This window comes from Schistocerca cancellata, chromosome 5 (assembly GCF_023864275.1).
Source record: "Schistocerca cancellata isolate TAMUIC-IGC-003103 chromosome 5, iqSchCanc2.1, whole genome shotgun sequence".
NCBI classification, from domain to species: Eukaryota; Metazoa; Arthropoda; class Insecta; order Orthoptera; family Acrididae; genus Schistocerca; species Schistocerca cancellata.
In genome coordinates, this window is record NC_064630.1 from 487693512 (window position 1) to 487837690 (window position 144179).

The 144179-nt window shown below is 42.8% G+C and overlaps 1 protein-coding gene across 1 annotated transcript; it reads right to left on the reverse strand.

Annotated features, from left to right (window-relative positions):
- Nucleotides 1–6052: 6052 nt before the first annotated feature.
- On the reverse strand, nt 6053–82283 carry LOC126188617 (nucleosome assembly protein 1-like 4). The gene is made up of 4 exons (XM_049930218.1): nt 81692–82283; nt 50765–51128; nt 21009–21158; nt 6053–6077 (listed from the first exon to the last, which is right to left on the reverse strand). Exons 1-4 carry the CDS (start codon nt 82281–82283, stop codon nt 6053–6055), a joined length of 1131 nt encoding a protein of 376 aa, XP_049786175.1.
- Between the last annotated feature and the right edge of the window lie 61896 nt (nt 82284–144179).

A 144179-nucleotide genomic window follows, 5' to 3' on the forward strand; every position in this document is an offset into this window, starting at 1 on the left:
GTATAAACCATTTCTAACAAGTGACATTCTACACAGAATGCGTTCACATATCTCTGAATCTGCACAAAAACATTAATTAATTTTATTTATTGAATGAACATGTGTAATAACATTTTGAAGTGAAAGAGAACAATGGACTATATACCCAACAATTTTTTACAAAGTGACTAAGTACAAGTGAATAGGAACTGTGAAATGAATGTAACAGTCCATGTATACGTATTATCGAAAAACAAATCTGAGCAAGCAGTAATAGCTTTGTGCTAACGCACTGGATTCTGATACCACAGTTCGTGGGTTCAATTCCGCTTAGATTAGAATATTTCTATTTTCACATTCATTTAACTTGTCTGTAAATCTTATTTATGTATTTGTATAGATGTATGATATTTTATGTATGTTGAATCTGTGACATGACAAATAAAGAAAATACGTCAACAAATTGCTCAGCTGCAGGTGGTACACCTTTGCCTTCGCAATTTGGGGGGCAGTTTAAGGAACCATTTGCACTCGATCACAGAAAATATTTAATTTAGTTAACTTAGGTTATATGTATCGATTTTTTAAGACAAGAGGAAGCAAAATAAAGGGATTAACACCGCTCTCTTGTCACAGCCAGTAGTCATCAGCACACTCTTATGTCATTCGTTGTCCTAGAAGGACATAATATTTTGTCTGGCTCCACAGTTAGCCATATCGATATTTATTTGCAAAAAAGAGGCGCAGAATTAATAAGTCGCTCTCATTTGTGACTTATCTGCAATTATTTAGATAGAATTTTACGTAAGTGTCATTTATATCATAATGTATATGCTAAAATGAATATATGTTTTATTTAATCGTATGCTTTTCTTTGTTTTAGTAGTTTTAGTCACTCTATTTTCATGATTGAAGCTGAGGTCAGATATCAGACTTTGTCTACAAAAAATATATAACGAGCCCTGGCTACGTTCCGTACATCTTCGGACGTGCGAAGCTCGATAAATTCACGGCGTAAATTTTAATCTCTCAATTACTCATACAAACGTAGCAACAATTATTATTATTATTATTATTATATTATTATTATTTTATTTTTATTTGTTAAAATGTGTAAACATTTATCAATCTTAAAAGAATAAGATACGAACTGTAATAATATAATAAATACTTTAAAACAGGGTAATCGATTATTAAATGATGAATTGCATTCAAGGATCGTATTTCACCGAGCGAATATCAATAAAGGAAGCTGAAAAGTGCGTATTTGTATGGCATACACATTGCTCCTGGGGACGTTTTAGTGCTACTTAGTGTAACGATAAAATCAGACAATATTGTTTGCTTTTCCCAATATAAAACGGAAAACAAAAACATTCTTAAGGTATGCACTCTATGTGAAAAGGTAAAAGCTATTAATTATTGCACAAAGTTGGTACTATACCCAATACTTCAATCAGAGTTGTATCAGAGTATTATCTTCTGATGTGATCGGATCACTTCCGACTGCAACAGATATACTTAAATAAGAAATTGTCTTTGATGACTTGTTTTCAAAATGCGTTAAAATGACCCAATAAGGTCTACTAATGTTCAGTTTCTGTTGAACCACCTAATTAAAGACTACATACCTAAGGTTGGTAAGCCGAACACTATTCTGTCAGATAACGCATCAAATTATATCAGCAAGGCTTGGAAGGAGTATATGTTAAAATTAGACATAAAGCGTAGCTTGATATCACGATATCGTACGGAAGCGTTGCCTGTTGTACGTATATTTTGAGACCTTAGCAGAATTATTCGCACTTATGCTGCTGCGCAACAATATAAGTGGATGGAGTACATGTCGGTTTTTGATGAGATTCACAGTAACATGCTACACTGATCCACCAAACATACTCCAGCGGAAATAATTGTACAACACACCTGAATCTAATGGGTGGATTAAACCTTTACCGACATTGGCCGAGCTAAACAAAGATATGGAGTCGTAGTTGGATGACGTGTGTGAATCAAGCGGCGCGACTGAGGAAGGCCAAAATCCCATAGTCAACCGGGTAGAACTGTGACATATGCCATGGGTGATAACGTCCTTTTAAGGGAACACCTACGTCATCAGCTATTAAGAGGTTAAACAAAAAATGGCAACATGTTTACGCCGGACCTTACGAGATTATTAGAATTACGCGTGAGGGAAGCTAGTTGTTAGTTAACAAACGTAAAGGGGGCCAACCCAAGGGTTTGTTTCCTCACAAAAGGTTGAAGACATTTTATGGATGAAACATTTAGCGACAGTTAATGGAACACTGAAAGAGAAGCTTTAGCGGAGTAGTTCTTAAAATTTAAGAAACTGAGTTGGAGTAGAATTACAGTTTATTGTTTTAATAATGTCTCCATTATAGTGGATATAAATTATTTCTTATTTAATAGTATAGCAATTAATGACGATGCAGTTTGTTAATACTTCGTTCTGTAATGTTTTGCAGTTTGTTAATACTTCGTTCTGTAATGTTTTGAGTGCCTCGCAAAACTGTTAGTGAACAGAGCCCTTAGGTTAAGAACGAAGACAATGAGTTACCGAATTTATGTTCATATTATATTGTCGCAGTGCTGGCTGTCCAGTGAAATGTCAATTAGTTCAATAGAGTTGTGCCCGGAACAGAATAGAACAGAATCTCGGCATAAGCAGCGGATATGAAAGTGATTTGAGCATTAAGAGTAATCGTGAAACAACGAAATATCGCATGTGGAAACAGTGAAAAAATGAAGTATTAGAAAGGCTAGAAGACTTCATACATTAGTGAACAAGAACGTTGATTGCTGAGGAAGAAATCTACTGAGTGATATTAACAGATATTATGCTTGCATATTATATCATGTCTATGTTTGTACTTTATGTTCGATATTCGTCATTCTGGAGAATGTGTGAAGACAGCACTGAGGCCGCGACCCAAACAACCTGAGTGATTGCTGCTGCTATCTTATGGGGCGAGTCATCTCTTGGCTGCCCGACTCCAGAAACGGTAACTACGAGCTACGAGGCGGTCCATGACGTAGGCAGAGGGCTTCAATGTCGGGAGTTCACTCGCCTTGCAACCTAGAAGCGGAACGAGAACTAACAAACAAGACATATTCACCTGCAGTTCATCACTGGAAGACTTTGTGTAAGAAGCGAGCTGTCCGTTGATGTTAACCTGAAATTCGATCGTCAGTCAAGTGAGGAACATCACGGATGTCTACAAGCATCATCGTTATAAATCAGATGAAGAATCTGAAGGAAAAGAAGACCCTACCGAAGAAGATCGGCAGCTGTAGGCAATCCGAAGAACGCATCACGAGGCTTAGCAATAGAGGTAAAGAATCGGCGAATGGATATGGAAGAGAAAGAAAAATCTAAAATCACACGTCGTATGGCGTAATCATACAAGACTCTTATGCGATGTGAGGGCAAGAAGATCCACTGTTACGATGGGCATGTTCCAGACCAAATGATGAAAACGTTGTGCTGCTTAGCCATTAAGGAGGCGCCAAAACATGTACAACCATGCTGCAAGCTACAAAAATAGGCAACATCAGTCAAATAATGAAAACTCCGTGCTGCTAGCCATTGAAAAGGAGGCACAACAAAAAATGGTTCAAATAGCTCCGAGCACTATGGGACTTAACATCTGTGGTCATCAGTCCCCTAGAACTTAGAACTAATTAAACCTAACTAACCTAAGGACATCACACACATCCCGAGGCAGGATCCGAACCTGCGACCGTAGCACTCGCGCGTATCCGGACTGAGCGCCTAGAACCGAGCACAACATATGTAATCATGTTGCAAGCTACAAGAAGAGACAACATATGTCAGACAATGAAGAAGTCTGTTGCTTAGCCATTGAAGAGGCGGAACAACAGCAGATGACATCGGTACCAATATTCCCTATGTCCCACTCTTGCAACATTTCAGATGGCCTGCAGAACCCAAATAACCATTTTGTGCACCAAGATAAACAGAAATCGCAGACTTTGCCGGCTAACAACAGAAAAGACAGCAATCAAGTCCCAATATTTTAATGAAATATTTAAGACCATACATAGTTTGGAATGTGCAATTAGTATAAACTTCCTATTTAGTAAAAGACATAGAGTGAATATTTAAGTTGTGTCCAGTAACTAAAATGAAATTTATAGCTAACCTTAAGCTGACTTATTCTGAACAGATATTAAATAAAGGAAATATCTAAGTTTTAAATAATACTACGAAATACTTAAGTTAGCCCACAATGAAGAATGAAATATATAAGGAACATGTAAAAAAATATATTGTACGATTTTAGTAATCATGTTACATCATATATTCGTATGTATATGTAACATATTCTCGCTCGATCGTAAAATGGAAAGAAGAAGAAAGAAATGGAGAAAAAAAAGTAAGGTCCCAAGCAAAGATCCAAAACCCTGGTCCATGAAACAGAAACTACAAATGCCCAATCCTGAGTCAAAGTGAGATATAGTTAACGAAGGACCCACAATCTCTAAGAGAAAATTTGAATAGGCGTAATGTTAGCATATCTCGCGGTTACCCGAAACGATGACGACTTGACAGAAATAAAGTAGTCATCGTTGGGGCACTGTATAAGCCCTACTTCATCTCCCGTATTTTCTGAAATTGAAATTTATTCGAACTGGACACGAATAATTCCCGAATTTCATATAAAATCATGAATTTCCGTTTTAAAGTAGAAAAAATTAAATACAAGAATAATAGGAGCCAATGGAATAGAGTATTACACGCAAAGTAACAAAGGATTTATTCAAAGAGCTTTTACGAACGTCCCTTTTGTTCCACAACTTATATATATGAAACCAATGAACGTATTCTTAACGTCCTTAGCATCTGGAAATCTTTAGAGTCTTTAACATATGGGAGTCTTTGTGTTCGAGATTTTAGTGTCGGAGATTTTAGAATATGGGTCCTGAGTATTCGCGTCTCTTAAGTTAATGTGCCGCTGCGTGTAAAAGTAAACTTCATTGGAAGCCAGGCTACAGAAAAGTAAACCTGTGTTAGTTTAACTGACTGTCAAATGTTCGAAAGCTGACAGAACTGGGACAACGCTAGCACCCAGCGAACATCTCAATCGATAAAAGATCGGTATCATTAATTCCAATTTAAGAACTTGGGTTGTTAGAGAACCTACTATTCAAACATCGCGTCGGAAGTTGACATTCGATTATAGACCTGTTTGGACATTTATTATCGAGCTAAGGTGCGACCATTCACAGTAGTTAATCATATAAAAGAAACTGTGTTAATGAAAACAGAGTTAAGAATAAACGATAATGTCCTACGATTTCGAAGAGAGTATCAGAAGAAGTGAACCGTGTATCGGATTATCTCTGGACAACAACAACAACAATAGTAATAATAGGAATAATAATAGTTGAAAAGTGAATAATTTTCAAGGGACAAAGTGTCTTGCTGTGTTAAATGAACCCCGTGTCTTCTGAGGAATTAAATCGGTGTATATGTGCTTTGCTAATCAAAGATATCAATTAATTTTGAAACGCGAATCGGCCGCCTAGTACCTCTTAATGAGTATCTTTGGTGGCAACCGCTAAGCAATGCGGCTAGCCGATAGTAATAATCTAAAGCTAAACTTATTAACGGAAGAGACTTTTAAAAATTTGCATAAACTCGGATATAGACTCAAATTACAGCAAAGTGTGGTCATTATCAACATTTACTGAGTGCAATAACAGATACTGTTGTGTCACCTCACTTTAACTTTTCTCAACGAGCTGAAGAATACCGGATGGGCATGGAGAAAGGTCATTACACTTTCGCTGATCGTGGAAGTGCCAGTAGGCAGCAATAGGAGACGTCACAGTATTCTTTTGCGAAACATACTGTGACAATTCGTTAACACGGTAATGGCTGTCCGATTTGCCTCAAGGACTACATTCCGATTCATGAAATATACTAAACGCATCCTGTGTCAGGAAATCAGCGAACGCTTGACAGAGGAACAATTTGTACTTGGATAACATTCCCGTACCTATTTTAGAGTACCGTATGCAATATACTTCACATTCTCTTTCCAGTAGGCTTTCTGCAAAAAACAAACATTTATGTTATAAATCGCAGAATTTTAGATCCGACAAGAAGGATTTCTTAATCCACATTCCTTTTATCAGGAGGTTTTAATAGTAATTTAGAGACTTTCTGTGTAACGGGAAATTCATTTGTATGCTCTCGATAATTTTCCATTTAAAGTTTACTTTAAACACGTCGTTAGATTTTTTTTTTTTAATTTCTTGTTGGCATGAACGAGAATTATTTGGATTACATACTCCCATAGGAACTGAGATGAATATTAGGTAAACACCTTACCGCTATATCACTGCCATAGGCATTCATTCCCAAAATTTGTGTCTTGCTTACGCCACCGTGAAAAAATTCGTTTGGTGACTGAGCTGATTATTAATGGGTGTACTTGTGATTGCGGGTTCTGGTATATTTAATAACTGCGTATGATGTTCTTTCTGTATGCTTCGATGTTCAGACGATTAAATTCTGTGTCTGCTACCATCTGAATAGCGAAATTAATTCTATAGTGGACCGTACTGATGTCACTGACCACCTCAAATAGCTAGGCACCTGTTACATCTAGTAAACTAATGTGAAATCTACATAGCTCCACAAGAATATAAATTTGTACTGTTTGATTTATACTGTCATTAAATATTCTGTTTGCCATTTCTTTAAGAAATATTTTGGTAAGTAGGCCACTGATGAGTGTGCTCGTTGCTAGCACTTCTTTTTGTAAATAAAACTGTTTGTCAAACATGAAGTCATTCTTTTCTCCCATTAGTTTTAGAGTGGCTATAAGTTCTTCTGTGTGCGCAGCTGTGGTCTTCCCTTGTTTCTACATCTGATCATCAATAATGTTATCTAAAACTTCCTGGCAGATAAAAACTGTGTAGCGGACCGAGACTCGAACTCGGGAATACCGGGTTCGAGTCTCGGTCCGGCACAACGTTTTAATCTCACTCTGGAATAATGTTATCTGTTTCTCCAGCTGACACATTTGTGTAGATAGATGTGTGTTAGGTTTGATGGCTCAAATGGCTCTGAGCACTATGCGACTTAACTTCTGAGGTCATCAGTCACCTAGAACTTAGAACTAATTAAACCTAACTAACCTAAGGACATCACACACATCCATGCCTGAGGCAGGATTCGAACCTCTGACTGTAGCGGTCGCTCGGTTCCAGACTGTAGCGCCTAGAACCGCACGGCCACTCCGGCCGGCTTTGGTTTGATGTTGACGGTGTATTTGCATTTACTTTTTTGCCTGCGTCTATTAGTGTTTTGCTGGTTCTTATTGTTTGTAAGAGAGTAACACTTATGTAGCATCGAATGGTTGGTATTTGAGTTTTTAGTTGCAGGGCATTTCTGTGCAGTTTTTAAGGCATCTACAGTAGTAACTGAAGAGCTGTATTTGTTGATCTTTGATTGGCAATGAAGGTTGTGTGCGTTGGAGTTATATGTGTGATATATTTAGCTTGAACTTTCGTCATGATGATTTTGATAGTTTTTAGGTGTTTCTGTGGTCCTTCTACACCTCGTGGTGTTACACACTTCTCATCTAACTAATCTTGGTATCGATGGTGTATTCCGTATCACTCACACGTGTTAGTGTGTTTCTTTTACCTATTTTGGTGTCGTCTATAGGGAACGAGAGACGTTTAAAACACTTAGGGTACAGTGGGGCTATTCCGCTCATTTCAGCTGTAAGAACTGTATAATATCACATAAACATTCCCAAAAAAGTATCTATCAGTGTGATACAGTTATGGTATTGTCATTGTGAATACATCCCAGAGCATAAATGGTCGAAATTCCTTTACAGGAACAAAGTATTAAACAAACATGTGAAGAAATTAGAAATCACATTGTATAACAGTGGTGGGGATGCTCCACCCGGTCAAGAGGTTATTCCGCCCAGTGTATTTCAGTGTCAATATCACAAGCGTTTACTACAAGTAAACATATTTCGTCCTTTTGCACTCACAAACTGCGTGAAAACACGTAGCTCATTGCTGGCACTTTTTCCAGAGGAGCAGCCCTATAACACTCGTTATTGCTTGTTTGATATCTTCCTCGAACCATGAATCACTCGGATTTTTCCTTTTGTATGTAAGTACCATCTTAAAAGTAACCAAGGAAATAAGTTCTCTAGAATTTCGCAGTAAAACACCAGTTAGAATAATAACTTGACTGAGCAGAAATATCCCCAGGTGCAGACATTTCGAAAGACGTGGCAAATCAGACCTTTGTGGAAAAAGTCAGCAGTATTTGTTGACACACACACTGCATAAGCTTTGTTTTTTATAAAAGTTACAATAAAAGTTTAAAATTTCACTTCATTGTGCATGATATACCTAAGTTTTTAACGTTATATTAAAAAAGCCATCACAATTCTCTTAGTACCTCTAGAGTTTGTTCTTGTGTTCTGTCAATAAAATAAGGGAAAACACCCGTAATACATCCACACGCTGCGACAAAAGGGTACTGGCTCACAATGAAGGCAAAACGACCTTGACTCAGTGACGAACTAGAGCACAATAGCAAAATGTCTTAGTTTAGGCGGATCAGTCCTGTGAGCGGAATAGCCCCGCTGTTCCCTAAGAGTATTTTCTGAGAGTATAAGACAGTAGTTCTCAGATTTTTTGAGCTTCGGGCGCATTTAAAAGGTCGCAAATAATTGTGGGCTCATTACATACACATTTCTGAGGAATATGTTTTACAAAATATCAAATAAGTTACTGTGTTGGCCTCACCGAACTTTACCATGGATAAAGTGTTGCTTTTATAAATACAGTTACATTCATTATTAAATGAATTTATCACTCTCACCACTGCATATTGTTATGATTGTAGCAATGTGACAATTATCTGATCATTCTGTTTCTCCAGACAGCAGCATTCTGCCATCCCACAAAGTATTTTTCTCTCCTCACTGCGAATTACACTTTCCCTAGAAGATAAACTTCTCGGTGGTGTAAGGCTTTATCATCACTCATTATTTTGAAATACCTTTGCCTAGTTTCCAAACATCCGCTACTGTTAGACAGCTAAGATTAGCAGCAATGTAAGAGGGAAGACAGTTGGCATGAAACTTTCCGAATACTGTCGACACTATTAGGAGAAAAAGCCACCTTATTTTCTTATCCAATCTGCACTATTAGACAAGAGTTAAGGACTCATTCCGTATTATCTGACGTGAAATAGACAAAAATGGGTAGCTATATATTCTTTTTTATTTGGCCATGTGTTTTGCTAAAATATTACAGGGTCCACCCGTAAAAGTTCTTGGGCCCACCAGTGCACCCTGGCTCCCACTTTCAGGTCTAAGCCAAGTAGTCTAACTGTAGCTTATTACAGACTCTCGTGGCGCCGACAGGAAAGGCGGCTCTAGAGACAGCAGATGCATAGTAGAAACTAGTTTTTTAGTGTAGTTGCCTGTGTAGGAATAAAATAATGACTTCATTAATGCTAAAACTAATCACGTATACACATCCTGTAAACTGAGTCGTTCAATATCATTTCGATAAAAGAATCGTTCAAATGATCTACAGTACATATAAATTACTACCTACACCACTAGCCATTAAAATTGCTACACAACGAAAATGACGTGCTACAGACGCGAAATTTAACCGACAGGAAGACGATCCTGTGATATGCAAATGATTAGCTTTTCAGAGCATTCACACAAGGTGGGCGCCGGTGGCGACACCTACAACGTGTTGACATGAGGAAAGTTTCCAAACGATTTCTCATACACAAACAGCAGTTGACCTGCGTTGCATGGTGAAACGTTGTTGTGATGCCTCGTGTAAGGAGGAGAAATGCGTGCCATCACGTTTCCGACTTTGATAAAGGTCGGATTGTAGCCTATCGCGATTGCAGTTTATCGTATCGCGACATTTCTGCTCGCGTTGGTCAAGATCCAATGACTGTTAGCAGAATATGGAATCGGTGGGTTCAGGAGGGTAATACGGAACGCCGTGCTGGATCGCAACGGCTTCGTATCACTAGCAGTCGAGAAGACAGGCATCTTAGACGCATGGCTCTAACGGATCGTGCAGCCACGTCTCGATCCCTGAGTCAACAGATGGGGACGTTTGCAAGACAACAACCATCTGCATGAACAGTTCGACAGCGTTTGCAGCAGCATGGACTATCAGCTCGGAGACCATGGCTACGATTACCCTTGACGCTGCATCACAGACAGGAGCGCCTGCGATGGTGTGCTCAACGACGAACCTGGGTGCATGAATGGCAGAACGTCATTTTTTCGGATGAATCCAGGTTCTGTGTACAGCATCATGATGGTCGCCCCGTGTTTGGCGACATCGCGGTGAACGCACATTGGAAGCGTGTATTAGTCATCGCCATACTGGCTTATGACCCGGCGTGGTGGTATGGGGTGCCACTGGTTACATGTCTAGGTCACCTCTTGTTCGCAATGACGGCACTTCGAACAATGGACGTTACATTTCAGATGTGTTACGACCCGTGGCTCTACCCTTTATTCGATCCCTGCGAAACCCTACATTGCAGCAGGTTAATGCACGACCGCATGTTGTAGGTCCTGTACGGGCCGTTCTGGATACAGAAAATGTTCGACTGCTGCCCTGGCCAGCACATTCTCCAGATCTCTCCCCAACTGAAAACGTCTGGTCAATGGTGGCCGAGCAACTGGCTCATCACAATGCGCCAGTCGCTACTCTTGATGAACTGTGGTATCGTGTTGAAGCTGCATGGGCATCTGTACCTGTACATGAGATCCAAGCTCTATACGACTCAATGCCTAGGCGTATCAAGACCGTTATTAAGGCCAGAGGTGGTTGTTCTGGGTACTGATTTCTCAGGATCTATGCAACCCAAATTGCGTGAAAATGTAATCACGTGTCAGTTGTAGTATAATATATTTGTCCAATGAATACCCGTTCATCATCTGCATTTCTTCTTGGTGTAGCAATTTTAATGGCCAGTAGTGTAAATGGCAAATAATAGTCTGAACGCCAGCAACCGCCAAGTAAGTAGACACAATACACGATAAATAGCAGAAAGCACGAGATCCTATTACAACTTGCAGTCACTTGTACAATTTACACGTGGTCAGAAAGTGCTGTGGAACATTCTCGGGGAGCCACAAGTATGTGGAGTTTGGAATGTGATACAGGAAACGCACTTGACTAGAGTGTACGAATACTGGGCGTTGCAACGACCCAGACAACCTTAGAGTCCAGTCTTCAGTAACTGAAAGTATTAGGAAACCGTCTCCGTGTCACTTTGTTGGATGGTGTAGGAATAGGTGATAGGACACAGTTCGTAGCGTGCCTGTTAACACTCCACCTTCTCCACGCACTTTACCTCCATCCCGTGCATGTAAACTGCCGAGTTCTTCAACTTACAAAACCTATCAGTAATTGCTTGCTGTCTTAGTCGTTCAGTGTTTTAGCAGGCTGTGACGGAAACAGGACTTCTCCTCACAAATCCGCAGTTGAAGGCGACTGTACAGTTTTCAGATCTCTCTACAGGACGCGATATCGGTGTTCATTACCCTACTCTCTTTTGGGTTCTTATTTATTTTTACAACATTTTTCACTTATCTCAGGGAGTACGACAGTTAAAATCCCCATCTGGACTTTCAGATTTACTACTTCTGTGATTTCCATAAATTGATGAAGGAAAATTCCCGGAATGCTCCATTGGAATAGTTCATCCAACTGCCTTGCTCACGTTCTTCAGTTCGAACTTGTGCCCCATCTTCAGACTTCGTCATCGTCGAGAAACTGAATACAAATCTTTCTTTACTTTTATTGTGCTGTACTTGTTTGGAAATTGATGTGCCTCGTGTTTTCTAAGGTTACGATTTTACCTCTTTTAACGCCAGGTCCGTTGTTAAGTTGGTATTGTAGATTTTCGAAGACTTTCTGTTGTTTTATTACGTCTTCTCTTTCTGTGAAGGAGTTCTCTATTTTCTTATGTGACAATGTTGTCTTCATGATTGTTGTAGATCCCTATCAAGCAACAGACTGTTTTACTAACTAAAAGTGAATTGAATCGACAGGGTTGTCAGGAAAACTAAGCTTGGTCCCCAATGCCGACTACTTTGATCACTAGTATAGTTACTTCAAGATGGTAAAACAGTTAATTTTTTTCCTTTTCATTGCCGTTACTGTGTATGATGGAGTTTCCTGTGATATATGACACAAACAGACTATCATTTTTTATTTGAACTGATAATTAAATGTTTGTTTTATGTAACTGGACATGGAGCAACTGTATTTCACCGTGTACAGTGTGAATTTCTGCTTCAGCCAATGAATTTCTGAGCTTCGTTTTACTCTGTGGCTAAAAAAAGGAACATTATGAACATTATATTCAGCAGGAGGCGGAGTTCCTAAAATCTAAATACTTACATTTTTTTATTTTATTAAGTCTTTTATACATCTACGTGCACATCTACATACGTGCTCAGCAAGCCATCATACGATGCGTGGCGAGGGTATCCTATACCACTAATACTTATTTCCTTTTCTGTTCCACTCGCAGATATTGGGAGGAAAAAACAACTAGCTATATGCCTTCGTAAAAGCCCTAATCTCTGTGATCTTACCTTCATTGTCCTTATGCGAAATGTACGTTACCGGCAGTTGAATCGTTCTGCAGCCAGCCTCAAGTACCGGCTCTCTATGTTTTCTCAATACTGCTCCTCAAAAAGATTGTCACATTCCCTCCAACGGTTCCCGACGGAGTTTCAGAAGCACCTCAGTAATAACTGCATGTTGTTCTAAGGCACTAGTAACAAATCTAGCGGGTCGCCTCTGAATTGCTTCAACGTCTCCCTTTAATCCAACCTGGCGCAGATCCCAAACATTCGAACAATACCCAACAACGGGTCACACTAGTGTTCTATACGCGGTCCCATTTACACACGAGCCACAATTTTATAAAATTCTCCCAATAAACCAAAGTTGACAATTCGCCTTCTCTACAACAATCCTTACATACTCATTCAATTTCATATTGTTTTGCGACGTTAGGCCTAGATATTTAATAGACGTGGCTGCCAAACATCACATCAATAAAGTCTTATTCGAATATTATGGATTTGTTTCTCCTATTCACCTGCATTCTCTACAATTAGGGCTAACTGCTAATTATCACACCAACTAGATTTTTTTTTCTAAGACCTCTTGTGTCCTCCTACACTCACTCAACTTCGACACATTCCCGTACGCCACAGAGTCATCAGCAAGGCCTGCCATTCTGTTCAACTGATTTTCCAAGCAATTTTCAGTTTCTGAAAGTATTAAGCGAAGTAACAAAACCCTAAGAATTTAAGTTCTCCCTGATATTTAATTCTCATTTCTCCTTGATTTATATTATTGCTTGCTCAGTGTACAGTATGAAAAACATGGTGAATAATCCATAACCTCGTTTCTTTCCATTGTCAGTTACTAGCTCCCATTCATAGCCTTCAATGTGCCATGTCCACGGCTTTCACTGTGATCCTGACAACCTCCATCACTGCCGTGGTCGACTAGTTGCCTGCATACCCGCTCCACTGGGGCACTTACTCTTGTAGACCTCACAACAACAGTACTGCAAGCCCGGCGCATCAACCATAACAAGCTATAGGGTGTGGCAAATAAAAGTCGTCCGGTGAAGAGAATTCCAGGGTGCAAAGAAACAGCAGAGGACAGGAAATACAGTGATAACCTGACTATAGCTGATGTTGAAAGTCATCACCATTCATCTCTTGGCAGTTCTGGGCTGAAATCAGCAAGTTACTGAAGGCGTATCAAAGCTGGACTGCTGGAAGTGCTGCAGTTTCATCCGAAATGTTCTGCTGCAGTTCTCGAAGACCATGAGGGTTGTTGAAATATACATTAGACTTCAGAGCTCCCCACAGAGAGTAATCGCACCCTGACAGATCGGATGACCTGGGTGGCCAGCTACTGCCACGAGCTGACTGACCTCTGCTAACAAACCTGTCAATCGTGAAGATTGAGTAAATGTGCCCCAAGGTTCAGCTGGTTGTATTGAGAGTTGCTCCATTCTGTTGGATGGACTGTAGGTCTTTTCTTCGTCCGTTAATCTTGCCACAAATAGTTTCAAAATGTTGGTAATATAACGCGGCAAAGTCAGCGTCTAATGGATAATGATTGGACCAGTAATGCCACGTGCAGACACTGTAAATCAAAGACGAACGTTCTGATCATGCAATGGCGGTCTTCTAAAAGCCTGATGGTATTTCGACTGCGACATACGTCTTACATATCAGGTAATAACTGTAGACTCATGTGCCAAAACATTATGACCACCTGCTTGATAGCTTGTTTGTCCGTCTTTGGAACAAAATACGTCACCGATTCTGCAAATCATGGATCTGACAATTTGTTGGTAGGTCTCTGGAGGTATATGGCATTAGATTTCTACGCACAGGTCATGTAATTCCCCAAAATAACCGGCTGTGGATTTGCATATGCGGTGATGGCGCCCGACAGCAACCGAAATGGATTCCATAGGAAAGCACCCGTGGTCTAGGAGTAGCGTCTTTGGTTAGTAATTCACACGTCCTCGATCCGGTGTTCTAAAACCTTCACCATTTAAATTTTGATTAACAAATAACATTGGTGGTCGAACACTTCCGGCATTAGAAGTCATCCTCATTCCCGACGTCCTTGTCAAAGAGGCCAGAGGAAGGGTCCGAGATTCAGGGCACTCTCTTGTTCCTGTAGTCGGAAACTGCCCTGAAGACGGAAGAATCAGCAACTGTCAACGGCATGAGGATCCAGAAGTATATGTGACCTGTAATTGAAAAAGTGTCGTGATGATCTCTCCATTTACGAAAGATTCCGGAATAGTCCCCCATTGGATCTCCGGGATGCGACTGCCAAAGGGCAGGTGATGATGAGAGGAAAACTGAATGACTGGAAAAAAGGAGAATGTTCTTCAAGTCAGGGCGTGGAATGCCAGAAACTTGAACGTGGTAGGGAAGCTAGAAAATCTTAAAAGGGAAATGCAGAGGTTCAATTTAGATATGGTAGGGGTCAGTGAAGTTAAGGGGAAAGATAACGATTTCTGATCAGATGAGGATAGGGTAACTTCAACAGCAGCAGACAATTGTATGACGGGAATAGGATTCGTTGTGAGTAGGAAGATATGGCAGAGAGTGTGTTACTGTGAACAGTTCAGTGATAGGTTTGTTCTTATCAGAATCGACAACAAATTAACACCGAGAATGATATTTCAGGTACACATGCAGACGTCACAAATTGAAGACGAAGTGATACATTACGTGAGGATATTGAAACGGTAATAAAGTACGTATAGGAAGATGAAAATGTCATAGCCATGGGTGGCTGAAATGCAATTGTAGGGGAAGGAGTAGCAGAAAAGGTTACAGGAGACTAATGGCTTGGGTCAAGGAATGAGAAAGGAGCAAGACTAATTGAGTTCTGTGATAAATTTCATCTAGTAACAGCGAATACTCTGTTCAAGAATCACAAGAGGAGGAGATATACTTGGAAATGGCCGGATACACGGGAATGTTTCAGTTAGATTACGTCATGGTCAGACAGAGATTTCGAAATTAGATACTGGATCGTAAGGCGTACTCAGGAGCATATATACACTCCTGGAAATTGAAATAAGAACACCGTGAATATATTGTCCCAGGAAGGGGAAACTTTATTGACACATTCCTGGGGTCAGATACATCACATGATCACACTGACAGAATCACAGGCACATAGACACAGGCAACAGAGCATGCACAATGTCGGCACTAGTACAGTGTATATCCACCTTTCGCAGCAATGCAGGCTGCTATTCTCCCATGGAGACGATCGTAGAGATGCTGGATGTAGTCCTGTGGAACGGCTTGCCATGCCATTTCCACCTGGCGCCTCAGTTGGACCAGCGTTCGTGCTGGACGTGCAGACCGCTTGAGACGACGCTTCATCCAGTCCCAAACATGCTCAATGGGGGGACAGATCCGGAGATCTTGCTGGCCAGGGTAGTTGACTTACACCTTCTAGAGCATGTTGGGTGGCACGGGATACATGCGGACGTGCATTGTCCTGTTGGAACAGCAAGTTCCCTTGCCGGTCTAAGAATGGTAGAACGATGGGTTCGATGACGGTTTGGATGTACCGTGCACTATTCAGTGTCCCCTCGACGATCACCAGTGGTGTACGGCCAGTGTAGGAGATCGCTCCCCACACCATGATGCCGGGTGTTGGCCCTGTGTGCCTCGGTCGTATGCAGTCCTGATTGTGGCGCTCACCTGCACGGCGCCAAACACGCATACGACCATCATTGGCACCAAGGCAGAAGCGACTCTCATCGCTGAAGACGACACGTCTCCATTCGTCCCTCCATTCACGCCTGTCGCGACACCACTGGAGGCGGGCTGCACGATGTTGGGGCGTGAGCGGAAGACGGCCTAACGGTGTGCGGGACCGTAGCCCAGCTTCATGGAGACGGTTGCGAATGGTCCTCGCCGGTACCCCAGGAGCAACAGTGTCCCTAATTTGCTGGGAAGTGGCGGTGCGGTCCCCTACGGCACTGCGTAGGATCCTACGGTCTTGGCGTGCATCCGTGCGTCTCTGCGGTCCGGTCCCAGGTCGACGGGCACGTGCACCTTCCGCCGACCACTGGCGACAACATCGATGTACTGTGGAGACCTCACGCCCCACGTGTTGAGCAATTCGGCGGTACGTCCACCCGGCCTCCCGCATGCCCACTATACGCCCTCGCTCAAAGTCCGTCAACTGCACATACGGTTCACGTCCACGCTGTCGCGGCATGCTACCAGTGTTAAAGACTGCGATGGAGCTCCGTATGCCACGGCAAACTGGCTGACACTGACGGCGGCGGTGCACAAATGCTGCGCAGCTAGCGCCATTCGACGGCCAACACCACGGTTCCAGGTGTGTCCGCTGTGCCGTGCGTGTGATCATTGCTTGTACAGCCCTCTCGCAGTGTCCGGAGCAAGTATGGTGGGTCTGACACACCGGTGTCAATGTGTTCTTTTTTCCATTTCCAGGAGTGTAGACTCAAACCATAATGAAGTAGTGATGCAGAGTAGGCTGAAGTTTAAGAGATTAGTCAGGAAGAATCGATACACAAAGAAGTGGGATACAGAAGTGCTAAGGAATGGCTATAGATATAGTAATAAGGAATAGCTCAGTAGACAGTACAGTTGAAGAGGATTGGACATCTCTAAAAAGGGCAATTACAGAGGGTGGAAAGGAAAACATAGGTACAAAGAAGGTAACTGGATAACGGAAAAAATACTTCAGTTGATCGATGGAAGAAGGAAGCACTAAAATGTTCAGGGAAATTCAGGAGTATAGAAATACAAGTCGCTGGGGAGCAAAATAGGCAGGAAGTGCAGGGAGCTAAGGCGAAATGGTTGCAAGAAAAATGTGCAGAAATCTAAAAAGAAATGACTGGTGGCAGGACTCACTCAGCATATAGCAAAGTCATAATAATCTTCGGTGAAATTCAAAGCAAGGGTGGTATCATTAACACTGCAACGGGAATTCCACTGTTAAATGCAGTGGAGAGGGCGGATACGTGGAAAGACTGCTTTGGAGGCCTGTATGAGGGGTAAGATTTGTCTGATCTGAAAGAAGAAGAAAAAGGAATTGATTTAGGAGAGATAGGGGATCCAGTATTAGAATCAGAATATAAGAGTCCTTTGGAGGACCTAAGATCAAATAAGGCAGAACGAACAGATATCATTCTACCGGAATTTCTAAAGTCATTGCGGGAAGTGGCAACAAAACGACTATTCACGTTGGTGTGTAGATCGTATGTCTGGCGACGTACCATCTGAGTTTCAGAAAAATATCATCCACACAACTTCTAAGACTGGATTGCAAGAGCTGAAAAGTGCAAGAATTATCGCACAATCTGCTTAGAAGCTAATGCATCTACATTTCTGACAAGAATAATGTACAGAAGAATGGGAGAGAAAATTGTTGCTGTGTTAGTTGACGATCAGTTTAGCTTTAGGATAGGTAAAGGCACCAAAGAGGCAGTTCTGATGTTGCGGCTGATAATGGAAGCAAGACTAAAGAAAAATAAACACGCGTTTATAGGATCTGTCGATGTGGAATAAGCGTTCGAGTATGTACGTACGTAAAATGGTGAAAGATATTCGAAATTCTGAGAAAAGTAGGGTAAGCTATAGGCAGAGATGGCTAATATACAATAAGTACAAGAGCCAAGAGGGAATAATAATAGTCGACAACCAAGAACGAAGTGCTCGGGTTAAAAAGGGTATGAGACAGGGATGCAGCCTTTCGCCCCTACTGTGCAATCTGTACATCGAAGAAGCAATGATGGAAAAAAAAGGAAGGTTCAGAAGTGGAATTAAAATTCAAGGTGAAAGGATATCAATGATACGATTCGCTGATGACATTGCTATTCTGAGTGATAGTGAAGAGGCCGGCCGAACTGGCCGAGCGGTTCTAGGCGCTGAGGTCTGGAACCGCGCGACCGCTACGGTCGCAGGTTGGAATCCTGCGTCGGGCATGAATGTGTGTGATGTCCTCAGGTTAGTTAGGCTCAAGTAGTTCTAAGTTCTAGGGGAATGATGATCTCAGAAGTTAAGTCCCATTGTGCTCAGAGCCATTTGAACCATTTTGATAGTGAAGAAGAATTACATGATCATGGTCTGTTGAATAGAAATGAACAGTCTACTGCGTACAGAATAAGGATTGAGAGTAAATCGAAGAAAGACGAAGGTAATGAGAAGTAGGAGAAATGATAAGAGCGAGGAACTTAACACCAGGGTTGATGGTCACGAAGTACATGACACTAAGGAATTCTGCTACCTAGGCAGCAAAATAACCAATGACGGACGGAGGAAGGAGGACATCAAAAGCAGACTAGTACTGGAAAAAGGGCATTTCCGGCAAAGAGAAATCTAATAATATCAAACATAGGTCTTAATTTGAGCAAGAAATTTTTGTGAATGTGCCTTTGTAGCACAGCCTTATATGATGGTAAACCATGGACTGTGGGGAAACGGAAACAGAAGAGAATCGAAGAATTTGAGAAATGGTGCAACAAACGAATGCTGAAAATTAAGTGGGGTGGTAACGTAAGAAACGAGGTGGTTTTGCTCAGAATGGGAGAGGAAAGGAATATGTGGAAAAAACAGACAAGAAGAAGAGACAGGGTGATAAGACGTATTTTAAGTCATCATGGAATGACTTGCATGGTACCAGAAGGAGCTGCAGACGGCAAAAAGTGTAGAGGAAGGCAGAGATTGGAATACATCCAGCAAATAATTGAGGATGTAGGTTGCAAGAGCTATTCTGAGATGAAGAGGCTGGCACAGGGGAGAGGAATGCCTAGTAGGCCGCATCAAACCAGACATAAGAATGATGACTCATCATCAACGGAAGGTAATCATATTGTTGTTGTGGTCTTCAGTCCAGAGACTGGTGTGATGCAGCTCTCCATGCTACTCTATCCTGTGCAAACTTCTTCATCTCGCAATGCCTACTGCAACCTATATCCTTCTGAATCTGTTTAGAGTATTCATCTCTTGGTCTCCCTCTACGATTTTTATCCTCCACGCTGCTCTCCAATACTAAACTGGTGATCCCTTGATGCCTCAGAATATGCCCTACCAATTCTATTCAATACCTCAAGGTAACCGTAAGCTCCTCGAATCACTGTAGCACGGATCTGGCTCCGAAACACAGACAAGTACAGTTCTGAAAGATTACATCGCCGACGGGGAAGACATTAAGGATAAAGGGATGCAGGTGGCTCGCAGTTCTCAGAGTGTCTTTAGTTACTACCACAGGTCCCACGCAAGCGCAAGAGACTCTCCTCCAAACTTTAATATTGCTCCCAGCAGTACGCGCCCGTGGCGCGCTGCACGTTTCGAGCCACCGTGTACCTTGATGACGGTGTTTTTGGAGACGACCATCGACCTAGTGTAGCAAAAGTGTGATTCATCCGAAGAGCCGACATGTTTACATTGACCTGCTGTCGAATCTCAGTGGTTCCAAGCAATAGCAACTGGCGATGTCGTTGGGTCAACATACCAACCCGTAGCTGGTGGTCTGCTGCGGAGCTCAATATTCAACAGTGTACAATGAACGGTGTGCTCCGAAACACTTTTGCTTGCAGCAGCGTTGTGCTCTTTCGATAGATCAGGTGGTTCAAATGGCTCTGAGCACTATGCGACTTAACATCTGAGGTTATCTGTCCCATAGAACTAGTTAACCTAACTAACCTAGGGACTTCACACACATCCATGCCCGAGGCAGGATTCGAACCTGCGACTGTAGCGGATGCGCGGTTTCAGACTGAAGCGCCTAGAACCACTCGGCCACACCGGCGGGCTGCCACAGATCATCATCTATCGTACTTTACAGGGCAGACAAGCCTCAAAACCCCAAGTTCTGTGGAGAGTCGAGGACGCCCAATCATTTAGCACCTAGTGAAAGTCTCACTGTCTTTTGCCTCTTTCCGTAGATGCTCACGACAGAAGCACGTGAACATTCAGTGCGATTCATCGTTTTCGAGATACACGTTCACAGGTTCAGCGTAATAATAATCTGGTTTTGGTCAAAGTCGCCTATCTCAATGGATTTACACATTTGCGGCCCGTCTGTGTCAGCTCTGCTTACATACTTTTGATAACGCGTCACGTGCCCGCAACTCCACCATGCGGCAACCAACGTCACGGTGGGCAGTGGTCATAATATTTTTGCCTATGATTGTACGGGTCTCTAGTGGAAAGAATGAAACGGTATTGCACATCACCTTATTTAATTTGTCCAGAAATGGGGATTCGGCGAGAACAGTGGTTGTGTGACGGATACACTTGCGATTTATCTAGTGTGGTCGGTGCGAGACGTGCTGCCGCTACTCCCACCGGCGGCTGCGGCTGCTGCTGGAGCTGCTGCTGTAGGACTCGTACTCGGAGTCGCTGTAGTCGGTCTGGGCGGCCTCGCCCGTGTAGAAGAGCACGGCGCGCGGCACCAGGCTGCTCTGCAGGTGCAGCCCCACGTCCACGTCGCGCTCCCACGCGTCCAGCTCGTCGTCGTCGCTGGTGCCGGCAGGCGCGTCTCTGCCACCAGGGCACGGGGCACACCGTGAGCCACATACCTACTCTCATGGTGCTCGGCGCACAGCACGTGCCGAGCTTACCGGGTGATCAAAAAGTCAGTGTAAAGTAGAAAACTGGATAAATCGCGGAATATTGTAGATAGAGAGGTACAAAGTGACGCACATGCTTGTAATGACACGGGGTTTTATTAGAACCAAAAAAAGTACAAAAAAAGTCCGACAGGTGGCGCTTCATCTGATCAGAATAGCAATAATTAGCATAACAAAGTAAGACAAAGCAAAGGTGATGTTCTTTACAGGAAACGCTCAATATGTCCACCATCATTCCTCAACAATAGCTGTAGTCGAGGAATAATGTTGTGAACAGCACTGTAAAGCATGTCCGGAGCTATAGTGAGGCATTGGCGTCGGATGTTGTCTTTTAGCATCCCTAGAGATGTGGGTCGGTCACGATAGACTTGCGACTTCAGGTAACCCCAAAGCCAATAATCGCACGGACTGAGGTCTGGGGAACTGGGAGGTCAAGCATGACGAAAGTGGCGGCTGAGCACACGATCATCACCAAACGACGCGCGCAAGAGATCTTTCACTCGTCTAGCAATTTTTTTTTTGGTTCTAATAAAACCCCATGTCATTCCAAGCATGTGTGTCAATTTTTACCTCTCTATCTACATTATTCCGTGGTTTATTAAGTTTTCAAATTTATACTGACTTTTTGATCACCTGGTACATAACAGGTAGTTACACTTAAAGTGCAGCTACTCACTGAGGTCCAGTGTGGGTTGTAATCATCGTATGTTATCGAAACTTGGTAGAAATTCTATTCCGTTGATGTGGAACTTATTTCCCACGGGAAAAAATTAGTTCCAACTTCGGCCACCAGGTGCAAATATGGCGCTCTCAATGCAAGAAAGACGTATATAAATGTTTCCGTTTGTAATGGAATAGTAACGGGATGTGGGCAGAAATGGTCAAATCAGTGAGAAAGGCATAATGTTGGTTTCGTTATTAACTGTCGATCACAAAATTTTTTTTCACTATCAGCACCGCAGACGTAGACGAGATGCTGTACAGCGCCAGATTTGCACCTCGTGGCCAATATTGGAACTAAAGTTTTTCCAGGTGAATCAGTTCCACATTAACACATTATTATATCTATAACGTTTTTCTGCCATACGATAATTGCAGCTCATGTTGGACCTTCGGGAGCAGCCGCACTTTAATTACAACCACACAATACATACGTACAAAGTGGGTCCCAGTCACGTTAGAAGTGTGGCTATGAAAAATAAAAGTCATGGATTACGTTCAAAAAATCCTTGTATTTGTTGAAAATAGTCTCCTCCTGAATCATAACACATTTGAAATAGTTTTAAAGATGTCTTCACCCAGTCTCCTTAGTCCTTTTTTGGAGTTGTATTTAGTACTGCAGTACAATTTTCTTGCATGTCCTTAACTACGTCATAACCTCATTTTCGGGAACAGCCAAAAGTTGTCTGGTGGCCAAATCCGGCGAATACGGTGTGTGATACAGGACTATGATCCATTTTCAGGGCAAAAACTCGTTCACAGTCTTCGCTTTATGGGCTTGAGTATGGCCGTGGAAGAGCAACCAGCAACTTGGATAGCGGTATTCGGGTCGAATTCCACGAATTATCGTCCATAAACACTGGAGAACTCAAAAATCCTGGTGTTGCCTCACTGCTCCACTGCCAATATCCGACGAATGTCAGACACATAGTGTTACAATTGTGGCTAAGATGCTTGCTACACAGCTGATTTTGAAACTTGAAGGATTTAATACTGCATCTCATCACGAGATAGCATTGCAGTTAGGAATTTCACACAAGAAGTCAAAGCGGAACTAGGACAAATGGTTCAAATGACGCTGAGCACTATGGGACTTAACTTCTGAAGTCATTAGTCCCCTAGAACTTAGAACTACATAAACCTAACTAACCTAAGGACATCACACACATCCATGCCCGCAGCAGGATTCGAACCTGCGACCGCATCCATCGCGCGGTTCCAGACTGTAGGGCCTAGAACCGCTCGGACATCACGGCCGGTGAATTAGGACACACCGTGTACATTGAAAAACGTACTTATACATACATAAATACTCATATAAAAGCACACATGTGTATGCTCATGTACAAACATACGTATGTACATGCGGTTAATAAAAATTTAATATCGGTCTATGACTATGAACAATACAGTCTCACGAATGAAGCAGTAAAAAATTTCTCGGTCTGACCAGTGTTTTCTAGAGGTTTCCCTTGGATGTAAGGCAAATCCCCGAACTGGAAAACTCCTTCTAAATATTTCCGGTTGGGACTCTGATTCACTTCCACCTAGCCTGGTACTTCACTGAAATGTCCCTGACTGTACAATGGGCCATTATTTGAACAGCGTGCTCTGCCTACAGAGTGAAAAAAAATTAACAAAAAACGAATGAAGGTCCTCTCAGGGTCAATTGTATCAGCTTCACTTGGCAGCGGCACACGCACATTACAAGTCATCAAATGGTTCAAATGGCTCTGAGCACTATGGGACTACTTAATCCTAACTAACCTAAGGACATCACAAAACACCAAGTCATCACGAGGCAGAGAAAATCCCTGACCCCGCCGGGAATCGAACCCGGGAACCCGGGCACTACAAGTCATCGACATTACACAAACGTGGTGTACTGCCTCAGCGGAATGGAACTGTTAAATTTTATTTTATACTAGCATAGTCTGCAGGAAGTCTGTTTTGTTTGTTTTTCTTTAACCGAATTTTTGTGTAGTTTACGAACTGCAACACCTAAACTTTTCATGCTGACTAAGACCATAGAAATATGATCTTTTTCCGAATGTACTTCTGACCAAAAAGCGGAACTGGTAGTCGGAGGTTTTTGTTAATTCTACCTTTAGAGTCCTTGTGGTGATATTTCCACGGATCTTTTCGCCACTTAACAATTATTTCTTTATTTCTAACCGAGAAATGAAATGCCAGTTTTGACAGATTAAGCTTCAAAACTGTTTTAATGCGACTAAATATTTTTATCCCCTATTTCACTCATTCAGGGGTAGAATTTGGAAAAACAAAACCATATTTTTTAACTTCCAACCTACCATTCAAATCCAAATATTCCTAGGTGTACCTTTAAAAATGCTTTCATAATAATATCTTCATAAAAAGTTTCATCCTCTTTATGACCTCCTTAAGGGTTGAATTTCCTACAGTTCAAATACCAATAGTCCTTTAATAACAATTTATTTAAAAAATTCACTCATTATTTCACTCCTCTAGGAGTTAACTTTCTAAAAATGTTGACCCAGAGAGCAAATACCAATTATTATAGTTCTAACTTCAAAATGTCCTTAATAGCGACACTTCTCGAAAAGCCTTTGCTCTCGTATTTCACCCCTTAGGGGTAGAATTTCTAAAAATCCCTTCTCAAACGAAGCCTACAGTCTAAGATCAACACCCTATCCAAACACCAAGGTTCAATCCTTAGGTCGGAAACCGTTTTGACTTATTATCGAGTCACCATCAGGTAGTGTGTTTGAAAAGAATTAACGAGATCTACCCAGCTACTTCATCGTGGTATTGTGGAGACAGCACAGTGATCTCATTATTCAAATCGTCTCAGTAACTACGACTATCTCACATTTTTTTCCTCGGTTATCGGTTTCGGACAGTGCAGGTATTCTTTGGATTTATAAATAAATGATAAAAAGTTGAAATTATTTATATGCTACATACATTAAATGTATCGTTCAACAAATTAAATGGAACATAATACAGCTGAACGTATCTGCTTCCCTTTGTTAAAGCAACCATTGGACATCATCAACTTTGTTATTAATGGTACCTGAATGCATAAATGACGATGTTGCAAGGTGTCACTCGCGTCGCTGAAACAGTGAATGCAAAGCTGTGTCTCTACTGAAATGTACTCCTGTACAACAGGTACACAATTGCAATGTGGAAAATTGAGACAAATATTATTTATAGGATCAAAAGTTTATATGTAAATAAAACACACGAAGTTCTTGCATTTCGGAAGGTATGTAGCGTAGACTAAAATCTTAAAATTATGAAAAACAGCCAACACACTTGCCACGTTGGAAATACTGGTTCTCATGCGATCAGCGTAATTAAACAACGTCGTGTGCGGTTAACATTAGGCTGGCTGCCCGCATGTCAACACGTCCGTGCTGCGAGCTCCGGCCTCACGGAAGAGTTTACTTCTACACTCGCCATCGTATGTCGTTGTGGAGGCGACTTCGTTACACTCAGCTTAGGAATTTTACACTATAATGAATTTTCGACAGAAGTTTTGACTCCAATCGGACTTCATTCGTTACGTTTTGTGGTTGCCGAGAGATGATGTACTCAACAAGTAGTTAGACTTATTTCTGTGTTCGTGCTTTCTCAAATCACGATATCTGTGAAAGGCTGACGTCGGAAAGAAAGGGAATCTAAAACTTCAAGCACACTGACAGTAGTACAAGTAAAGCTACTGTGCAACATGCAGGATATGGCATTCGAACTGGGCAGGTTTGAACACACCTTTCGAATATCCCAACTACAAAAAAATAAATGCCTTACGCTCGTACTGATACGTTCTTAGTATACGTTCGTACGGATATGTTCTTAGTGTATCAAATGAAAAATGGTACAGTGCATATTACTATCAAGTAGATAGCGGTGTTCGATCTGTCCGAACTGACTTATACAAGCATATCCCATCGTAAATGTTCATCGGTGAACGTTCGGCGACTATATCATACAGCGGAAAACTGCAGAAACGCGGGATTTGTAAGTCGGTGGACCACTACCGTAATGACCGTCCCAATAAAGGACGGCGCCATTTACATCTACCAAGAAAGAGCTCGAATGTCGACAGAAGCAAGTCATAACCCGTGTTAGGTGAAGTAGTCAAAGGTATTGTTGTACGAACTTCACAACCACCAGATGTTCCGCTAGTGGAAGTAAATGCAGTCGAACAGTCCCAACCTGATACAGCTGGAAACCCCGTGTTCATTCACCGTTCAGGAATCACTGGTGATTTGCTCACCGTCTAAAGTCCTCCCAGAAGATGTTTCGGGTGACATCAAACGAAAATCTCTAAAACCGAAAATGATTTGCCAAAGTAATGCAACTAAGCACATTGAAGGCTGTAGGAATGAGAGCGACCGACAGTCCTCTTGCCCTACACAGTTTACAAAACCAGTGGACCAACAGTTCAGGCGCGAACAAAGGGAACAGAAAATCTTGCAGAAAGCCCCACGCGAGGAAAATCTAAAGCTATAAAGCAGAGACTGAGCGCCGCTCGACGCCAGCGTTCGCGCCGGCACACGCACTGCAAAAGACCACAACAAACCCTGCTGGGGTGCTGCGAGCCCCAAACTACAGTGGCGGGAAAAGAATCTCAGCACCAAAAAGCAATTAATGTACACTAATGAAATTTATTGAATACATAGGTCTAAGTAAGATGTTTAAATGATAAAATTCACAAAATCACAGGTTAATGTAAGCGCGACGTAAGTAATTGCAAATGTGAATGTCTGGTACATTTATAACCGGTGTAACCGTCAGAATGTTGAATGCAAGCATGGAAACCTGCATGTGTTGTCTTGTACAGGTGCCAGATGTCAGTTTGCGGTAGAGATCTCCATGCCTGTTGCACTTGCTAGATCAATTCAGGGACGGTTAAAGCTGTTTGTGGATGACACTGGAGTTGTCGTCCGATGATTTCCCATATGAGTTCTTATGGAGGCAGATCTGGTAATCGAGCAACCCAAACAACATATCGACACTCTGCAGAGTAAGCTGGAGCGATTTGTGGGCGAGCGTTATCGTGTTGGAAAACACTCCTTTCAATGCCGTTCACGAATGGCAGCTCAGCAGGTAGAATCGCTAGATTGAGGTATAAATTAACAGTTAGGGTGTTTGAGAGTATCACGAGGGTGCACCTGCTATCAAATAAAATCACACCCCAGACCGTAACTCCAGGTGTCGGTCCAGTGCGTCCAGCACGAAGACACGTTGGTTGCAGGCCTTCAACCGACCTCCTCCTAAACAGCACACAGGCATCATTGACATCGATGCACAACCAGTTTTCATCATAAAGCAAAACAGACCTGCAAGCAGTCCTCCAATGAACTCTTGCTTGACACCACCGAAGTAGCAAATGGCGCTGCTTTGGGGTCAGTGGAAGATGTCCTTGAAGATGTCCTTGAAGCAACAGATTTGTATCAGTTCTTTGTGTCACTGCGGTGCCAACTGCTGCTCATATTTCTGCCGTAGATGCCGTACGACGTGTCAGAACCATACGCCGAACACAACGGTCTTCCCTTTCGGTAGTGTCACGTGGCCACCCAGAATCCAGTCTTCTTGTGAATGTACATCCTCATGACGATTGCTGCCAGCAATCATGTACTGTGGCTACATTCCTGCCAAGTCCTTATGCAGTATCGCAGAAGAAACGTCCAACGTATCGTAGCCCTGTAACACAATGTCGTTCAAACTCAGTGAGATGCTGATAATGGCGCGTTTGTCTCCTTAAAGGCATTCGTGACTAACAAACTCACCACGTCCATCCCACAGGAAACTAACGCTCAAGATCGTCATAGCGTGAGCTTGAAGCAAACCTGATTTGCATATTCATCGTGGTGCGGAAGCTGAACAGGCTTCATCGTTCCAATGTACATTCCTAGCAAGTTTCGTCTATGTCTACCAACTTGTTCTTGGTGTTGCGATATGGTTCAAATGGTTCTGAGCACTACGGGACTTAACATCTGAGGTCATCAGTCCCCTATACTTAGAACTAGTTAAACCTAACCTAAGAACACCATGCCCGAGGCAGGATTCGAACCTGCGATGGTAGCAGCAGCGCGGTTCCGGACTGAAGCGCCTAGAACCGCTCGGCCACTTGGTGTTGCGTTTTTTCTTTTTTTTTTACGTTAGTAGAAAACCTCACTACCGCAGACTCGGTGGAAGGAGTGGTGAAGTGGGGGTGGGGGGGTTGGTGGTTTAGAGGAGCAGATATTGAATTTGACATATTTCCCATGGTACACCGAATACATTTGTTGTTGAGGCTCTGACCATCAACAAAATTGAATACTCCTTTAAATTAAAATCTCTGAGAGGTCTTTTTATAAAATAGTAAAACAGATGTGCCCCTCCTGCAAGACATCCGCAACAATCAAATCGGGTACGTGCCAGGTTTTCAGATACTTTTAAATGTCGACCCGCTACACAAGTGCAGCATCGCGATTTTTGTCACTCAAACGTTAGTTTTTAAAAATGTCTGAGGATTACCGAATGGAAACGGCTGCCTGTATGATGGAAGACGTTTAATGTTTTGGTGTTTACACTTCGTCAGGAACAACAGAAGTGTGCCTAGTCATTTCCTTACTGCTGCTTTAATTCTGCAACAGACGACGCAGACCAACAGCAGAGATCGTAGCAGGTGCCAAGGACTAAAGACATTAATAGATAACCTCCGTTTAGCTGACACCTGGAGGTAACTCATTTCCAACTATACGGTGTTTACTCATTACTACGCCACAGAGCAGAGTAGAATTGACCGAATCTGCGTGACAAGAAATTGCGCAAGTGATATCGTGAGAATTACGAAGAACTTCTCGCATTCTCCTATTGCTGTGCTTACACGTTCTGGCTAAAACAGCCGCACACAGTGAAAGAGAGGTACACCTAAAGCTGGAGACAAAATATCCAACATGTGCAGGCCGTTGCACTACGATTCTAACTTCACCAGACCTAGAATCAGTCTCTCGATCAACGCATTAGCTTCCCAATCGCCATAGAATGGCGGATTACTAGAGGGAAACCGACTTTGAAATCGGTCCTGAAAACGTACACTGCAGAGATAGCGTTTTCGTTTAAGTCTACCACTGAAATCTTTTTCCAGCGCATTCACAATGCCGTAAAATCCTATCTCAGACGCTCATCCGACGTTTGCGGCATTTCTCGAGACAAAAACGCCTTAAGGTGGAGTATCTCACTGTACAAAATGCTCAAGCGGAAGGCAAGAATGTTAAAGCCAACCAATGCGCAATATTTACTATGTATTATGCTGGAACACAAGCGCCGCCGCAAACGAAGCCTCGAAGGACTAAAAGGGGAAAACAGACATCTTACCACCCACGCGGCGATATCTTCGGAAGCACGTACGTACTTTACAAACTTATTTGAGCAAAAGGAAATAGATAACGTAGTCGTAAACAGTATTGCTCAAGGAATACTAAACATTTTCTTCAGAACGTGTTTGGCACATCTTTAACAAAGTTTCACGGAAGTTCAAGTTCTCGACGCTATATATACAGGGTGCAACGGGTATAAATGCATATATTTTTGTATGTTGTATCTTAATAGCTGTACACATCAGTTTGTTGGTTGGTTTTCCTCTTTGCGAGTAATCTTCCAATAAATATGTCTCAAACTTTGTAAACTGATGCTTTTTGCACAGATGTAACTACATCAGTAAGTGGACTACCCTCTCAGTTTAGACTAAACGTTCTGCATGCACTCGACCTCACAACACCTGAACGCTGCCCAGGGGAAAATAAACATTAATGGCGTGCCCTAGCCTCATGTACTTCGCGGTGTTAACCAACCTCAAAACATAATATTTGTAGGAGATATGATTATTAGTCTGCAAACGACGTAAATACTGCTGACGTTCTCTTGCAAGTCGCTACGGGCTATAAGACACACCTTAATTTTTAAAGACGTTAAAAAATACTATTTTAACCATTTTTATTATTCAATTGCCAACCCAGATTAGAAAAAAATTCTAAGTTTATAAAACCGAACTGACCATTAAAATCTCTGAAAGTAGTCATCCGAACTTTCTTCTTCTTCTTCCCCTTCGTCGTCATCGTATGTAGGATGGTCTTTGCTGCCATTGAGAGTGTTATTTAAGCCACACTTCTTGCAAGATTTAACCACGTCTGCTCTTACTCTAGAATGTCTGCTCTTACTCTAGACCACGACTGTTTTATTCACTGACACACTTGATTACAGGTCTCTTTAAAGCTGTCTTTGGTGTGAATTCACGTTGGGTTTCATCTACCGACCATTTGTTTCATTACTCTCTCATATACACGTTAAATGGTTTATTTATCGAGACATCAAGAAATTGAAATTGTGAAGCAAGTCCTCCTAGAATAAGAGTAAGCTCTGTATTTCCCTGTCTCAATTTCTGTTTCACAGAATGTTTTAAATGACTACTAAATTGATCAAGCACAAGAAGAGAACTTTTCGTCAATAAAGCACCTTTATTTCTCTCCCTCACTTTATTACTACATAATTTCATACCAGCATCGTCTATCCAACCCTTGTCATGTACGTGAACGACACCTGACGGTATTTCAGAAAATTTTGGCATTGTTTTACGCTTAAAAATTGGATTAAGTTTAGTATCCTCAGCACGATATGAAAGGACAGCACTGTAGATCATTTTTTTATGTTCACCTCTTTTCATACTTACAGAGTTAGCACCTTTCATGGCAGCAGTTCTGTTACTACGCACATCAAACGTCACAGGAGGTTCTTCAATATTCGCCATTTGGCATAGTTCCACTGTGGTTTTCTTTCGATGTTGAATAATAAAAAGATGGAAAGATAATATTTCCTCTTCATACCCTTGTGGCATTTTCTAAGATATTTTGATTTGGTTCGCATGCTAAGTCCATGGCGCTTCATAAACCTGTAAACCAACCAACTTAAGCTTTAAAGCTTGTCAAGACACAATGTAGAACCAACAATTTTATCTTTGAACTCTTCCATTTGGTCCGTGTTTGCATAGCAAAACAGTAATATCAGAAATTGAGTCCAACTTGATGCAAAACACTTTGTTATTCGTTTATTTATTTATTCTCCCAAACTAGTTTCGGCGACAAACATAACCATCATCAGTGGTTTTTTTAAATACAAAACATGCAGAAAATACCGTAGCATGGTTATACAAACACAGTAGCACATTATTACATTTTTACTATTCGTGTGTTGAAATATAGTTTTCAATGGATGCTTTCATACTACCTTATTTATTGTACGTTACAGCATGTTTTAAGAATTATAGTCGCTGTTTGCGACATATTTTCTATGCGAAAGTTTTGTTTTTCTTTGTATAGAAGCTGCTGCATACCATCCAACGAACGTGAGGACAGGAATTGCTAAGTAACAGCTAAGTATACACCAAATAACTGGATTCCACAACGCTACTAGAACCCCAAGTATATATTGCTGGCATACGAAGTTCACATTTTAGTATTTTGTTTACTAACATCCGCTCATGCGGTTGCAGATGACATGATGTTCGCTGAGTAAAAAACGGCCACAGAAAAAAGCCCACAGAAACTAAGTTGCAAACAGCGTCAATAATTCTTAAAACATGCTGTAACATACAATAAATACGGTAGTGTGAAAGTATCCAAAGAAAACTATGTTTAAAAAAACGAATAGTAAAAATGTAATAATGTGCTACTGTGTTGTATAACCATGCTATTTTCTACATGTTTTAGATTAAAAAGCCCACTGATGATGGTGATATTTGTCGCCGAAACAAGTTTGCGAGAATACAGAAATAAACGAGTAGCAAGGTGTTTTGCATCAAGGCGGACTCAATTTCTGATATTACTGTTTCCACTGTAGAGCTAGCTAGCGAGCGTGTATTTGAAACATTTTTGTACTAATTCCAATGCAATTTTTTTATGTCCTTAAATCTGTTTTAATACGTCATCCTAGTTTTGGCTATTTTGCATTCACTCCCCTATTTGCACGTTTAGTCTTCCTCAATTTTTTCAGCTCATCTTTACTTGCCCATCAATCGCGAATGTTTTTTTTTGTGTTGGTGGAGGGCCGAAATTAATTTCAGCTGCTCTGTTTTAATGTTCTTCTGCATATTTTATTCCTTTTAAATTACACCTCGCACCATATGAATACCTTTTATTTTTTCTGTTACGAAACTAGCTAATAACAAAAACTATGAGTTGTTACCTATAAAAGAAATCACTTAGTTCAAGGTCGCTGGCACCGTAGACTGCAATGGCGCATCATAGGCTAGACAATATTTCGGATCTGTGATGGCGGGTTGGAAGGGAGACAGTGTTAACAAGCTTGTGAATCCCCGCAACTCATGTGCGTCGCATCGCTGCAGTGATGCTGCCAGTTGAACCCAATGTGGGCAGACAGAGACAGGTTTCCTGCGGCATCTAATATGTGGCCATTTTTAAGATTGGCAGGAATTTTTAATCAAACACTGAACATTTTGATGTTAAGAGTATAAGACGCACCTGAATTTTGGAGGCAATTTTTCTAAGAAAAAAGTGCGTCTTATAGTCCTTAAAATACGGTATATATACATATAACAGCTATAGGAAACACGCCAGGGCATCCGGCCTATCCTCTGAATCAATTCAGCCTTCGATTCTAGGATACACTTCCCGCAATGATAACAGAACTACACATTGAATTAGTTCTAGGCATTTCAATTCCCACAGCCTTCCTAGAAGGTATCGTAATTCTGCTACCGAAAGACACACGGTAGCGGCAGAGAGAAAAATTATGGTCAGTAACTTTATTACAATGCTGCTCGCCTGAAAACAGCCATTTTGAAGGCGGTTAGGGAGAATGAGTGCTGCACAATTTCGGATCGGGCTATCGTAGACATTCTACTAACATACAGAGATGCAAACGCCGAAGCCACAATCAAACGAACACCACAGGCGACCCTTTCGGTGCACTTTGCCAAGGGGTTCGACAGAGTGAATCATAGTTACTTGAAGAAGATTGTGTTACAATTTGGATTTGGCAGCAATTTGTTGTCCAACTCAGATTCAAGAATTTCGATTTCCGGGCGTCTGTAGGACTATATGAAGGTCCAACGTTCAGAAAAGCGGGGATGCGACTTCTGCGACTTTGCTAGATCCTCTGTTGTTAAAACTGAGTTCAGTGTGCCGGGCAGTACTGGTTGACAATGGGTGGGTAGTCCGTCGTGCGTACGCAGATGTAATCCCTATAAGATTCTATACTCAATTTGCGACCGAGTTAGCCTTCTCTTAAGTACAATCTATCGTAGATTCCTCGAACAAAAAAATCCGCACACAGTATCGGAAGAAAGCACAAGTGGCACTTGTCCACAAGAAAGGTAGCAGAAGCGATCCCCAAAACTACCGTCCAGTATCCAGTATCCTTGACGTCAATTTGTTGTAGAATCTTACGACACGTTCTGAGCTCAAACGAAAAGAGGTACTTCGTACAGAATCACCTCGTCCAAGCCAACTCGCTCTTTTCTCACATGACATACTGAAATCTCTGGATCAAGGCAGTCACGTATATGCAGTGTATTTCGACTTACAAAAAGCAATTGACATAGTACCACATGCACATTTGTTATCAAACATGGAGTCATATGGCGTATCAAGCCAAATTTGTGACTGAATTGAGAATTTATTGGTAGGGAGGACACAGCATGTCATCTTGGATGTAGAACTAACTTCGGCTGCGCCTCAGAGAAGTATGTTCATCTTGCTTTAAGTGTTCAGAAATTAATACTGTGCACATAACAAAATGAAAGAAAAGTATCGTCTTATGACTATAATGTCAGTGAGTCACAGCTGGAATCGGTCAATTCATACAAATATTTGGGTGTAACACTTTGTGGGGATATGAAATGGAACGACGCCTTAGACTCAGTAGTCGATAAAAGAGGTGACAGACATCGTTTTGTTGGTAGAATATTAGAGGAAATGCAATAATTCTGCAAAGGAGGTTGTCGTAAGCCCTTTCTGAAACCCATCGCAGATTATTGCTCAAGTATGTGGGAGTCGTACCAAGTAGTACTAACAGGCGGTATTGAACAATGCAGAGAAGGCAGCATGAATGGTTAGAGGTTTGTTTGACCAGAGGAGAGTGTCACGGAGATAATGAAGCAACTGCACTGGCAGACTCATGAAGATAGACGTAAAGTACCCTATTAAAGCCTACCTACGAAATTCCAAGAACCTGCTGTAAATGACATACTGCAACACGCTACGTATCGCTCCCGTAAGGATGCTGACGACAAGATTACATTAATTATAGTATACACAGAGGTATTTAAGCAAGCATTCTTTCCGCGATACATGCGTGATCGAAACGAAAAAAAAGTGCTAGGAAATAGTGCAGTACAGTGCGATGTACCCTCCATGCACCGCACGGTAGTTTATACAGGTGGATAAATATGTAGCTGTAAGTGGCCTCGACTTGCTTCTTAGTAACAGGGAAGATATCGATGAAGGATATTCTATCTCACATTTGTGTAGGCGAGCATCAGAGTCCGACATCAACCAGAGTAACACGTTTGTGATCCCTGCACTAATCACTTCATATCAGATCGAAAGACCGTGGTTTCAAATTAAAGATCAACAGAAAATAAGACATGTCCGTTTCGAAGTAAACTTGGAGACGACGACAATCTATAGTTGCTGTTTGATTATCAACTCCATAACGGTTGTGGCGGAAATGCATTATGACAGGAAACTGGCACTAGCACAAAAAAGTCAACCAATGAACTTCTTCTTATCAAATGCCACTCTTTTAGCGCAAACTTTCAGCGTACCCGTGAAAGCAGGTAGTACTACAGCGCAAGCAGTTAATTGATATTTTGGAGGGGGGAGATCTTTAAAGTGCTCACTGCCACCGGAGAAGGAAGACTTATGACTCATCGACCTGCTGGCCAAACGCGCTACACTCTTGGCGCAGAGAACAATTGCCGTATGAGAAAACCATCCATACAGTGCCACAGCTGCACTGTTCAGGGAGTACTAACCGGCTTTTCAAGTGGCTCCCATAGACCGTTGATAATCCCCTAGCAATTAGTATTCGTATGACAATTCTTCATGTAAAAGAACTGCATCCTACAGGAATACTTAGAGCCAAGAATTAAAACGGCAAAGGAGCTCTACAACGTTATCAGAGGCAGGATTATGAGGAACAAGTACGAAGTCCGGACCCTGCAGCGTCATTGGAAGGCACTGTGGCAGAATATCTGCGCCCGTTACCTCTCACCACATGTGAAGGACTCTTGGTATAAGGTGATGTACAAAACCGTACCAACCAACAAACAGCCTTACACCGTCCAACTTGTGCCATAGCTGTGGCGGGATAGACGCGTTAGAGCGCCACGTCACGTTCAAGTTAACGTGAGATGCTGTCTGCGAAACGTTTGCGGATTCCAAATTCCATTACGATAAATAGTACTGACGCCACCACAGCGGTGATATTGGACATAGCCCCATTTCCTAACAACAAAAGAGTGGCAACCAGTTGGACAGTTGCTAACGTTCCTTACACAATTTTTGATCTGGAAATAACAGATGCAATCCAGCACATGTATAATGTCAACACCGAAGTAGCGAGGAGGTGGTCTTACGGTATGGGGGTGTTGTTCATGGTTAGGGTGTGGCCCCTTACTGCACTTAAGAAAACGCTAAACGCGGAAGCATTAGGAACACATTTTACAGAATGATGTGCCGCGAAGAGTGCTGTAACAGTCCGCTGGCGATGATTTATTGTATCAGTGTTACAGTGCAACTTGTGATAAAACAGCATCTGTGATGCAATTTTATATGGGCCGTAACAGTCTTGAAACGATCTGGTCTGCGCAGAGTCCCAATGTGAACCCAACACAATTCTTTTCGGATGAATAACGTCGACCTCGCTGTAGATGCCAGCGTCCAACACGACTACTTTCCCTGGTTTCGGTTTCTTGAAGAGGAATGGGCTGCTATTCCTGCACAGTCATTCAGACTATAGCAGAGTGGAGACCGCCATGAAGGTGATTGGTGGACACACCGCCCACTAATATGTGTCCAGGTACTTTTGATTGGATAATGTACCTGAAGTCATCAAACTTTGCACATGAGATACGTGGTTCCAATGATGCTACATCAGAGGTGCTCACTTCCAGTTTGCCAAGTTCCACTTTCTATGAGAACAACAGAAGCAAGATTGCGACTGTTTACGTTTACTCCATTACAAACAAAAATAGCTTTCTATTCTGCCAGAGATACTGTATGTCGAGTTTCTGTCGACTACGTAGTTTATGGAAATCGATTTCCGCGCTAAGCCTCTCCTTCCAGGTATCGCCTGTAAACGAGGTTCTGTGGCAACGGGCCTCGACTTCCCCTTCTATTATTTTAAAATAACGGATGGCCTCGTGGCGTGGAGCGTCGCCGTGCATCAAGTGGTGTCTGGAGGGCCTCTCGAGGAAGCGGCTCCCTCATTTCGCTCCTGCCATAAAATTAATCGGGCGGCCAAGGTTTGGGGTTCGGGGTCGGGGAAGGTTAAGATTTTGAAACGCCTGAAAGCCGTTTCCTCCTATGGCACATGCTCGTCGCGGTTTCATAATACTAAGAGTATGCCGCCGTCATGAAATTAGCGTTTTAGTTGAGCTTACAATTTACAAGGGAGGCCTCGACCTCTGTCACACAGGTGGTATGGTTTGGTCACAAGCCTTTCTCGGTATTAGCTGTAAAACTAAAGCAGTTCTATGAATATATATTGTTGTGTTATCTCAAACGGTGCATCGAGTTCTGCTAAGGAGTCATGCCAAAGCATATATCAGTTTCAAAACAAATATCCACTACAGTAGTGTTGCTGTGATATGTAAGTTCATTTCTTATTAGTTCTGATGCCGGATGGGTAGTGACAGGGTACGATACTCAGGCAACAGTGAGGAGTAAGAAATGTCGATAGTTGCGAAGAATGCACGTTCCGTTATGGATCACTTATGAAATGGTTTCAGTGATATTATTTTGTACGATTTTACCTTGCTTGGACAAGAGCGTACCTATTCTTTGATATCTCTTTCTGAAGACTGCAACTCCCCTGTAAAATAGTTGAAATTATTTTCTTGTTTCTCAAAGAGAAGAATCGTACTTCCAAAAATATTCCCAGCTTTGGATGTCCCATGTCAACAACGTAGGCTATTATTTGTGTGGCGGTGAACATGTTTCAGAAGATCCACACATTACAGTGAACAGATCCCAAATGCTGCCTCAGTATCATTGGCATCGTGCACTTAGTTTACGGCATGTATGTTGGCCTCTTGTGAGCCTAGACCCGAATCTAAGAATGAAAGTATTAATCATTCATTCAGTAATATATGTAGTGGCGCACGTAAAGAGCCCAGGCTTTTCAAGTATCATCCAGAAAATAACCCAGAAACTCTGATTCCAGTTGTTTCTGGATTACCTGTTGGAGTAAGCAATGGTATTCCTGGCCTGCGTTTCATCTGTCGTAAGCTCTCCTTAAGAGTTTAGGGAACTGTACATTAGGAAGAAGTGGGTTCACAGAACCATGCATGTACAGCGTAAGAGAATGACGAGCGGGTCGAATAATGTGGCTGTAAGTCACTCCAGCCACAAACAGTTGTGATGAGCAGGGACAAAAGAACGTCAGTATGCAATGCTTCCATTCGTTACAGACATGCGCATCGAAAACTGATAAAGTAATCTAATGATACTCATGTTACTGACTGGTATTAGTGGTTGTCAAATTAATCTTCATAGGCATTTAAAGAATATAAGGAATGCATACGGCAAATATATATATATATATATATATATATATATATATATATATATATATATATATATATTTCAGAGGTCAAGCTAGTCATTTTTGCTGCCCACAACGAAGAAGGCAAGTATAGTCAACTGGTGCCACGTACTTGAAGTTTATAGAACATGCTAGTGTAACGGAAGACAACTGGTGTAATTTTAAGCAGACCCGATCGGTGGCACTGCTGTAAAAAAAAAAAAAAAGCAAAATAGACATTCAGCCAACCGTTTTCTCCCCTGATGTGAAAAATTGCTCCTAAAGGGGGAAGAATATGCTGTGATCGACGGCATGAGTATGCAGAAGGCAATGGAAACCACTGCATTGAGGTAAAACAATATATATAATCAGCAAGTTTGGTCTGAGGATGAAAAAAGTGCATTGATGATTTTTTCATAAGCAAAACATTACGGATTAATTTCCTACTCGAAGCTATGTGTGGGGCTGTTGAACGAGAGGTGGCCATGGTAAGAAGATTGAGAAACCAAAATAATTGTAACATTACACGAGTATGAACGTGGTATATCAGAAGCCTGGTTGCAGTAGGGACGCTAGAAAGTATAGAACTGGACATACAACGTCTCAGGATATATAGGGTGATTCAGAATACTACGCTACGCTACGGTCACGAAACCATAACTTCACACCAAGTGTCGTCTTTATGGATGAGGCTACGTTCTCATTCGAGGGTGCGATGAACTTTCACAACCTGCATACATGGGCAAATGGGAATCCACATGCAACATCTACGCATATTTGACAACGCAAATTCACCCTTAACTTGTGGACTGGCATCGTCGGAGACTGTATAATTGGGCTTTACATTCTGCCGGATCCATTTGATTGTCGCGCGTATCTCGTATTCCTGCAAGAGATTCTGTCGGACATGCTGAAAGATATTCACATGCCTATTTGTCGCAGCATTCGATTTCAGCACGATGGAGCCCTTGCGCATGTCAGCAGACTAGTGAGGGCAAATCCGCAGGCAACCTTTCCGGGCCACTGGATTGGTCGCGGTGTGCTAGTCGCATGGCCGCCCTGGTTACGCGATCTGTCCCCAACAGATTTTTTTCCTGTGAGGGTATCTGAAGGGCCTTGTGTGAGAAACAACTGTTCCATTGCCGAACGACCTAGTGGGCAGGGTTGTTGTGGCAGCAGAATGCAATGCCTTCAAGATTACACCAGGTATCATGGAGAGGGTGCGCCAACAATGCAGCGTGGGTGTCAGGCGCTCCTGTTGCGGACGTCCACTTTTAGTATGTGACTATAAGACAGCAACGCCATTTATTAGCCCCGGATGGTCTTCGTGACTCTCGGTTCCAATGTGATTGCTGATCCTTGTTGTGTGCCCGATGTGCATTGTCAGTTTGTAAACGCTTTTTTGAATCACCCTGAGTAATAAGAGTCGCTTCGGTGAAATATAAGCAAGACGCGTATTTCTGGGCAGGCAAATGTGGGGTAATATCACTAACAGAAGACAATGGTATAATGGTAGTAGAATTCGAAATGAACTGGTACACAGAGTAAAGAATGAATTACTGTGTACAGTCCATATTCATATCAGAATAGGTAAAAAAAAAAGCCAGTGTCAAGGAATATCTTATTTCTAGATGGTGAAGTAATGAATAAGACGATTACGAGATAGCGACAGCACATAAGAGAGCTGAAAAGGTAGCTTAAAAAGTTTAGGGAATAACATAATTAAAAATGATAAAGGATGAGAACGCTATAGTGTGGAAAGGAAGAGAAAAGAGAATGGAGGCCATATAACAGTAATGAGAGAGTTAAGCCTCCTTGTATTCTGCAATACATTTCATATAGTAATATCAAATGCATGATAGAAGAATCAGAAGAGTAGAAGGTAAGCGTGGAAAAGCTCTGAACGCACCAGAAGACACATATTGGACCACATCATGATGAGACAGATTTCGAAATCAGATATAGCGTTGTAAGGTATACCCAACACAACGTAGAGACTAAAAGCACTATTTCGTATCAATGAAGAGGTGGTTGAAATTTGCGGAAGCCGTCAGGGAGAATTATTATGTAAGGAAGTTTCCAATACTGAAGTACTGAGGAATGGTGATGTACGTTTGAAATTATTTGAGCCTGTAGGTGCTGCAGTAATGAATACCACAGTAGTCTATTCGGTATAAGAAAAGTAAACAGCACTAACAAGGGCATCATAGAAGTAGGAAAGACAAATATAGGTGCATGGAATTAACTTAAAAGAAACTTGGGTTATAGAGTAATTACTTCAGTTCATCAACAAAGGAAAGGAATACAAAAACATTCATGTACAGAAGTGAATTAAAAAATGTAAGGCACATAGTAATGAGCTCAAAAGGAAGTACAAGTAAACGAAAGCCAAGTGGTTGCATGGAAAACATGACAGTATCACGATGGAAATGGTCTACAGAAGGAGTTATAAAGAAACAGCGTATTAAGATCTTAAAATGAGAAGGCTTCAGATTAAAAGCGAAAAGGTATTGCCATCGTTAAAGGAAGAGAACGAAAAGGTAGTTGAAAATCAGCAGCCAGTTCAAAATGGTTCAAATGGCTCTGAGCACTATGGGACTTAACATCTATGGTCATCAGTCCCCTAGAACATAGAGCTACCTAAACCTAAATAACCTATGGACAGCACACAACACCCAGTCATCACGAGGCAGAGAAAATCCCTGACCCCGCCAGGAATCGAACCCGGGAACCCGGGCGCGGGAAGCGAGAACGCTACCGCACGACGACGAGCTGCGGACTCAGCAGCCAGTTACACAAAAGAAATTTCTAGTGGCCTTCTTCAGAAGATTAGTAGTTGCGACTACAGTAACACATCTGTTTATTTTGTACTCTCGCTAATAATGCGTTAATTCCATTCTTCTGAAGAAGGCCAATAGATGCCTGAAACCGGTCAAGAAATAAAATTTCTTTTGTGCAAGGGTTGCAGGTTTCTCCAACGATTATTCTTACAGATGCTGAGGATGTATAGAGTACCAAGAATGAACGGGATTAGTCGAAAGATTGCACCGACGATATCAATGAAGGGAGAAATATTCTACTGTCTTGAGAGCAGATGATGTATGTGTCAGTTATGGACGCACAAGATGCAGTGCTTGACTCAGGAGTGTCAGAGCCTTGCGGCCTAATAAGGCTGTAGGCATTGAACGCTCCACCCATATATTTTAAATCTTTAGAGGAACCAAATAGTTACTCACGTTAGTGGCTGGAATCTATGAGAATACCGACATATCATTCTACAGAAAACAAAAAGGCAAATAAAATGAAGAACTATTGCACCATCACCTTGACAAGTAAGGTACTTTCGATGATCAATTTGGATTTAGAAAGATAAATGTAACAAAAGAGACTGTTCTGACTTTGAGCAAGACAATGTAAGAAAGACGTGAGAATAATAGTTAGGATCTGTCGACATACGAAAAGTGTTCGGCAGTGTAAAAGGTTATGAGTTGTTTGAATTTACCACAAAAAGAAGGAATGAGGGTGTTAAAGGAAATATTGAGATCTAGTAGTAATATTCTAGGTGAAACGATATCAGTGATAGGATTCACTGATGATATTGGCTTCAACTGTGAATTTGAGATAGAATAACAAGACCTATTCAATGAAAGGAACAGCATACGGAGTTTATAATAAGGTTTGAGCAAGCCTAGGAAAGACCAAAAGTTTGAGGACTAGCAGAAATGACATTAACTCGAAACTTAACCACAAATTTGTGGTACATGCAGTAGACGAAGAGAAGGAATTCTGATATCTCGGAAGTAAAACAACGCATGACCGGTGGAACAAAGAGAACAGAAAGCTGTCAGACATGGGCCTTTGATTCACGAAGAAATTTCTGAGAAAGCAGTACTATATGGATTTGTTGACTGTGAGGGAACCACAAAACAAGGTAATCGAAGACGTTGAATGTAATATTACAGAACATCTCAAAAGTTAAATGGGCTAATAACTTAAGATATCTGCAAGTTCTCCTCAGAATTGGCGAGGAAATTAATTTGTTGGAAACAGTCAGGAAGAAAGGTCAGGATGAGAAAGTGTATGTTACGATACTAGAGAAATCTTTAGATGGAAAAAATTTGAGGAGACTACACTGACTGGAATGTATCCAAAAAGTAAATTAGGACATTCGTGTAAGTGTTAGTCTTTGGTTAGGTGTCTGACATCAGAAAGCAAATCATGGTGGGCAGTATCAAGCTAGCATAAAGACTGTAGTTCACAGTCACAAATATTATGGATTGTGTCATTATTGTCTTGAGGGGATTAGGGTGAATTTGAAGAGCTGTAGTGCCTTTGACTGAAAAACTAGTGGCAACGTGTAAATTACGTTATCTGAAACGAAAACGCGGCACCGTTACATAAACAACTTGTAGTAAGATTCATGTACTGTTCACTTCTGACTTCAGCGCTGTTTAGTCACTTGTAAATCGAATACTGTTTATAAGCTTAGTAAAATACGGAAAACCATATAACAAAAGTGTCTAGTTTTATGGTTCTGTGGACTAGGAGTTGCGTCTGGATAGTAACCAAAGCGACCTGAGTACCGGGTTGGAACCCAATCAAAGCTTAAGTTTTGAATAAAAATCTTCTGCAATAGAAGCTGAAGACTTCCAGCACAAGGAGTCAGCCCCGGTCTGCCAACGGTCTTCTGAAATAGGGTGGAGGAGCAGACAAGAGGTTCAGGGAGCTCTCTTGTCCTTGGTGTGGGAAACTGCCCCTAAAAGGTGAAAGAGTCAACAATGATGATTGACATAAGAATACAAAAGACAGTGGGAACCACTTCATTAAAGACACATAATTGGTATCCACAAACATGCGCCCTGTAACTGAAAAAATGTCATGAGAATCTCTCAATTTGGCAAATCATGTAGAATTAGTCCCGCATTGGGATCTCCGAGAATGGGCTGCCCACGGGGAGGTGAGAAAAAGACTGAATAAACAATGGAGGGATGAAATCCTACTAGTCGGAGCATGGAATGTCAGAAGTTTCAACGTAGTAGGAAAGCAAGAACATTTGTAAAGGTCAACGCAAAGGCTCAATTTAGATAATGTGGGGATCTGTGAAGCGAAAGGAAAAGAATATAAGAATTTCTGGTAAAAAGAATAAAGGGAAATAACAACAGCGGCAGAAAATAAGATATGGGAGTAGACTTGTTACGGATAGAAACGTGAACAGTTCAGTGATAAGGTTCTCATCAGATTCGACAGCAAACCAACCCCACCAACGACAGCTCTTATATATATGCCGACGTCGCAAACAGAAGATGAAGATATGGAGAAAGTATATGATGGTATTCAAGTGGTAATTCAGTATGTAAAGGGAGATGAAAATAAAATAATCATGGAGGGCTGAAATGCGGTTATGTGCGGAAGAGAAGAAAAAGTCACGGGATAATGTGGGCTTAGCAATAGGAATCAGACAGAGGGAAGACTGAGTACGAAATACATTTCAGATGGTAACAGCGAATTCTATGTTCAGGAATCACAAGAGGAAGAGGAGATACACTTTCGAAAGGCCCGGAAATAGAAAGATTCCGGCTGGACTGCATGAGGATCAGACAGTGATTATCAAGTCAAATATTGAATGTAAGGTATTTCCAGGAAGAGGTATAGACATAGATTTAGAAATGATGAAAGAGTAGACTGGCGTTTGAGAGTATCGTCCTGAAGAATCGACGCGAAATGAAGAGGGATACTGAAATACTGAGGAAAGATGAGACCCATTTGAAGTTTGCTAAGGATATGGATAGTACGATAAGGAAAATCGTCTTACGCGGTTCAGTTGAAGAGACGTTGATACCTCTAAAAAGAGCAATAACATATGTCTGACAGGTAAATATGTGTAGAGGGAAATTAACTACGAAGAAATGCCGCGCGGAGTGGCTGCGCGGTTAGAGGCACCATGTCACCAATTGTGCGGCCCCTCCCACCGGAGGTCCGAATCCTCCCTCGGACATGGGTGTGAGTGATGTCCTTAGTGTTAAGTTAGTTTAAGTAGTGTGTAAGTCTAGAGACCGATGACTTCAGCACTTTGGTCCCTTAGGAATTCACGCACATTTGAACATACGAAGAAATCTTGGGGAACAGTAAAAATACTTCAGCTGATCGACGGAAGAAGGATGTATAGAAATGTAAAAGGAAAGACGGCAATACAAATCACTTAGGAATGAAATAGATAGGAAGTGCAGGATAGCCAAGGCAAACGGCTGCTGGAAAATTGTGAAAATCGGATGTGAAACTATCGTCAGAAGGACTGACTCAATGTGCAGAAAAGACGAAACAAAGTTCAGTGAAAATAAAAGAACAGTTGGTGGAATGGGATTTTCATTGTTGAATGCAGAGGGGAGATCTGATTGATGGAAACAGTACAATGAAGCGGGAGAATGTGTCCGATGACGTGATAGAAGAAGAAAAAGCAGCACTAGATATGGAAGACATAAGGAATCCACTAATAGATTCAGAATTTAAAAGATGTTTTGAAGACTTGAAATCGAATAAGCTAGAAGGGACAGATAACATTTCACTGTAATTTCTAAAAACTCTGGGGGAAGTGGCAACAAACGACTATTCAAGTTGATGTGTATAGTCTATGAGACTGGCGACGTTCCATCAGACTTTTAAAAAAATATCAGCCACACAATATTCTCAAGGTAGCAAGACCAGAGAAGTGCAAGACTATCTCACCATCAGATTAACAGCTCATGCATCAAACTGACTGACAAAAACAATGTACAGAACCAATGCGAAGTAATTTGAGGACCTGTTAGATAACAATTAGTTCGGTTTTAGGAAAGCTAAAGGCGTCAGAGAGGCACTTCGAACTTTGCTCTTGGTAATGGAAGAAGGAATGAAAAAAATTCAAGACACGTTTAAACTATTTGTCAACCTGAAAAAAGCATTCTACATTGTACATGGTTCAAGATATTCGAAATTTCTAGATAAATAGGAGTAATCCGCAGAGAAACGCAGGTGATATGCAATGTGTACAAGAACAGAGTTTGAAACATAAGAATGGAAGACCAAGAATGAAGTTCACGAGGAGGGATCTGGAACGTACGGGGGATACGTCAGCTCTCCACAACGAAACTTCTGCAGCGTGCTCGAAAAGAACCTTGGCATGCGAGTTATAAGATTTTGAAGCCCCGAAGAAAAGAATTCATGGTTGACCATTTGCTTGAGATGAAGAGGTGCACGCCTAGGTACAATCATGTTCCTGTATCCTACCGCAAACATTTTTCCACGGAGGCATTGACCATCTTGTCTCTCAATGGGACAAATGTGTTAACAGCTTTTACTCTCCAGCTGTCTCGTTTTCATTTGACTGCCCCTTAGACATGCAATGAGAGGTTTCATTTATGGGACAAGATCACTGCTTCTTTATTCGTCTTTATTCTGTGAGTGAAAAAACAGTTACCGCTTTAGCCGATCTGTGTATTCAGGTATTTCTAGTAGACAGTCGTTACTGTAACGTAAATTCACTTTAGTGGATGCATCAGAGGGAGACTATGTATAGCTCAAGTAATGAATACTCAGCAAATCACAGAGACACAAATTCAGATACTGGAATGAACAGATAACTGACACATGCTTGAGTTGGCAAGAACATTAGTTACCTACAAAGAGGAGCACATACGTTTCAATGAAGTTCACAATAACAATCGGTAACACTGCCATATGAGGCAAGTTTGATATCTACGTTTTATTTGAAGCTGGTTAGTAAACGTGTAGATAACAGAAAAATATAATGAGGGTATCTTCCATATCAGTATCTTAGACGGTTGTTGTCTGCAAGAATTGTTGAAAAGAGAAACCAAGAAGAAAATGTAAGTGCAATCTATTTGTCAGTGTTGTTCACTGTAGTATATTCTAGTACGTGATGTAATATGTCTTTACGACAGTAACAATGTATTGACTACTCAGTCACATAAGTTTTGATAAGTATGGCCACCCACATTGGAAAGTTTTGAATCGCATAAAATATTGGCGGGTCAAGTAGTTTTTAAGCCTCTAGATTCGCATTCCGGAGGACGGCCGTTCAAATCGTCTGCTAGTCCTGTAATTTAAAATTTTGTGTATTTTTCATAAATAGCTAAAGGTAAATGCTGAGATGGTTCATTTAAACAAGAGATGGCCGATTTCCTTCACCACCATTTTCCCGTCTGAGCCTGGGCTTCATTATTGTCTGTCAATCACTGGACATTAAACCTTATCTTCCTTCCAGAAAACTACTAACATCGAGAGGAAAATACGTGAAATTTCACTATTTTTGAGTTGCTAGGGAACAATAAGATATCCATATCTATCTATAAGACTTAAGAAATAGTGTGTCAACAAGCGGTCAACTCGAATGGTACACGAAGCAATAGCGTAGGAGTACAAGTTAGCACATCCGACGAAATTTGCTGTAGAAAATGTGAAGACCATAGCACAAGAGGACACATGCAGGTAAAAGCTGTCAGAGGCATCATTTTATAATAAACACACATGACGAAATTCACTCAAGTGCAAGACAGAACTCCAGTGCTCTTCGCTAACGTGACTTGGAGACGTTTGTACAAAAAGCAGATTCCTACCTACAACTGATCTAGCACCTGAAGAGGAGACAGGTAAAAAAGGAAAGAGTTCAAAATATTTTGACGTAAATATTGATTAAAAGTTGAAGTGGAAGAGGCAAGTTACTGAGCTGCTCAAACTATTAGGTCAAGCAGCTCTTGCTCTTTCTGTAATAGCTATCCTTCGAAACAAGCGAATCAACGTCCTAACATATTTTGTTTATTTCAACAAAATAATACCCTATGGGATACTTTTCCAGGGTAATGCATCACTTAAAAAGCGGTGGATGCAGCAAAGCAGAGAGTAAGGATAGTCTGCAGGCTCTGCTCTTCGGAGTATTTGGCATTTTAACTGCACCTGCACAATACCAGGTGGTTACAATTAAAGTGCAGCTACTGACAAAGCTCCTGTGTGGGCTACGGAACGTGGTAGGTAAGCTAACGCGTTAACCCGGAACCGATGTACACTGGAAAGCATTAGTTACAATTTTGGCCACCAGTTGCAAATTTGGCGTTCTTACTACAAGGAAGGGATGTGTAAGTGTTTCCATATGCAATGAATTAGCAGCGGGACTTGGGCAGAAAGGTCGAACAAGGTTCAACATGAGCATCGGAGGCGTCAACGAGGAGCTGCGTCCCTAAAACGATGTGATCAACACTAGCTCACAGCTATTCCGGGGAAATCTGAGCAACGTGATTATGTGCACTGGGTTTCAGATCAGGTAGAGACCGTAAACGTTCCTGGTAAACGCGTTCTTTTAGGTATCCATAGAGTCAAAAGTCACATAGATTCAGATAAGGTGACCTTATAGGCCACGCGTATGGAAAACCTCTGGAGATAAAACATTCGTGGAAAGTTTCATGAAGCAGATCTTTCACTGGGCGGGCGATATAAGGTGTTGCTCTAAAGTGTAGAAAACAGTGGTTTCGACACAGTGGCGCTCTTCCAAAGCAGGAGTCGCGTGCTGTGCAACATGCAGACGTCACGGTACACCAGAGAGGCCCTCTGGGTGTATTCTTTTCAAAGAAGAACGAACCGAAAGTACCACAAATTCGACAGTTCTGTGCATTCAGTGCAGTCTGGAGCGTAAACTATGCCTCGTCACTGCGTAGAATATTATCTGGCCACTCTTCATCATCTTCGATCAGTGTCAGAAACGGAAGAACAAATACGCAACGGTGCTGTGGATCATGAGAGTTCAGTTGCTGCACCGTCTAGATCTTGGATGGGTACCAGTGTGAATTAAACCGCAAAATTTTCCGCACTGTTGATCATGAAATGGACAATTCTCGTTACAGTGCACAAGCACTAGTACTACGCGGGGCACGTGCTGCATTGTCAATTACAGCCACGTCAACCTCTTCAACAACTTCACTGTAATTGGACGCCACCCTCTTCCAGGTGGCACACCAAGCCCACAAGCGCCTTCAAATTTCGTTCTCATATTATTTTAATCATTTAATGACATCGGGTCTCACCTCAGACCTTTCAGTCAACCATATTCTCTCAATGCTGCTCTGTGATCACTTCGGTTCACACCAAAAAGTTTCGCTAACAGCGGACCGTCTTTCTTCTCGATAACCATACTCATCACTCACGTTACGGCTAGTCAAACGACAGCGTGGAAGAGATATCGTCATAAAAACACTGTGCAGCGCCAGATTTGCACCTGGTGGCCAAGATAGGAAATAATTTTTTTCAACGTAAATCAGTTCCGCATTAACGCATTACCATATGTATGAAGTTTGGACCTTCACGTTAATTATAACCAGCCAGCATAAAGGATGATTCCATGACGACGTGTAGGGAATATGGGCTCTAAAATGCATACCTCAATAGCTATGAGCACTCATTCATGTTGGACACTGGGAAATACACTTCTTCCACTGAACAACTGCTCATAGCTTTCGCCCATGTTTACTGGACTTTTTTTTCGTACTACCATCTCTGAATGTCGCCTACCCTACAATCCGGTGTATGCATTCCATTATCAGAGGTATCAGAATGATTTTCGCTTATAAGTATCGGCTTCGTCTTTTCCAGACCAGGGTTCCTTATCTCAAACTGATAAATTAACCCTTCTTCATGATCTCTGAAAGTTTTTAACATACTCTCGGAATCCTCCTGGATATAACCGCTGTAGATATTCGTCACAAATATAAATGGAAAGCGCTAACTGTGGATGCTCGACAGCATTGCATACGTTATTCTTGACTTTATGGTGATATAATTTGGCACTATTTTTAGTTGCAAACACCCTTTGTTAAATCATATTCGTTGTGTTGAGTTTGATTATTCTTTTAACATTCAACCGCAAAAAAGAAGAAAAATAAAGAAACCATATAAATGTGGCACAGAACATCAAGTTAACTATCAGTCGCTCCCTGATAGAATAACTTGATAATTATGAATGAAAAAACTTTCCACACAATTCGAGAAGAATAACGAAACCCATATTTACAACACTAGAAGAAAGAATGACCTTTAATACTCAGTTTTTAAGCTGGTAGTGGCTCGGAAAAGGTTCACTTTGCGTCAACGAAAAAAATTTGACCATTTATCCAATATAATAGAACGCCCGACTCATAATAATGCAATCTCAAATCGAACCAAAAATAATTTCATCCAGACAACTCCTTCCATTCCATGGGTGGAGTCTTGCTGGAAAACTGATAGCGTGTAAAGAAAAAAAACTTGGTTTTAAATGTGTGCTTGGCGATAAACCGGGAGGAAGCTGGAAGCCTGGCAGCTGAGCGAGTTCGCTGGTGCAGACGGCAGACACAGGACAACACGAGAGTGACTAAAACGGGGACAGGACAATAAAACAGGCGCACCGTCAATGGATGTCCACAGGGGAACTGCGGGGCGTGGTCACCGGACAAGAGGTAGCGGTGGCTAAATTGGCAATGCCCAATCCGCAACCTGGCCAAATGACCTCCTCTCACCGGGAAGGGCGTGAGGAGGTCGTCCGAGCCGTCGGGATCGATTTGATGGCTCTAAGCGTATTTTCATGAAGAGAGGACCAAGCCTCATGCCACAATGATGAAACTCGCCGACAAAGAACCCTACTAACATCAGTTGATGGGATACAAAAGGAGGGTGTCCCAGGCAGAAAGACAGCAGCCTTGGCTGCAGCATGAGCAGATTCGTTCCCAGGCACACCAACGTGGCCAGGAATCCACAAAAAAAGGACGCGAGCGCCGGTATCAGCTAGCGACTGAAGGGACCGTTGAATTCGTTGCACGAGAGGATGGTCCGAATATGGGTCACAGAGACTCTGAATGGCGCTCCAAGAATCAGAGCAGATGGCATAGGGAGAATGACGATGGCGGAAGATATACTGAACAGCCTGATAGAGAGCAAAAAGCTCAGCTGTAAAGCTTGAACACTGGTCAAGGAGCCGCCATTGAAAGGTATCATCCCCAACGACAAAGACACATCCGACGCCAGCAGTAGTCTTGGAGCCATCTGTGTAAATAAAGACGTCATTAGCGAGCCTCGAACGAAGTTCGACAAACCTCGAGCGGTATATCGAATCCGCGGTCCTCTTCTTTGGGAGCGAGCTGAGTTAAAAAAAAAAAAATGGTTCGAATGGCTCTGAGCACTATGCGACTTAACTTCTGAGGTCATCAGTCACCTAGAACTTAGTAGTAGTTAAACCTAACTAACCTAAGGACATCACACACTTCCATGCACGAGGCAGGATTCGAACCTGCGACCGTAGCGGTCGCTCGGTTCCAGACTGCAGCGCCTAGAACCGCACGGCCACTCCGGCGGGCGCTGAGTTCAAGGTGAACGCCAACCTGAGCCTGGTGCCAAGGTGGCGTCGGGCTTTTCTCACCCACTCGAAAAGTCGTAGGGAGGGTAAAATGAAGTTGCTGGAGCAGACGACGAAAGCGAACTCCAGGAGGTAACAGGGCAGAGACATACAGCCTGTATTGGCGTTTGAGAGAGTCGTCAAAGAAGAAGAAATATGACGGGTGGGCGGGCATTGACATCAGTCGGCAGGCGTACCGACAAAGCAACTTATGGCGCCGGTAGTTTAGCGGTAAATCGGCAGCTTCGGCATACAGATTCTCAACATGGCTGGTGTAGAATGCTCCAGTCGCCAGATGTAACCCCCGATGGTGGATAGAGTTTAGAGGGCGTAAGATGGACGGCCGGGCAGAAGAGTAGACAAAGCTCCCATAATCTAGCTTTGGATAGCAACATGCACATATACAGATGGCGGTAAAATCGCTTGCACAAGGTATGAAAGGGCAGTGCATTGGCGGAGCTGTCATTTGTACTCGGGTTATTCACGTGAAAAGGCTTCCGACATCTGTATATGTCGTATGACTTTTGTCACCTCAGTGTATTCTTGTGGCCTGGCATGAGCTGAAGAAGAGAGGGCTGGTGCAAGCTTACCGGGCGAAGAAGTGGAAGCAGGAGTCGCAGGTCCTGCCCGAGCGTGGGTGCCGAGTCACGTCGGCCTCCGGCGACTTCCAGGTGACGCCGCTGCCTCGCATGGAGACGATGCGCATGCCGCCGCCGCACAGCGGGTCCTCCGGCTCCGGGTCGAAGCTCACGTCGAACTCCTTGGTGAGCACCGAGTCCGCGATGTAGTCGTTGGGCGCGAAGTGAAACTCCAGCCGGAAGCCGGGCTGCTCGCGGTCGTCCATGACGACGCGGATGTCGACCAGGTGGCGCAGCACCTCGGCGTCGCGCTCCGTGATCAGCGGGCCCACCGTCAGCGAGTTCCTCAGCGCCCGCAGCCAGAAGTTGGGGATGCCTGCGGGACAAAGTGTTCGTTACCACCTCCTGTCAACTACCAAAAAGAATTACACGGCACACTACATTTTTAAATCGATATTTTATGGAATTTTATCCGACCATTGCGACTACGTTGTAATTTACACTGATGAGTATAAGCATGGACAATTCTATCTGTTGCACTAAATGACAACGTTGTGGACAATAATTCACAAGATGCGAGAACCTTTAACAATCACTGTCTAAATGTAGCAGTAAAAATAGGATTAAATGGTTCAGCTGAAGAAGCAAGAGAATATACTAAGAATAATATCCCACTGTACTTTGAGCAGCTACAAGTAGCACCAAAATCCTGCACTGAAACTAACAGATCTAGAAAAATTTCTGAAAAGCAAAGGTTCATGTGATGCTCACGGAATTTCAAACAGAATTTCGAAAAAATTTTCCAGTTTAAAAAGTAAAGTCCTTAGCGATCTATTCAGTGCCTCACTGGCACAGAGAATTCGTCCAGACAGGTTTAAATATGCAGTTGTTGAACCTCTTGATAAGGAATGTATACCCTCCAGCCGGAGGTTCGAGTCCTCCCTCGGGCATGGGTGTGTGTGTTGTTCTTAGCATAAGTTAGTTTAAGTTACTTGAAGTAGTGTGTAAGTCTAGGGACCCATGACCTCAGCAGTTTGGCCCCTTAGGAACTCACACACATTTGAAGGAAGGTGATGAAACAGGCTTTAACCAGTTTCGTCCAGTTTCTCCAAAATGTTCGAAAAAATAGTGTATTTAAGAGTAGCCTCACACTTAAGTGCAATCAGTTTCCTTAGCATATCACGGTTTTGATTCCAGAAGGGTTGGTCGACTGAGAATGCTGTTTATGTATTGATACATCAAATAATACTAGCCTTAAATAATAATATATCGACATTTGACATTTTTGTAATCGTTGCAAGGCACCTGATTGTGAAGATCATGTTACTCTCTAAGAAAATTCATGTTTTTGGAATGCATGGCTTTACGCTTAGCTGGTTTGAATCATATTTAAATTACAGAATGTAAAGGTCGCGCTGAATAATTCACACAATATAAGAATGGTATAAAATTTTACACACTGCTGAAATATTGCAAATGGAGTCCCATAGGGTTCAATTTAGGGTCCACTACTTTTCCTTATATGCATGAACGACTTCTCATTTAACATTCAACAAACAGAATCGGCACTTTTACAAAAACGAAAGTTCTGAATGTAAATACTGATGAAATTTGAACTGGAAGTAGCTTATTACTGAGCTTGTCAAACCAATAAGTTCAGATACTTTTGCTCTTCATATAATTACTAATACTGAATAGAAAGTATCAACCTTCTGACGTATTTAGCACTTTTCCACTCAATAATGTCTGGGGGAATAATTTTCTGTGGTAACTCACCTCTTAGAAAGTATTCATTGGACAAAAGTGAGCAATATATATATGTGTTGGTCACCCACTGGCGAAATTTAGATAACTCTTCAAGAAGCTAAACATCATAACTGTGCTGTCCCAATACATACATTGGCTAATGAACTTCGTCATGATTAATCCATCACAATTTGAGAAGAACAGAGATGTCCATATCTACATAATACTGAAAAATGACCTTTAATGCACATTATTAAAGCTGTACCTGGTTCAGAAAAGAGTTCAATATGAGCCAAAAATAAAAAAAAGGACTTGTTTTTAAGTCCAGGTGCATGAGAAGTAGTAATTTAATAATGTTTTCATTGATTTTAACATCAATCATGTACACATATCCTGTAAACTGACTCGTTTCGCATCATTTCGATAAAAGAATCTTTAGAATTATCCACCGAATAGGTAACTGACTACGGCACTGTGTTACTTCCAAAATATACTCTCATGATACACTTTCCTAACACGTTAGTAGTGTATGACGTTGGCTGTATTCGATCTTGAGGGGTATGGAGCAGGAGCAATGTAATCATGCGGCCAAATCCCTCATCCGTCTACCGACCAGCTGTCACCAAAAACCTTAAAGAAACCCCAGACCATTATTAAGTCCGCTCCGCAGTTAGTGGTCAGCTTATGGAGCTGCCATGTTGACGGCCTGGGTTCGATTCTTGGTACTGTCAAGGATTTATGCTTGCTGGGAGGACTGTTACGGGGTGCACTTAGCCTCGTGATGCTAATTGAGGGCCTATTTGATTCATAAATAGGGGCTCTAAGGTCTGGAATGTCGGGAAAACGGCCGGGAGAACGGTATGCTGACTACATGCCTTTCTGTACCTTATTTTATGGCGTTGCATGGCAGAGAATTACATGGATTCCGCAAACAGTGTTCTTTCGAAACTCGGCTCGCTCTTTTTCTCCACGAGATCCATAGCGCTGTGGACGATGGCATTCAGGCTACTGATGTGTTTCATCACTTCAGGAAGGCATTTAACACCGTTCCGCACTGCCATTTAGTTAAAAAGATATAAGAGCTTAGCGACTACGGGACCATATTTCAGACTGGATGCAAGACTTCCTTGCAGACAAAACTCGACACGTTGTTCTAAATTTCCGGAGTACCCCAAGGAAGTGTGTCAGGGTCGTTACTGTTAACAATGTATATAAATGATTTACTGATGAGTGTCAGAAGCTGTTTAAGATTGTTCGCAGATGATGCCGTTATCTGCAACAAGGTAGTAAGCCAGAAGATAGTATCAGTTTGTAGAATGACCTACATAGGATTGATTAGTTGTGCGGGCTCTGACACCTGGCCCTGAAAGTAAATAAATGCAGCATATTGGGCAGACATGGGGAAAAATGCACCAATTTACAACTACACTATTGATGACAAATTACTGAAAACAGTGTCTTGCGCAAAATATCTAGGAGTATCTATTCGGAGCGACCTTAGATGGAATGATCCCATAAAGAAACCAGTAGGAAAAGCAGTTGCCAGAATGAGATTCACAGGAATATTCATAAGGAAATGTAACTCATCCACACAGTAAGCAGATTACAAGGCTCCTGTTCGACCGATTCTTTAGTACTTTGCATTAACATGGGACTCTTACCAGGTATAATTGATGGAAGAGATGGAGACGATCCAATGAAGAGCAGCGTATTTCGTCACGAGATCGTTTAGTTGGCGCGAGAGCGTTACAGAGTTGCTCAACAAACTGCAGTGGCGGACGCTCATCATCTCGCTGTTGCTCGAAATACCAGTACCAGTACCAGTTAGGATTCAAGTATTTCCCAGTAAAGCTAAGTCATATGTGAGGCCTATTACGATTCAGTCCATTTACTATGTTCCAGGAAATGGCCGACAATGTATTAGATACGTAAAGCTAAGTTATATGTGAGGCCTATTACGAGTCAGTCATTTACTATGTTCCAGGAAATGGCCGACAATGTATTAGGTATGCTTAACGAGGAGCAAGCTGTCAGGTGCAATGTACAGTATGATTCAGCTAAGCTGTTCACCTCAGATATTTCCTGAACAGTTTAAGACATCATAATTCCGTTTTCATCCAAATTAAGTATGAAAAATCTTCTCACAGAATTACATACAGACTATTTTAGTACCTCTAATAATTACAAAGATATCTACACCAATTTCGCATTTTCAAATGAACTGTAGTATTTTCGCTACTAGTATCCTCTGCGGGCCGAACCGCACAATAACCCTGGGTTCGGTGTGGGGCGGCGGTGAGGTGGGTGGGCTACTGTGGCCTGTTGTGGGATGGTGAACCACTGAGGACTACGTCGGGACGAAGCCTGTCCGTCGTTTCTAGGTCCCCGGTTCAATACACACACATGGTGTAGTCAAAATCCCTGCGTTCTGAACAGAACTTTAAATTGGGCTCGATGCTATTTTTGGTTATTTATTTTTATAGGCCATTTTTTACTTTGAAAATTGTATTCATACTTTTTTCCTTTAGTTCCCCAGCAAAGAAATCTGTCGCTAGGGATTGAGTGAATGTCTTGTGACTAAGAGACGCTGAATGTTACACACTGATAACAGGCTGAAGGCATTTTGTTTGCGAATATCTTTGCGTGTTCACATCAATTCATTTGAGAATCAGTAGTCATTCTTAGAAATTTCGTGTTTGTTAAGCTGTCTGTAGAGGTACCATATACACTTAATTTAAAAGTGCACTTCCCCCTATTCCAATTGAAATTCATGACATTTGATTTATGTTCAACGTCATTTTATTGCATACTGACCAATTGTAAACTTACTTTAGAGTTTCATTTGGTTTCTCTGCAAGAGGTTCTCTTGTTTCTAAATATTATAATTTCTCAGAAGCTGCTAATCGAATTGTGAAGAGTGAAACCCTTTGTAACCGCCTCTTTCAGAACTACTATAGTAGAAGCTGAAATAACCACAATTTCATTTGAAAAAGCTAAGTTTATACAGATATATCTGTAAATAATATTTCTCTGAAACGAAACTATACGTTATTCAGAGAGGACATTTTCACAATCTGTATGACTGAAAACAAAATTACAATATCTCAAACTGTAGATTCGATATGATTAAATTTTTCTTGAGACATATGAGTCTGAACTTTATCTACGATAAAGATCGAAGCTGAGGAAATGATTAAAATTTGTGCCACAGCCAGGAAATAAGTGGAAGACGTGAATTGAAGGTTTTGTTAGGGATGGTATTGGAACGCGGAAGACCGCGCTGCTTCGTTACCTGCACTGATGTGGTGGTATAATGGCTACCATACCTGCCTAGTAAGCGAGGAAAGCCAGTTGCAAGTAGTGGTCGTGGTACGGACTACAATTCGTCTTTTCAGCTTCCATCATTGTCGTAAATATCTTAAACGTTTCAAGAAGTACCTGATACTAACGTCTTAGCTGAATCAGCATGTATATTTTTACACTCTTCTTCTGTAGGTTTTGCGCTCGTGAAGGTTGACAACTAAAATTTTTAAGCAAATAGGTGATTGTAACGGATGACTGACGGGTCACAGTCCAGTAAAATACTCCAGTAAGCATCCATACTACCTCGCTACGGTGCACAGAAACATACTCATCGAACGTTACGCCTCTTTAGAATAATCTACGAACTAGTTCCGGATCGTGGCTGATGTAACCCTTCTTCCATGAAATTATTGAATTAAATGTGATTACTTAGGATATTCTGTCATATAAAGCTGGTAATTTCCGGAGTATTCCAGGGGAGTGTTACGAGGCCGTCACTGTTTACAAGCTGATGTAGCGAATACTGTTGTAGGCTTTGTACGGCTTTCCACCAGAAGACTGTATCGAAATGCAGGAGGATTTGTGCACGATTGGCGATTGGTGCAGAGATCGGCACCTGACAATCAACGTAAATGAATTTAACACATTGCCTATAAATACACGATGACATCCACTATCGTTCGATTACATTGTTGGCTACAAGGAATATACTTACGCGTAACCATCCGGGACGGACGTGAAGAGAAGAGTGACCCACATCATTCTAAGAATGGGACCTCTCCCAAGGTCGTCGCCATTCTCGCCAACGATAGTTATCTGGTGTAATACAGAACCGTGATTCATCACTGAACACAGTTCATCAGCAGTCCATTCCTCCCGATCACGGTGCCATCCAAAACGTAGCCATTACTGTTGCTGCGTTGAAGGCAGCCTACGTATGGGGCGGTAAGTCCCCACTCTGTTTGCTGCTGGTCCCCGACCAGTAGCGCGGGATAACATGAAACGTTGGAGGGGTCAGCTGCCTCTTCTCGAATTGCATTAGGCTACTCAGAGCGCCAGCATCGCTATTCTTCTATTCTTTTACACTCTTTCCCATTTGTGGTTTCATGAGAATGACAGTAGGACACTGACCATTCTTGTCAACAGCCCCACACAAAATGGAGGGCACAGAAACATCGACACACATAGATCACCAATCGTGGTAGTGTTTTTTAGCCTCAGCGTAGTGCGAAAGTGACTGTACGTTTCAGTAATACCATGCTGACGAGATAGTGGTAATTTCGATCGAAGGCTTATCTGGGAAGGCCAGTTATTCAGCATGACCCAGGTCTGACCAGTAGTACCGTAATGACCAGTGTCGCCGTATGAAAGACCCGTTTCTTCGGAAACCCTTGACTCATTTCGTGATAATGAACCGTATGAGGCGAGAGGCATACTATCGCTTGCTTTTATGTTCCACGAGTTTTGGCGGAACACCATTGCCTTACATTGGCACAAGACTTCTCTTTCCAGTCACACAACAGAGGGCGCTGCCCCACCATCCATTCAGATTTCTAGTGGCTTCTCTCAGGCACACTCTTCTGCACCTCCTCCTACCTTAAATGTGCGGCCCGACATTATTCTACTGAAATACAATCCCAGAATTTCTTTCCATGAAGGGCCACAAAATGGGGTGTAGAATATCGTCGACGTACCATTGTACTGCAAGGGTGTCGCGTATGACAACCAACGGAGTCCTGCTGTGAAGTGTGTTGGCAGCCCAGTGCACCGCTCATAGTTGTCGGGCCGTATGGCGGGCGCAGGTTGGTATCTCACCACTGTCCCCGGGGCCCCGGTCATCTGTAGTCAATTCATAGCAGCCTTGATACGCCTGGGCATAGAGTCAAACAGAGCTTGGATGGCGTGTAGAGGTACAGCTGCCCATGCAGCTTCAACACGATACCACAGTTCATCAAGAGTAGTGACTGGCGTATTGCGACAAGCCAGTTGCTCGGCCACCATTGACCAGACGTTTTCAGTTGGTGAGAGATCTGGAGAATGTACTGGCCAGGGAAGCAGTAGAACTTTTCTGTATACAGAAAGGCCCGTACAGGACCTGCAACATGCGGTCGTGCATTGCCCTGCTGAAATGTATGGTTTCGCAGGGATCGAATGAAGGGTAGAGCCACGGGTCGTAACACATCTGAAATGTAACGCCCACCGTTCAAAGTGCCGCCAATGCGAACAAGAAGTGACCGAGATGTGTAACGAGTGGCACCCCATACCATCACACCGGGTGGTACGTCAGAATGGAGATGACGATTACACGCTTCCAATGTGCGTTCACCGCTGATGTCGCCAAACACGGATGAGACCACCATGACGCTGTAAACAGAACCTGGATTCATCCGAAAAAGTGACGTTTTGCCATTCGTGCACCCAGGTTCGTCTTTGAGTACACCATCGCAGGCGCTCCTGTCTGTGACGCAGCGCCAAGGGTAGCCATAGTCACCGTCTCCGAGCTGATAGTCCATGCTGCTGCCAACGTCGTCGAACTGTTCGTGCAGATGGTTGTTGTCTTGCAAACGTCCCCATCTGTTGACTCAGGGATCGAGACGTGGCTGCGCGATCCGTTACAGCCATGGGGATAAGATGCCTGTCATCTCGACTGCTAGTGATACGAGGCCATTGGTATCCAGCACGGCGTTCCGTATTACCCTCCTGAACCCACCGATTCCATATTCTGCTAACAGTTATTGGATCTCGACCAACGCGAGCAGCAATGTCGCGATACGATAAACCGCAATCGCGATAGGCTACAATCCGACCTTTATCAAAGTCGGAAACGTGATGGTACGCATTTCTCCTCCTTACACGAGGCATCACAACAACGTTTCACCAGGCAACCCCAGTCAACTGCTGTTTGTGTATGAGCAATCGGTTGGAAACTTTCCTCATGTCAACACGTAGGTGTCGCCACCGGCGCCAACCTTGTGTCAATGCTCTGAAAAGCTAATCATTTGCATATCACTGTATCTTCTTCCTGTCGGTTAAATTTCGCGTCTGTAGCACGTTATCTTCGTGGTGTAGCAATTTTAATGGCCAGTAGTGTAAAAGGAAATTTGAGTTTACTTGCAGACCTGAGTAAGCCAGAAGGGAAGAGTGACAGGGCGGACAACTTCCGCTCGCTAACGTGGTCTATTATTGCATAACTGTCGGCAGTGTTTCAGAAGTTCGTATACAAGTGACAGTACTGTTCAACAAGACGTATTTTCTCTAGTATTCTGCAAGCTCTACAAATCTAGAGTTTTCTGTGTCTTGTAATACTTATGTGGGAGAATAGCACGCCCAGTTCTTGGTGTTTTCAGTAACTCGCAAAATGCTTACCTTTTTTCTTTGTTGTGTAAATAATAAGTCCCACAGAGAGCGAAACAGCAACGGTACATCGCACGATGTGATGATCGGAAAAGTTTTTCTCGTATATTCTGATAACACAAAACATTACGACCACCTTCTTAATAACATGTTAGTCCACATTTGCATCGCAAAACAGCAGTGATTTTGCCCGGCATAGATTCGTCAAGTCCTTCAAGTCTCGCTATGTATGTGACACCAAACGTCTAAGCACAGATTGCGCAGATATGAAACTTCCTTGCAGATTAAAAACGTGTGCCAGACAAGGACTTGAACTCAGGACCTTTGCCTTTCGCAGTCAAGTGCAGTACCGACTTTTTTTTTTTTTCGTAGCATTTCTTCAGGGCGGGCGTCCCATGACACCCGATCAAGTTCATCGATGATCCATTAACTCAGTTTTTTTTTATTGCAGGGGATGCTAACCCTCCGACTGAACACGGTGAGATACCGTGCCGGTAACTGACTGAGCTACCCAAGCACGACTCACGACTTTTCCCCACAGCTTTAATTCTGACAGTACCTCGTCTCCTACCTTCCAAACTTGTAGATGTGTGGAAGAGCTTCTGCGAAGTTTGAAAGGTAGGAGACGAGGTACTGGCAGAATTAAAGCTGTGGGGACGGGTCAAGACTGAAAACTTCATTCTACAGGTTGTGCAATTCCCGTAAATTACGGACTGTTGGTTCGTGGACGCGGAGCTTAAGTCCGATAACGACCCAATTGTGTTCCGTGGGGTTCGGATCAGGCGAACTCGATGGCCAAGAAAGCAACGTGAGTTTGCCTTCACGCTCCTCAGACCACTGTGGCACAGTTTTGGCCCTCTGACACTGATAATTACTCTGCTGTAAAACGCCACCACCGTAGGGGAAGACATCAAGCATGAATGGATGCAGATGGTCCGCAATGTGGTTCACGCACTTCCAAACCGTTAAATTAGTACCATGGATCCCATGGAAGACCACGTGTGCGTCCCCCATAGCAAAATACTGGTCGTAGTGCGGTGAATGTTTAGAGCAGCCGTTCGTCTAGATTACGGCGTGCCTCGTCACGACTATCGAATTGCTGTAACAAGAAACGTGATTCGTAGACCAGGCAACATGTTACCATTGATCGACGGTTTATTCTCGATGAGCCTGTTCCCACAACCAACGAATTACGATATTATTGCGTCAAAATGGGTAGGTGCAAAGCTGTCAGCACACTGACCGTGCTTTTCAACGTCAACTTTCATGGAGCCAAGTTCAACGTGCTGCTGAACGCTCAGAAACGTGGCGGCTTTTGCATACGGTACGTATGCCTCAACGTGGTACACGCTATCGCAGCACATTCCACCGGCAGTTGTCGGCTGTATCTGGCTTGCGTATCACGTTGCTTAATAGACGGGAGTGAATTTCCTACGTTAGCCTTATTAACACGCAGATTTCCTACTCTGTTCACTTGCTAGTCTTACTGTTCTGTCTGTAGTATACATACATAAAACCTTCAATATCCACGAACATGTTATAAAGCAAAAAGGAAAGTACCATGTCCAGTCGCTAAGGACAGTGCCCTATAAAATCTGCATTACAATTAGTCTCATACAAAGTTACAATAGTTCTTCTCATAAGATAAAAATTATTTCTTAAACTAGTAAGTTCATTCTCACTTGATCACTATTCCTATTCAATAGTAGAATCTTGCCAGCACATAAAATGCAAAACTTAAATGAAAAACTTGCAAAATATCTTACTGCAAGTTGTCTTAGAGATTAAACCAATCGAACAAATTCATTCCTCTGAGAAAGAGCGCGCTTATTTTTAAATAACATTGAATATTACAGAATATACGTCTGTCAAACTAATAAGAAAGTATCAGAACCAAATAGAACACGCGAAGGATATTAAAACTAATGTTTGTAGCTTATGCGGAGGGATATAGACAGTCATTTTTCCTCGCTCTGTTAGCAGGTGGAACAGAAATGAAAACGAGTAAAGGTGCTTGGCGGAGGGTACCCTGTACCATCTCTTGTCATTTCCCCTCCTGTTCCATTCTCAAATAGAGCGGGGGAAAAACGACTGTCTGTACGCCTCATTATGAGCCCTAATTCCTCGTATCTTATTTTCGTCGTCCTCATGCGTGATGTATGTTGGCGGGAGCAGAATCGTTCGGCATTCGGTTTCAAACGCCGGTTTTCTAAATTCTCTCAGTAGTGTTTCTCGGAAAGAACACCGCCTTCCCTCCAGGGATTCCCATTTGAGTGCCCGAAGCATCCCTGTAACACTTAAGTTTTGTCCGAACCTACCGGTAACAAATCTAGCAGTCATCCTCTGAACTGCTTCGATGTCTTCCTTCAATCTGACCCGGTACAGATCCCAAACAGTAATTAAGAATAGGTTACACCAACGTCCAATATCAGGTCTAATTTACAGGCGAACCACTCTTTCCTAAAATTCCCCCGAATAAAACGAAATTGACCATTTGCCTTCCCTGCCCTGGTTCCCGCGTTCGATTCCCGGCGGGGTCAGGGATTTTCTCTGCCTCCTGATGATTGGGTGTTGTGTGATGTCCTTAGGTTAGTTAGGTTTAAGTAGTTCTCAGTTCTAGGGGACTGATGACCATTGATGTTAAGTCCCATAGTGCTCAGAGCCACTTGAACCATTTTTTTTTTTTGCCTTCCCTACCACAGTTTTCATCTGATTGTTCCACCTCATGTCGCTTTGCAACGTTAAGCCCAGATATTTACACGACTTGACTGTGTCAAGCTGGACTCTAGTAATACCGTATCCGAACATCATCACAGGTTTATTCTTCCTACTCATCCGCATTACTTACATTTTTCCACATTTAGAGCTAGCTGCCGTTCATCACACGAACTGGAAATTTCGTCGAAGTCGTCTTGTAGCTTCCTAAAGTCACTCAACTTCGACACCTTACAGTACACCATAGCATCATCAGCAAACAACCGCAGGCGGCTGCCCACCCTGTCCGCCAAATGATTTATATATACAGAGAACGACATCGCTAATGTCACACTTCCCTGGGGCACTCCTGACGGTACCCTTGAATGTGAGTTAAATTATTTTTTCAAGTAGCAGGTTGCACGAAAGAAAGAAGCATTTGATACGCAAACCAAACCCAAATATCCATAACAAGGTAGATCTTGGTCCTACAACATCCTATACGTGGGGTACATCATAATTGCCAGTGAAACATAGCTAAAAATATGCGATAATAGAAGCAAAACGTTCCATGAATACGCACCGTTGCGAGATAATTGGAAACGTCAGGTTTAAAAATGGTTCAAATGGCTCTGAGCACTATGGGACTTAACATCTGTGGTCATCAGTCCCCTAGAACTTAGAACTACTTAAACCTAACTAACCTAAGGACATCACACACATCCATGCCCGAGGCAGGATTCGAACCTGCGACCGTAGCAGTCGCGCGGTTCCAGACTGAAGCGCCTAGAACCGCTCGGCCACCGCGGCCGGCAACGTCAGGATAAGAGCCGCCACTTTCCTTACTGTGTAATATTGTCCTAGTCAGCACATACAAATTTGGAATGCAAACGTTTTCGATTTAGTCCCCATCGAATTGTCCTCAAATTTCACCCAAGGACTACCTTAACGATAAAGATAAAGACACTCAAATTAATGTGACCACCAACTATTTTCGCGGTCTGTGTACTAGACAACTAACAGACGGCTGGTGGTAGCCCTAGCAGCACAAAGTATACAAAGTGTGTCAGGGGGACGCGGTAAACGGTGCAGTCGTTGTCGTAATGCGGAAACGAAGTGACATGCCTTACGGCCAAGGCTGCGAGCATTTCGGAAACGGCTCAGTTTGTAAGCCGTTCGCGTGCCTCCGTAGTTAAAGGATACCATGCATGCCAAATTGGCGCTATGCAAAACTAGCGGCAAGGCAACTGCTGTGCACCATTGCCCTTAGTTGACGGGGTGGAAGACGGCTGCGAAGCTTTGTTCGGGCGACCAGAACTGCTACTGTTGAGCTATAGACCGTCAAGATGAACCATAGGGCTACCAACAGTCTATCCTCAATAACCGTTCACAGGACGTTGCTGCGTTTGGACCTGTGCAACAGATGCCTGGTGCGTGCAACCACGCTGACTGCTGTTCATCGGCGATGAAGCCTGGAATTTGCACGTCAATATCGCAACTGAACGCCCACTGAGAGGCGACAGGTTGACTTATGAGATGAGTTACGTTTCATTCCCCATCAAACTGAGACCAAACACCCTGCAACAGTCGTCGGGAGGCTAGGCCATAGGAATGAGCGTTATGATTTGGAGAATATTTTCATGCCCGTTGAAACCTTGGTTTCGCTGGGCAGAGGAGGTCAGGGTTATAGGTGTGGAAAGGGGCCAAGGTCAGTTACTGTTAGTTGCAGAAATACACAAACTTTATTTGATAAAAATACTTAATCAGACATGCGCTTAGAATCGTTCGGAAACAACGTGGCTGAAGGCTCGAATACAGGTTATTAAAATCATCTTAAGGAATACACGCGGCTGAAGGTCTTAGTTACCAAAATTTTACATAAATACTCTGCTCAAGGCCACATCTTAAAATATGTCACATAGAGTTACGCTGAAGTGCATATACTGAACATAGAACCACTCAAGGCTTAAGGCCTGGACAACAAAATTTCAGACACAAGGAAATTCTCAAGGTTTAAACAACGGATTTTTCAAATTTTAATTTACGACAGCTGAAGGCCTTATGTTAAAATATTTCACGTAGACGTTCGGCTGATGGTCGCATACTGAACATTAAAACTAACTAATACACGGTTGAAGGCGTCGCACAGGACTTGAGACTAAAAGAAAATCACAATCCAAAACAACAGAACAGTGGTGCTCATAAGTGCTTCAAGGGTACGCATGTGGAAGTAACTGTAACTTAAGTTTAGATGAGGCAACGGCAACCCGACCCAGGGACGGCGGAAGGCCCGACCAACAACCTAATCAATTCCCTTCAGCCGACCAACGGCACAACAACCGAACATGTCAGCGAGGGCGAAGATTCCAGCAGCACCACGTCTTCAAACATGGGCGTCTAAATACAGCCAGGGCACAATAACCACTGACAAATATGAAAAAAGACAGGACATTTGAACTACACTCCGTGCCGGATAGCATCAACAAAGCTAGTGTTATGTGTCGACAGAAGTGCCGACACAGTGTTATTTTGAAGGGGCCGAATAGGCACGCTATAAGCTCACCCAGAATATCGTGAAGTCTGAAACAGGATGCTCAATGAATGCTAATAAGAAAAGTACGTTGCTTTGGGAATACTTAACTTTAATCCATCCTTTTGGTATACATCGTTTATGGTGAATACAAGTAAGACTCTCTCCAGATATGGTTAACTGCGCCTTGCTAGGTCGTAGCTATGGACTTAGCTGAAGGCTATTCTAACTGTCTCTCGGCAAATGAGAGGAAGGCTTCGTACGTCTAGTCGCTAGCAATGTCGTCCGTACAACTGGGGCGAGTGCTAGTCCGTCTTTCTAGACCTGCCATGTGGTGGCGCTAGGTCTGCAAGTACTGACAGTGGCGACACGCGGGTCCGACATGTACTAATGGACCGCGGCCGATTTAAGCTACCACCTAGCAAGTGTGGTGTCTGGCGGTGACACCACAGCTAGGAAACATACACACGCTATTCTTTGTCGCAACCGACCGACTAGCTACTCCAGTATGCAGACAGCATTGATCTGTTCAGTGGAAATCACAGAAGCTACACACAGTTCCACGTAAACACATGCACCCAGAACTCGACAATCCGAAAACCAATTACTGTGGAACAACAAGGAGAAATGACGAGTCGACACACACAAGTTTCCATAAGCGGTCGGCGACCAAATACACGTCGTCCTATGAGACGACCGACTGACCGACAAACCAAGGTCGTCCCCACTCAGCTTACGTGTGTTGGCAACAGTCGGGTGAGTCTCAGCTGTCCGTAGCTCACTGCACCTCAGATGACCAATTGAAGGGGCCCAGAAGCGGTCGGAAGACCATATACACGTCGCCCGATGAGACGACCGACCGAACGACTAACCAACGGTGTTTCCCACTCCACTCTCCCTCCGTCGGACAGTGCATGTGTGTCGCAAGCGCTCGGCGAGTACTGGCTGTCCGGACATCACTGGAGCTGCGCCACGACTAAACTCGCGACAGACGACGACCCGGAAATACCAGCGGTCGCTCCAGAGATAGTAAGACAGTGCACCTATCGATAAGCGCTGCTGCTGCCACCCACGGACAAGCAAACCAACAACTTAATGACACCAGTAAATCGAATAAGAAGACGAGGCGGCAGTACCGTAAAGAGAAGATGACAAACAATAAACGGCATGAACGCGAGCCGCGCTCGGCTCAGCATTCCCTGGGGGATGTCGTCATTCTGGAAGTTACAATGGAGCAACACAAGTATGCATCTACTGTTTTCCCCGGAATGGTAGCATCTACCAGCAGGACAATGCAACGTGTCACACAGCTCGCAGTGTCTGTGCGTGTTTCCCAGTGCACCAGGATGAATTTGCCGCACTCCCCCGGCAAAGAGACTTCCAGGGGTAAGCCCAAACGAGACTCTGTGGGACCACATCGATTGGGCTGTGAACCTCACTGACACTCTGCGTGCAATTCTTCCAACAGCCAGCGCTGCAGTCGGTGGCTATTCAGGCTTTTGACAGGTGATATGACTGGGCAATGCAGTATTCCTTTACCACGTTAGATGTTGCTAATGACTATAGACATGTACGTTTTCATGGAGGTGTTCCAAATGTCACATGAATTCGTTTACCGGAAGCTGTGGCCGAGCGGTTCTAGGGGCTTCAGTCCGGAACCGCGCTGCTGCTATGGTGGCCGGTTCGAATCCTGCCTCAGGCATGGATATGTGTGATGTCTTTAAGTTAGTTAGGTTTAAGTAGTTTCTAAGTCTAGGGGACTGATGACCTCAGATGTTAAGTCCTATAGCGCTTAGAGCCATTTGAACCATTTGCATTCGTTTCTGCAGTGAGTACTGAATTCTTTAGAACAGCCACTGATCATCTGGTAAATCTCGGCTCGATTTTAATTTTTTAGACGGTCCCAGACCAAAAACGTCCACAGGATTGAGATCAGCTGATCTTGGAAGTCCTGGCCGACCTGTCCGTCTTCGTCCATACTGGTGCGATAGATGTCGTCTTACATCAGCAGACTAGTGTGCTGGTGTTTCAGCCATTGGCCATGGGTTATATTTAAGCTCAATTAGATGAGGACTTCGTCAAAAATGTTTCATTTAAAATACATTTGTAGTAACTAGGACAATATCTCGTACTGAAATCGGTGGCGGAATGTAATTCCACATTGGTAATTATCACGCAAACGTTTAATGGAACGCTTTTGCTTCTATTAGCATATACATTAACCCGCGTCAGTTTTCAGTATAAATTATGGTACACCTTACATAGTCTAGAATCTTCAAGTCAGGCTAAGCTGCCACTCAGTAGGCCGAATATACTTACTTCAAACAATATCTTTTAACAAACGTAACTACGACGTTTGTCCGGTGGAATACCAACGCTATTCGCTCTGCAGCAATTCAGGCAGCGATTCACGCTAGACTGCCATATCCTAATCCAGTGGTAGTTTTGTGGGGCGCTACCACCCTCACGTAAATGTGGTCAGAGAGAGATTTTATCTACCTCATTGAATGTTACTGCTGGGTACCAACGCTCACAGCAATTTAAGTGGACCAACCAGACCACACCCTAAACACAAAATCCTACTGCTACTCGTTCCACTCCCAGTAATTTAATTTCATCCCGGCGTTATCGTACTATCGGGATACGCTGCATTTTCGAACCTGTGCTGTCAGAAAGAGATGGCACTAGCCAAGCGGAATTCCGTTTCTATGACACGGCAATCAACATTTTGCGACGTTCCAGAAGATAACTACTGTAGTAGAAGGGATGAGAAACCTTGAGGTTTTTTTTTCTATTAGACACGCAGTTATAATACACTGCTCTTTCTCCGGTTGCTCAATGTTGCCACTTAGAGGAGCATTTACATTGTCTTATTCTTTTTTTTTTTTTTTTTAGTGCGTCTAGAGTAACATCGAATATTGCAATGACGATGTAAGTCGGATGTGAGACATTTTAAAATCGTTTCTTCTAGTGAACATAGTAAGAAGAAGGGAGTGTGTAATAGGCTTAGGTCATTTGCACCAAACAGCATGCCTGTCATCTCATTCGTATAAATCCCTACTGACAATCAATAAAATTTAATATTGCTCTTCGAGTTCTTTGGAAGAAGCTAGAAGTGCCTATTACCACACGCATTACCACATTTTTCAGCTTCGTTGTAGTCCCAGAAGGGAGCAATAAGACAAACTAATTCGAAAAAGGAAACAAAAACCACTATCTATGACAGATTGAGAAAAGTAAACAGTTTAGATTGTTTGTTGGCTCCAATATTGCCAGAAGATGGAAAGTTGTATAGCGTGTGGCACATCGAACAATATTACATGCAAACGTTGGCCTGTAGTCCATGTTTAGGATGGGTAGCACTGACAGAGAACCATGTGAAATAGTTCTAAGTTACTTACCAAAAAATAGCTTGGGCAGTTAATCAGAGAACCGACTAGTGAAAATAATATCTTAGACCTGCTGGTTACAAACGGAACAGAACTTTTCGACTCTGCATAGAACTGGGAATCAGCGATCATAGGGCCGTTACAGCATCGCTGAACACGTCTGTTAAGTGGTGGTGGTGGTTGTTGGGAAGTTTAAGGGGGACTAAACAGCTAAACAACATCAGTCCCCCATTCCAAAAACGGGTGTGCAAAGAAATGTAAGAAGAGCTGTCTATTTAGCAACAATGACAAGAGACTGATTACCTGACAAGTCATCACGGAAATTTCATGTCCAGCACTGACAATGTTGAGTATCAGTGGACAAAATTCAAGAGCATCGTGCACTACGCTTTAAACAAGTATGACACGAGTAAAATTGTGTGGGATGGAAAAGACTACCCTGATTCGACAACCGAAAGCAAAGAGAGCTTCACTGCAAATTTCAAAGTAGCCAAAGCATCACAGAAAAACAAAAATTAAACGAGACCAAAATTAGAGTAAGGAGGGCTATGCGTGAAACGTTCAACGAATTCTAAAGTAAAACTCTAGCTACTAACTTAACAGAAAATCCTAAGAAGTTCCGTTCTTATATTAAATGAGTAAAAGGGCCAATGGCATCTCTACAGACTCTCTGTTTGCGTAATGGCTTTGAAACAGAGAATGACACAGAAAGTCGCGAAATACTTAACGTCTTTTCACAAAACTGTTTCACAGAGGAAGCTCACACTTCAGTTCCTCCTGCAAGTAGTAGCACGAACAACAAAATGGTAAATATTGAAATAAGTGAGCAAGGAATAGGAAAACAGCTGCAATTGCTTTACAGTGGAAAGGCCATTGAACCTGACAGGATACCGATTCGATTCTAAGCAGAGTTTGCGAAGGAACTTGCCCCTCTTCTAGCAACAGTGTACCGTAGGTCTTTTGAGAAGGAAAACGTTCCTGATGAGTGGAAAAACCATTTCCGTTTTCAAGAAGTGTCGTCAATCAGATGCACAAACTATAGGCCTATATCTCTGACGTTGGTGTGTTGAAAAATTTGGGACATGTCTTAAGCTCTCATTTTAAGACATTTCTAGAGGTCGAAAATCTCCTCTGTAGTATTCAACATCGTCTGAAACGGATGTCTTTCTCTCCGTCCACGGGACACAGAGCAGTAGATGCAGGCGCACAGGTAGATGTTGCACTACTGGCCATTAAAATTGCTACACCACGAAGATGACGTGCTACAGACGCGAAATTTAACCGACAGGAAGAAGATGCTGTGATATGCAAATGATTAGCTTTTCAGAGCATTCACACAAGGTTGGCGCCGGTGGCGACACCTACAACGTGCTGACATGAAGAAAGTTTCCAACCGATTTCTCATACACAAACAGCAGTTGACCGGCGTTGCCTGGTGAAACGTTGTTGTGATGCCTCGTGTAAGGAGGAGAAATGCGTACCATCACGTTTCCGATTTTGATAAAGGGCGGATTGTAGCCTATCGCGATTGCAGTTTATCGTATCGCGACATTGCTGCTCGCGTTGGTCGAGATCCAATAACTGTTAGCAGAATAAGGAATCGGTGGGTTCAGTAGGGTAAAACGGAACGCCGTGCTGGATCCCAACGGCCTCGTATCACTAGCAATCGAGATGAGAGGCTTCTTATCCGCATGGCTGTAACGGATCGTGCAGCCACGTCTCGATCCCTGAGCCAACAGATGGGGACGTTTGCAAGACGACAACCATCTGCACGAACAGTTAGACGACGTTTGCAGCAGCGTGGACTATCAGCTCGGAGACCATGGCTGCGGTTACTCTTGACGCTACATCACAGACAGGAGCAACTGTGATGGTGTACTCAACGACCAACCTGGGTGCACGAATGGCAAAACGTCATTTTTTCGGATGAATCTAGGTTCTGTTTACAGCATCATGATAATCGCATCCGTGTTTGGCGACATCGCGGTGAAAGATGCACATTGGAAGCGAGTATTCGTCATCGCCATACTGGCGTATCACCCGGCGTGATGGTATGGGGTGCCACTGGTTACACGTCTCGGTCACCTCTTGTTGGTATTGACGGCACTTTGAACAGTGGACGTTACATTTCAGATGTGTTACAACCCGTGGCTCTACCCTTCATTCGATCCATGGGAAACCCTACATTTCAGCAGGATAATGCACGACCGCATGTTGCAGGTCCTGTACGGGCCTTTCTGGATACAGAAAATGATTGACTGCTGCCCTGGCCAGCACATTCTCCAGATCCCTCACCAATTGAAAATTTCTGGTCAATGGAGACCGAGTAACTGGCTCGTCACAATACGCCAGTCACTACTCTTGATGAACTGTGGTATCGTGTTGAAGCTGCATGGGCAGATGTAACTGTACACGCCATCCATGCTCTGTTTGACTCAATGCCCAGGCGTATCAAGGCCGTTATTACGGCCAGAGGCGGTTGTCCTGGGTACTGGATCTATGCACCCAAATTGCGTGGAAATGGTTTCACATGGCAGTTCTAGTATAATATATTTGTCCAATGAATACCCGTTTATCACCTGCATTTCTTCTTGGTGTAGCAATTTTAATGGCCAGTAGTGTATGTTCCTTGACTTCCGAAAAGGCATTCGACACAGTTCCGCACTGCCGCCTAATGAACAAACTAAGAGCGTAAGGTATATCAGATCAACTGTGTTACTGAACTGAAGCGTTTCTAGCATACAGAAAACAGCAGCTCATTCTGAACGGAGAGATGTCTTCAGGCGTAAAAGTAGCTTCTTGGGTGTCTTAGGGGAGTGTTACAGGACCATTTCTTTTCACAATAGATATATTGTACCCAGTAGGTAACATCTAAAGTTGCATGACGCTTTTCGCGGACTATGCTGTTGTATACAGAGAAGTCGCGACACTAGAAAATTGTAGCAAAATGCAGGAAGACATGCAGGGGGATGACGTTAGGCGCAGTGAGTGGAAGTTGACCCTCAACAGGACTGATGACCATAGATAAAGTCCCATAGCGCTCAGAACCATTTTTTTTACCCTCAACATAAAGGAAATGTAAGACATTGAGAATACACAGAGATATAGACCTTTCATTCTATGAATGCAAAATTATAGAAAAATCACTGGGAAGAGTTACTTTCATAAAATATTTAGGAGTATACGTACGTAGCGATGTGAAGTAGAACTACCACATAAAATTAATCACGAGCAACGCAGATGCCAGACTGTGATCCATTGGAAGAATCCTCAGGAAACGTAATCCATCAACCAAGGAAGTAGCTTACAAAACACTCGTTCGACCAATACTTAGATATGGCTCGTCAGTATGTGATCTGCACCAAAGAGGACTGATACGGGAAACATAGAATACCAAGGAAGAGCAGCAGTTTTCGTTACAGGTTCATTGAGTCAGCGCGAAAGCGCGCGGAGATGCTGAGCCAACTCCAGAGGCAGAATCAGCAAGAGTGTTGTGGTCTACTGTTAAAGTTCTAAGGGTGTACATTCCTGGAAGAGTCAACGAATATGCTACTTCCTCCTACGTATATTTCGTGAAAACGTCATGAAGATAACATGAGAGAGATTCGAGCCCACACGAAGACTTATCGGCAATCATTCTTCTCGCGACTGGACCGGGCGTAGGGGAAAGGGAAACTGGTAGACAAAGCACCCTCCGCCTCAAAACCGTAAGGTGGCTCGCGTAGTATAAATGTAAATGTACCTGTAGTTACAGATGTTAGTTTTTCTAGTATATGTGATGCCTCGTGTCCGCATACACCCCATTTGCATTAGATTATGCAACTACAGGGTGAAGCAGAGAAAACGTATGTTTTTCACTGCTGAATGACTGGGACACAAAAAAATGGGACTTAACAGCTGAGGTCATCAGTCCCCTAGAACTTAGAACTACGTAAACCTAACTAACCTAAGGACATCACACACATCCATGCCCGAGGCAGGATTAGAACCTGCGACCGTAGCGGTCACGCGGTTCCAGAATCTAGCGCCTAGAACCTCTCGGCCACCCCGAGCCGGCTGACTGGGACACAGTTTGATAAAAATAATAACAACAAGCATTAAGTAATAGATTTGTTAATGCAGTTTTGAAATACACATACTTTAATTAGGTTCAAAAAAATAATGTCTTGGAAACGACGTCCTTCTTGCTGGATACAAATTTGGATCCTCTCCCGAAAGTTACACGTGGCTCTCTCCAACATTTCATTCGGCACGGCGTCAATTTCCAGACGAATGTAATTCTTCAGGTCATCAATTGTGCGAGGCTTGTTCATGTAGACTTTTGATTTTTAAATATCCCCCCAAAAGGCAGTCGCATATCGACAAATCGGGTGAGCGAGGGGGCCATTGAACATCACCATGTCTCGAAATAACATGTCCTGGGAACATCTGTCGAACCACTTCCATGGATACTCTCGCTGTGTGAGCTGTGGCACCGTCCAGATGAAACCAAATTTCTCTCATGTTCACCTGATGCTTAAAAGTTCTGGACGAAGAAAGTTTGTTAACCATTTTAACGTAGTGCGCTGATGTCACAGTAACTGCAGTTCCTTCCTCTTAAAAAAAAAATGGTCCAACAATCGCCATCTATGAAATGCAACACCACACTGTTACTTTTAAACTGTGGAGAAGATTCACGTGGGTTCTCTGGCGCCGAACATCGACAATTTTGAACATTGACGTAACCGTCTACATGAAATCGTGTTGCAACATTCATGAAGACTGTAGCATCTGCATCTGCCGTAAAAATTTCGTCCATTTCGCGACAAAACTCTCTGCGCTGAACAAAACCCCTTCACTAAGCTGTTGGACGATCATTATCTTGTACGGGTGAAACTTAAGATCATCATGTAAAATGCGTTGAAGCGAACGACGTGACATATCCAGCACTACAGCCTGTCGTCTAGGCGATCGTTTCGCACTAGCAAGAACTGCCGTTCTCACTCGGTCTACATTTTCCGCAGTAAGAACTGAACGGGGAAGACCAGGTGGTTTCTTTTTCATCGCAGATCCAGTAGTACTAAACGCTGCAACCATCGGATTACAGTATTTCGATCAGGCACTGCACCTCGACGTCCAACTCTAAAATTTTGACGGAAAAGACGTTGCACTGTGACTACGGAATCATTGTTTCTAAAGTACTGCTCGACCACGAACACACGATCCTCTTACGCTCCAACGCTCCACAGCGACTGAAACTGCAGTGTATGGGCAGTCTGCCAACACTGAATGAAATAACCCCTCGTCCGCAGCTCGTGGTCGTGCGGTAGCGTTCTCGCTTCCCTAGCTCGGGTTCCCCGGTTCGATTCCCGGCGGGGGCAGGGATTTTCTCTGCCTCGTGATGACTGGGTGTTGTGTGATGTCCTTAGGTTAGTTAGGTTTAAGTAGTTCTAAGTTCTAGGGGACTGATGACCATATATGTTAAGTCCCATAGTGCTCAGAGCCATATCTGTCCTTTTAAAATCTTGTTAATGCTGTTCCGTTGCACTGGTTTTCTGCGCACTGTGCTCTCTGTACGTATATTCAGCGAAATAGTAACTGATATTAATTAATATCCCTCGGTAAGCGAAATACTGACTGATATTCCTTATTTACCTTCGGTCTCCTTGGCATTCAAAATTTTCTTACAGCATGCCACAGGAAATTTGTGATTGTTATCACGTATTAATAACAATACGAACATCCAGAAATCGCTCTCGCTGAAAATGTGTGACGGCTGATGCATCAATATACTGACGAAACCACTGAAGAAAAACTGGCAGTTTAGAACATATTCAGGTAAATTGTAGCAAAACAGTAACAAAAAAGACAATCTCACTGCGTTACAGTCTAGCCAAACAACGATTTTCACAAACGAGATAATACTGTATTATGCGGTCCAGTCACATTAATGTGACCACCTTTTGAAGCGCGGACTGCGGCGAGAGGTGCACTAAGGGAATAACTGACGTTGTGGAAGGAGCCGATAAACAAGTGAAGCAACGCCGACCCCAGCGGCGCGGGCACTTGCGCTAGGTTTCTCGGCTGAGGATGCATGGCGAGAACTGCCCTATCGAGGTGGTTCACAGGTTCTCGACTGGGTTTGAATCTGCAGAGTTTGGTGGCCAGGGTAGTGCGGTAAACTCATGCTGCTGCTCTACAAACCACGCACACTCACTGCGAGCCGTGTGTGTCATATTGTTCTGCTGGTAGATGCTATCGTGCCGAGGAAAACAACAATTTGCATGTAGGGGATGACACGGTCCCCAAGGATATGGTCGGTTCAAATGGCTTTGAGCACTATGGGACTTAACTTCTAAGGTCATCAGTCCCCTAGAACTTAGAACTACTTAAACCTAACTAACCTAAGGACATCACACACATCCAGGATTCGAACCTGCGACTGTAGCGGTCGCGCGGCTCCAGACTGTAGCGCCTTTAACCGCTTGGCCACCACGGCCGGCCCCCAAGAATAGATACATGTTTGTGTTGGTACATTGTGTCTCCCAGAATGACGAGATCACCTGACAGTAACGCCACCTCCTCCGACCTGGACCTTCATCTACATGGATACTCTGCAAATCACTTTTAAGTGCTGGCAGAGAGTTCATCGAACCACCTTCACAATTCTTATAATATTTTGAATAGGAACCGTCCCCTTAAACGTGCCGTTTCTCTTCTACGACGGTTTCAATTCACATGTTTCAACTCATCCACTTCTACCTGGGGAATTGAAGTAGGCGTGATACTGTACGGTTATTGGACAGCAAATCGAAAGGAAACATAGCGATATATCCATTTATAATTTGAGCACATTTGTTTGTATTAACACTTAAACATTATGGGTTTACATTATTTTTAAATAAAAAATAGTAAAAAAATAAAAACAGCATACTGTGCGTACAGAACAGTACTGAAGCATTGAAATAGCGGCTCGATGTGGCGACCACTAACGTTGCTTCAGGTATTGTGCCCACAAAGGATGTTCTGGACACGCTGTCCGTCCCAGCTGATATTTCTTCAATTTCTAATACAGAGGCCACAACTCGTGCCAGCGGATCTCCTCTGTCTCTACAGGAGTCTCGTAAATTAAACTTTGCATACAACCCCACAGAAGTAGTCCATGCGAGTTCAATCCGGCAACTGCATATCAGGACAAGCAAGTCAAAGACTTTTCTTTTTCCCTTGGCGGACACGGACGCTTTACACTTCGGAAATGAAACCGTCGTAGAGCTGAAATTATATGTTCCCTGACAAGGATTGCTATTCAAAATATTACATACTCCCTCCCCCCTCTACAAGTCCTAGAAGTTTGTAATGCGAATTTCCGAACACCCTGTATCCATCATAGATTGTTACCATTGCCATTTTGATTTCCGTTATGACCAATAATGAAAATTATTCTCGGAAAGCAAATACTATTACGTGAATGCGCGTGTCTGCCCGGGAGAGGAGACACCTATGCCGAATCTGCATCTGCGAAACATTATATGTGTATAATTATATGCATATAATTATACGTATACAGGGTGGTCCATTGATCGTGACCAGGCCGAATACCTCACGAAGTAAGCGTCAAACGAAAAAGCTACAAAGAATGAAACTCGTCTAGCTTGAAAGGGGAAACCAGATGGCGCTATGGTTGGCCCGCTAGATGGTGCTGCCATAGGTCAAACGGATATCAACTGAGTTTTTTTTAATTGGAACCCACATTTTTATTACATATTCGTGTAGTACGTAAAGAATTATGAATGTTTTAGTTGGACCACTTTTCTCGCTCTGTGATAGATGGCGCTGTAATAGTCACAAACATATGGTTCACAATTTTAGACGAACAGTTGGTAACAGGTAGGTTTTTTGAATTAAATACAGAACGTAGGTACGTTTGAACCTTTTATTTCTGTTGTTCCAATGTGATACATGTACCTTTGTGAACTTATCATTTCTGAGAACGCATGCTGTTACGTAGTGATTACCTGTAAATACCACATTAATGCAATGAATGCTCAAAATGATGTCCGTCAATGACAATGCGCTAACCCATGTTGTCCGGCATTGTCGGTGGATCACGATAGCAAATATCCTTCATTTTTCCCCACAGAAAAAAATCCGGGGACGTCAGATCTGGTGAACGTGCGGGCCATGGTATGGTGCTTCGACGACCAATCCACCTGTCACGAAATATGCTATTCAATACAGCTTCAACCGCACGCGAGTTATGTGCCGGACATTCATCATGTCGGAAGTACATCGCTATTCTGTAATGCAGTGAAACATCTTGTAGTAACATCGGTAGAACATTACGTAGGAAATCAGAATACATTGCACCATTCAGATTGCCAGCGATAAAATGGGGGCAATTATCCTTCCACCTACAATGCCGCCAACCCGCCAAGGTTGCTGATGTTCCACTTGTTGCAGCCATCGTGGATTTCCCTTTGCCCAATAGTGCATATTATGCCGGTTTACGTTACCGCTGTTGATGAATGACGCTTCGTCGCTAAACAGATCGGGTGCAAATAATCTGTCATCGTCCCGTAATTTCTTTTGTGCGCAGTGGGAGAACTGTACACGACGTTCAAAGTCGTCGCCATGCCATTCCTGGTGCATAGAAATATGGTACGGGTGCAATCGATGTTGATGTAGCATTCTCAACAACGACGTTTTTGAGATTCCCGATTCTCGCGCAGTTTGACTGCTACTGATGTGCGGATTAGCCGCGACAGCAGCTAAAACACCAACTTGGGAATCATCATTTGTTGCAGGTCGTGGTTGACGTTTCACATGTGGCTCAAGACTTCCTGTTTCCTTAAATAACGTAACTATCCGGCGAACGGTCCGGACACTTGGAAAATGTCGTCCAGGATACCGTGCAGCATACATAACACACGCCCGTTGGGCATTTTGATCACAATAGCCATAGATCAACACGATATAGACCTTTTCCGCAAATGGTAAACGGTCCATTTTAACACGGGTTATGTATCACGAAGCAAATACCGTCAGCACTGGAGCAATGTTACGTGATACCACGTACTTATACGTTTGTGACTATTACAGCGCCATCTATCACAAAGCGAAAAAAGTCGTCCAACTAAAACAGTGATATTTCTATACGCACTACACGAATATGATATAAAAATGGGGGTTCCTATTTAAAAAAACGCAGTTGATATCCGTTTGACCTATGGCAGCGCCATCTAGTGGGCCAACCGTAGCGCCATCTGGTTTCCCCCTTCAGGCTAGACGAGTTTCATTTTTTGTAGATTTTTTTCGTTTGATGCTTATTTCGTGAGATATTTGGCCCGGTCACTATCAATGGACCACCCTACATAATGTTTCGCAGATGCAGGTTCGGCATCGTGTCTATTCTTTCTGACAGACACCACGCATTCGTACAGTTGCTAAGCCTAGCTGGGAAATGGATCCCCCTCCTTCAAGTGCGAATGCACAAATACACCCGACCTCCTGTAGGAACCTCTGAGAAGCAAACAAGAGTATGGTGGACAGGGACGGCGGATATGTGGCTCTCGGCGGAGAGTGAATCAGCGTGAGTCGTACCGAGATAGTCCGTGCAGTTGTGATATCTCTGTGGCCCGGATGGCGCAATAGTTACCGCACATGCCTAGTATGCAGGGGATCCCAGATTAGCATCTTCTCTCCCTGTTCCACTCCCAAACAGAACGAGGCAGAAATGACTGCTCATATGCCTCTGTACGAGCCCTAATCTCTGTTATCTTATCTTTGTGGTCTTTCCGCGAAATATAAGTTGGCGGCAGTAAAATTGTACTGCAGTCAGCCTCAAATGCTAGTTCAAATGGCTCTGAGCACTATGGGACTTAACATCTGCGGTCATCAGTCCCCTAGAACTTAGAACTACTTAAACCTACCTAACCTAAGGACATCACACACATCCATGCCCGAGGCAGGATTCGAACCTGGGACTGTAGCGTCAAATGCTGGTTCTCTAAATTTTCTCAGTAGCGATTCACGAAAAGAACGCCTTCTTTCCTCTAGAGACTCACACCCGAGTTCCTGAAGCATTTCCGTAACACTCGCGTGATGATCAAACCTACCAGTAAAAATCTAGCATCCCGCCTCTGAATTGCTTCTATGTCCTCCCTCAATCCGATCTGATAGGGACCCCAAAGCTCGAGCAGTACTCAAGACTAGGTCGTATTAGTGTTTTATAAGCGGTCCCCTTTCTCAAAATTCTACCAATGAACCGATGACGACTATCCGCCTTCCCCACAACTGCCATTACATGCTTGTCACAGTTTATATCGCTCTGCAATGTCACGCCCAAATATTTAATCGACATGACTGTGTCAAGCGCTATACTACTAATGGAGTATTCAAACATTACGGGAGTCTTTTTCGTATTCATCTGCATTAATTTACTTTTATCTACACTCCTGGAAATTGAAATAACAACACCGTGAATTCATTGTCCCAGGAAGGGGAAACTTTATTGACACATTCCTGGGGTCAGATACATCACATGATCACACTGACAGAACCACAGGCACATAGACACAGGCAACAGAGCATGCACAATGTCGGCACTAGTACAGTGTATATCCACCTTTCGCAGCAATGCAGGCTGCTATTCTCCCACGGAGACGATCGTAGAGATTCTGGATGTAGTCCTGTGGAACGGCTTGCCATGCCATTTCCACCTGGCGCCTCAGTTGGACCAGCGTTCGTGCTGGACGTGCAGACCGCGTGAGACGACGCTTAATCCAGTCCCAAACATGCTCAATGGGGGACAGATCCGGAGATCTTGCTGGCCAGGGTAGTTGACTTACACCTTCTAGAGCACGTTGGGTGGCACGGGATACATGCGGACGTGCATTGTCCTGTTGAAACAGCAAGTTCCCTTGCCGGTCTAGGAATGGTAGAACGATGGGTTCGATGACGGTTTGGATGTACCGTGCACTATTCAGTGTCCCCTCGACGATCACCAGTGGTGTACGGCCAGTGTAGGAGATCGCTCCCCACACCATGATGCCGGGTGTTGGCCCTGTGTGCCTCGGTCGTATGCAGTCCTGATTGTGGCGCTCACCTGCACGGCGCCAAACACGCATACGACCATCATTGGCACCAAGGCAGAAGCGACTCTCATCGCTGAAGACGACACGTCTCCATTCGTCCCTCCATTCACGCCTGTCGCGACACCACTGGAGGCGGGCTGCACGATGTTGGGGCGTGAGCGGAAGACGGCCTAACGGTGTGCGGGACCGTAGCCCAGCTTCATGGAGACGGTTGCGAATGGTCCTCGCCGATACCCCAGGAGCAACAGTGTCCCTAATTTGCTGGGAAGTGGCGGTGCGGTCCCCTACGGCACTGCGTAGGATCCTACGGTCTTGGCGTGCATCCGTGCGTCGCTGCGGTCCGGTCCCAGGTCGACGGGCACGTGCACCTTCCGCCGACCACTGGCGACAACATCGGTGTACTGTGGAGACCTCACGCCCCACGTGTTGAGCAATTCGGCGGTACGTCCACCCGGCCTCCCGCATGTCCACTATACGCCCTCGCTCAAAGTCCGTCAACTGCACATACGGTTCACGTCCACGCTGTCGCGGCATGCTACCAGTGTTAAAGACTGCGATGGAGCTCCGTATGCCACGGAAAACTGGCTGACACTGACGGCGGCGGTGCACAAATGCTGCGCAGCTAGCGCCATTCGACGGCCAACACCGCGGTTCCTGGTGTGTCCGCTGTGCCGTGCGTGTGATCATTGCTTGTACAGCCCTCTCGCAGTGTCCGGAGCAAGTATGGTGGGTCTGACACACCGGTGTCAATGTGTTCTTTTTTCCATTTCCAGGAGTGTATATTTAGAGTTACCTGCCATTCTTTACACCAATCACAAATCCTGTCCCGTGGGGCACCGAGTCAAACGCTTTCCGGAAGACAAGAAATATGGCATCCGTCTCATACCCTTCATCCATGGTTCGCAAGATATAATGTGAAAAAAAGCGAGAAGCGTTTCGCAGGAGCGATGCTTTCTAAAGCCGTGCTGATGCATGGACAGCAACTTCTCTGTCTCAAGGAAATTCATTATATTCGAACTGAGAATATGTTCGAGAATCCTCCAACAAACCGGTGTTAAGGATATTGGTCTGTAATTTTGAGGATCCGTCCTTCTATCCTTCATATATACAGGCGTAACCTGCGCTTTTTTCCAGTCGCTCGGGACATTACGTTTGGCAAGAGATTCACGATAAATGCAAGCTAAGTACCGAGCCAATGCAGTAGAGCAATCTCTGTAAAACCGAATTGGAATCCCATGAGGGTCTACCGATTTATTTATTTTCAACCCATTCAGCTGCTTCACAACCCAAGGAATGTCTATCACTCTGTCCTCCATACGGGAATCTGTACGAGACTCAAACGGCGGTATGTCTGTACGATCCTCCTGCGTGAAAGATTTCTCAAATGCTAAATTTAAAATTTCAGCTTTCGTTTTGCTGTCTTCCGTTGCCAGGCCACACTGATCAGTGAGTGACTGGATGGAAGCCTTCGACCCGCTTACCGATTTTACGTAAGACCAGAATTTTCTTGGGTTTTCAGCAAGATCTTTCGCTAAGGTATGACGATGGTAGTGGTTGAATGCTTCGCGCATCGCTCTTTTTACGGCAGCACGAATCCCTACTAACTTTTGCGTGTCCTCATTCTCCCGATCTTCTTTGTACCGTGAGTGCAGCTATCTTTGCTTCCCGAGCATTCTCCGAATTGCGCTGTTAAACCACGGAGGGTCTTTTCCGCCCATAACCCACTTTTTCGGTACATAATTCTCCAATGCGTGATTTACAATGTGTTTAAAATTTGCGCATAATTCTTCCACGTCCATCGTACCGGAATTAAATGAAGTCGATTCATTTGCTAAGTGGGATGCTAGCAACTGCTTATTTGCTCTTTCTAGTAAGAATACTCTCCTAGACTTCTTGACCGACTTCTTAACTTTTGTAACCATAGTCGTAACGACGACATCACGATCACTAATCCCCGTCTCAACACTGACACCGTCGATGAGGTCTGGTCTGTTCGTGGCTACCAGATCTAAAATATTTCCATTATGCGCTGGCTGTCGATTTAGCTGCTCAAGACAGTTTTCGGATAATGTGTTCAAAAGTAATTCACACGACGGCTTGTCTGTACCACCTGTAATGAATCCATAGACATCCCAGTCTTTACTAGGTAGGTTGAAGTCGCCTCCGACTAATATAGCATGATCCGGGTACTTCTGCGACACAGAGTGTAGGCTCCCTATCAATGATTCTAGAACTGTCACGGCCGCGCCGTATTAGTCGAGCGGTCTGCGGCGCTGCAGTCATGGACTGTGCGGCTGGTCCCGGCGGAGGTTCGAGTCCTCCCTCGGGCATGGGTGTGTGTGTTTGTCCTTAGGATAATTTAGGTTAAGAAGTGTGTAAGCTTAGGGACTGATGACCTTAGCAGTTAAGTCCCATAAGATTTCACACACATTTGAACATTTTGAAGAACTGTCACCGTGGAACCTAGTGGCCGGTAATAACACCCAACAATTAACTTTATTTCCCCTAGCCCTGTTAAACGTGTCCAGATAATTTCACAATCACACTCTACTTCGACCTCAGTGGACACAATATTTTTGTCAACTGCAATGAAGACACCACCTCCTACGGTGTCTAATCTGTCTTTCCGATACACGTTCCAACCCTCGCTAAATATTTCAGAACTTCCTATCTCAGGGTTCAGCCAGGTCTCAGTCCGCTACACATTTTCGTCCGTCGCCGCTCATTTTGCTTAATGTCCCGTTGCAGCTGACAGCAGTGACCATCCTTTAATTTTCGTATAAAGCAAATACAGCCCGACTTTCCCACCGGCGCAGCGGACAAACAGCCGCGCTGCCGGCAGCTCACTCACCGCTGACCGGCGGCGCTTCGGCGTCTTCGGCCGCGGCGCCGCCGCACTCCTCGGCGGTGGGCTCGGCCAGGCCGGCGGCGATGAGGCGGCGGCGCTCTCGCAGCGGCTGCAGCAGGGCGTGGTAGCGGCGCTGCAGCTGGAACACCTCCTTGTCGAAGGCGGCGCGCAGGTAGACCAGCCCCAGCTGCAGGTAGCGCAGGTGGCGCACGCGGCGCCGCACCGCCCCCGGCGCCGCCTCCTCGCTCTCGGCCATGCGGCGCTCCGTGTCGCGCAGCAGCCGCAGCACGCGCCGCCGGAACGCCGCCGGGTCCGGCGCCGACTCGGCCAGCCGCGCCAGCGCCGCGTCCACCTCCGCGTCCTCCTCTCCCGGCGACGCGCACGCCCTGCCCCTCTGCGCCGCGTCTCCGGACACGACGGCCGCGGGCTCCGCAGCCCCTTCCTCGTCGCCGTGCTTCTCCGCAGCCTCCGGTGTCTCGACCCGTTCCGCAGTGCCGTTGCTCTCTCGCCTGCTGTCCTCGGGCGGTACTTTCTCGACGGTGTTCTTATCTCCCGCGCCCTTGAGAGCGTCGACTTCTTCCTTCACTCGATCCATCGTCAAATTTCTTCCTCGCGACTGAGTTCTCGGAACTAAAGAGTGCCCTACCCGATTTCGATTGGCCGCTGTCAGCTCTGTTGCGGAGAGTGTTTCCGTAGAAACGGTCCAGTTGCAGACGGTGCACAAATCGTTGACAAATGAACGACGAGGCATTGACAATGAGCGCACTCACAAACGTGTTCGGCATGCATGAAATTTCGGCTACTGTGAATCCTCGACAAGTGAATTTAAAACAGATAATTGCAGTAAAAAGGTCTTCATATAAGGGAAGAAAACGGAAACGAGACCTTAGGTTTGGAAAAGAAATACCGCAAAACGTGACAAGACTACAGGAAGAGTTACGTATAGCGTACGACCGCAAATGAAGTGAAAAAGAAGAGATTCCAGAAACTGGACAAACGCTGCAGAGAAAATATTCTTTGTATATTTTTTGGCTTCCAGTCGTAACAGTAAACATAAAATGACATATTACTGGTAATTACGTAAATATAATCTTTTCAGGTGTTTTCAGACTAGTGACTGTGATCAGCAAGTGAAATACGTAAAACTATTTTGGTTCAAAATGGTTCAAATGGCTGTGAGCACTATGGGACTTCTGAGGTCAACAGTACCCTAGAATTACAACTACTTAAACCTAACTAACGTAAGGACATCACACACATCCATGCCCGAGGCAGGATTCGAGCCTGCGACCGTAGCGGTCGCGCGGCTCCAGACTGTAGCGCCTAGAACCGCTCGGCCACCCCGGCCGGCAACTATTTTGGGATATTGGAGATAAATTATTATAAGATGCAATGTTACTTGGATGTATAAAGAAGAAAGCTAAAGTTCTTTGAGTAGAAAGAAAGTATCAAAGAGAAGGCCTATTTTTGGAATTATGCCATAAAGAGTCAAAAAGACGACAAGCCATATTGCATACGAACAACAACTGACATACTTTATTCTTGGAGTATGACCACTATTTTCGGACAAAACATCATGCACAGAATCGAAAGATAGCAAAGCCGTCGAGGTGCGAGAACTACCGCACAATCGGCTTAAAAGCTCACGTATCCTCGTCGCTGACCGGAATAATATGTTAGAAGAATAGAAAAGGAAATAGGAAAAGTGCTAGAAGACGGATCAGTTTCACTTTACAAAAGGCAAATACATCTGCGAGGCAGTACTGACGTTACACTTGATGGAGCATCTGGTAGCTGAGTGGTCAGCGCGACGGAATGTCATACCTAACGGCACGGGTTCGATTCCCGGCCCCGTCGGAGATTTTCTCCTTATCATCGTCATTTCATCCACATCGACACGCAAGTCGCCGTAGTGGCGTCAACTCGAAAGACTTGCACCAAGCGAATGGTCTACCTTACGGGAGGCCCTAACCACATGGTACTTGATAATACACTCCTGGAAATGGAAAAAAGAACACATTGACACCGGTGTGTCAGACCCACCATACTTGCTCCGGACACTGCGAGAGGGCTGTACAAGCAATGATCACACGCACGGCACAGCGGACACACCAGGAACCGCGGTGTTGGCCGTCGAATAGCGCTAGCTGCGCAGCATTTGTGCACCGCCGCCGTCAATGTCAGCCAGTTTGCCGTGGCATACGGAGCTCCATCGCAGTCTTTAACACTGGTAGCATGCCGCGACAGCGTGGACGTGAACCGTATGTGCAGTTGACGGACTTTGAGCGAGGGCGTATAGTGGGCATGTGGGAGGCCGGGTGGACGTACCGCCGAATTGCCCAACACGTGGGGCGTGGGGTCTCCACAGTACATCGATGTTGTCGCCAGTGGTCGGCGGAAGGTGCACGTGCCCGTCGACCTGGGACCGGACCGCAGCGACGCACGGATGCACGCCAAGACCGTAGGATCCTACGCAGTGCCGTAGGGGACCGCACCGCCACTTCCCAGCAAATTAGGGACACTGTTGCTCCTGGGGTATCGCCGAGGACCATTCGCAACCGTCTCCATGAAGCTGGGTTACGGTCCCGCACACCGTTAGGCCGTCTTCCGCTCACGCCCCAACATCGTGCAGCCCGCCTCCAGTGGTGTCGCGACAGGCGTGAATGGAGGGACGAATGGAGACGTGTCGTCTTCAGCGATGAGAGTCGCTTCTGCCTTGGTGCCAATGATGGTCGTATGTGTGTTTGGCGCCGTGCAGGTGAGCGCCACAATCAGGACTGCATACGACCGAGGCACACAGGGCCAACACCCGGCATCATGGTGTGGGGAGCGATCTCCTACACTGGCCGTACACCACTGGTGATCGTCGAGGGGACACTGAATAGTGCACGGTACATCCAAACCGTCATCGAACCCATCGTTCTACCATACCTAGACCGGCAAGGGAACTTGCTGTTCCAACAGGACAATGCACGTCCGCATGTATCCCGTGCCACCCAACGTGATCTAGAAGGTGTAAGTCAACTACCCTGGCCAGTAAGATCTCCGGATCTGTCCCCCATTGAGCATGTTTGGGACTGGGTGAAGCGTCGTCTCACGCGGTCTGCACGTCCAGCACGAACGCTGGTCCAACTGAGGCGCCAGGTGGAAATGGCATGGCAAGCCGTTCCACAGGACTACATCCAGCATCTCTACGATCGTCTCCATGAGAGAATAGCAGCCTGCATTGCTGCGAAAGGTGGATATACACTGTACTAGTGCCGACATTGTGCATGCTCTGTTGCCTGTGTCTATGTGCCTGTGGTTCTGTCAGTGTGATCATGTGATGTATCTGACCCCAGGAATGTGTCAATAAAGTTTCCCCTTCCTGGGACAATGAATTCACGGTGTTCTTATTTCAATTTCCAGGAGTGTACAAGCAAGACTGAAGAAAATTCTAGATACGTTCATAGGATTTGTTGGCCTAGAAAAAGCGTCGTTTGACAGTGTAAAATGGTTCAAAAAGTTCGAATTTATCAGAACAATTTGAGTACCTTGAAGCGAAAGATGAGCAATACACAACATATACAACAACCTAGAGGGGGCAATATGACTAGAAGACCAAGAACTAAATGCTCCGGTTAAAAAGCTGTTAGAAAGGATGTAGTCTTTCTTTCTACTGCTGAATATGTACGTCGAAGAAACAATGACGCAAATGAAACGAATTTCAAGGGTGGGGGTAAACACTCATGATGAAAGGATATCAACAATAAGATTCGCTGCTGAGACAGATATACTCAATGAAGGTGAAAGGATTTGTTGGATGGAATTGCTACAGATTATGGATTGAGAGTAGGCCGAACAAAGACGAAAGTAATGTGAAGTAGAAACATGAGAGGTCCCGGCGGAAGATCGAGTCCTCCCTCGGGCATGGGTGTGTGTGCTTGTCCTTAGCATAATTTAGGTTAAGTAGTGTGTACGCTTAGGGACTGATGACCTTAGCAGTTAAGTCCCATAAGATTTCACACACATTTGAACACTTTTGGAAAATGAGAATAGCAAAAATTTCCGTTATCTTGGAGGCAAAATTACCCAAGACGGACGAAGCAAGGAACCCATCAAAAGCAGACTAGCTAAGAGGGAAAGGCATTCCTGGCCAAAACAACCCTAATATAACTGAACGTAGGCCTTGATTTAAGGAAGAAATCTATGAGGATGCACGTCTGGTGCACAGCCATTGTATGGTAGTGAATCATGGACACTGGCAAAACCAGAAGAGAACAGAATAGTAGCGTTTGAGATGTGGTGCTACAGAGAAATGTTGAAAATTCGTTGCACTGGTAAGGAATGAAAAGTCTCTTCTCTCAATCGACCAAAAATGGAATATATGGAGAACACTGAAAAGGAGAAAGGATTAGATTATAGGACTTGCGGTAGGACAAATGGCTCTGAGCACTATGCGACTTAACTTCTGAGGTCATCAGTCGCCTAGAACGTAGAACTAATTAAACCTAACTAACCTAAGGACATCACACACATCCATGTCCGAGGCAGGATTCGAATCTGCGACCGTAGCGGTCGCTCGGTTCCAGACTGCGAAACATCATATGTGTATAATTATATGCGTATAATTATACGTATACAGGGTGGTCCATTGATCGTGACCGGGCCAAATATCTCACGAAATAAGAATCAAACGAAAAAACGACAAAGAACGAAAATCCAGACTGTAGCTCCTAGAACCGCACGGCCACTCCGGCCAGATATGCTAGGACATCCACGGTACAAGAGGGATACATAGATTGCAACACATGGTACTAGAGGGATGCATAGCTCAAAAAATGGTTCAAATGGCTCTGAGCACTATGGGACTCAACATCTTAGGTCATAAGTCCCTTAGAACTTTGAACTACTTAAACCTAACTAACCTAAGGACATCACACACACCCATGCCCGAGGCAGGATTCGAACCTGCGACCGTAGCAGTCCCGCGGTTCCGGACTGCAGCGCCAGAACCGCTAGACCACCGCGGCCGGCCGATGCATAGCTGGGAACACTAACAGACGGTCGCTGTGGCCGAGCGGTTGTAGGCGCTTCAGTCTGGAGCCCTGCGACCGCTACGGTCGCAGGTTCGAATCGTGCCTCGGGCATGGATGTGTGTGATGTCCTTAGTTTAGTTAGGTTTAAGTAGTTCGAAGATCTATGGGACTGACGACATCAGATGTTGTCCCATAGTGCTCAGAGCCATTTGAACCATTTGTTGAACACTATCAACAAATAATTGAATACTGGTACAAGAATGTTTGAAGATGAAATTCTGCAGTAGCTAGCTTACTGTTTACATTTTTAAATATGATTACCGATTTCGGTTGTACCCGCCCAGATAACAATACCTGTTAAAGCACGGCTACCGGGACGGGAGGTGTGCCGATCCCAGATAGAATTCGCCCGGTGGATTACGGACGAGGTGTGCCCCTGTTCCAGCTTACAGCACTTGTGCCAGATGCTCCACTGGTAAGCCGTTAAGAACCGTTTCCGCAGCTGCCGCCATGGAGAAATTTCTCGCTAACTCCGCCATGTACGCTGCACCCACCACCATTCAGCAGGACTAGGTAAACTCCAGGCCATCATTTCTATCTAAACGAAAAACCCCTCGCCCCAGCGGGCGGAAATTGTCTGAGGCGGCAATGAAATTAACCAGGACTAACACACATGGGTGGCCGTGAAATGATACATTGCAGTGCTATTCGATCATTCTATTTCATACAGAGTGGCGGACAGCAACCACCCAGTGATTTAAGAAGCGTTGATGCTCTCAGAAATCATGAAATATGAGGAAAAAGTACATGATTATAAGACGGATAAAGTAGAAATTCTGACAATAGCCATCTGCTTTGACCAGTGCCCTAGTGAACATGCGTGAGCCGCCGTAAGCATCATCGTGAGTACAACTTATATCTTTGTCCATGTTTCAAAACGTGAACAAGACAGTCGGCTTTGATTACTAGAATTTACTGTACCTGGAAAATGAATATTTCAAGTTAGAATGATCAATGACACACATAGCCTATAACAGAAACATTTACTGGAAACAAAACTAATTATCATAAAAGAAGCCTTACAGCTATAACAGATATCACGACTCTTAGTGTGTAATGACACAACAGAAGAATATATTGCTCGTAAACTGGGCCGTGCACGCAAGTGTTCAGGCAAGGCGCCGCGATCGGTCGATCGAGTGCCATTGTCTGGTTGAGGCCTGGGGATTTGCCGAGTTTTGAAGGCTGTGAGCTGACAAAAAGGCGGATGTAGAGGCTCGCGCAGTTTGAGTAGACTTGAGCTGTGTTTACTTCTGGAGACAGTGTGGAGCCGTGTTATGATGTGTTGGGCAGAACGCGGCGCTACTGATATGGAATAGGCGGTTATCGCTCCTTGACGGTCACGACGGACAGCCATTTGAGAGTGCACAGACGGCGGCTGAGCGTTAATTTGCGGATCATGTTACGGTCTGGATCCTTCGGTGGGCATCTCAGCGCCTGATCATTTAAGTAGATTTTGATATTTTAGCCGCCGAGGCACTTGTGTTGAGTTGGGTTCGTTAGGGAGCGGATTGGGCTAAGGAATTATCACAAGCCTAATGAAATTTTATACAGTGTGTTCAGAATTAATGTATTGGCTGATCACACATGTTGCAATCGTATGCGATGAGCGTTCGGATGTGTATTTTGTAATTATTGTGATATATATATAAATTTGTTGTTAAATGGAGAGAGTAGTTAACGCTTAAAAATGTCTTTACCGTGTGGGCTGTTTTATGGCAATGGCAGTTCACACGTAATTTTTTGTACCGTGTGCATTCAGATGTGTATTTTGTAATTATTTTGATCATAAATTTTCTGGTAGCCGAAGAGAGTATTTGACCCTTACAATTGTCCTTTTGTCTTGTGGCGATGTTACTTTGAAACCGCTTGGGCTCATTTATGACAGTGGCTGCTCACACATAGCCGGCCAGTGTGGCCGAGCAGTTCTAGGTGCTACAGTTTGGAACCGAGCGACCGCTACGGACGCAGGTTCGAATCCTGTTTCGGGCGTGGATGTGTGTGATGTCCTTAGGTTAGTGAGGTTTAAGTAGTTCTAAGTTCTAGGGGACTGATGACCTCAGAAGTAAAGTCCCATAGTGCTCAGAGCCATTTGAACCAGTTTTTTGCTCACACCTAATTTTTTTCAGCGTGGGCATTTGGATTTGTACATCGTCCTACGGTAATTTCATGTTCTGTCTATTTTTGTTGTAGGCTGACTCTGAGCCCGTTATGGTTTCTATATTATAGCGTGTAGCTGCACGTCGGTCACGCCATTGAATTTGGCTACCTGTACTACGTCTGTTATTCAAAGACTTTGGTGCGAATTATGATCGAACGAGGTAACAGATTAAAGAGTTCTTAAGTTCCTGTACTTGAAACAAAGCCTTAACTGTTAGGCAGCTTGGTTTTAAACAGTTGCTTTTGATTTTACAAATGTGTACCGATGTACACTCCTGGAAATTGAAATAAGAACACCATGAAATCATTGTCCCAGGAAGGGGAAACTTTATTGACACATTCCTGGGGTCAGATACATCACATGATCACACTGACAGAACCACAGGCACATAGACACAGGCAACAGAGCATGCACAATGTCGGCACTAGTACAGTGTATATCCACCTTTCGCAGCAATGCACGCTGCTATTCTCCCATGGAGACGATCGTAGAGATGCTGGATGTAGTCCTGTGGAACGGCTTGCCATGCCATTTCCACCTGGCGCCTCAGTTGGACCAGCATTCATGCTGGACGTGCAGACCGCGTGAGACGACGCTTCACCCAGTCCCAAACATGCTCAATGGGGGACAGATCCGGAGATCTTGCTGGCCAGGGTAGTTGACTTACACCTTCTAGAGCACGTTGGGTGGCACGGGATACATGCGGACGTGCATTGTCCTGTTGGAACAGCAAGTTCCCTTGCCGGTCTAGGAATGGTAGAACGATGGGTTCGATGACGGTTTGGATGTACCGTGCACTATTCAGTGTCCCCTCGACGATCACCAGTGGTGTACGGCCAGTGTAGGAGATCGCTCCCCACACCATGATGCCGGGTGTTGGCCCTGTGTGCCTCGGTCGTATGCAGTCCTGATTGTGGCGCTCACCTGCACGGCGCCAAACACGCATACGACCATCATTGGCACCAAGGCAGAAGCGACTCTCATCGCTGAAGACGACACGTCTCCATTCGTCCCTCCATTCACGCCAGTCGCGACACCACTGGAGGCGGGCTGCACGATGTTGGGGCGTGAGCGGAAGACGGCCTAACGGTGTGCGGGACCGTAGCCCAGCTTCATGGAGACGGTTGCGAATGGTCCTCGCCGATACCCCAGGAGCAACAGTGTCCCTAATTTGCTGGGAAGTGGCGGTGCGGTCCCCTACGGCACTGCGTAGGATCCTACGGTCTTGGCGTGCATCCGTGCGTCGCTGCGGTCCGGTCCCAGGTCGACGGGCACGTGCACCTTCCGCCGACCACTGGCGACAACATCGATGTACTGTGGTGACCTCACGCCCCACGTGTTGAGCAATTCGGCGGTACGTCCACCCGGCCTCCCACATGCCCACTATACGCCCTCGCTCAAAGTCCGTCAACTGCACGTACGGTTCACGTCCACGCTGTCGCGGCATGCTACCAGTGTTAAAGACTGCGATGGAGCTCCGTATGCCACGGCAAACTGGCTGACATTGACGGCGGCGGTGCACAAATGCTGCGCAGCTAGCGCCATTCGACGGCCAACACCGCAGTTCCTGGTGTGTCCGCTGTGCCGTGCGTGTGATCATTGCTTGTACATCCCTCTCGCAGTGTCCGGAGCAAGTATGGTGGGTCTGACACACCGGTGTCAATGTGTTCTTTTTTCCATTTCCAGGAGTGTATTTTGGACAGTTCAGTACTTGCTGTGTTCTATGCTTCAGTTAAGAGTGAGTTGTTTTAAAGTGCTAAGGTAGACCACTGCCTTGGGGTTGGTGTTTGATTACCCAAGTGGTGTGAATCGGAGAGGGCATAAAAATAAGTTCGACGGAGTTCTAGCATGTGGGGCAATAGGTATACTTGTTAGTCCACTAGTTCAATCTCTGCGTCAACAAAACGTTTCGTTGTGTTCTGGGCGCGAGATTAATTACTACTGACACTTGGCGCCTTTGGGCGTGCCCATTTGATATGTTTTATTGGAGTCTTCCACCGGTTTATCACGTGTCTGTGTAATATAGTAAATTGAGACATTAACTGTCAGTTAGAACTGAGTGGCTTGTCACGATATTTGGCACCGAACTGTAACTTGAAATTGCCTCACGGACCGAGCACTGTAAAATTTCACTGATTTCAGATTATTTGAATATTTTTCTTGGTACAGTTATCTGAAAGACCTAATGAGTACAAGCTCTTTTGTGGGCTGTTGGGCCTGAAGCAGCTGTTGCCAGCAAAATTATTCGTATGCAGCGTCTCCATGTTGTTCATTGAGTCATTTCGATTTTGTGCTCTATTCATCTTGTAAATCTTTTGATATTTGTTACTATGTTATGAATTTCTTTGACTACAATACTGATGTAAATTTTGGAGCTGCCGTCAAGTGCGTTTTTCTGAAGCCTTTTAAATTTTCTAAGCTTCGTTCAGTTTCACTTAACGATTCTTTCAGTTATTTGACAAAGTATTTTATCCTATTTGAATATAACTGAATGCATGTTTTGGCATATAGTTTAAAGCAGCCGCTGCGGTTGATCTTTGAAATTTAGTAGTCTTTACTTGATGACCTTAGAGTAATAAGTACAGTTAAATTTTGTTAAGCTTTGATTGGCTAAGATTCGTGTGTCATGGAAAATTACTTAATCACAGACTTCTGCATTTTGTTAATATATCTAGTTTGTTTAATAAATTCATATTCTGTACTAGGTTGTTTCAGCTGTGCACCAGCACCTTATCGCTCCAATTGGCTCTGAGCACTATGGGACTTAACATCTGAGGTCATCAGTCCCCTAGAACTTAGAACTACTTAAACCTAATTAACCTAAGGACATCACACACATCCATGCACGATGCAGGATTCGAACCTGCGACCGTAGCAGTCACGCGGTTCCGGACTGAAGCGCCTAGAACCGCTCGGCCACCACGGCCGGCTTCTTATCGCTCCAGCCTTGCTTCCTAATATCTAATAAGCAAATAGAAATTAGTACTGAAAAACACGCTTAATCTGTATTTTACAAGCGGATAGTGTGACACGCGGATTACGAGTACTTGTTTGCATAAGTAGTGTACAGAAACGGTTGCTACGATGTTCTATTACGTGCTCAATAATTCTGTTTACTACATCACTTACATGACACAAATAAAAAATAAGTTCTCGTTTTTCAATATAGATTCGGTTCCGTAACTTTGGACACAGTCATTTCCGTTCCTTGTCTGCTGCAGATAATTTGCCTTTAGCTGTAATACTGGAAAGTTTGTACCATTACTGCGGAAACGCCTTGTATAAAAATTACTTCGCCATCCATGTTTCATTCATGACACATTCATCGCTAACAGAAACTCAGAGCTCACTTCCAGGCTTTACGTTAAAAGCTTAATTAAATTTGAGAGAGTCGAGGCAGGAAAAGCTCTCGCAGAGAGACTCAGAGCGTACTACGGGGTATGGCCAGCCACCGCCAACCTGTCAGAGCTGCAGGGTAGAGCTGTCGTAACTGTAAGGCTAACAGAGTAGCCAGGGGAACGGAAACTCTTGATGGTACGCACTAGGAGAAAGATCGCATCGGCAGTGCGTGCGAGAATCTGACGAGGCGCTAACGCAATTGCATTCTCTGGAGCGCGCAGTTTCCCCAGATCATGTGAGTCAAAAACGGACACAAGGTGCTAACCAGCTTAACTCAGCATTTTTATTTCAGCATCAACCCCTTCTTTCTTCATTATTAACACAAATCCACGCCATTTCCCAAAAACTGCAAAAAAGATACTTTCGTATTCTTTTTTGTTGATAAGGTTCTAGCAGCGATGGGTCTGTCGAGTGGAAGGACTGGGAGTTGTTTTGCGTGGTAATGTTCTTTTAATTAGACCCACAAAGCTGTTGCGCATTAGACACTCACTTGGTAGCTAAACAAATACACCATCTTATGAGAAATATCAGGACACACCCATTTAATGGGAAATGGACCGCTAGATGTCACTAGAGACGAATCCCTCAGGATAAGGGAAGGGTTGGTAATATTGCGTTTCCGGTAAGACTGATCGTATTTTGCCGATGTGTGATGTGAAATGTGTTTTCTGACGTCCATATAAGACTAGGTTTTATTTCATGTTCCATTAACGATGATCTCGGTTTGTGTAAGGTGCGGGTATACCGTATTACCTGCAGTTGTGGCATGTGGTATATGGATCAGACTATCAGGACTCTGGAAGACCCTATTACTGAAGAGGAGAACACTGCAAGTGCCATAATCGGAGTTTCCAGAAACTTCACTCAGTTGAAGAGGAGTCAAAATAAGGAAACACGTATCTCGGCTCATCCTTAGATAGTCAACCGTTTCTGAGATAAGGACAAAGTTTTCGAGGTGCTCTGTGTTCCTCTCCCCGTGTTCGAAACAATAATTTTTATTTTTGTATTTCATTTATCTACCGACATCCGTAGAAGATTACTAGTGAATGTTTTGTAATGTAAATCGCAATAATGTCGTCCTTATTCGTCTACACATTATATGTCTGGTGAATGAATTAAAAAAGTAAATTGACTAAGTAATTAATGTAAAAATTACTTCAAATTTTTCCAGTGGAATTCTTGTAACGTATCCTGATTCATAAACAATTGCAAGCACCAGTTTTCGGAAAAGTGATCCGTTTTGCGTGGTTTGCCGAGAAATTATTGCCAGCGATTGAAATCTTCAGTGTTAACGACGTTCCTTCCCCGAGTGAGAGTCACACGAAGAACCGACATTGTTGCAAACCTGCCTTTGCACGACTCTCGTGGTGTTCGAAACTTCTGTATTTCAAATATTTCTACTATCGGTATTATTCAGGCGAATGTACCAAATCTTCCTGAATAATAAACATAAGAGTAAAATGCACACATCAAAAATCGTTATGCATCACCACGGTTCCCAGAACTCCTGAAGACAGACGTTGACTGTAGATATTGTGTCACAGACACAGACTGTTTGACTGTTTAGGGATGTCACTAAACTCGCCCAAAGATGTAAATAACCATGCACAAGCAGGGCCTATTAGACGGAGGGGGTCCGACTGCCGATCAGTTCCAGTCATTCCATTAGGAAGGGGGTATACGGCTCCTCTCCTTTGCAGTTCAGCCATGCCTAGACGGTCAATATCGATGTTCGATCGCGTCCGCATAGTTTCTTTGTGCCAGTAAGGGCTCTCAACAAGGGAAGTGTCCAGGCGTCTCGGAGTGAACCAAAGCGATGTTGTTCGGACATGGAGGAGGTACAGAGAGACAGGAACTGTCGGTGACATGCCTCGCTCAGGCCGCCCAAGGTCTACTGCTGCCGTGGATGACTGCTACCTACGGATTATGGCTCGGAGGAACCCTGACAGCAACGCCACCATGTCGAATAATGTGTTTCGTGCAGCCACAAGACGTCGTGATACGACTCGAACTGTGGAAATAGGCTGCATGATGCGCAACTTCACTCCTGGCGTCCATATCGAGATCCATCTCTGCAACCATGACACCATGCATCGCAGTACGTATGGGCCCAACAACATGCCGAATGGACCGCTCAGGATTGGCAACACGTTTTCTTCACCGATGAGTGTCCCTTATCTCTTCAACCAGACAATCGTCGGAGACGTGTTTAGAGGCAACCCGGACAGGTTGAACGTCTTAGACACACTGTCCAGCGAGCGCAGCAAGGTAGACGTTCCTTGCTGTTATGGGTTGGCAATATGTGGGACCGACGTACGTCGCAGGTGGTCATGGAAGGCGCCGTAATGGCTGTACGATACATGATGCCATCCTCTGGACGATAGTGCAACAATATCAGCAGCATATTGGAGAGGCATTTGTCTTCATGGACGACAATTCGCGCCCCCTTCGTGCAAATCTTGTGGATGACTTCCTTCAGGATAACGACATCGCTCGACTAGAGTGGCCAGTTTGTTCTCCAGACCTGAATCCTATCGAACATGCCTGAGATAGATTGAAAAGAGATGTTTATGGACGACATGACTCACTATTCACTCTGCCGATACTCACCATTCGCTCTGCCGGTCGTTGTGGCCGAGCGCTTCTAGGCGCTTCTGTCCGGAATCGCGCTGCTGCTAAGGTTGGAGGTTCGGATTCTGCCTCGGGCAGGAATGTGAGTGATTTCCTTAGGTTAGTTAGGTTTAATTAGTTCTAAGTCTAGGGGACTGATGACCTCAGATGTTACGCCCCATAATGCTTAGAGCCATCTGAATCACTTTGAACCAACCACTCTGAAGGATCTTCGGTGAATCGCCGTTGAGGAGTGGGACAATCTGGACCAACAGTGCCTTGATAAACTTGTGGATAGTATGCAACGACGAATACAGGCATGCATCAATGTAAGAGGATGTGCTACTGGATATTAGAGGTACCGGTGTGTACAACAATGTGGAACCGCGCGGGATTAGCCGAGCGGCCTAAGGCCATGGACTGTGCGGCTGGTCCCCGCGGAGGTTCGAGTCCTCCCTAGTGCATGGGTGTGTGTGTTTGTCCTTAGGATAATTTAGGTTAAGTAGTGTGTAAGCTTAGGGACTGATGACCTTAGCAGTTAAGTCCCATAAGATTTCACACAAAAAAATGGCTCTGAGCACTATGGGACTCAACTTCTGAGGTCATCAGTCCCCTAGAACTTAGAACTACTTAAACCTAACTAACCTAAGGACATCACACACATCTATGCCCGAGGCAGGATTCGAACCTGCGACCGTAGCGGTCTCGCGGCTCCAGACTGTAGCCACTCCGGCCGGCTATTTCACACACATTTGAACATTTTTTTTTTTGAACAATGTGGATCACCACCTCTGAAGGTCTCGCTGTATGGTGGTACTACATGCAATGTGTGGTCTCCATGAGCAATAAAGAGGGCGGAAATGATGTTCGTGTTGATCTCTATTCCAATTTTCTGTACAGCTTCCGGAACTGGCTCTGAGCACTATGGGACTTAACAGCTATGGTCATCAGTCCCCTAGAACTTAGAACTACTTAAACCTAACTAACCTAAGGACAGCACACAACACCCAGCCATCACGAGGCAGAGAAAATCCCTGACCCCGCCGGGAATCGAACCCGGGAACCCGGACGTGGGAAGCGAGAACGCTACCGCACGACCACGAGATGCGGGCATTCCGGAACTCTCGGAACCAAGACGAAGCAAAACTTTTTTGGTGTGTGTGTAAGAATAAAGTATGGGACTATGGGAATTAATAAAGATTGCAACTCCTGAAAGTACCATACACACTTATAGTAGATAATGAATGTATGACCCAGTTGTAATTTTAGAATTAATATAACACCCTTGTAACCCCCTAACCTGATAGGATACATTTGTGCAGCAACCTTCTACGAACATAAATGAGAAAAAAAATGTACATAAAACAATAACTGGGTTTCGAACACGGGATACAAAAGTGAGGGACTGCGACAGTAGGCACTAAGCCACCAGTTGAACTATGCTTACAAAGCGGTGCAAGGCATCTAAATTACTACGAAAACTTTAACAGACGTTTTCTGAGAAACGGTAGGAGTATCTATGGGTAAGCCCAGACATACGTTTATACGTTTGCTTATTTTGGCTCCTCTTCAGCTGTGTGAAGTTTCTGGGAAATCGGGTTGATGTGTTCTGCTCGTGAGCATAAGCATCAAACACAGTTACAACATCCAAGAAACTCTGGTATTCCAGAGCAGCGCCCCTGCACCGGTCGCCCTGCAGAATATGACAACACGCAGATTCTGGCACACACTTTCTGCTGTTGGAATAGTGATGTTAGGAAAGCAGTTGAAAATCAATTATGATCTGACCTTATAACTAGAGATGAATGTTTTTGCTTATTTTTTGCATGGAATCCTGCTCTCTCCCTTGTCAAAAATGCTGAAGCAAAGTACTGTTTCACCCGTTGGCTTTAATTTTCTTTCGTGTGTGTGTGTGTGTGTGTGTGTGTGTGTGTGTGTGTGATACGCGAACGCGCGCGCAAGCGCCTCCGTGGTATGTATTTTAACTGCATTATCGGATTTGTCTTCCCAGTTGTCTTCCACACCTACATGGTTTTGGTTCATTAAAAATACATAATTTGTTCTCTTCGTCAAAATACTGAGTTGATGCTGTATATCTATCATGCGCGGTTAATTCTAAGGATTCCTCACTGCGGGCAAACATTTCCAAATCATTTTTTATTATTCCGTTCATTATGTGCACAACTCTTCATGTGTTGGGAGCCATTTTCAAAAAGGTATGAGAGTAAGTGGCAAACGAATGGAACAACGTGTTTCTAGCACCATTATACTATATGGCACACATGAAAGTGAAACCGATACGACAGATGCAGCTTAGATAAGAATTTTCGGAAGTAAGATGATGTCGTTCCTGTGAAACCTCTTTTGGCTCAATTTAGGAAAATGGTGCTACAATTCTAACGTCTGCATCGGTCTTGCATAATAATGTTAAGAATACCACAATTCCTGTTAGAATGCGTCCCGAGGCATGTATAGTCTCTTTTTCCCTCGGTTAAGTACGAAATCAGCTCCTTTATTTAATATCTGTAGTCATTAAAAACCTATTATAATATACATTTATGCAGTTTGTAGAAGAATTTAAATTTACTTGACATCAGTCTTATTACAATTAAAGCAATTCAGAACCTATATGAAAATACCATGGCACTAATAGAAATAGAAAATTTTCTGTCACCTGGATGTAAAGTTAACATGGGCCTACGTCAGCGACGCAGCTTATCACCGAAATATTATGATATACATACAGAGAAAGGATTTGAAGACGGGTAGAATGAATGTGAGAGATAGAAAGCCCTTTAAATGACTGTGCTTTACTACAACTTGCTGATGACTAGCTAAATTTAGTGCAAGGTGAAGAAGACACTGAATATATTATCAGGCAAGTAAATGAGGACTACCAAAAACGAATAAAACAAAACACATGGAAGTAGGTGGAACAAATCAATATTCGACACTATAAAAGAGGAGGGAACAAGTACACGTAACGAAGAGTACAGAGAACTAGGAGTGAAAACCACACAAAATGATAAACAAAATAATGAAATTAATTTAAGATTATCTTCTGGAAATTTCGCTATTGGAACTTAAAATGAAATTTTTTGGGATTAAAATATTAAAACGGGAATAGAAGAAAATGTTTTAAGACAAGTATTAGAAGCATTATTACGCATGGGTCCGCAGTATGGAAAGTTAAATCCCAATTAATGTGATAGCAACTGAGATGTACATCTGAGTGTGTGGAAGAAAAACGACTCACATCGTACTGAAATACTAGAAGGATGTCGCAGGAGAAATTCCCACAACGGATAATCGAATGAGAACCACCAGGAAGGAGGAAAAGTGAGAGACCACCGGCCACCATGGATACAAGGAATAAAGATAATAATCAGAAGAAAGACTGAAACAAAATTGTGACTGTAGTGGCTGAAATGGAGAATGAAAATTAAATTTCATGTGTAATGTTGGAAAACGTAAACACATCATAAAATCACGAGAATAAACATATGGGAATGAAACGGGTGAGAAACTCGTTAATACTGATGTGAAATACTCTGCGCCTTGCACTGTTTAGTGTTAAGATATAGGTAATACATGTACTTTTAGATTTAATGTCACTGGCCCTCATTTGTGGAAGATGTAAAATGCTGTTCGTAGATACAGCACTCTGGGCCATAAATCTAGATACAGTTCCTTCTTAGACTCCTACCTATAAAATATCAAAGAGAGTATTCAACATTGTCGAAAGCTGTCTCTAAGTCTATATATGATATAAACTTAGGTTTGCCTTTCCTTAACTATACTTCCAAGTCGTTTGCTCAGGTTGCCACACGTTTTCGTACATTATACCATCTAGATCTCCTTTCTATTTGGTTAGGTAATGCCTGTTACCTGTTGTCTGACATTTCTCGCATTCCGTAAACATGAAAAGACATATGCGTACTTGGTGTGTGGTCTGCGCGAGAAGTTGGCCTCAGCGCTCATAAACAAACCACCACAACAAACCACTATTGTCACCCTTGATCCTCAACGTACTGCGCGTTGTACCGTCTTCATTCGGAATTCTGTGAGGTCGTACGTCTTAAACTTTTTGTACAACAATTTATACGTACTAAATTGCTGTATGAGAGACATCGTGTTTACGCCTGTGGCTGTTAAACTTAGGCCATTATCAAGTGCAAATGTTTTGGCTTTAAGCCATGTCAACTTTATAAAGGCTGACACATTTATGTGTCGTTGTCATTTTCTGTTATATACATTCGTAACGCTGCTAAGTAGTGCGATCACACATGTCCTTATATACAGGCATGTAGAGAGTATTTCGCTGCTGTGGTTTAGTGCAAATGTTGCTAGTGATGGTATATAACAGGAAATGACAACAACATATAAATGTGTCAGCCTGTATTAAGTTGATATGGCTTAAAACCAAAACATCTGCACTTGATAATGGCCTAAGGCCGAAATTGCAATAGTGGAAACAAAAAGTTTAACAGTCACTGGCGTAAACATGATGTCTTTCAAATAATTTCACATGACTGTGAATCCCAGTCATGAAAAGTTAATAAATTGCTGTATGTTTTAAATGAAACCGCCGTTTGCTTGTTGCATGTGAGTTGTTTATATAAATTTTGTACCCAGACTCATTTCCCATTACTTACAAGGCATTTTCGGCGGATATACTGAAATTTTGTTACAGACTTAAAACAATTCATTGAAGCTTTTATAAAAAAATATAGAGATGCTTGCAGATTAGCATAAACCGAACAGCTCTCTCTCAAGTGTCAGACTTGTTGAAAGCTTGCAGTTGTCTTTGAGGTCACTATTTTCGAAATATAGCACTGTAACCGCCACTTTCTGTGTCTAAAGTGTCATTCTTTTTTGTAAGTGTTGTCAGTTTTCTCAGTTTTTGCTTTAACTTGTTTTTTTTTGTTTGACTACATATGTCTTCTGATGTAAGTTGTGTGTGTGTGTGTGTGTGTGTCTGCGTGCGTGTTTGTTTGTGTATACTTTTTTATTTTTTGTTTATTTACTTACTTTCGTTTTTAACTCTTTTTTATTTATTATTATTTTTGTTTTCACTTCCATTTCTTTATTCATATACTCAGGAGAGGAACGCAATTGTGATCATTTGTTGGGATTTACGATCAGTCAGTGTACACAGTGAGTAATTCGTCACATTCACTTGGTCATTCAGTAGCAGCCTCTTTTTCGTTTTGTGTTGTATGTGTGCTAATTTCCCTGTAAGGTTAAGAGGTGTCTTTCACTATTTACTCTATTGTCATGTCTTTTTCTTCTGTAGTAGTTTTGTGATCAGATTCTCTTATATGTTCTGCAAAAGCTGAGTGGCTTGTCCCATACTTCCATGCTATGACATGTTCGTTGCTTATTGTAATAATAGAGAATTATGAAGGTGGTTCAATGAACCCTCTGCCAGGCACTTAAATGTGATTTGCAGAGTTTCCATGAAGTTGTAGATGTAGATGAAACGGATGTCAAATGTTCTGCTGCTTAGTCCTAGATACCTTTCTTCACATGTGTCGTATCATAGTTCATATATTCCTGCTTTGGGTAGGTGTCTGTGTCTTTTATTATTCTTAGATTTTGGATTGAACTGTATGGTTTGAATGCAATGTCAATGCCCTGTCTTTTGAAAATGTTTATTACTTTATGTGTGGATTTATGGTTGTATGTAACTGTGTACGATCTTGTTTGGCTTACAAGCAATGAATTAGACGCTGTACTGCATGTACCTCTCCGTTTTATTATAAGAGCTTCAATGAACTGTTCTAAATCTATAACCTATATCTTCAAAAGATAACCTATACTTATATTACGACAGTACCTAACAGTTACCACAGATGAGTAACTGCTCTTCCAAAGAGCATCCCTTGCGAGCAGACCAGATGCGTGTTTACCTGCGGTTACTCGTACTATACAAACATGGGCTATGCGTGGCTCTGTTTGAGAAGAATAGCTCGATCTAGTCACATGGTCCAGCTACAAATGCTAGCAGCTGATTCTCTGCAAATATTAACCTGTAATTGCTGTCCTGCAATCAAATAGTCTATGCATTGGCCAGAATTACTAATTAACAAAATATACAAAACACACAAAATAAAAGTTGAATGAATAATTTAATAACAAGGGTTCTATTCTAACGTCTCTAAATGATATAGATGACACAGAACTATATTGAATAATGCTCATTCAAGAAAGGACTTCACAAATAGACAGAAAGTGATCCTACTATATTCAGTTAAAATACAGACAGAAAATGCCATTATAAAAAACAGTAAAGTTATGTTGAGAGTGTTAAGAAAATGGTAGCAAAATCCCTAAACTAATCAATCATCAAAGATACGCGAAAATCAAGTCCATTTCGTAATTACAATACATGCAATATTCACTAGCTCAAAACATGTCAGGTTTCAACATGTTGATTCACAAATTAACACACACAACGTAAATAATTGTAGCTCATACTCTGTCTATCCACAGTTGTGTAAAATAAGAGGCAAAAGTTAGAAACTACGCTGGAGCACCTTCAAACCTTTCGAAACATAAAGTCCCTTGACAAGCTGCAATTTTGTGGCGGCCATTCACCACCCAGAATCAATTACTCGCTTGATCAAATAACTCTCGTCACCTCTGGCAGGTCTGCCTTCTTCAAGAACAGGCGAAAATATGTCTAGACTCGTTCCCTTGAACTCTTCACTCGAAAAGTCCGTCTCCACTTGACTCCTGTAGTGTTGCGCTGCTGTTTGTTTTCCATTGGTTGAAGGCAATCCCCACCAAAAATACACCGGTCTTACAAGCTACAGGCATGAATTGACTCATCTCGACCATTTCTCAGACTAAACTGATATATTATATCAATATTTAAATAAAGAAATGTTATAAATATTCGGTAAGACTCAGATCATTCACAATAATTATAAATAAAGGACTGTTGATAAATAAATATGCTAATGTTCCTCTGCAAGTGCGCTCGCATTAAATGGCAACAAAGTGTCATCAAATATTAATGAAATAATTGTTCATGCCGTCTCTTTTCAATTGTGGTGTCCACTAGCACATGCAGTTGGCCGCTTTTAAATTAGCAAACTTTTTTAGTATCATTCGCAATTAACATTTAAATAAAACTACTGGCAAAATAGTAAATTGTCCATTAAGTAACTGCACTGGTATGACAATATGTGAAGTATTCATGCTGTATTCATTATCTGTGTAAATGTAGAGAATAGAGTGTTCTGACAAGTTTCGTATAACAAAAAAGCTATAAAAGTATTATAAGTCAATATTAAAAAATACGTACAGGTGAGTGGCTTCCAGGGACGATAGCTATTGTGGAATGATGTCATCTAAGGTATCACTTACTGACATCGCGTGAAGTGTTCAAAAGTTGTTAATTCAGAGGTTCATTGAGAAAATGTTTATTCGCTGTGAAAAATTAACTTCTGTTGTCTTAAAGATATTGGAACTATTGTTGTGTCGTTGGATGCGCCTCGTTTTTCTGGGCTAGCCAATGTATTCAGATTTCCACTATTATTTGATTTTAAATTATTATAGACTCTCAAAGAGTCATCTTTCAGCTTGTCACAAAGTCCATCACTGCTGGTTATTCTGCTTTCTACTAATCGAGTGACCACTGCCCAGCTCCTCTCTCTTCGGAGTCAGCCACGCTGCTCGTCTTCGTCCCAGCCTGGCCTTGAGCGTATTCTATGGCCCGTCCTGATCGCCAGGCCCACTGGCGGTTCAGTGGTACATCAAATACCCTAGCAATTCTGGGCGGCCGATTGGGTCGCCTAAATACGTGTAACGTTACAGTATGTGCGAAAGAAAAAATCGTAAAACATTTTAGGACAACCACTGACGATGCTTTATAAATAATGAGAAACGCTTATGGGTGCAGAAGTTAAAGAAAAAACTTAACGTGCAATAAGCAAACGGCGTTTTTCTTTCAAAGATACTGCAATTTTTATACACCCGCTGCGGAATTAGTCACTACAGAAAACTTGTTATAAGCATTAATTTTAATGTTTTAAGTATTTTAATCTCTACTCGGCCTAGGCTTTTACCCTGAACTGTTAAATTATTATGCAGATGGCTTTAATGATATGACGATACTGCAGTCTCTCAGCTATATAACAATATCTGCATAACTTTTATATGCTTCTCAGTAATTCGTTACGGTTTCCTTCACGTGGCTTTATTTTTACTTTATATACTGCCACTGTTCGAGTTTTTAAGTCACTTCTCGACTATCTTTGTGCAACAGTATCCTCTTTCTTTCCTTTTGTAGATAATAGATCAGAAAAATGACCTAAAACGGAATCGAAGCCCGTTACCCAAGAAATTAGAAAAGTGACCTAGACTTTTTTGTCTTCCGATGTATCAGAAAAATCTTAAAAATCTTACTACATTCAACTCTCCGTTGCGCAAGGGCAGATCCACTGATAAAGAAGCCCCAGACAATTTTGATGAATATTAGATTCAACCAACTAACATCTGTTGCACTGAAATATGTACATCACAAACACCACACACTTTACAGACCTGTACCCCGAGCAGGAAGCCATGCATCGACGGATTAGTTTTTCTTCATATTAAGAGTTCATTCTGCACAATTGAGAGGAAAGATGCATGACACAACAGAGGATAGACACCCTATCCAAGCATCCTTCTTCAGATGATTAACAGCAACCATAGGTGGATAATACATTCGCCGACAAGATTCGATGTACATGTATCATATGAAAAGCGCTTCGTCTAAATATAGTGCCAAGTGTAGATTCACCGTAAGAAGGCAATAATAAATAAAAAAACAATGAGGCAATCGTATGTCCATTGACACAATTCCTTTACACATTCGTGTTAAATCTATAGTTTCCATGAAATCATTTCAATAATAAATGAACGAAACTGCTTTTGAAACATGAAGTTCACTGTTATAATGTGACATCATTAAGAATATAACATCGTTTTCGTCTGGCACCGTTACCAGCTTGCTATAAATGGAGCAGACTTTGCGAGTGATGTAGAAGTACTTGCTATTCAACTACCGCAGTTCTGTCAGAACACGACGTCTGAAAAAGCGGCTACCTAGCAATAAATAATGGTATAAGTGTACCAGTGCGCACTCATCAGAAACACAAAAACGATTCTACACAGTACTAGACCGATTATACGGTTTTGTAGGGTGACTCTTTGCTGTTAAGGCTTATCTATCAACAAGAAGGCTCTCATGGAATAATTTTTCTGAGCGATAGTTGTAAATCTCAGACGAAGAATGCTATATAAATCATTTGCTCATACGATTGTAATGTTTGTCGCCGCTTACTGAAACCCGTTATCGCCTTCCTTCCATAATAGTGCGTCATTTGTAGCGGATAGGAGCTCAACAACTTATTAGGCCATTTCATGAGACTAACAGAAGCAAGCTATTTCATATAAGAGGAATTATGTTAATGCCATACGCACATATATACCTGTTTTCATATCATAGTAATTATCAATTGCCTTTGCGGTATCACTAAGTGTTAACAATGGAGATAAAACTGAATTAATTTTCTTTGTGTTTTCTTCATACATGCTACATAACAACGTTGGTCTTTGCACAAGTTCCAGAGTTTCAGAGTAATGTGAAATCAAATTAATGTTTTCAATCTTGCAAACAAGAAATATCAAGAACGTGGTATGCAATCGAAATCACCTAATTCTGCTGAAGATCGAATTACGCGTGATTTATTAATAAATTTAATGGACATTCATTCGAATGATGCTAACATTTTGTTGAAAATTTGGAAAAATTAGAAGAAACAGGAAATAACTCTGATGATTCTGTGAATTGTTGTTCTAACGATGACTAATGTACTAATGAAAGTACTCAATAAAAACAGAGTACCGTTCTAGCCCGAAGAAAACATGTGCAGCAAGAACTTCTACTGACAAAGAAAACATAAATACTAAGTGAATTACGGAGAAAACGCAGTGTTCAAAGTTAGTTTCCTTTCGTAAAACCGAAGCGTGAATTATATAAATGGAAAAAATATTTACGCAGGTACGAAAACTGGCGAACGTGTGAAAGAGAAAGTGTTTCAAAGAACCGTTCTGGAGAGTCAATGCGAGCCAGTGCACCATTACTGATGGAGATTTGCTAGACTGGATCCTCTGAATTGCGAGTGAGATGAACATAACTGATTTCCAGGCTTCCTTGATCTGGTTAAACAGACCCACTAAATTAGACGGAAAAATAAGTCGCCAAACAACGAACTTTACTTGAAGTAAGCGTGTAGAGGAGATGTGATTAATAGGCAGTACTATAGCGGAAGTCAAAGCTGTTATTAAGACGAGGCTCCTTGCGGCGGATAAAGTCAGGTTTCGTGCAAACCTCGTTTTATTGTTTCAAGTGAAAAAGACAGAATGGTTTGTACAGTCGATGAATGCTGCAACATAATTGGTATACAACGTACTCCACAAACCACAGTACGGTGCATTTCGGAGGGTGCTTTTTACCACTACCAGTCATTTCCTTTCCTCTTACACTCGGAAATAAAGCGAGGAGAAAACGAGTGTCTAATAGCCTCCGCACGAACCCTTGTTTCTCGCATCGTATTTTCGTGGTTCTTAAGCGAAGTGTACGTTGGCGGCAATGGAATTGTTTTTCAGACGGCCTCAAATGACGGTTTTCTAAATTTGCGCGTTGGTACCATACGATCTAGTGGGGACCCTAACAACTTGAACAGTACTCAAGAATGCGTCGCACTAGCGTTCTATACACCGTTTCTCTTTTCAATGAGCTATACTTACCCAAAATAGTTCCATTGGAACGAAGTCGAGCATTCCCCTTCCATACTACCAACTTAACGTTCTTATTCCATTTCATGTCGCTTTGAAATGATATGCTTGGGTGTTTAACTGAAGTGACTGTGTCAATCTGCTCCCTCCTGACGCTGTAATCGAGCGTTACAGGACTGTTTTTCCTAGCCATCCGCATTAACTTACGTTTTTCTGGATTTAGTGCATGATGCCATAATGTTTTTTTTTATTATTTATTTACACGTCAGGTTCCGTAGGACCAAATTGAGGAGCACATCTCCAAGGTCATGGAACGTGTCAGTACATGAACTTACAACATAAAAGTAATAAAAGATAAAAATAAATATTTATGAACCCGAAAAAAGTCAATCCCTAAGTTTAAGTAAACGCAATCAACAGTACAATAAGAATCAGCTTAAGTTTTCAAGGAACTCCTCCACAGTATAGAATGAGTGAGCCGTGAGGAAACTCTTCAGTTTCGATTTGAAAGCGCGTGGATGACTGCTAAGATTTTTGAATTCGAGTGGCAGCTTATTGAAAATGGATGCAACAGTATACTGCACACCTTTTTGCACAAGAGTTAAGGAAGTTCAATCCAAATTGCAGGTTTGATTTCTGGCGAATATTAACAGAGTGAAAGCTGCTTATTCTTGGAAATAAGCTAATATTGTTAACAAGAAATGACAGTAAGGAATATATATGTTGAGAGGCCAATGTCAAAATACCCAGACTCGTGAACACAGGTCGACAAGAGGTTCGTGAACTTACACCCGAACCGCCCGTTTCTGAGCGAAAAATATCCTTTTAGAATGGGAAGAGTTACCGCAAAATATAATAACGTACGACATAAGCGAATGAAAATAAGCAAATTAGAGTAATTTTCGTGTCGAGCGATTACTCACTTCTGATACCGTTCGAATAGTAAAAATGGTAGTATTAAGTCTTTGAACAATATCCTGAATGTGGACTTTCCACAAGAGCTTAATATCTATATGAACATCTAGAAATTTGAACTGCTCAGTTTCACTAATACGTCCGTTCTGTGAAATTAAAACGTCAGATTTTGTTGAATTGTTTGTTACACATTGTAAAAACTGAATCTAACTGTGATTTAGCGTTAGTTTATTTCCTACAAGCCATGAACTTAGGTTATGTACTGCACTATTTGAAACCGAACCAATGATGCACACAACATCCTTTACTACCAATCTAGTGTCATCAGCAAACAGAAATATTTTAATTACAAGTAATACTAGAGGGCATATCATTTATATAAATAAAGAAAGCTTTAAAAGGATTAGAAGTCTTAAACTAGGTGGAGTACACTTACTTGATATAAATCTTCCAGTACGAAGGTAAAATATAATTTTTCACTCTCAGATTAATCATGTTTAAGAACTTAAAATGCATAAAAAATTCACTGGGCAACATAAATATGTCAGTGTCAGAGCCTGACATCGCTCAGTGTGTCTCAGTTGGTCTCTAGTTGATGATGATGATGTTTGGTTTGTGGGGCGCTCAACTGCGTGGTTATCAGCGCCCGTACAATTACCCAATCTTTGCTCAGTCCAATTTCGCCACTTTCCTGGATGATTTGGTCTCTAGTTTTAGCCATGAGGCATGTCACAGGTGTAACCACGTTTAGGTTCCAATCAAGTTTCTTTGTTGATCTGACATTAGTAGTGTTGAGTACCGTAACTCACTTCCTGTTCAAGTTACCATCTGGTGGCATTTTGCAAACTAGACAGGTCAACCTGTGCAGTACAATCTGCACGGGAAATATTGCAACTTTGTGTGTATGTGTGGATCTGGATTTTCGACGTCCTTTGTGCACCCAAGTACTGCTGAACGGCCGTTGAGGGCCGATGCCTCAGGTATCCTCGAGACACTACAGCAAGCAGACGTATGTCTCGACCAGCCACGGACTGCAGCTCACGTGCGCCTTGTAAAGTATTACCGAATATCACCTTGTGCTCTCTGTAAAGTAAAATGGTACAAAGCAATTTTGTACAGTATTAACCAGCTGCGTTTCGTGTAATTGTAAAGTGGAAATAAGGGGAGGCCAGTGATTCCTCTCATACTAGACACTGAAAACTTAAATTGAAACGTCCCCTTGGAAAAATTATACATGACTGTGCTTAAACTGACACTCAATATTTTTAGTGCAACGCGATCTGACTTTCAAAAATCCCTACAAAAGAATGGCCCTGACTAACATTAACCTATACCTTTCACAAATCACTTACCTCACAAAAATCTTCGTTACTCGAACTACTGCAATACAGCGAGCGCCACTACTGCCAGCTAAATAAAAGATTCAAACTACTGAAGGCACTAACTACTGATAGGCACAGTTAGCAAAAGAAAGATTTTGATAGAGAACAAACAATGTATTTACCTTAATATTGTTCAAAAGTCATATTATATATATCAGTTCATGACATCCAGTCTTATAAATGTCCAAACTCCGCCATCTCTCTCCCCACATCCACCACTGCTGGCGGATCACCTCCAACTGCGCAACGCTACGCGCTGTTAACAGCCAGCAGCCCAACACTACAATGCCAGACAACAATGCAAACTAGCCATTGACTGCACAAAGCACAGCCAGTGATTTTCATACAGAGCGCTACGTGGCGTTACCAACAAGAAAACCTAAACAGCCTACTTACAAAATGTACCAGTGCAGGACCAGAGAGGCTTACAGGTGAACTGCATATAAGTAGTATATCACTTTGTCTCAATGTTTGTGCAATATTTTTTTAGATTTAGCTCTAAACGTTAGAGGAAACATCTAACGTCAAATGGAAGTATTCAACTAACTACTACACTTAATTAAAAAAATAATCACTAAGAAAGAATTGAATTACACAACCAAACAATAACTATACACCGAAATATGATTTAGTTGTGTCGTGTTAACAATCAGTTCTTTTGGTTTTCGATGATGAACATTGAAAATGCGTTCCAATCAAATCATCTGCGTTGTTTTCAATGTCGATATTTTGCATACATGTAGATGGTTACCTCACAAGCACTCATGAGATTACATCTTGTCTCTGGAGCTTTATTGTCTCCAAGACTTCTGTTTGAGGTGTAAGTGTGAAGCAGGAGTTGTTACAAAAAGTAATGAGACATGGCCTACGTTGCGCATTGCTCACAACGATCATGTCAATTTAAAAACAGCGTATATGAACTGATGCATGGTATTCAGTGTACCCAAAGCTCCAAGTGCGAGAAGATATGGTTCATTGCTTAAAGCTGTGTTTAATTAACACGGTAGTCAAACATTAGAGGTATTGAAGATACATATTCAGTTTCTTATTTGCATGCTAACAAGGGTAATTAATACCGACGTTCGAATTCCTCTGAAAAGTGATCGACAGTGGAAAACATTAAATATTCCGTTTGTCGCAGTTGTGCTTATTTCAGACTGCCGTATTTATAATCTGTATTTTGTCTGCGCTGTTTGACGAACAGTGTCGTTGTTTTTTTGTATACTTAATCTTTTTGCCATCGTTTACGTTGTTGGACATATTTCACTTGGTATCTGCTATCAGGACAACCGAGCAACACCATTAGATTGACACAAAAAGATGTTACTGGATACCATCTACGTTAAGGTAATTTTAATACCGCATTTGAGAAATCGTATTGCAGATCTATAATTTGAATGCGTCCGACAACATCCCGCAAATTCAAATGAGTGCATGTCGCTTGTGGTAAGAGGATTCGAAGAAAACGCGATAGCGTAGATGCTGTCAAGACTATAATCTATGGTACCAAGTGGTTTACGGATTTGATGTGTAACAGAGTGCATACTGCGTTCATCATGAGGCTGCGGTTTTAATCATAAGTTGCCCATTCACCGCCATAGAATAGGTGACTGAGATATATCAGCTTATTACTCGTAGTTGCCACATGTTCTAAGAGTGCTGTTATCCCAAAATCGTATGTTAAGTTAAAGAAATGTCGCTCCAGTAGCTGATATTTACTAACTGTTTTCGGCCTCCACAACGATTTTCAAGTGGACCTAATGACTGTGCTGTTGTGAAGCAACGGCAAATGATTATCGTACCGCTTTCAAAGTTGGTTATCTCTCACCTTCGCTAAACACCTCTCTGTAACATACTGGTCAGGTATTGTGTCTAGACTCCAGCCATATGACGCAGCTACATCAGTTTTTGACCGTCTTACACGGCACATATAAAAATGAGACAACTTCCTGTGACTCGTTCACTCGGTGTATTTTGAAATGTGGGTTGTCCATCTGGAGAAGTAACATACCTGTCCTCGTACTTGCTTGATAGTCCTCACTTCAGGTGTAAATTAAAAAAAAAAAAGTTTTGAATTGAACAACAAATGCCCTACTGTGCTCCGTATTAACACTGAATTGTAGTTTCGCTGCGGATATGGTAACCACTCAAGAAATGTTCTTCAGATGATATTACGTCCTTACCAGCAATTAGAACAATTGATATCAGAAGTTGCTGTTACCAGAGATTAAACGTAGTTCTACCTAAAACGAGTGACACCCGCTTTTGGCGTGTCAGAAGTGGCACTTGGCTTCCAGTACAATACCTCAATGACAACGTAGGACATGGTGACCTTTCCCCCCCCCCCCCCCCCCCAATGCACACGGAAGTCGTCGGTTCTGCAATTTCGCTAGCGACGACAAAGGACCACAGAACAATACTCCGGACGGGAGGAAGAGGACATGACGGCGTGGAAGTACGGCTTTGGTGTAGCGACCGGAATGAGGCGGAAGCCGGCCAAGTGTGGTGGCAGAGGGCGGCGGGGGCGGCGTCTGCGGCCCGTTTGTGCTGGCCGCCGCGGCAGTGGACAAAGGCCTGCGCGAAGGGTCCGGTCTCCAACCTGTTCTTAGCCACTCTCACTCCGGGCACCTGCTGTGTAGGGCTGAACGTGTGGATTACTGCAAAATCACTGCGAATAAGCAAGTGCACCGGTATCTGCCCAGTTGTGTATGCTCCCTCTTTAGTTTGTTATTGCCTACTCTCCAGCTACTGGTATGAACTAATGGATCGAAAAATATGCAAGATGTTCCCGATCTATACGGTTGAAATTATACAGTTGCTGCTCTTAGAAAGGAATAAGGGGGCTACTTCCTAAGTGCCCAAGAACTCTGTCGTTTCAAGCTTGCCATAAGTTTTTTAATACAATTTCCTAGTTTTCGCCCCTCCTCTAATAGCATAATGACTGGTTCTTATGCTATACGGAACCATTTGAACAGGCCTGTGAGAGTGAGAACATGCCATGCGGTAGGTCGCCACGTGTCATTTGACTTGAATGTAAAAAGTAATCCATATCTCCCTTAACATTTTCTGAAGGCTTGTCAGCACACTTTCAACAATAATTTCCAAGGAAAAAAATCTCTGTTTCATTGCACTGAATGGAATTTGAGTTTAACTATAGTATATTCTAACATGACTCGCAGCGAGTAGACTAATGGGGGTAGCTGCGCCGATTGATATCGGTAGTCGCCAATCGACGTTGACTCATTGGCTTAATTAACGCTATCAACGTCAAACAGCAGACTACACTGTGTTTCATGGGTATAAATGGTAGTAACTTATCTAATTCGCAAATCAGTTACAGTTAACATTTCAGCAAGCGTTAATTCAGCATACAACTTCTGTTCTAGTATGAGTAGGTGTACTAAACAGTTTTATCTGCTACTTAACTTCAGCAGTGGTCGAAAACGTTATGCGTGCGACAGCATGCTTGCATAATATGTGCTCATACCGCGGGTTCAATTGGTAATAAAAACATCGTGTCAAGTGTAATCTATAGATCTTGGGCAGGGAACCATATGTCTACCCCACAGAATGATCATCTTCAATCAAGTATCTTTCAGACAAAGCGTGAATATTACACATTTCTTCCTGCTAAGGCAAGTGGAGCAAATCGGTTGGTTCTTTCTGCATTTGATGTGCTGTACTCTGGTCTTGTTGAAACTTACACAGAAGCACAAAAGAGACTTCTATAGGCATGCTTATTCAAATACGGAGATATTAAACAGGTAGAATACGGAGCTACCGTCAGCAACGCCTATGTAAGATAACAAGTGTCTGGCGCAGTTAGTAAATCTGTTACTGTTGTTGCAATGCCAGGTTATCGACATTTAAATGAGTTTGAGCGTGGTGTTTTAGTCATTGCACGAACGATGAGACACACCATCTCCGAGGTAGCGATGAAGTGAGGATTTTCCCGTTCGACCATTCCGCGAGTGTACCATGAATATCAGGAATTCGATAAAACATCAAATCTCCGACATCGCTGGGCCGGAAAAAGATCCTGCAAGAACGGGACCAACGACGACTGAAGACAATCGTTCAACGTGACAGAAGTGCAGTTGCTACAGATTTCAATGCTGGGGCATTAACAAGTGTCTGCTTCCGAACCATTCTACGAAACATCATCGATATGGCCTTTCAGAGGAGCCGAAGGCCTACTCGTGTACCTTGATGACTGCACAATAGAGAGCTTTACGCCTCACCTAGGCCCGTCAACATTGACATTGAACTGTTGATGACTGGAAACATGTTGCCTCGTCGGACGAGTCTCGTTTCTACTTGTATCGAGCGGATGGACGTGTAAGGGTATGGAGGAAACCTAATGAATCCATGGACCCTGCCTGTCAGCTGAGGACAGTTCAAGCTGGTGGAGGCTCTGTAATGGAGACGGGTGTGCGCAGTTGAAGTGATATGGGACACCTAATACGTCTAGATACGACTCTTACAGGTTACACATACGTAAGCATCCTGTCTGACCACCTGCAGCCATTCACGTCCATTGTCATTCTGACGGACTTGGGCAGTTCCAGCAGGACAATGTGAGACCCCGAACGTCCAGAATTGCTACAGGACTGTTTCAGGAACACTCTTCTGAGTTGAAACACTTCCACTGGCCACATAACTCCCCAGACATGAACATCATTGAGCATATCTGGGATGTCTTGGAACGTTCTGTTTAGAAGAGATGTTCACTCCCCGTTCTCTTGCGGATTTATGGACAGCTGTGCCGTGTTCATAGTGTCACCTCCCTCCATCACTATTTCAGACATTAGTGGAGTCCATGCCAGGTCGTGTTGCGGCATTTCTGCGTGCTCGCAGGGGCCCCACACGATATTAGGCAGGTGTGCCAGTTTCTTTGGCTCTTCAGTGTATGGAGGCACCGTTAGTTCATGAGCGGTTCCTCAGAAAATCTGACATAAAGGGTGTAATAGTTTCGCCGTCGCCAGTTGACCAAAACCCAGCGGAGGTCTCCAAGATGGATATGCACAGCTGACGTGTGAAGTCTTGCAATATGTTCCTAAGATCCTGATATTGAAAGACCTTGAAAATTTTCTTGAAAACTTTATCCGTTTGAAGATACAGAGGTTCAATTGCATCCTGCTTCTGCACGTAAAATCCGGTATGAAGCGAAATCTAAACAATAAATAACAGCAATAAATTGGTTAAAACTTAACTTTCTGGCATTAACTCGACTAGCCGTCACCTACGTGCAAAAATATTTTTCCGCCATCGAGAAACAGCAGGCAAACTTGTTTTTTGGGTACCAACACCCAGTCACACATACCGATACGGCTATGCACAGCATATGGCTGTAATATTTAAGATGTGTTCTTAAAATAATTACGATCTCCAACAGCCTAACGGTATGCGTCAAACATACACCTAAAATCCGGTGTGAGGCGAATACGTTTATAAAGTGAGGTAGCACAGAGAAATAAACTGTAAAGCGTCTCCGTTATCACCTAGGAACCTCATGTTGTAGTACCGAAGCATATGCACATTTTTAGCGGGAAATCCGGTATGAGGTGTAACATTAGTTTTGCATTACTTCAGTTTCACGTAAGTAAGCTATCTAAATATTACTGACCAATACATTTCTTTTCGAGTGAGTTACATGCCCTGCTGTAGCTGGGAAAAGATAGGAACCAGCGAAAAAATGCTCGTACCAGAGCACAAGGAATGAGGTATATTTACCTGTTCATTTAAAAGACTATGACTGAAAAGAGGGGAACCAGTTGCTTCAATTTAGACTCCTCAACACCTTTAAATATGTTCCCAAAAATTTTTGCATGTCAACATATTCACGCTATTTATTCAAAGAGAGAAGAAGACAGTGGCAGTGGCAAAGAAATAAGTAATAAATACTGAAAGATAATAGACTATGGTTGTGTTACAGGAAGAGCGAAGAAGATAATGGCAGTGTGAGAATGGTAATGAGCGAGTATGTGACAGTGAGAACGACGAAGGGAGAAATAGTGATAGTGAGGAGAGACAGCAGCAGTAGGAACGAAGGAACGAGATATTAGCAGGAAAAGAGAGCAAGAGGGAGCCAGTGAGGATACTATGGTAGTAGGATAGAACGTAGGAGACCATGGCTTTGACACAGAGATACCGACAGTGAGTTGGGCTGAATGGGTGAGTGAAAATAGCAACTGGGACGTATATGAGCGACTTACAGCGCTGGACTAAGGGGTATGAGTGACTTACAGTTAGGGGAACTTGTGGAAATTTATGATAAACTGCATGTTAAAAAAGGTGCGAATATGTTTGAATGCTAAAATTTTTGGGAAAATTTTAAAGATGCTGAGGAAGACAACGAGGCATCTGCAGCCCCACTTTTCAAGAGTCCTCTAAATAAATAGAAACTTGTTCGCATACTTTGTTCTCCGACAGGATCATTTTTTCGCTGGTCAATTCATACAGGTCAGTGTTCCATCAGCCAACTTCCTAAGAGTCTTTCTAGAGTACGCATGCAGTAAAATGTGCACAGCAAAAAACTCAGTTTAGAAAAACATGTAGAACGTAGACCTACACTATGTTCCATAGCATGACGTTGCAATGAGTAGTAAGAAAAATGTGATAACCCCAACAGTCGGGATGATCCACGTAGTCGATTACAATATGTCGTAGTAGACAACGCTGTAAGTCGGCATGACACAAAAGAGAAACTTTATTCCACCTTTCTTTGTTGCGCAGTACAGCTGCGAATTCAAAAAACGTAAAACTGAGGCTTGGAAAGGACAACACCAGCTCTCCATGATCGAATGCCTTGCTTTGTCATTGTCTACCACAAGTTCCATAAACTGAATCTTAAAATAAATAATATCGCCGTTTTTTACGCTTAAACTCAAAAAATATCAAATGGTGCTGTTAAGCGGGCAATATTTTACAGCACTGTGTGGCCCTGGTGCTCCAATGTGGCTGCAATCAACAGCATTGTTGCTGTATCGTCTGTCTAGAATCCTGGTACAGTAGCCGACTGCCAGTAAGTCTAGATATGGCAGAGACGTTTCCCGTGTTGACCACCTCGGTGAGGAGTATGTTGTATGTCCGGGCCATATCTGTATTTACCTTTGTTTGTATATGTTTCCCTCTCACTTTTAGCGCCTCACAAACTCCAACCGTGCGTGAACGCCACCAGCGGCTCCGGCCCGACCACGCGCGATGGGGACCTCCTCGCTGCTCTTCGCCAACCGACCGACTCCACTGTTGGTCCATCCGCAACTCTGACCCACGACGACCAGGAGCACTGGCGCGGACATCTGTGCACAGGAAGGAACCGACCAACGTCCTATAGGATGACCAACTGAAGGGGCCGAGAAACGTTCGGCGATTACCAGCTGTCCGACCCTCACTAGTGCTCCATCCCCGACTGCTGCTCCATGCCCGACTGGATAAAGTTAAGAGCGAATACTTTGCGGAGTTTTATATCTGCTGGTATGAGGACAGGAGCCCAAAGATAGCATACAGCTGGGAATTTGGGATTCCACGCAGATTTTTTTTTATTCGTTGGAGTAATGAAAGAAAAATGAAACGATATTCATATATCAAAAATCTCACTCTGTCACTGAAATTCAAGGAAGCCACAGCATGTTAAAGGTGCTGTGCTTGTATCATTTACTTATGAGTAAATGAATTTTAACTGAACGTAATTGTGTCAGATCACATAGCTGCTTAAATCTCAGTCATTTACTGGAGATGGGTCAAGAAGTCATACAGGAAGCAAGCGACCATATTACGTAGTTGGAACAGTACTGGAAAAATGCTGACATTAGTATTATTAAAGATAAGCCATTGCCAGATATCAGATACATCGAGTTGTAAAGATGAACTGAAGTTATATGTTACGTACGTGCCTATGACAGTTATATGTTGTTGTTGTGGTCTTCAGTCCTGAGACTGGTTTGATGCAGCTCTCCATGCTAATCTATCCTGTGCAAGCCTCTTCATCTCCCAGTACCTACTGCAACCTACATCCTTCTGAATCTGCTTAGTGTATTCATCTCTTGGTCTCCCTCTACGATTTTTACCCTCCACACTGCCCTCCAATGCTAAATTTGTGATCCCTTGATGCCTCAGGACATGTCCCACCAACCGATCCTTTCTTCTAGTCAAGTTGTGCCACAAACTTCTCTTCTCCCCAATCCTATTCAATACCTCCTCATTAGTTACGTGATCTACCCACCTAATCTTCAACATTCTTCTGTAGCACCATATTTCGAAAGCCTCTATTCTCTTCTTGTCCAAACTATTTATTGTCCATGTTTCACATCCATACATGGCTACACTCCATACAAATACTTTCAGAAATGACTTCCTGACACTTAAATCTATACTCGATGTTAAGAAATTTCTCTTCTTCAGAAATGCTTTCTTTGCCATTGCCAGTCTACATTTTATATCCTCTCTACTTCAACCATCATCAGTTATTTTGCTCCCCAAATAGCAAAACTCCTTTACTACTTTAAGTGTCTCATTCCTAATCTAATTCCCACAGCATCACCCGACTTAATTCGACTACATTCCATTATCCTCGTTTTACTTTTGTTGATGGTCATCTTATGTCCTCCTTTCAAGACATTGTCCATTCCGTTCAACTGCTCTTCCAAGTCCTTTGCTGTCTCTGACAGAATTACAAGTCATCGGCGAACCTCCAAGTTTTTATTTCTTCTCCCTGGATTTTAATACCTACTCCGAATTTTTCTTTTGTTTCCTTTACTGCTAGCTCAATATACAGATTGAATAACATCCGGGTGAGACTACAACCCTGTCTCACTCACTCCCTTCCCAACCACTGCTTCCCTTTCATGCCCCTCAACAGTTATATATATAGCACATAACTTCAGTCCACCCGTACAACATGTTGTATCTGATATCTGATCATGGATTATCTCGAAACGTGTAACACTGAAGACATTCATTCACCAGCTGAAGACGTTTTACTATTTTACCCATTCAGCATTTTGTGCGGTAGTGTTCCGATTACTCATATTAAAGATAAAATAATTAATTTACGATTTTGAATAACTGGAAAAAGGCCATGAGAGAAATCTCAGTGGGTTTTATACTTTGTAACGGATTCTGTATGGTGGTTTCAATTATTAAATCAGTGTACTACTATTAACATCCTGTCGCGACATCGAAATTGCACAACGAAGTGGAAGTTTTTTTTTTGCGAAGATTATTTTCATTTGAGGAATACAATGGAGTCAGTTTTATTTACGAATATTACCACCAGATAGGACAAGCAGAATTTTATTGAACACGATATTCTGCTTATTTAATGGCTGTCACATTATATAAAATTAGTCAATCTGTGCAGTGAAACAACACTACTTAACTTCAATTCGAAACTTGGCACGATTACATAGAACTCCATTTTTTTGTCATCTACAGGAATTTAGAAGTGGTCAACCAAGGAATACATGTATTTCGTGAATGTGATACATACGTTTATGGGTAGTGATATGAAACATAGAAACTGGTATAAAGACATTTCACAGTCTGAAAAATTGCATTCTCGCTGCTGTCACCGTTCTAAGAGATCTGTATCAATCAGCCATAGTTGTATTCAATGTAGGTTAAGGCGGCAAAACTTCTTAAATCTTCATCTTCTGTGTTTCCTTGTCGATGGGAAGCAACTTGCCGAATGTCCTGTATTTGTCCACTGGTTTCACTTAGATTATATTCCACATTTCATAACTGGTCGCGTATTTATGACGTTTATGAAATTCTCTCACTTTACTGGTGAATAATAAAAATTAACATAGATGTTTGGTTCTTATTTCAGACTTAATGAATTACTTGAGTCCTGTCTACAAAGGATTGCAAATGTCTAGTAGCAAAAGCCATATCGACGGAAGTGCAACGGTCTCCTAATTAAAGGAGACCTAGGAAATGCGCTTTAAAGACGTACATCAAGTTCATGTAAAATAACGATTCGAATGTCGAAAACAGTCCTCTTTGACAATAAAGTAATTATAAATTCATATCAGGCATCAACAAAACACGTGTATTGGGTTGATCTTCATGCCTTAGCACCAGTTAATTGATAATATTATTTCGAGGTCTGCCACGTTACAGACCGTACGGTTTCTGTTATCGCATACGGTAACTCAATGCAAGTAAATGTAAATTTCTGCGTAAATAGTGGAGAATACATTACTCTCTTATTACATAAGCGGAATACCAATGGAAACAGTCATAACGATAAGATTTTCGGTCACATGCAGGGGGAATATCACAGGAAAAAGTCATAACCGTAAAATTGTCAGTTACATGAGTCTAGAGTAACGGAAGCTGTTAACAGGGTATACGAAATGTATTCATTGTGTAATGGTTCTTTATTTACGTGACCATTACAGCACTCCAACCCCAGTTCTCGATACCAGTAATATCGTACTACTTTTCTGCGAAGTACCAGACATATTTTTGTGACAATATTCACATTTGGTTTTATTAATGCATAGGTACTCCGATGTATCGATATATTACAGTGATATGGTTCTTGCGTGTATTCATATCTGTGAGACTGTCATGATCTTTGACTTACTTGTAACCGATTTGGCGCGAATGCGTACACAGCAGTCTTCGTTTCACTTTGCAAAAGTTGTTATTTCGCTTTGTAAAAGAACAGACACGTCTTGTGTTTGGTTGAAGTGGAAATTAAATATATGAAGATTGTTACAAAACTGTTTTCTTGATGATGTGACAATGAAGAAGAAGTATATGTGAATTTACAAGAAGTTTAATAAAAATGTGGATCGTGAACACCAAGTCAAAAATTATTTCTACCATACCATTGTTCTGATCTGGGATTGTTTGATAATTAAGAATTTCCTGTAAAACACATTTGGTAGGTTTTCGAATAGTGCTAAAATACAGATCTGGACCTTCTAGCAGTCAAAGTGGAATCACCCTAGAATCAACAAGATGAGCCATAACAACTTCGACGAAATCTATGTGCGAATGCATTCAAGATAAGTGCCAAAATTAATGACTTTTTTACAGTAACTTCATTATTTCCATTCTGACGATACCATCCACAGTCAATAACTTTATTGTTGCCCGATAAAGCGAACATATGCTGCGCGAGCAACATTATTAATCTCATTTCTAACCTACTTTGCAAGTGGTGGTATTGTTAGAATTGCAAGAATACTAATTAAATATACATCATCCTCAAAGTGTCTGATGAACGTTGACTATTCCTCCATAGTCACGGAGCTAACTGTTTAGGATTAAGAGATAGGGAATACTGAAAGGAGTGACACATTTCATCATGAATTCGTTAAGTTAGTGTGAGAGATTCATGGAAATTCGTATCAATTTTCAGTGGAGAGAGAGGCATACTGTTGAATTTCTGACACTGCGCGTTTCAGGAAGAGACGAGCAAGCTGTAACACTTCATGAAGTGTCCATAGCAGTAAATACCAAGAAATTCGATGGCATAAGAAGAGTTACCGTTAGCTATTCTTCCCGTGCACCATTTGCGAATGGAACAGGAGGCGAGCGGAGAGAGTTCAAGCGCTGAAGGGGGGTGTAGCGAGCAATGAACCTGACGGCAGTGTTGTTTGCATACGTCTCAGCTCCGTCACTGGGGACAGGAGTGTTGTGAGACCGGAACGGAGCAGAAAACCAGCTGGTCCTTGCAGGTAAGGACGAGTTAGCGTGGTGAGCACTACATATGACGGACGCAGCACTCCACAAAAGTATAATTTTGGTGTCTCGTAATGAAAATCGGCAGTGTCCCGAAACTTCAGTAGTAGCTGAGCAGCTATTAAGTTAAGTACAGTAGAGTAGAAATTCCAAGGAATGTCTCCTGCCGTAAAGGACTAATCGATCCGATGAAAACTTTGTAAGCTAATTTTGTGTTAAAATGGATAGTAACTGAATACATTACAAAATTAATAATTACCAAAAGAAATCGTTCAGAGAACGGAGGTGTCAGAGGATCACGCTCGTCAAGCGCTATAGAATGTTGTAAAAATACTTGCAATACAGTAACTGTGGCCAATGTTTAACTTAAGTCATTAATTCTGAAGCAATCAGGAATAGAGACAAACACATGAAACATCATGTGGTAGCATAAATTCTAAGTAGTAATAATTATAATAATGCAGATTTGTACGTAAATTGAAGTCGCCTTTTCGCTTCCATTGGTATGTACAGGCTAACGTCAGGAACTGAAACAGCGATTTTGATCCCGTTTTGACTAACAGATGCACTGATTCACGAGGAGGGCTTTTGTATATAATTTATGAATACTGCATAATAATTGTCTAAATTCTGATAAACCGAAGTTGTGAAAACGACGCCATTGCCACCTAGCGAGCAGCCGCCACAACTACAGAGAGAGGAGCAGTGACTTAAGAGAGCGGTAAAGCCGAAAGGTTGTTGGACTAAATCCCAGATGGCTCACTTTCTTTCAGTCGCTTTTTCACCTAGCATTCACTTCTCAACAATGTGGAGATTCGCCAGAAACGAAACGTGGCTCGGTTTCCACATTACCCTGTAACTTCTCTTTTTGACGGTTGGGTAACTGGTTAGGGACATGCAAAGAAAGTGTTGTTTTCAATTCCGTATTCAAAAAGTAAAACGCAGTTTTGCAGCAGCGCAGCATATGACTCAACTTTCAGCTTGCTGTTTTCCGTGACTCATAGATCTATTGCGGTTCTCTATGTGGTGGGGCGAAAGATATTATTTGTATGGACACTTTCAAATTATACAGAATACTGGTAAACTGATCTCCATGACCGAGAAACAGATTTAGAGCGTTTCTAGATAATCAAGGCAGTCTTCTTGAATGTGAGTCCGGAATTTCTTGAGGATGAATGCAATTTAGGAATAATTCTACAGATGTTTGAGGGACGCATTTCTAAATATGACGACAGTTTCATATTGCCAAATTCAACGTCCCTCACATTAGCAATAGAGATTCGTAATTTTAATTCACTGCAAATTCTTTGACAGTGGGCTGCGAGTCGCTCAACTTCGAGGTATTCTAATAAATATGACCAATAACGAAATGTAGCCTCATCATCAGGCTGTAATGTGAGACTTACAACTTGAAATAATCAAATATTTTTAACCATTCGCTCCCTGCAATCGCTTGAGAACAACTGCATACAGAAATAAAACGTACGAATCCAAGAAAGTGGTGTTTGATTTGGCATGGATGAAGCAAAACGTTTTCCGGAAAACTTCTTCAGGAACTTTAATGCGCTTACATGCAGTACGTCCTCTCAACAGTGCACAGGACGCTCAGTTTTTGGTTTCCTGTTTTGCACAAATCAGAACTAGATGTGGATTGGATTCTTTACATGGCACGGCAAAGACAAAGAAGGTTCCCATAAAGAGTTAAGGCTGCCATAAAGAGTCCACTACAAAGAATTGCGGCATTGAATCTCAACAGCATCACAGTGCGCACTAAGCTTCACAAAAAGTGTGCTGCAAGACAACCCCAAACATGTACACATGGATGTGTTTTTCCGTTTCTTTCTTTTATTTGTGCCGCTTTTGCCTACCTCCTATACAGACTGAATCACTCACACTCCCATACTCCCATGATTTGCATACAATATTTACATTAGAATGAGATTTTCACTCTGCAGCGGAGTGTGCGCTGATATGAAACTTCCTGGCAGATTAAAACTGTGTGCCCGACCGAGACTCGAACTCGGAACCTTTGCCTTTCGCGGGCAAGTGCTCTACCATCTGAGCTACCGAAGCACGAGTCACGGCCGGTACTCACAGCTTTACTTCTGCCAGTATCTCGTCTCCTACCTTCCAAACTTTACAGAAGCTCTCCTGCGAACCTTGCAGAACTAGCACTCCTGAAAGAAAGGATATAGCGGAGACATGGCTTAGCCACAGCCTGGGGGATGTTTCCAGAATGAGATTTTCACTCTGCAGCGGAGTGTGCGCTGATGTGAAAAACTTCCTGTTCTGCAAGGTTCGCAGGAGAGCTTCTGTAAAGTTTGGAAGGTAGGGGACGGCATACTGGCAGAAGTAAAGCTGTGAGTACCGGGTCTGAGTCGTGCTTCGGTAGCTCAGATGGTAGAGCACTTGCCCGCGAAAGGCAAAGGTCCCGAGTTCGAGTCTCGGTCGGGCACACAGTTTTAATCTGCCAGAAAGTTTAATATTTACATTGGTTATAAACATATTACTTACATTACTATGTGCTCCCATCATTGTTATGAGATGTCACTTCAAACGCCAATTCTATATGGAACACACAACATTCATGCCTCTAGATAACTTCGTGCTGTGCTCTGCTTACATGAATGTGATGGCATTCAATTACTTAACGTTGTCTTCTGAATAATTTTATTCATGACAAGCAAACAAGCCAGCCGGAGTCGCCGAGCGGTTCTAGGCGCTACTGTCTGGAACCGCGCGACCGCTACGGTAGCAGGTTCGAATCCTGCCTCGGGCATAGATGTGTGTGATGTCCTTAGGTTAGTTAAGTTTAAGTAGTTCTAAGTTCTAGGGGATTGGTGACCTGTGAAGTTAAGTCCCATAGTGCTCAGAGCCATTTTAACCATCTGAACCAGCAAACAAAACATGCTACGGCACGGATACTTAACGCTACCGTGTGCGAAGCCGAGTCGGGTCGCTAGCAGATTTATACAGGGTGATCAGAAAACGTCTGAAGCGCTTGTTGGTATGTTATGGGGCACGTCGTAGTGAGACATGAATGTTAAGAAAATAATAGTTATAAGTTGGCACAGGGGATAGGCCTTGAAAAGCTGAACACAGATCAATCGAGAAAACAGGAAGAAGTTGTGTGGAACTATGAAAAAAATAAGCAAAATATACAAACTGAGTAGTCCATGCGTAAGATAGGCAACATCAAGGACAGTATGATCTCAGGCGCAACGTGGTCCCGTCGTTAGCGTGAGCAACTGCGGACTGAGAGGTCCTTAGATCAAATCTTCCCTCGAGTGAATAGTTTATTTTCTTTATTTCGCAAAGTTATGATCTGTCCGTTCGTTCATTGACGTCTCTGTTCACTGTAATAAGTTTAGTGTCTGTGTTTTTCGACCGCACCGCAAAACCGTGCGATAGTAGACGAAAGGACGTGCTTCTCCAATGGGCACCGAAAACATTTGCTCGCAAGGTCATAGGTCAACCGATTCCTCCACAGGAAAACACGTCTGATATATTCTATACGATACTGGTGACAGCATGTGCGTCACATGACAGGAATATGTTGTCGACCCACCTAAATTGTACACTTGGCGAATTGGTAAAAAGATTCTTCTACCTTGCGCGATTTAGGTTTTCTTGTGGATGTGATAATCACTCCCAAAAAAGTTATGAAAACGTAAGAGTTTGTCACATAAACTGCAACAAATGAATGCAACAGTTTCACAGTCGCACATTTTCCCTGTGCTTTGTCAAAACTTATGTTTTTAACGTTTCAAATTTTTCCGTGTGTAGGACATCACACACATCCATGCCCGAGGCAGGATTCGAACCTGCGACCGTAGCGGCCGCGCGGTTCCAGACTGTAGCGTCCTTCGGTTGACAAGAGGTAGAATTTCACAGTAATCTCTGCCCGCTGACAATGTGTTGATTAAGCCCTGATTGTTGTTTCTGAGCGACAGCAAGAAGCGTGGTAGACTGGCAAACTATCAGGAGTACAGTTCGAGGTTCCGTGCCAAGCGGTTGGGTTGAGACGATGCGCGAGCCGACACTATTCGAATGAAATTATTGATTGTTTGCGAAACGATTACCCGCGCCTCGTTTGTTCTGTTGCGAGTTTCAGTGTGGAAAGCTCGATATATGGTTACACGTGGGTGCCAAACTGTGCGCAGTTAAAAGTGTTTCCTGAGAATAGTTCTTTGGACTGTAAATTATGCAGTTCACGATCTGCTAACAATAAATGTTCTGAAACCGACCGACAGCATCCGCTTCCCTAAATTATCGGTCATTGCAATAAATGTGGAGAGAGGCGGCAGTTCGTAGTAATGTAGCACGCACTCTGCTGTAATGTTGTACACTGATCATCCAGAACATTATAACCACCGACCTATTACCGGTATAAACGCGTCCAGGTGATAGCAGCGTCACCTGGCGAAGAATGACACACGCACGGTGCACGTAGTAACAGTGAATGTGTTGCCCGTCTGTAGAATGGCGAAGGCGCGTGATCTACATGAGTTTGACCGAGAGCAGACTGCGGTGGCCAGGAGGCTCGGCACGAGCTTTCCGGAAACAGTTCGACTTGTTGAGCGTTCGAGGAGTGCTGTGGTGTCTTCAACACGTGCGCTAGCCCAAGGTAAAACCACGTCCAGATGCCGTTGGGTTGGGCAGCCACCCCTCATTATACAAGTCGGACGTCATAGGATCGGAAGACTGGTAAAACAGGACAGGCGGCGAACTGTGGCGAAACTAACATCAGACTTTAATGCTGGGCAGAGTCTGAACACATAGTGTACCGAACACTCCTAACGATGGGCCATCGCAGCCGACGACCCAAGCATGTGCTAGTGTTAACATCACGACATCGGCAACTACGACTGAAATGGGCACAAGACCGTCTGCACTGGGCTGATGAATCCCAATACCTTCTTCATCATGCCGATGGGAGGGCGCAAATCTGTCGCCTTCCAGGCGAGCAGATGCCAGACACCAATACTGTGGGACGGAGACAAGCTGGCGGCGGTTCTGTTATGCTCTTTGGATCATTCACGTGGGCACCCACGGGCCCAGTGTAGCTCTTCCAAGGCACCATGACGGACAAGGAGTATGGTACACTGGTTGCGGACCACTTGCACCCCTCAACGACGATCATGTGTTCCGACGGCAGCGACATTTTCCAACAGGATAATGAGCCATCTTACAGGGTAAGGAGTGTGATGGAGTGGTTCGAGGAACACAGTGGCGATTTACAATTGATTTGCTTGCCATCCAACGTGCCGGATCGGAATCCGATCAAACACATCTGGACATAATTGAACGAGACGCCAGAGATTACCATCCCCCTTCCCGGAATTTAAGGGTATTAGATGAGCTGCGTGTGCGTATGTGGTGGCATCACCCTCCAGCGGTGAGTTAATTTGCCATCTTCAGCGGTGCCTCGATTTTCAAGCAACGTTGGACAGGAAAAGTAACCTAAAACTGTGGACAATTACTTTGATTATAAATTACGCGTCCAGTACTTATTTGAATAAAAATGGCTCGTCAGATTGACAATACTCACGTTATTAATGAAGAAATAGTGTTAATCAAATAGTGTTGCTGTACTGTTTATTAATGAGTCGGAACTAATTAGTAGAATTCAAAATAATAAGGCAACGGAAAATAAAATTTCAAATTTGAACATAAATGTTAATCTACGTGAGGTTGTGATAGATACCAATCATGTTGATGCTATGGGAAGAGAGAGTGGGCTAATGCAGTTGTTGCAAAATTGTAAGTTGATGCCTACGATAAAAAGAGTCTGTGATAACGATCAAAAGTTGAGCGCAGATTTGAAGAAAAAGTTGGCGATACTGACAAAAAACTCGATGATTACGAGGAAAATCTGAACACAAAATTCTATGAACATGTTAAGACACTGAAATTAGATTTTGACAAAATGTTGGATCGAAAGGTGGTAGATATTCGTAATGACTTCCTAGAATTGTTCACAGACTTGAGAGACAAGGTTATAGTACCGAAGAAAACATTCTGACGACACTCGTGACAGAAAGAATCCGAGGTGGTTGAAGTTCACTCTCATCTTATCTTACAACAACAAAAAATTCGGCAGTCTACCGAATCTAATGCAGTAATTGATGATGGCATTGTTGATACGGGAAAGACAGGTGACGAAAGTAATGACTGTGGAAGCCAGCTGATTTTTGATATACAACGATATTCTTCTACGTCTGAAGTTTATACTAATGAGCTGTATCAATTGATCAGTGCCAAATACAAATGTAATGCTGACAGTGATCGAAATTTGGCAGTAGAGAATCTCAGTTTGTTGATGCAAGGACTTTACGATGAGGGCTGTTATTCGAACGTGATGAACGACGACTTTGATATTAGCAGATAGTTTTAAGTCATACATTCACCAAATCCAGTTGACGGAATTAGGATTGACTTTTCTGCACAGAAAATTTATGTTGGTGTCTTTGGAGCAGGAAAGTTCCACATGGAAGATTTTACGACATCCTTGCAGTTCAACAGATCATTGTAAGGTGTTTATTTGTGTAAGGATAGATAGAACAACGTATGTAATTTATTGCACTAGGGCGATTATGGAAAGAACCGCGATCAGAGCTTCACTGAAGATATGAAAAGGAATTTTAGGTGGAAAAGTAGATCGAAAAACAACTTGTGAAGAAGAAAAGGAAGCGATTTGTACAATTACTTTGCAAAGAAGGAACGAAAAAACGACTTGAAAGGCAAGAGGAAGAGATTTCGTGTTTACTTTCGAGTGATAACAACTAGTGGTGACTTTCAAAATTGTGACTTGTGTAGGTACTTAATGACTTGTATTTAAAGGTAAGTCATTGCACTGTTTGACACTACTATTTTGCAAGTACCTGTCAATTTTACGATGCGATGGAGTTATTCTCCTATCTGTTTTCTTTCTATTTTAGCGAGCTGTCGACCGGCAAGCTACGTCATCGTCACGTCAGTCCGTGCAAGGAGGAAGCTTATGGAAGATGATCGACGTCACAACAGACAAGGCAGGCCTACGAGAAAGACAGGCCGGCGCTTACGTTGCAGCACATGACACTGCAGGACTCACGAGTGCCAGCAGCCCTCTCCAGCGGGGAGCAAGTAACTGTTTCAGACGAGTTTAATAATTCTGAATTGCGTGTTTAAACGCATGCAAGCTCTCGGTAGCACATGACACAGTGAAGACCTTTAGTGGGTAGCTTTCCGTTGACCTGCGAGGTGCGACAATGAAGTAATGACACTCTTGTGAAAAAACAAAATGTTGCTTACCGTTTTAGTCACGTTCAAAAATGGTTCAAATGGCCCTGAGCACTATGGGATTCAAATTCTGAGGTCATCAGTCCCCTAGAACTTAGAACTACTTCAACCTAACTAACCTAAGGACATCACACACATCAATGCCCGAGGCAGGATTCGAACCTGCGACCGTAGTGGTCGCGCGGTTCCAAACTGTAGCGCCTAGAACCGCTCGGCCACTCCGGCCGACTTTAGTCAAGTTTAGTGCTGTCTCCTTCGAAGTAGTTCCCTTCTGATAGCTCTCAGCCCTTCTGCCGTTGATGATAACATTTCTGGAACTCATCTTCTGTAATCTCCTCCAAGACCCTCGTCACAGCTTTTTGGACATCTTGTGTTGTTTGAAAGTGGTGTTCCTTGACCGCTGTTTTGGCTCTTGGAAATAGAAAAAAGTCGTATGGAGCGATATCTGGTGAATAAATTGGCTGTAGTAGTACTCAAATTTGTGTTGAGGTTAAAAATTGCTCTACTGATAGAGCAGTATGGGATGGCGCATTATCGTGATGCAGAATCCAATTATCAGCAATGCTGGCACGGACACGAAGAACTCTTTTACGAAGTCTTTCTAAAATTTCTTTGTAGTAATATTGGTTAGCTGTTTGTCCAGGAGGCACCCACTCTTTATGAACAATTCCCTTGGAATCAAAGAAGCACACAAGCATGCATTTCACTTTTGACTTTGACATGAGAGCTTTTTTTTGGTCTGGCTCCACTAAACATTTTATGCCAACGAAAAACTTGAGCTCTTGACATAACCTCCTCTCCAAAAGCCTTGTGAAGCATACCGTAAGGTGTCGTCGCGTTTTCACCCAATTTATCGCAAAAAAGAAATGGCACTCCGTTGCGCAATATTATGCGGTTCCATTTCCGTGACGAGAGATTCAAACTCTTGTTAACTTATTCCAGCACAACTCACGACTGAGTAGTTGCAGCTTATAGACCAATGTAAAAGATATTGTGCCTACGGAAGCCTGCAGGGTTGACACATCTTGCAAAGAAAATCAGTCTCATTACGTTATTGTAGCACCTCGTACATATTTCACAAGCTGCGACGTTGTCGTGAATAAAACAGTGACCCATATATGCAGTAAGTTTCCTTTACTTTACGTCTATGGTCACAATCATTTTGTTAACAGATTACCGGTTACAAAAAGTTTGTGACTATAGACGTAAAATAAAGGAAACTTGTCGTACGTATTTCCTGTCGGCCCTGTGTGGAGCCGAGTGCTCCCCAATTATGGCATCCAAGTTGACCAGTGTGACGTCACAAGTTCGTTGCGGGGGTGCGGGGCCCGAATTCCTCGTGGGCCACGACAAAATGTTAGCACTTGGCGTAAGGGTCCATGCAGCATGCAACGGTGACCCATGTGGCTGAGCTGCGTGAACTGGCTGTGCACTCTCTTCCCCTGTTTATAAACGCAGCCACGTCAGTCAATGCGTCGGAGCGAAGATGCAAGTCTTCCAGTTTGTATGACATGTTTATAGTGTCGATTAGGTTACAGCACAAGAAGCAGAGCACCCGCGAGCGTGGTGAAAGAGTGTGACAAAAAGGTACAACGCAAAATGTGGATATTTGGATATGTCAAATGCAAAGATATTTATGTGTTCGTGTCAATTGCTCTGTATGCCACTAACCTAACTCTGTTCGAATGGTTCAAATGGCTCTGATCACTATGGGACTTAACATCTGAGGTCATCTGTCCCCTAGAACTTAGAACTACTTAAACCTAACTAACCTAAGGACATCGCACACATCCATGTGAGAGGCAGGAATCGAACCTGCGACCGTAGCGATCGCGCGGTTCCAGACTGAAGCGCCTAGAACCGCACTGCCACTCCGGCCGGCACTTGTTTTTCACTTACCTTGTTTTTAACAAACAGTCCTTCTGAAGATCAAGTTATTGTGTAGGCGAGGAGAGTTAGTAAGAGTCTTGCCTTAAGAGATACAAGGTTTTGGAAAACACGCAGTCAGGACGAAGCAAATCCATTGCGCAATCACTTCTTGCACAGCATAGAACAGATCGCTTCTGTTCAGTTTTAAGTTGTAGTGTGAAACGCCGGCCTTGTGGCCGAGCGGTTCTAGACGCTACAGTCTGGAACCGCGCGACCGTTACGGTCGCAGGTTCGAATCCTGCCTCGGGCATGGATGTGTGTGATGTCCTTACATTAGTTAGGTTTAAGTAGTTCTAAGTTTTAGGGGACTGATGACCTCAGATGTTTAGTCCCATAGTGCTCAGAGCCATTTGTAGTGTGAAACAGGCTGGAACAAGATTACAAGTAAGTTCCGATTGCCTTGCTGACTCCACAAGGTTGCTAGAATGTTTGAAGTGTGATCAGATGCAGAACGATAGAGCAGATGGTAGAGTTGTATCAGACAGTAGGAACGTTCTCCGTCCATATGCCTTTTTAAAATAATGGTGAAACAATCCTGTTGCATTTAAATATTCATAAATTAATTGTTAGTATTTTGCCTTTCTACATTTAGTATTATTCACTTGTGCTTATATAGCCATTCTTAATCAAATGTGCATAAATACCAGTGTTGATCAGCTGAACTTAAAAATTCACTTTGTGTAAGTAATAGTAACCAATTCCAGTCGATCACTGCAACTGCAAGCAATCATATCAGCTTTCTCTTACAACTCTCACTAGAAAAAATTACATTCTGGATACAATAACTGTTACACAGTTGAATACGTGCTACAAGCTATAGTAAATCGCCATCGTTCGTCCCGAATAACGTCCATGTCGACAGGGCTTCTTTTCATAAAGTCATACTGTAATATATCCTGACTTATTAATAACAGCCGGCCGCTGTGGCCGAGCGGCTCTAGATGCTTCAGTCCGAAACCACGCTGCTGCTGCGGTCGCAGGTTCGAATCCTGCCTCGGGCATGGATGTGTGTGATGTCCTTAGGTTAGTTAAGTTTAAGCAGTTCTACGTCTAGGGGACTGATGACCTCAGATGTTAAGTCCCATAGTGCTTAGAGCCATTTGAACCATTTGAACTTATTAAAAACAATCATGTATATGATGAATAAAGGTGGGTGAAGCAAAAGTTACACTTTAATTTCCCTAATCTTGATGAAAAATCTAAAGCTATTTAATCGGTATTAGTCGTTCATATAAGTTGTATATATACGACACTGTTAGGAGGATTACCACCGTTTCATGTAATAGTACACGTAGTATTAGTCGAACGTCTCACGTTAATTACTATTCATTTAAACATGAGGCTAGCTTCAGAAGAGGGTGATGACTATTATCTTAAACAGCAGATTAACTAGGAAATCATATGCTAGCTTATTTCCAGGGCAATTGTGGTTTCTGCATGTTCGGCTGCTGATGAACTAGAAAACTGACAACAGTAAATTGTTTTTAACAAAAAGACCTCCTTAAGATAAAGTTATTATATATTAGCGGAGAATTAGTAAGAGTAAAACTGACAATAGTAAAAGAAAATAAGCTGCATCGTTGTTTAATATAAGTTGTTGGCTGCGTCCTGGTGTGCCTGAAATAATTTAAAACTATGTCCACATACGCTCGCATTGCTTGCACTTTTTACTTCTCTTGATTAATGAAGCCAGTTCTTACCGAATACGTACGGCCGCATTCAGCTTTAGGTGAAGTTAGAGAATGTTGCACCAATGGCGACCAACAATCAACGTACATCAGCTACAATGAAAATGGCCATAACTCGGAGGAAGGTGCTTTACACATATATAAACACTGAATAAAAACATTTATTTTTATGTTAACGAACAATAACTATATTCTGAGCTAACAAACAGATTGTCACATCACTGACCTTTCCATCCACCTAATAAAATGTTAGCGTACAGGTTTGCGTCTTATTCTTCCAAGGACATCTAGCAGAAGTAAGTTTTAATGGTGTCACAGTCTTTACTCAATTAGTGTTAACGATGAACATTATATTTCCTTTGATTTTGTTGCAGCGCAGATACGGCTATTACCTAAATTTAATGGATTTTGAGCTTCTGTCACTTCGTGTTTTTTCATACCCAAGAAGATATTTATTTAGCATATTTTTTTCCTTTTCCAGGCGACAATACAAGGCCCCCTGGAAAGATTTGTCCATTAATGTCATTTTTATGGGTTAAACATTTCCACATTGTTATTGAAAAATTAAAGTATTATTTAATCAAGTTTCAATAAACACTTCTCACAATCACATCAGTACAAAAAAATGAGCTGACGTTAGGCCAGTATTAGTCATTAAATATTCATTGACTAGTTCTGATAATCACATAATATTTTAAAATTATACAAAATTTCTGATTCCAAAAACAGTTGTGTAATCCTCTATTTCACAGTGGTCTACTTTCCTGCGTTTGTGTTTGTCAGCATGAATGCAGCTTGGGAAAGACTTGGGATACGTCGTGCAAAATTGTTTAAAATTTGCTCCCCCATTTGGGTTCACAGGCTATGCAAACTGGGGATAAACCAGCCTAGAGCCTTTAAACTGCATCATCTGATTATATATGTGACTATTAACTTCGTGAGTTGTGTACTTTCAGGTGACTCTGGTTTGCTGACAGTTAAAGTACTTCACATGTAAGGTAAAATTGACTGTTTAGAAACATACATTACAACTAAGAATAATTCGCTCAAGTACATTATGACAGGTGGCAGAAGGAAGCTTGTTTTATTTGAGATTGGTGTTCATCCACTTTGTACTATCAAAAATTTTCAGTTCATATTGATTTATGCCTTTTTCTTTAAACAATTTTACAGTCTTCGCTCTTGATAAATTATTTTTGTGTACCTCTTCGTCGGCAAGTAGGAGTCGTCCACGCAGCATCAACCCAAGGTCGGCGGAAACGTACGACGGCGCAGCTGCGAGATGGTCACGGGTCGAAACTTGCGCTTTGTCCGGTCTCCAAGACTCCCCGGAACCTCATCTAGAAGGAAAGTAATGAAAACAACGAGTAGTATTAGTTGGCCTAATTTATACTGTTATACCCTGCAAGCAAAAAGTTATTCTTGTATCCATTCAAATTCCACTCGCACATAGTTTGTGGGTATCACTGTTTATGAACGTGTTGTGTTCTACAATAAATAATCACGGTCAACTCGTACAGGCTTACTGTTCAATCACTGAATCATGTATGTGAACGCTACGCACTAGGTTTTACACTATTAAAAGCGCCCACCTAAATTCCAGCGCTAACAGTTTATTTCTATCGCATTTTCCGGAGTTTCAGCTTCCGAGCGACCGCACCAATTATTTAATTGTTGCGCTCTGTGCAGGTACAGTCCGTTGCGCATCTTGTTGCTCTACGTACCCTCCGACACTGTTCACGATTCGTTTGGAAATGGTCAGTGTCTTAGTGTTACTACATCTTTAAGCTACTGCACGGAGAACGTCCTTTCGTCCAACGTCAAGTTTTCAGCACTCTAAGAGCTCCTTTAAGTTCACTGCTACACATCAATCAGTGTGGTTAGTCAGTCCAAAAATGTTCAAATGTGTGTGAAATCTTATGGGACTTAACTGCTAAGGTCATCAGTCCCTAAGCTTACACACTACTTAACCTAAATTATCCTAAGGACAAACACACACGCCCATGCCCGAGGGAGGACTCGAACCTCCACCGGGATCAGCCGCACAGTCCATGACAGCAGCGCCCTAGACCTCTCGGCTAATCCCGCGCGACCATATTTAGGTACTTCTCAATATATTTCATGAGATTGTTCTATACGTCTGGGCTTTATACCAGTTTACGTAAACGTTCTTGTGCAGAATTTGACCCAAATCCTCCTAGGAAAATTTTTTCGAATTCTGCGAAAGTGTAACAGCTTTCCGCAACTTGTAGTGCCCTCAACGATGATTGTCCCGTTATGTGCGATGGTACAAACTATATTTTTTCCGCTCGGTCCACGACCGAGACCAAACACTACTGAAGTTCTTTATAAGTAGAAGAGGTGGGATTGTCTTTTTGTCCTCATTAAAAGTCTGGAATAGCCGGTGCTTAATCAAGGTTTCCTCCTGCATCAGACTGGTCAATGTTGGTACTACTGGGTGTAAGCTAGTGGTTATTCTGTTTACGGGAAATATGAACTCACACGACCTGTATCTCATTGAAACACAGCTTCAAATGGTGATTTGTCAAAAAGTGTGTTCCCGTACTGAGATGGAGAACGAGACACATTCCTTTGTCCGTAATGTCTTTCAGCTTTTATTTCTTGTTCAGGTTCTCTGATCTGCTTTTATTTTGATTCTGCCACACTGCAAACGTGGCCAGATTTTTCACCTTTTCTCTAACTGATTCTGATTCAGTCGTAAACCTGCCAACTCGCCACTAAGTTGTCGCACATTTTGCGCTAGGTCTTCACAACTTGTTTACAAAACGCTAATGTCACTAAGTATACGTGACAAATATTCTTTGATACTATCCGCGAGAGCATTGTCGCAAGCATCAAGTACATCATTTAACCTTACTACAATCTTTTCGTCACGCTTAGCTAAAGTATTGTTAAGCTATCTTACCATTTCTCTTTCTCTAAGGATTTGTTTTTCTTCTCGCTTTCTTTCAAAGTCAGTTAGAAATTGTCTATATTTTTCTTCTCGTTCCTGTTCTCCTTCTTTGTCACGCAATTTTAACTCCCGTTGCAATACGGAAATTGGATGCTGTTTCTGCCCTATTACTGGGAAAGGATCAGTTGTGGCTGTCCCCTGCCCCGTAACATCGACAATGTTGTTGTCACCTAGCACCGTTCGTATGTTTTCATTAGACACGTCTCCGGCCTCGGGTTTTAGTGTCTCAGAACTTTCGCCAAGTCCTTCTGTCCCAAATATTTCGAATTCAGAAGTAATTCTGTCCATGATTACTGTCTAAATCCGTTAAAGTGTCATGGTGTTTCGCATTGGGGATTTCTTCCACGTCAGTCCTGTCTTTCTTCTTTGGCCTAACCATAATGATATGCAATGAAAACTCAGTACACACGAAGACACAATATTGCACTAATAACAAATGACTACACATAAATGTGAAAATTACTCTTGATGTTAGTTAAAAATCAAACAATAGATGCTACGTGAATTATTTGAGAATTTTCTACGCAAATCTGTTTAGCTTCATGCCCTACAGTCTCACTGACACGGACTTGTAAATGGCAAAGAAATGCACAAAACTCCATTCCTTGTGCAGAATGCTGACTCTGTTTACGTCGTGTAATTTTACCGGTCTATTTTCTTGAATGATTATTAGTTTGTCTTTCTCATTCAAAGTTTTCGAGAGCCGTACATGAAAGAGAAATTACAATACCACTAACACATAGGTAACGGCATACACATGTACAGAAGTTCACTTATCTAAATTATTATATGTTGTTTGTTGTGATCTTTAGTCGAAAGACTGATTTGATGCAGTTCCCCATGCTACTCTATCTTGTGTAAGCCTCATCATCTCCGAGTAACTACTGCAACCTACGTCCCACTGAATCTACCTCTGTATTCATATCCTGATCTCCCTTTCCGATTTTTCCCACCCCCACTCTTCCTTCTACCAATAAATTGGTGATTCTTTGATGCCTAAGAATGCGTCCTACCAACTGATCCCTTCTTTTGGACAGGTTGTACCACAAATTTTTCTTCACCCCAGTTATAGCCAGTACCTCCCCATTAGTTACGTGACTTGTCCATCTAGTCTTCAGAATTCTTCTGTACCACCACGTTTCAAAAGCACATTCTTGTCTCAACTGTTTATCGTCCATATTTCACTTCCATACATGGCTACATTCCATACAAATACTTTCAGAAAGGACTTTCTGGCATTTAAATCTATACTCGATGTTAACAAATTTCTCTTCTTTAGAAACGCTTTTCTTTCCATTGCCAGTCTATGTTTTATGTCCTTCCTACTTTTGTTATTTTGCTTCCCACTAGCAAAACTTATTTACTGCGTTAGGTGTCACATTTTCTAATCTAAGTCGCAAGGAATCGCCTGATTTAATTTGACTACATTCCATTGTTCTCGTTTTGGTTTTGTTGATGTTCATCTTATATCCCCCTTTCAAGATACTGTCCATTCCGTTGAACTGCTCTTCCAACTCCTTTGGTGTTTCTGACAGAATTACAATTTCATCGGCCAACCTCATGGTTTTTATTTATTCTCGCTGGATTTTAATTCTTACTCCAGATTTTTCTTTTCTCTCCTTTACTGCTCTCTCAGTGTACATCTTCAATACCATCAGGGATAGACTACAGTCCTGTCTCACTCGCTTCTCAACGATTGCGTCCCTTTCGTGCCCTTCGACTCTTATAACTGCCATCTGGTCTCTGTACGTATTATAAATAGCCATTCGCTCCTTGTTTGTTGCTCCTGCCATCTATAGAATTTGAAGGAGAGTATTACAAACTAACATTGTCAAAAGCTTTCTCTAAGTCTACAAATGCTATAAACGTAGGTTTACGTTTCCTTAACCAATGTTCTGTGAGAAGTGTGTTCCTACATTTCTCTGGAATCCAAACCGATCTTCTTCGAGGCCGGCTTCTACCAATTCATCCACTCTTCTGCAAAGGATTCGTGTTAGTATTTTGCATCTATGACTTATTAAACTGATAGTTCGCTAATTATCACGCCTGTCAGCACCTGATCTCTTTGGAATTGGAATTATTATACTCCTTTTGAAGTCTAAGGTATTTCGCCTGTCTCATACATCTTGCTCACCAGATGGAAACGATTTGTCATAGCTGGCTCCCCCCATGGCTTTCAGTAGCTCTAACGGAATGTTGTATACTCCTGGAGCCTTGTTTCGACTAACGTCTGTGAGTGCTCTGTCAAATTCTTCACGCAGTATCATATCTCCCTTGTCATCTTCTTCTACATCCTTTTCCATTTTCATAATATTGTCCTAAAGTACATCTCCCCTGTATGGACCCTGTGCGTACTCCTTCCACCTTTCTGCTTTCCCTTCTTTGCTTAGGCCTGGTTATCCATCTGAGCTCTTGATATTCATACAGGTGGTTCTCTTTTCTCCCAAGATCTCTTTAATTTTCCTGTAGGCAGTATCTATTTCACCCCTAGCGATATATGTTTCTATATCCTTACATTTGTCCTCCAGCTATTTCTGCTTAGCAATTTTGCACTTCCAGTGGATCTGATGTTTTAGACGTTTGTATTCCCTTTCGCCTGCTTCATTTATTGCACTTTTATATTTTCTCCTTTTAACATCTCTTGTGTTATCCAAGGGTTTCTACTAGCCTTAGTCTTCCTTGATCCTCTGCTGCTTCCACTGTTTCATCTTTCAAAGCTATCTCTTCTTCTTCTACTATATTCCTTTCCCCTGGTGTAGTCAATCGTTCCCTAATGCTCCAAGACCCTCTACAACCTCTGCTTCTTTCAGTTTCCAGATCCCATCTCCTTAAATGACTGCATTTTTGCAGTTTCTTCAGTTTCAATCTGCAATTCACAACCTATAAATTATGGTCAGAGCCCAGATTTGCCCCTGAAAATGTCTTACAATTTATAATATGGTTCCTTAATCGCCGTCTACCCATTATAAAACCCAATCTGAAACCTTCCAGTGTCTCCAGTTCGCTTCCACGTATGTAGCCGTCTCTCATGTTTCTTAAACCAAGTGTTAGCTGTGATGATGAATTCTACCAGGTGGCTTCCTATTTCATTTCTTTCCCACAGCCGATATTCACCTACAACTTTTCCTTCTGTACCTATTCCAGTTATAGAATTCCAGTCCTCCATGACTATTAAATTTTCGTTCCTTAGATCATCTGAATAATTTCTTTTATCCCATCATAAATTTCCTTAATCTTCTCCTCATGTGTGGAGCCAGTTGGTATATAAATTGGTAGTACTGTCGTGGGTGTGGGCCTCGTGTTTGTCTTGGCTACAATAATGCGTTAACTATGCTGTTCATAGTAGCTTTTCCGCATTCCTAATTTTCTACTCAAACCGACTCCTCCATTACCCCGTTTGATTTTGTATTTATAGCCCTGTATTCAGCTGACCAGAAGTCGTGTTCCTCTTGCCTCCGAACTTCACTAATTTCCACTACATCTAACTTTTACCTATTGTAACCTCCCCACAAAATTGTATAAATAATAATAATACGAATATGATTGTAATTTTAGTGTAACCTCAAAACAAAATTCTTTCTCATTTATAACCTTCCTACTGAAATTCATTCACATTTAACCTCCACACAAAATTTGTTTCCATTTAATGTACCCACTAAATTCTTTTCTCATTTAAAGTAAGCTCGAAACCGAAAAATTCCTAAACCTCGTAATAGAAAATAAATTCAGTAACCTGGTAACTTTTGGACGACAGCAGTGCTGCGTCATGGCCCTGTAAGATAATTCTGAATAAAAAAGCAAAAATTCTTACCTCAATAAAGTCGCCAAATATCTGCTCTTACAATAAATTTTTCCGGCACAGCTCTGTGCAATGCTGGCCGATAGATTTGTCATTTATGAGAGGAAGCAAATGATTTTTCTTTTGCAACAATCGGAATGATCATGGATTGGAGAAATTAGTAAATTCTTTAAATTGAGATGAATGCTTATAAAAAAATTACTTTATATGACAAAGATTATTATTAGGACATTTTTAAAAAAATTACATCGGAGTTCAGATAACATTACTAGATATGCGCGAGGCTGATTTTTACCTGATGCAATAATACTCAGGCTCCGGCATCGCTGCACCGCGACCGGCCCAGCCAACACGATACACCATACCAGTCCAAAGCAGACTCCAGACTAGCGCAGACAAGCAACAACTTACTGCTACAGCTACACAGTTCCTGCTCAGTCAACACTGCTCTCTGGTCAGCGATTCTCTTATACCTTGCATATCGCAGGCAGCGCATGAGCAATACATCGAAATTACATCTGCTCGGACCTCATACATAAAATTACATCTGCTCGGACCTCTTACATAACCCTCCACTGGGGGGGGGGGGGGGCAAAGATTTGGCAGTGATGGTGAGTAAATTGGACATGCCAAGAGCAACAAATTTTTCTTAATTAACTAAGTTTATAGTCACAGAGTATATACATATACATAAGTGCAGAACATAAAATGAAATAGAGTGCACATGCACTGAGTACAGAACATATCAAGAAATCACAAAATGTATACGCAATGAGTACAAAAATATTAACAAATGACATAAAGTGCACACGCACTGTATATATTTCTACCATTTTACAAGAACTAGGAAAGGAAAGGCAAGGATTGCATCATGGTTGTAGCACAGTAGGTAGCATGTAGCTGCACTGAAAGTCCATATCTTTCTACAGAAGCACAACACCAAGTGAGACAATCTGAAGTTCTCTTCCCTGAAGTATTAATCAGTGTAGCCAAGACTCTGAAATGTCGTATTAATATTAAATGTTAACATTTTGGTAGTACATTAAGTACACCAAACAGTGGAACCATAATAACATCTCCATCGTTGGTGGTGGACAGCATGACAGCATGGATGTGGTGGACAGCATGATGTGTCAACACCACACTCTTGCAGAATCCATACTCTTTCACCAACGTAGAATTAGTGCAAAAACCAAGTATAGTGCTCCATGATCATGAGGATGGACATTTTTAAAACATTTGCATGGTAGTTCAGATAAAATTACTAGATATGCGCGGTGCTGCTTTTTACCTTACACAATAATACTCAGGTTCCGGCATCGCTGCACCGCGACCCGCCAGCCAACACGATACACCATACGAGACCAGAGCAGACTCCAGACAAGCGCAGACTAGCCACTAGCAACAACTTACTGCTACAGCTACACAGTTCCTACTCAGTCAACACTGCTCTCTGGTCAGCGATTCTCTTATACCTTGCATATCGCAGGCAGCGCCTGAGCAATACATCGAAATTACATCTGCTCGGACCTCTTACATAACCCTCCACTGGGGGGGCAAAAATTTCGCAGCGATGGTGAGTCAATTGGACTTGCCATGAGCAACAATTTTTTCTTAATTAACTAAGTATACAGTCACAGAATATATACATATATATAAGTGCAGAAAATGAAATGAAATAGAGTGCACATGCACTGAGTACAGAACATATCAAGCAATGACAAAATGTATACGCAATGAGTACAAAACATATTAACAAATGACGTAAAGTGCATACACACTGTAGTACAGAACATATCAAGCAATGACATAATGTATACGCAATGACTACAAATCATATTAACAAATGACATAAAGTGCATACACACTGTAGTACAGAACATATCAAGCAATGACAAAATGTATACGCAATGAGTACAAACCATATTAACAAATGACATAAAGTGCACACGCACTGTATATATTTTTTACCATTTTACAAGAACTAGGATACGCAATGAGTACAAAACATATTAATAAATGACATAAAGTGCACACGCGCTGTATATGTCTCTACCATTTTACAAGAACTAGGAAAGGAAAGGGAAGGATTGCATCATGGTTGTAGCACAGTAGGTTGCACGTAGCTGCACTGAAAGTGAGAATATAGTTCTACAGAAGCACAACACCAAGTGAGACAATCTGAAGTTCTCTTCCCTGAATTATTAATCAGTTTAGCCAAGACACTGAAATGTCGTATTAATAGTCAATGCTATCATTTTGGTAGTACATTAGGTACACCAAACAGTGGGACCATAATAACATCTCCATTGTTCAAGGTGGTGGTCAGCATGATGTGTCAACACCACACTCTTGTAAGGTACACCAACGTAGAATTAGTGCAAAAACCAAATATAGTGCTCCATGATCATGAGGATGGACAGGACAAACGGATATTGCAGTAATTTCTGGTAATTAGGTCAGAAGGTGAAGGACATTAAGTTTTATGCTAGTCATCATTGAGAATTACACTAGTCTATCAACCGATATGAGTAATTGTTGGCACTCATTGCCTAGTTACTAAACATTTATGTACTATGTATGAAGTATTACAGAATGTTATTGATAAGTCATCTGATTACAGTGAACATTGGCACTCATTTGCCAGTTACAAACCATTTTTATGCAATGTTCAGAAGTCGTCATTCAAAACAAGAGTTAATCAATGGCATAGCATTAACATAATTCATCTAGTTATAGTAATCATTAGCTCTCATTGGCCAGTTACTAACCATCAGAAGTCATCATTCAAAACAGGAGCTAATGAGTGTAGCTTCAGGCTACTGGTATTCATATATTATAGCATGTAAGTGACATAAGACAAATTTAAAATATAAGAGACAGTGGCATTCATTGGCCAATTACAGAGTATTCATATACACTCCTTGAAATTGAAATAAGATCACCGTGAATTCATTGTCCCAGGAAGGGGAAACTTTATTGACACATTCCTGGGGTCAGATACATCACATGATCACACTGACAGAACCACAGGCACATAGACACAGGCAACAGAGCATGCACAATGTCGGCACTAGTACAGTGTATATCCACCTTTTGCAGCAATGCAGGCTGCTATTCTCCCATGGAGACGATCGTAGAGATGCTGGATGTAGTCCTGTGGAACGGCTTGCCATGCCATTTCCACCTGGCGCCTCAGTTGGACCAGCGTTCGTGCTGGTGCTGGACGTGCAGACCGCGTGAGACGACGCTTCATGCAGTCCCAAACATGCTCAATGGGGGACAGATCTGGAGATCTTGCTGGCCAGGGTAGTTGACTTACACCTTCTAGAGCACGTTGGTGGCACGGGATACATGCGGACGTGCATTGTCCTGATGGAACAGCAAGTTCCCTTGCCGGTCTAGGAATGGTAGAACGATGGGTTCGATGACGGTTTGGATGTACCGTGCACTATTCAGTGTCCCCTCGACGATCACCAGTGGTGTAAGGCCAGTGTAGGAGATCGCTCCCCACACCATGATGCCGGGTGTTGGCCCTGTGTGCCTCGGTCGTATGCAGTCCTGATTGTGGCGCTCACCTGCACGGCGCCAAACACACATACGACCATCATTGGCACCAAGGCAGAAGCGACTCTCATCGCTGAAGACGATACGTCTCCATTCGTCCCTCCATTCACGCCTGTCGCGACACCACTGGAGGCGGGCTGCACGATGTTGGGGCGTGAGCGGAAGACGGCCTAACGGTGTGCGGGACCGTAGCCCAGCTTCATGGAGACGGTTGCGAATGGTCCTCGCCGATACCCCAGGAGCAACAGTGTCCCTAATTTGCTGGGAAGTGGCGGTGCGGTCCCCTACGGCACTGCGTAGGATCCTACGGTCTTGGCGGGCATCCGTGCGTCGCTGCGGTCCGGTCCCAGGTCGACGGGCACGTGCACCTTCCGCCTACCACTGGCGACAACATCGATGTACTGTGGAGACCTCACGCCCCACGTGTTGAGCAATTCGGCGGTACGTCCACCCGGCCTCCCGCATGCCCACTATACGCCCTCGCTCAAAGTCCGTCAACTGCACATACGGTTCACGTCCACGCTGTCGCGGCATGCTACCAGTGTTAAAGACTGCGATGGAGCTCCGTATTTCATGGTGTCGTAGTCGACGAGATGAAGGAAAGGATACTGATTCTTTAATTTTGTTAGGTGGTTCAACATTTTTCATTATAACAGTCGGAGATAGCATAGTAGATTCAGTTGGTATCGAGTTAATTACATCCTGGAATGACAGTATGTGTGTATCCCAATCAATATGTTTTTTTATGGCAGTATATTCTACATAGTTTACCCATTTCTTTCATTAGTCATTCACAAGGGTTCGAAGAAGCATGATACTTGGATATATAGATCGGAGAAATGTTTCTAGCTCGTAACATACGTGTCCATATAGCAGATCGAAACTGTGATCCATTGTCGGAAATTACTTTCAATACATGTCCTACATGAAATAGAAAATGTTTTACAAATGCATTCGAAACAGATTTAGCAGTAGCTTTGCGTAACGGAGTGAAGGTAACAAATTTCGAAGTGAGTTCAACAGCAACAAAGATGCAGCAAACACCTCTATTAGTTCTGGGAATCGGACCAAAAATATCTACAGCGGCCATGTGTCTCAATTTAACAGGTACAATGGGATGTAATGGAGGAATATGTGAAGCCGTATCTGACTTATCTTTCTGGCAGATTTTACATGACGCTAAAACTCGCCGAATACGTTTCTCCATGTTGGCAAAATAACAAAAAAAAAATGGTTCTGAGCACTATGGGACTTAACATCTATGGTCATCAGTCCCCTAGAACTTAGAACTACTTAAACCTAACTAACCTAAGGACAGCACATAACACCCAGCCATCACGAGGCAAAATAACAGTTCTGTCTCAGTATAAGAAAACATTTTCTGGCTCCGTAATGTGCGTAACTTAAATGAGTATACCAAATTAATTTGTTAACAAGCTCGTCAGGAATACATAATAACCAATTGTTGCTATCAGGGTGAGAGCGGCGAAACAGAATATTATTGCGTACAGTGTAATGGTTTCTAATGGTAACATTATTCCTATCTTGCCAAAGGTGTTTAATTTCTTTCCATACGTTGTCTTTACTCTGCTCTTGTGCTATGTCTCATAATGACGCCGAAATGAAATTTTCAAATGTAACTTGTTGAATATACATGACGCTGAAATTTGCTTTGCAGAAGTTGGTTGCTATGTCTTGCTGATCGTTGCTCAGAGAACGAGATAGTGAGCCTGCTACAATATTTTGTGTACCGGGAATGTGAACAATTGTAAAACTAAATTCCTGTAAATAAAGTTTCAATCTGCTTAACCTGTCGTGTGTAAATTTTGCGGAAAGTAAAAACTGTATCGCTCTATGATCTTTGTAAACGGTAGTGTGTCTTCCATAAAGAAAATGCCTAAATCTCGTAAATGCCCATACAACACATTATGTTTCAAGTTCTGTAACAGAATAATTGCGTTCAGCAGATGACAGAATGCGACTCGCAAAGGCGATGTTTTTAATTACTATAGTACCATCCTCTTCAATTTCCTGAAAAATTTGTACGCCTAAAGCGGTGTTAGACGTGTCGGTCGCAATGGAAAAATTTCTAGTAAGATCTGGATGTGATAAAAGTGGTGCATTCAACAAAGCTTGTTTCAGATTGACAAATTCAGAATGTGCTTGGCTATCCCAGGACCAAATAGTGTTTTTACCTGTCAATTGACATAATCTAGGGGTGTCTAAAGCAGAATGATGAATAAATTTACGAAAAAAGTTAATTAAACCCAAAAAGCTGCGTAGTTGTTTCTTCGTCGTAGGAACAGTAATGTCAGGCGCAATGCCTTCTGCTGAAATTACATGTCCAAGAAATTTAATAGAAGTTTTGTCAAAGTGCGATTTACTGAGATTAACTGTGAGTCCTTGTGCACGAAAAGATCGTAACAGTTGTTCAAGAATCAGATTGTCTTCAGACCAGTTAGCTTCTGCAATAAGAATGTCGTCTACATACGTTGTGATTCTGTCTTTCATGCAAAAGTGTGTATCGGATGTCGTCAAAACTAATAACATTTTCGTGAACAAGATTGTGTGTGTCAAAAGTATGGCTTACGTTGCTGGAAGATGCAACCTGTACTGTATCTAGTCAAATTCTTTCTGACGTGCTATTATTTGCGGGAGGATGCTGTGGCATTTCGACTATTTGTACTGTTCTGTTATTTCGTCCTGACGCATTAGGTTCGGGATGATACCGACTGTCTGGTTCATTCATGATAATCTGTTGTTGCGGCAGACTTTACTGCTGGTAAGACCGACTGTTATTAAATGTACGCTGAAAATTGTGCTCATTACTTTTACGTCTGTCATGATAGTCATTGCTATACGGCGCATTGCGATATGAGTTAAAATGATGTGTTTTCTGTACGTAGTTATTTCCTTGTTGCTGTGCGTTACTATTTGGCGGAGCCGACGCTATACGTGTAGGCGGCGAAACATTAAAGCTTGGTTGACCTTGCAGATTACATTGTTGGTTAGGTATGCTTACCGGCTGGTTTTGTTGTTGTTGTGGGGAAAACCCTCAATTGTTACCAAAATGCGTTTGCTGTTGCTGATAATTTTACACATACTGATGATTAAAATTTTGTCTTATCAAAATTATGCTGGTATTTCTTTTTATTTCGCGAGTGTCTAATGAAAACTGTCACTTTCGGTAAAACTTGTCATATCTGGTTTTCTTTAC

What these genes read in the sequence shown, in the direction of transcription:
- LOC126188617 (XM_049930218.1), bottom strand. Translation starts at nt 82,283, where the DNA reads ATGGATCGAGTGAAGGAAGAAGTCGACGCTCTCAAGGGCGCGGGAGAT. An exon ending in CGAAGCGCCGCCGGTCAGCG is followed by an intron (nt 51,129 to 81,691) that starts GTGAGTGAGCTG and finishes TTTGTCCCGCAG; the next exon opens with GCATCCCCAACTTCTGGCTG. An exon ending in TGCTTCCACTTCTTCGCCCG is followed by an intron (nt 21,159 to 50,764) that starts GTAAGCTTGCAC and finishes CCCTGGTGGCAG; the next exon opens with AGACGCGCCTGCCGGCACCA.